Below are 139,968 nucleotides of genomic sequence, written 5' to 3'. Positions count from 1 at the left end.
TTAAGCAAACCTCAGTACAAAAAACAACTTGTACCATACAGGGTGTGAGATGGATGCAGGGTACAAAGTGGAAAACAACTTGTATTTTCCAGCGGTCACCCTCGCCCAAATCAGCTTGTTAAAACCAGCCCGATCTGTTGATAATAAGCAATCGTGTTACAGAATTCATTCAAATGCAAATTAGAGAGATTTCTTTCAGAAAATATTATTTGGGATATAAGTATATAAGTCATTTGAGACCTGGCATATAGTAAGTGTAATAAGGCTTGGAAGAACCAGGCAACTTTGGATAAATAATCTTTGCATTTGATATAGCGCTTTTCACATTTTCTAGACATCTCAAAGCGCTTCACAGAATGCACTGTGAAGTGAATTGACCATATATGTGTGGGCAAAACGTGGCAGCCAATGATGCACAGCAGCGCCCCACAAACAGTTGTGGCACTAAGATTTCCCAAAGCTCTCCACTCTGTTGTAGACTAATCCATATAGAATTAATTGCTATCAACATCTCCATTATTGTAGCAAGCGATTACCAAAAAGTGGTATTTAAAGAACTTTTATGGCCCATATTGGTTTATTCCTACACCCGGTGGACTCTTAACCTACAAAACTATTGGAGTGAATAACATGTCTTTATGTGGACCTCAGAGAAACACTCTTTATTGTACCAGACTGACATTTCCACTTCCCATGCCAACTATGCTTGAGGCCTTGCACAGTAAAACTACCAATTTAGTATTAATTCCCTGCTCTTCTCAAAACTAGTGCAGTGGGATTTTTTAAAAAATCCTCCTGAGTACCTCCAACGGTGTGAATGTCCCTCAACTCTGCACTTGACTCAAAAAATAATCTGTCAAGCAAAGCATAGTGTTGAGCGAGGACCAGGGGAGTCAAATCAATTGAACAAGAATTTTCAAATTCTATCTTTGGGATTTTAAACGGTTCTAATGATCTGGACTGTTCCATATCTGGCAGTGTTCGTGTATAATTCATGCTGAGAGTCAGATTTCATTTTGGCCATTAAATCTTCTCTGGGCATTATTACTGCTGTAGTAATTTTGGTTTGGCGCTGTGGTAATATGTATTAAGATTTTCTACACCATAGAAAATCGTCGATTAAACCTACAATTGATGGCCTAGCAAACCAAACTGAGCGCCGTAACAGTTTTGATCATATTGTGAGCAGTAAACAAGGCTTCTACTGTATTAAGAGTCACTTTATCTTGGCTTTAATGCCTCCTCACTGTAACAACAATGCTTGGATATGCAATATAATCTCCCGCTGCAAATAACAGAATGCTTTAATGCTGATTATGTTGCTATCAAAGAGGGTTGGAGGATTTGTCAGCAGAGGCTGACAATGAGTAAAGCACCTTCTATGATATAATTAAGGGCTCTATAGCAATTATATAAATAGAAGTGCAAGTCTATCCAACCAAATTAAATATGGAATGAAATTAGAAAAAGCTAGAAATGATAATAATAATCCTTCCATTTCATATAGCGCCTTATCACATCTTCGAGATGTCCCAAAACGCTTCACAGAATATACTGTAAAGTGAATTGACTGTATATTTTGTGGCCGAAACCCACAGCAATTTGACCACATCCCTAAAAGAAAGGCAGGTTATGTTTGACAAGTGCTCGAGTTCCACAGAAATGTATGACACAGCAAGAGGCCACCTGTCCCATTTTGTTCGTGGTGTTTACTTCTTCCTTTCCAAGAAGCCATCAGTCTTAATCCCAATTCCCTATTCTTTCCCCTTTCCAATTCTTTTTTTAAAATGCTCTAACAGCTGCCCCTTGGCAGGTCGTTCCATACACTGACAGCCACTTGGGACAAGATGTTCTGCCAAGCTTCGTTCTCTCCTTTTGCACCCCTCTTGCCCCCCAGATTTGGGGTTTTGTGATGTTGCTTGAGTATCCAATCCTGTGAAAAACCCCAAATATTCACAAAGATCACATATTGGAGGGGCACGACATTACTAGGGTTGTGAAAATGTAATATTTCCTACATCCAAGAACGGCAGATGAATCGAAATATACAAGAGGAGGTAGATTTGTATTTATTTTGCAGCGGTGTCCGAGGAAATGATGGCGGGCAAGGGAAGGGAGATTAAAGTCCAGATCAGCCATGAATTTATACAATGGTCTATTCCTATTCCTATGTTTTCATGCTGAATGATAACAACAACTTGCATTTATATACCGCCCCCTCATACAGGGTAGTGTCTCAGACCCCTTGTCAGTAAACCCAAAGTCAAGGCAACAAACAGGAGCGAAGTGAACAAGGCGTATCATAATAATAATAATAATAATAATCCTTGCATTTGAAATAGCGCTTTTCACGTCGGGAGGACGTCCCAAAGCGCTTCACAGAATATACTGTAAAGTGAATTGACTGTATATTTGTGGGCGAACGCGGCAGCCAATTGCGCACAGCAATGTCCCACAAACAGTCGCGGATTGAAAATGACCAATTTATTATTGTTTTTGGTTTTGGAGGATTATTATTAGGCTCTGTGTGGAGTAAGGAAACTTGCCCAAGGTTTCACCCTCTGCCTGGAATTGAACTCAGGTCTCTCACTTGCAAAGCGAGTGCTCTAACCATGGAGTGAGACCTCAGTAATCCGCAGAAAGTTTGCTTCGGTAACTCGAAGGAACACAGTTTGTGATTATTAATATCCTGTTCATTGGAACGGGAGAAGCTGTCTGCATTCTCAATTTATATTCCTGGAGCTCGACTGAAATCTGAACTCAGTTGATTTAAGTGAGCGTACCTACCTGGTTCGCTTGCAATAGGATACATTACCGTAAGACATTAAACGCTGTTTGCAACTGAGCCCTTGGGCTGTGCATTTGATTTGCAGCTGTTGAGATCACTCCCGGAGAAACGAGAAAGTCTATGGAACGGTAAATGCGTTCAGATGTTTTCCCTCGTTTAAAGTTTCGTTTAACATTATTTCTGATGCAGTAGCGTTTTAATAATAACAATAATAATAATAATCGTGCTCGCTTTTGATATAGTGCCTTACATTTGTATAGCGCCTTTCATGTCCTCCCGATGCGATTTGTTATTGCTTCATGTCGGAAAGATGTCTCAAAGCGCTTCGCAGAATTTACTGTAAAGTGCAGTGACTGTGCTTTGTAGGCGAATGCTTTGCATCTTGTTGCGTTAACATTTATGGAAAGCTGCTTTCAGCTTGTGCCATTTCTGTGTAATGAAAAGAATTCATCACCGTCTCAGTTTGCCCTGAGCCAATGCTTTTTCAGTTCATTCTATGGCTGTTCAAATCGTTTCGTTGGCTGAATGGCAAAGTAAGAACATTTTATTTTGGACAATTAATGATGAAACTCGTTCTTGGTTATCTAGGACGAGCAATTTTCATTAAACATTTGTGTGACTTGTTTACATGCAGTTGCTAGGCCTTTGAAGGCCCATATGTATGATTATAAACTGCACGCACAAAATGTGCTTCTGAGAGGTGAAGCAGATTTGATATCTTATCTGAAATTCCCCGCTGAACATTAAAGCTCAGCGGATAGCCGCAGATGTTCATGAAATAATTATGACTTTGTAGACATATGAGGGGGGAAAAGAAACACAGCAGGAACCGATTGATTCAACCGTCACTTGCTTTTTTAAAAAAAAAAGTATTGTAATATCTAAGTTATTGACTTTTCATGATTTTCTCAGGATTATTTGAAACATTAACCACCTAAAAATGAAAGGAATTTAAATGTTCGCTAGTTAACGTCCAATAACTCATGTCTGTAACATTTAAGAAAAGTTGCTGCCCTCAACAAACAAGCAAACAATGTGACATTTATCTATAAGAGAATATTTTGTAATATAACTGTATACTCGATGCTGCTTAACAGAAAAGCACTCTGGAAATCAGTGTGAGATATAGTGCTGTTGTGTGAGTCCGAATGATATAAAGAGATAAAACCAGAGTTATTTTCAGAGGAATGAGAAATAACTGAGAGGAATGGGCTTCCATTACTCTGGTTTGTGTGTTGGGATTTTTACAGATCCAATTGGAGGGTCATTTAACATTTTTAAAGGTGCCTTGAGAAGAACTTCCCTTGTAAGAAAAGCTTAATATGTTTCCTTGAATTATGACCATTTATATTTCACTGATATAAACCTCGTACAACTGTGTTGGACCGGCTTGTGCACTCTATCTACTGACTGTGATGTGTGAATGGCTATAGGAGGAGAGAAGGTTTTTATCTGACCAAATAAGTATTTTTCCTACATCATCCCACATCTTCTATTTCTCTCCTGGTTTATTCAGCAACAAGCAATGTTCTGCTGGCCCATTTTAGCACCGGTTTTGGAGAGAGGAGGGATGTGATAAATAATGACAATAATCCTTGCAATTGATAAAACCCCTTATCACATCTTCGAGACAGTTCAAAATGCTTCACAGAATATACTGTAGTGACCAATTTATTATTTTTTTAAGTAATTATTGCCCCGGAAAAGCGATCCTCCAATCGACTAACAACCGGGTTCCTACTTACTGCAAGGTAACAGAGGTGTGTGGAGTGAGGAAACTTGCCCAGTGTTTTGCTCTGCAGGGAATCTAACCCAGGTCTCTCGCTTGCGAGGCAAGTGCTCTAGCCACTGAGCTACAGGACTCCGATGATCTTTATCCAGAATCCATTCTGAACAGCTTTCATCAGAGCAGGGAGGAGACACATAACTGGGATTGACCGCAGAAAGGTTACCACAAGAGACTGTTTGACTGATAGCCTGGAGGGAAGAGAACCATAAGTGGATCACAAAGAAGATGAACTGATCTCATTGTGAGACATTTGAGTGAAGAAGGAAAATAGCGGTGGATTTTACCCATGAAGCAGTCAACATCTTAGAGAGAGAATAATTTATCAGCCTTTATTATGCCACCGCTATATCAAACGCCAATCGCATTGACAGGTGTTTGGATGTAGTTTCGGATTGCATTAAGCAGAACTAAAACCAGTTCAGTTCTATTTACACAGGAACATCTCCAGTCACACCGAAATAATTGCGAGTGCCACAGAAATGGTCACAAAAGTCTGAGATCCTTAATCCAGGTACCTGCCTCTCACAGGGGAATTGGGTTTAGAATTCAGAGTACAGAACACTTATTCATATGGGTTTATTTCTCATCAAATCAAGATTCAGCCAGGGCTGGCAAAATGAATTCAGCTCTATTCTGAATCAGATATCAGTACACCAGCATTATAGCTTTTAACTTGGGTCGTCTTCAATCTTACGATCGTATCCAGTAATGTTGACAGACCGTATAGGTCCACAGTTTTAATTATAACTAATTATATGGTAGAGAAACAGGATGGACCTTGGGAGATTCGACGAGTCTCTTTTCCATTTTTCTACCAAATTGGAGTACGTTTGTAGTCTCGACTCAATTCTTAGTCGATTTTATTCTACCACATAAATCTCCTGTAATTTTGATCTAATTGATGCATCTTTAATTTCGCTTTCACGTACAAGATAGTATGCGGGATATGCAAAGTGGAGCAATTTTGAGTGTCAAAGGCTCCTCTTCCTTCGCTTCAACAAAGCAAATGCACACAGAAACAAAAAATTCTTAAAATCAGTCTTATTATTAGTCCCTGTTATTGGAATCCTGTAGCTCAGTGGTTAGAGCACTCACCTTACAAGCGAGAGACCTGTGTTCAATTCCAGGCCGGGCGAAACCTTACTCCACACGCCTAATAATCCTCCAAAAAACAAAACAATAATAAATTGGTCATTTTCAATCCACGACTGTTTGTGGGACACTGACTGCTGTGCTCAATTGGCTGCCGCTTTTCACCCACAAATATCCGGTCAATTCACTTTACATTATATTATATATACTGTGAAGCGCTTTGAGACGTCTAGAAGACATGAAAAGCACCATATCAAATGCAAGGATTATTATTAACAACAATAATAGTCTTTGCATTTGGTACAGTTCCTTTTCACGTTGTCGACACATCTCAAAGCATTTCACAGGAATTTATTCTGAAATATAGTGACTGTGCATTTGTAGTCTTATTTTAGATTCTGGCAACTTTTTTTGAGAAATGTGAAAACCAGACTTGATTTAAGAATATTCCACCATTCTGCCTTATTTAAAATTGTACGTCAAAATTGCCTTACGTGATAAGATTAGGCGGAATTTGCAATTGTGTGGTTTTAATTTGAACAGGAGCAAAGGAAATAAAGGAAGTCTATATGTGTTAACTCATCTTATGAAGAGTGACCTTTAGATAGAAGATAGACCAAAAAATGGGAAAGTGAGGGAAGGTCAGAACTCTGTTATTTGGATGGAGGTGGAGGCCATAAGTACCAAAGTAGCTCAGCACACTAGATGAACAGGTTATTTATTATAATAATAATAATATTTTTCCGTAGGATGTTTTTAGACTCGTGGTATGGAAATATAATTGTCATCACGAACGGATCAGGATCTTTACGATCCGGACAAGACAGTTTCCCTTTTCCGGTTCCTCTATTGAGTAGGTTAGCGTGAATGACGCAGGAAATCAGATTGCAGCTTTTCTGCTACAGTATGTACATTAATGATGTTCAGTTGATGTAACTAACAGCGCATGTGGCTCTTATAGCTGTTGATTAATTCACGGAGCACCAGACATCACGAGACAAGGTGGGATTTATCCTTCTAAAAGTATATCTCAAACCTGAACTGCATTCTTGCTTTAGCTTCTGTTAATTTTGTGCCAAATGGTACTGAGTTACTTACTGGTGGGTCAAACTCATCTCACGTTAGATCCTCAAAACCAATAGAGTGGGTTGCAATGCCCAGTCCGGTTTTGCTTGCATTAAAAATTGAAATCTGATCTTTTGCTGTTTGCTGTTATCATTGTGAAGGTTTGAATAGCAGGTGGCAAGGCCGATACTGAGAGTCTCAATGCTCCATTCAATTGGTGTGTGATGTTGTTCTCACTGAGAGAGAATTTGTATGCAGTCATTGAAAGAGCGCTGGGGGATAGATAACACTGCTGCTTCATAATAATACTGCTATATATATACATATCTATCAATACAGAATTATGGTCCTTATTACTTATTTCTGCATGAAATATCTGCTTTGTACTCCGAAATTTAAAAACAGCAATTGTTGTAGATTTATACTGAGTCTTTCACACAGTCCTTTATTATCTGGTTTCCTGAGTACCGTAAACTCCTCATAACTCGTCATTCCTAGGGAAAAGAGCTCAGTGACGAGTTCTCCGGAATGGCGAGTTAGACATATTTATAAATCTATAAATAAGTGTGTCCGAGATATTGACAGCATGATGTCTTAAGTGGTAGTGACAAGTTAAGCCAGGGTGGCGTAGTCAGAAGTTTACTATATATTTCATGTAAAGCAATACGGATGACCTTTGGGGCTGGCAAGTCAGTGGAATATTCATTAAATTAATAGAAATCAACAACACAAATATTTGGAGAATACATTGATATTCCTAATTGTTAACACAAAGAGGAACAAGTTATACACTTGAAAATGACTCATCGTGAACTTTTATCTCATGGTTTTAGTCACTGACCCAGTACAGTCTGTTCTTTTCTGTTGGACCTCAGATCATGTGTTATTCAGCTCTGGTTCCCCTATCTTAGCAATTAAATCTGCAGAAAGGCGCTTCCTAAAATATTAAGACAAGTCTGAAATTCACAACCATTCCCTATTTTCATGTAATAGCAACGACACATGGATAGTTATTAACAAAGCAATGATCAGTTTATTAATAGTACAGACAGTGTGTGACCGTTCGCTGAGGTTGAGGCGTGGATGAAAATAGAAGGTATCAAAACTTAGCTAACCAAATGATCTGGGTGTCAGGGCTTAGAATATACCCCCATGATATCCCCTTAGATCCACTTGGACTTTGTGTCTTTGCTGCTCTAAGGACAGACATACAATGCAGGCTGCTCCCACATCTCCATAAATGACCTCGAAACTATCTGCAAGAACTATCCGCATGAGGCACCACTCAATCAAACTCCACCCCTCCCGCCTGCACGCGAGAGAGGTGCGCATCTGCAAGCTCAACATCCACGTCTCAAATCAGGAACTGAATGGAATTGGAATCAGAGCTACATCCATCTTGGTTGCAAGTTGAGTGATGGATGTAAGAGGGATTGTGTCGACTCCATCTTTGGATTTCCTTTGCTGGTTTTCTTTTTATTGATCAACTGGGAAATTAAAAAACGTGCCTGTACAGAAACACTCCACCACTAATGCAGCACATTGTTAGTAAGGATGCCATCCCAGTGACCCACCGCATTAATGCTGAAAGCTAAAAGATTCATTCCCACTCATGTCTGCATTATACAATGTTTTGTGCATTGGAGGTCAACACACTGATTATGGTGCTTACTTCCTGATACAGTATTACATTATTATATTATGCAGATTAAAAAAATGAAAATTAATAACTGCATCAGGTTACCAGGAGGCAAGGGCGCTGACGCATTTAAAAACACAGTTTGATGCTGCGATGGGAGGACAGTACAGACGGTATTCTGGAAGGATGAGATCAGATGGGCTGAAGGGCTTTCTTCAACTGATATGATCTTGTGATGTCAAGTACAAAACAATGTGCAAAGCGTTTGTCCCCAAGAAAGCCTGAGATCATTTTTAAATTAAAAAAATTATCTTTATAGACAGTATTAAGATAAAGAAGGTCGTTCTCGAAACTGCCCTTTTCTTTAAGTGAACATCCTTCAGAATTGGCTTGCCCGTCATCTTATACATTGCAAGTGTTACAACACTAGGATGTTTGCAAGTTGCAACTTGTTTTGTGTTTGAGGCAATTCAACGTGTAACCGTGCAGGGAACTGAAAATAATAAGATGTTTTATTCAAAGCAGAGGATTCCGAAAGCATGTGTGGCAGGGCTGAAAGTGGAGCAGCTTTTAGTAATATTGCTTTTCCTGGAAAAATCTAGCCAGCTGATTACCCGAAACTTACATGGTAAACAACGTTGATTTGGGCCCAGCTTTAACCGGCGCCAAATGTAGGAAACACTTATTATATTAAGAGTAATCCTTGGTTTTGATAGCGCGCTTTATCACACATAGAGACGTATCAACGCACTTCACAGGATATAAGGTAAAGTGGAATGACTGTGTATTTTGTGGGTGAACCGCGGCAGCTATTTTCGTCCAGCAATGTCCCACAAACAGTCATGGAGAGCGTGACTAATTTTATTTTGGGGATTGTTGGCCAGGACATTGGTAGAGAGAAACTCCCTTCTCTTTTCGAATAGTGCCACGGGATCTTTAACGTCCAGCTGAACAGCAGATGGGACCTCGGTTTAATGTCTCATCTGAAGGACGGCACCTCCGACATCGCAACTCACCCCTCGCACTGCTTTGGAGTGTCAGCTTAGACTATGTGATTCCAAGTTCCAATATGAGGCTTTAATCCACAACCTTCTGACTCAGAGTTGAGAGTGCTACCACTAAGCCAGGCTGACACATTTATTGCTGTTATCCTAGGGACTGTTTTGGATCCATTCTAAACATATATATCTGAACACGGTTAAAAATAACTACGCGTCCAAGTCAAAAATTGGAACTCTGTAATGCAATACTTCCTGGTCCTATAATTGACTTATAGAGTCATCAACCTATAATGTCTTCACCTGTTGCCTTAGCTAGAAGCATTTTTCATCAGCATCTCATACAACACTAGCAAGATCCTTCTGAGACATTTGTGTGAGAGGCGAAAGAACCATATCTTGTCTATTTATCCTCATGGTTTATCCATATAACTGAGGATCAGTTTCATCGTTACGCCCACAAAACATACCGTCAATTCACTTTACAGTATATTCTGTGAAACTCTTTGAGACGTCTCAAAGAAGTGATAAGGCACTAAATTAATTGCAATGATTAATTATTATTATTGTTTATCTCTGAACTGTCTCTAAGGTCTGGGCAAACTCCCTTAAGTCAAATCATTGCAGCACTGCAAACAAATATACCATTTGCAAAAGACATTTGTACTGTGAATGATTGTTTACCCATTAGGAGGCAACGGCTTTCGTACTTACAATCTGATTAGGGAACCATTGTCTGCCTCCAGGAAGTTTGCTTCATTAGCTGTAGGCTACCAGTTCGCAACAGTCAAGAGCTTCGCAAAGGACACTACCCCATTGTGCTCATAGTGCTCCTGGTGTTTCAGACAAGATTAAAAAAAACTTTAATGAGTTATATGAAACTGACACAAAGATGAGTTCTTTGTTATATCTGAAGCTTCACGTGCAATGTGCGTGCGATCATCCTTCAGTCCATCAAACTTCCATAGACGCACAAAATCTGATCTGTTGTGGACTCCACTCCACCCACCCTGGAAAAGTATTGGTTGAGATGTTTCTTGATATCAAAAGTTAGCCAAGCAAATCCTCCAGAATTTACATACATCTCCACCACATCTTTACTCTTCTTTTTCTCCACAAACAATATCCTCTCCCCCCGCCCCCCACCCCAACCCCCAGCTAACACAATCATTGTCTTATGTAGCACGGTATTTGTACCTATCCCAATGTCTTCCAATACGGTTCTTTAGCAGCTTAGTTTTCGAAGGAGTTGATTGAATCAAACTGGTTTTGTTTGATATTTGCTTTACAAATTGTAAAAATATCCCTAGAATAGTTAAGTGCGAATGCAGGTCAATTGACCAGAATCCAATTTGGTCCAGGATTTAGATCAAAGCCTCTCTAGTAGGCTCAGACTAGTTCAGAGTCCTAACAGTCTGGAATGCTAAATGTTTTAAGCAGATACCAGATTTTGGAAAAATATCATGCAAATCTTGACATCTGTTTTACACATAACTCGGAGAACAATGTTCTGAGAACTGGGATATGCCTTTGCTGTAAATTTAAATGTACTTGGAGAACTATTGTTGATGTTGTCATCTCCACTGGTGCTTTGTGTCATCCGTAAACAGGAATGTCTGATTGTTCTTTTGAAATAGACTTCCTGCATTATTCATTGTTAAATATGTATTAATTGCCTTTTTTTTCTCCGTGCAACAAACAGCTGTTTGATTTGTGTCTGCTGTCTAATTATAGCCCTGGATGATGGAACATATGAACATCTTACAAATCTGTGCATTGCTCTTTATGCTGCAGCTCACCTTGAAGGAGACAATTTGGGGTTCTTTTTAAAGCCATTAGCCAATGTTAGAGTGACCTCTGGTCCTAGTAAACATGTTGAAACCATTCACTGTGTGAGCTTAAACACTTCACGCAGTCTCTATCTTTTCAACTCATTCCTTGCTGTTTTAACGCTGGGCCTAAACTTGTGCCCAAAGTTGATTTTAAACAATAGCAGTTTGATTCTATCAACTCCTTCAGAAACGTATCTCTTTTGCCCCATGTAAGTTGGTGGATTCCCAATGGGTTCTTAAGAGTTCCCTATCTCTCCCTCTACACTAGCAGAGTATGTTATGGGGAAACGACAGTGTAGAGGTGTGAAATACCCTCCCACTCAACAAGCTTGAGTGGCCTTGGAGGACATGTACTGCGAAGGCTACCAATTAATATATTTATACAAATTGATAACCCAAATTACTTTTCATCCTGGAGATTCCAATGAGGAGAATGAGTCTGACATGCTGATTGATATCCATAACAGCTTAACAAAAAAACTGGTCCCGTAAACATTAATGTGTGGGGAGAAATTCTACCTGGGTCAAGATTTATTCTATTTATGGAGCATTTCAGAATCCAGAATTTGGTAAATTCTGAAATGCAACCCTAATTTTGAAGCCGATTTTCTGTAAATTCCTTTTAAGGTCTACAGGAAACCGACTTATACTGTCAAATATTGGACACTCTAAAATGCCACATAAACAGAGTAAATGTAGAATTTCTCCCCAGTCGTTTCAGATTTATTACACGGCATAAATATTTGTTGCACCCAGTAAAAAATGTTAAAGCATTCAAATTGTTACTTGAAAAATATAGTCCATTTGTAGAATCTCGAGCTGTAATACATTTAAGAGTATTGAAAATACTGCAATGGTGACTTGATGTAACATATTTGGGTTTCTGTTATGTGCTGCACACAGCAAAAATTTGGGAGTACCACAAATAATTGCAATGAAGTGTGTATGAAACGCCCCAGAAATATGAAAAATTGCTGACGGCAACGGTGCTGCCTCCAAAGTAGTAGTAAATCAAGGATTAATTTTCCTAATGCATCAGATAAATACAATTTTACAAGCAATGTTCAAAGTTCGTCAGAAGACAGGAGGTACGATTTATCTCTCAGCAGGGCTGTTGTTCAGAAGGCTCCAGGTAACCAAGGCAACAGCTGGATTTATGCAAGGATTCATTATATATGTCAACATGTCATTTCCCATCTGGTCAACTTGTTCTAAAAATATACTTGCATGTTGTGAGTTTCAGAGTGCATCTCTGGTCATTGCCACTTAAAGGGACTCTCCCAGACACTAGTGCAGAGGAGAGCAATAAGGTTAATTACTAGTGTGAGAGGGATAAACTATAAAAGCTAGAGCGCTTATAGTGAGAAGGATAAAGTATAAAAGCTAGAGCTGTTCAACTTGAAATGAAACATCTCAGAAGGTGTTTTATAAAGGAACATTCAAGCAGATTTTCAGATACCCCAAGGCAAGAGGACTACAGGTTCGGGGATGCAAGAGTTTCTGTACGCAGAGGCGTAATTTAACAACTGTAACGGATTCTGCTTGGCACCGGTCAGAGATACTGGGACTCATTTCAGAAATAGCTCAATGCTGAATACAGAGGACTGTAGGGGCATATTCTCTTGAAGATAATAATAATAATCCTTGTATTTGATAAAGCGCCTTATCACCTTCTAGACCTCTCAAAGTGCTTCAGTCACTCTAAAGTGAATTGACTGTATATTTTGTGGGCGAAACGAGATCAAATAAAACAAAGGATCTTCTTCATCTGAACCTCTTGTGTGATTCATTAGCTTTGCTGAGAACTTACTGCAATGCCAATCCACCAAGGTCACTTTCTAACCAAGAAACCTAGATGCAGGAGCAAACTCTGTGAAACACAGAAATGTTCACAGAAATTGTCAGCACAGAAGAGGCTGAGAAGTAGAACTTGGTTCATTATATCTGTGCCATATGGTATAGGACACAGCAAAGTTTGCAAAGAATAGGAGAGCGGCCAATATAAATTAAGTACCAGTCAGGTTGATGAGGGCAGGCTTCAAGCTAATGGTATTGTCTTCATATTTACTAGTAGACATCATTACATGATTACCAATTATTCCTGGCAGCACGTCCCAGCATTTTGATTAAAACTATATTTGGTATGCGAGACTGGAATAATTATGTTATAGAGCTAGATGGAAACTGTGTCAGCTGTTACTCTGTTAAGTATTATGTTAAATGAACAGTTAGTTACCTGATCGGGATGCCAATTAACTGCCTGTACTGAAGCAGGGAGCCTACATAGGGAATGCCTAATGGTTTTACATTTCCAGTAATGGAGTAAAATAAAACGAGATCTTGTTCCCTTATTTCAAAAGGATTAGAGCCCGTGGAGCTTGGTGTAAACTTTCCTGAACAGATGCACTCCCATGAAATGGTAACAGAACTCTTAAAGGGAAATATGATTGTGTTTAAAAAGGCTTTGATGTTTTCTTGCTGAACGATTGGCACATAAAAGCTTGGTCATTCCCAGTGCACGCTGGTAATATAGACATCAATTGCATCCAAAGTGCATTAGCACAAGTTTTCTCACTGTCTTCAAACTCGCTGAAACTCACTAGTCAAAAGGACGTGAATTTCAGCTGTGAATGGGATTTGAACTCGAGGTGCAGTTTAGAATCCAGCACTCTTAGCACATAGGTAAGCCAAATAAGGATTGTTTATATCAATTTCTGATTATTCATATCAATCAAAACATTTCCTTCCTTCGCAGTAAGCTTTCCCAGGACCTTATCTTTTGCCTCTTTTGTTCCATGGAGAATGCACATTGTAAAAGTAAAATTGGCTTCAGCCACGTTCAGATAGGAATTTCGAATCTGAAAGTGTATCTTCACTGCATGTTAGCAGATGACTTAGCTTGTGACCTTGAATGTGCAGGAATGGTATGGTGTTGATTTATTACTTAAATATAACCCTTGTCTAAAATTAGCATTGTGTGTGCTGAAAGCAAGAGTGTTCCATAGTTTTCTTGGGCAGACTCAGGCTGTCTGTCTCCGTCGGTGATATCAGCAGACAGCAGACCAAAGACTGTTGCCCGCTGACATTACACAGCACTGTCAAACACCAAAGGAAGTTCAGAGACCGCATTGTGTGCGCAAAAGACATTTACTGTCACCCAAAGGTAGGGGGTAAAGATAGTGGTTATAATATTCAGGAAAATCATATTCTCCAAGTCATGAAATGATTTTAATTTTGTCTTCGAGACATCTCAAAGTGCTTTACAATATATATTGAAAAGTGAATTGACTGCATATTTTGTGGGCAAAATACAATTGGAAGAGACAATTTGACCAAGCAATCCACTTTTTTGCTCAGTACCGCTCAGTACCCTTCTCTATCCAACAGCAACATGTTCTTACATAGTGCCTATGAATGTCTGGAAGCAGAATGAATGTCTGGAAGCGCTTAACAATAATAATTGAACGTTCAGCCATTCCCTCATTCATTACATTATAGATGAGGCAACATTCCAGTGGCTCACTATATTATGTGGCAGATCATTTCAGTTTATTATTTATTTGACAAGGAACATCTTTGCTGGCTTTCCTGACCATAGGCATCACTTGGATATCAGAACCGGCACCTCCAATGTCTCATCCTTCTGTCTTTTATAATGGAAGAACAATTTCTGCTCTACGTCCATCGTTAATTCAACAGTAATCCCACTCGTGCGTAGATTGTTTTCCATAAATGTTGAACCACTCTGGCATTTGCAAAAATATCAGACCATCTGACAGACATTACATAGATTTTTTCTGGTTAAATAACTTGTCCCCATTTTGTGGACTATCTCGTACATCAAATGACTGACACAAAATCAAAAGACAGTCCTTATTCACTGTGTATTCACCGGGTCCTTTAAGTAAGTGACGTACTTGCAACCTTTGTACGGTCAGCGCTGAACAAAGACTGAATGTGATTTCAAAAGGCGTTTCAACGCTCATCTACAATTTTAATCAGTCTTGAGCTCCTCTATCTTTTAATGGTACAAATGAGAGATGCCATAATGATGATCAGAAATGAATAAGAAAATTGGAACACTGAAATAGCATTCCCAAGTAGGTCATTGTAGCGGCGGAGGAGGCGTATTCGTTTATGGTAGAGAAAGTAGTCAGCAATCAAATACTAATTAAGAAATTACATTATACTAGTGTTCACACATTTGCCCCAGATGAAATGCACCTGACAATACTAACAAAAGTGTGATGAAGTAAAACGTTGCTCAGTTCACAGGACGCAGGGCTGATACCAAACAATGAAATAAAGCTTGTGAAAATCTATCATTGTGAAAGGTCAGTAAGATTATCCTGATACGGTGCTAACCTTTTCAAAGATTGGATTTGCACCAGCTTTTTGTAAAGTCCTACGATATCACCCCTGGATCCAGTGACAAGTATAGGCTTTTCAGGTGAAGATCTAGAGCAGGAAAATGCGCAAGTCAATTATAAAGAAAGCAATTCATCAAAGCATCTGGCGTGTAGTGACAAAGTACAGGTATTTAAGCAACCAGGGTTATGAAAGGCACTTGTTCAAAACAAATTCATGAGACTTTGAGGTTGTAACAGAAAAGAGAGATGAATGTAAAATGGTAGATAGATGTTTTGATATTAAAAGAACAAAAAATAAATCATGGAAACTTCAGAGAGAGAGAGAGAGAGAGAGGAAATGCTGCACTGTGTTATGTGCCAAATATTAGCTCCCCACTGGAGCTATCTATTCTAATAACATTTCTTTCCTCTTCACAAAAGCTTTTATCTAATTTCTTCTTGTGACTAATTCCCTTTAAGATAATCTAACTGACAACAAGGCTTCAATAGCCAATTGTGAAAATGTGTTCTACATGTTACTAACCCTTTGTGTGTAAAACAAACACTTCTAATAGCACTCTTTGGATTAAAATTGATACCTGGGTTGAGATTTATTCCCATTTCTTAACATTTCGGTGTGCAGTATTTGGAAACTTGTTGATCTTGGTATAATTTTGAAAGCGATTTATTCAGCAATTATAACAAAAAACTGGCTGTCAATTAAGGCTGTATTTAAGAATCTGCCAAATTTCTGGAAGGTTACATGTAGGAATGCTACATAAATACAGTAAATCTAAACTCCGATGAAATTTCTACCCCATTGATGCCTCCAGTAAAAAGTGTTCAGTTTATGCCTCTTGTTGCCCATTTACGAACCAGTGAAAATAACCTGCGTCATTTCCAAAGCAACCTGCTGTTTGTGCCTGCGAGCTTCATTTCTGCAGATCCAATCGTTCTTGATGCCACAGTGGAAAACCGATAGCAAGACAGTAAATTTGACCACTGAATTGCCTCATTCCTTAAATGTGTGTCATCCAAAGCACAACATGAATGCATCCTTTCCGCAACGTAAGCAAAAAAGAGTTAGGACACTTTTGAGGCTGTAACAGAATAGGAGAATGAGAGGAAAGTGGCAGATAGATATTTTGCTATTAAAAGAACAAAAATAAATCCTGGAAACTTCAGTACAGAGACGGACGAAGAAAATGGTACATGTATATCATAATGTAAGCAAAAACAAAAATACAGTCGATCCAGTTTACAATGTATCCTGTGAAGCGCTTTGAGATGTCTAGACAACCTGATACAGCGCTGTATCCAATACATGGATTATTATTGTTAATAATAATAAAATAGGTTCCTTTGTGCTGTTCTACCGCGACCAATTCTGTAAGGTATCCCATAGCAACAAGAATAACCATAGCCCAATAAACTAAAGACAAAAGATAATCAATAATGTATGACACCAATAGCAACATTTTTTGTTGGGAGAAAGTGGAATATTTTAAGTAACTTCGCCTGTTAGGGAACATGAACAATTGGCAAATTATATTTCTGTGGCCTGTGGCTATCCTCTCGGCATCAGATTTTAGTGATCCTTGCTGGCGCTGCGTGCGGTAACATGGAAAAGTGTTAAACGGTTTATGCTTTACACTGGCTTGATGAGAATCGAAATTTGCAACTCAAGTGTTTCAAAAAGATTGGTTTGTCCAAGGGGATTGTTACCCGCCACCGCTGCTGTGCATTTCTTCGGTCTTTAGAACTGATACGAAACGAATGCGCGTACAATCGGTAATCTGCGTTACATTTCATTTTTGTTTAATAACGTACAAACCATTAAATAATGTGATTAGATCTCGTCTCCATGTAAAAAGAAATGACAGGACGGGATTGGTATCATTAGCATTTCTGTTTATGATGTTCCCATTAAATGCAAAGTTAAACTATAGCTGCAAATCCTTGGCTCTTGCTGGCTTTCTGCAAGTCTCATTTCACAGGCTGCTGTGGATGTTTTAAGCCTTAGGGATGAGCTACTCAACTTATGTCGTTATACTAATTGGAAAATGTGGTCAAAGAAAGGAATATGATGCTAAACCCACTGAATATTAACCCATCTGCCTACATTATCAGTGTGTTAACAGATGGCAACGGGGATACAATGAAAGACAGATAAAATACACCATCAAACTAAGTAGGGACATCAAATTTGACAATATTGGATAAAATGTAACTCACACGGTATGAAACTTGACTTGAAACTTGCAGTGTTTTGTGAATATTGTTCACATGCTACTATAATGTTGCAGAACTCTTCCTTTTTTATCATTTTGGTTCAGCTCCAATTCGATTTTTGATTTATTTGTGATATCTGATTCCATTTCACAGAGGCGGTCAGCTTCGTAGCAAGTAATAACAAACCCTAATAATAATAACAGTGAATTAGCAGCTGTAATGGAGGAATTGTTTCTATCCAAATGCTAATATTATTACAGAGCAAGAATTTCCAAGCTTTGGATTAAATTTTATCGCCAGTTGTATAATATTTGCATGTCTATATGCCTGCACCTCTGAGTCTATGGCTAAGTATCTCTATGTCTGTCTATGTACATCTCTATCTTTCTATGATGGAATATGGGATTACAGAGGAAAGATGTGACAATTTGGAGGTGTTGGTCAGCCGGGTGTCTGACAGATGCGGAAACCCATCACCATGCTTAAGAGTATCCAAACCAAGCTGAGGTTTCCATGCATCCCACCTACGCAGTGTTACAAGACATTTAGACAATCTTATCAATATGTTTCACTGCCTAACAATACATTAAACCATGACATGATGTTTTATAAAAAATTCCAGACTTTTTGTGATAAATATTAGCAAATGTCTGGGCAGTAAGCATTCACGGGAGGGATTGCCTTTGTTGCTTTTTTCACCTTTTGCTAGGGATGCTGAGAAATGTGTCACAACATAGTGAACTTGCTGCTTAACATGTGCAATTACACCCATTTTGAAAATGTGGCAAGTGCGTAAAAAAAAGCAGCTTTGGAGAATAGTGCAGCGACTTCAGTCGACTCCCACATCCTTTTTTCTGACTTAAGCCAATGCATATGTAGCAGTTACAATTGATCAGAAAATTTAATGTTGCAGATAGCAGATAAACTAAATCTGTCACGTTACAGCTAAGTTGTCATCGAGAGAGTTTCATCCAAGCAGAGTCTCTGGGTGAGCAGTCTTTGTGTTGAATTGAAATCTCATTTTGAATAAATTACAGTAAATCTATCCCTCCAGTTGACTGTGGTCTGAGATAGTTTACTGCATTGTTAAATGCATAAACCAGAGTCCCAGTTAAGTGTTCCAATGATTTCCCAACAAAGGCAATTGTAGGTCTCAGCTTCTTTCTTATGACTAATGCAGTGAGCTTGAGCCAACGGTTTTCCGGGGGGGGGGGTGGGCGGGGATCTGTAGGAAAATTGAATGGAAATATTTTCCCTCTTTTCCTCCCAGCCCATTCTCGCATCCCATTCTAGAATCACAAAAGAGCATTGGCATAGATCTGAGAGCAGGTAACGTCATTGTCCTCTTTGCTGGAAATATTGCATCACCCACACCGACCTAAAGAATGAAAACATTATTGAAAAAGCCTTCAAATATTCCACAGATTAACTCACTGCTACTAACATTTTGTTTGCAGCTAACTTAATCTCTTAAAGTGACGCTCTCGGAATACTGTCACAAGCTTGATTATCAATTATCATTTGCCTCATAGTGCACTCCTGATTTCAATCACGCCACTGTGGTCGGTTGGCATGCAGATGTCAGGCACTTCCCTGTAAGCAGAGGGAAAAGAAAGTTAATGAACCAGCAATTCTATATAAATATTTTTACAGCTAATAGTCAACCCCCAACTTATTAACGCACACTCCAATTTGGAGGTTATCCAACCTTGTTTGCATTTTATTGAGCTTAGACCTCAGTAGGAGCTCGGTGCTATGAGAAAGCTCTTTGGGTTTATTAAATTAGCAGCTTTACTCATGTGGAGTACAGAGGGTCTGTTACATTATTCAGGATTAGAGTCAAGTATCCTCACTGACAGCTGAAGTTTGCAGATTTGAAAACAAATGTACCGATGGATTTCAAACTAAGTTGGCATTGAAGGGTAAAAATAGTTTTATGAACATTTATGATGTGTTTTATTTCCTTTCTGACCCAATATGTAGAAACATTTGTTTCTAAATAAATCTAGAATTATTTAGAAATCTTGGCACGGTAGGCACGAGAAACTTTGTAGTTAACTCCTATTTTTTCTTGCAAGCCAGAAAACTTCTGAAGGAAACGAATCAGCTGCATTAGCATGAATGAATTCACAAGAACTGTACATTTTCAGCAAGGTTGAAAACATTTCAATCTATAGCACCATCATCGATCATTCCATTTCTAAAAGTGTTAAAAGAATTGTTGTATTATCCGCTCTAGTATCCTTTTATGTCTATTAAGGTAGGCTATAAAGATGATTTTTGAGTAGTTTTATCATTCTAATATAGCAAGATCACAAGCGGGGTTTGGATGAAGAAGTCCCGTCAGGCCATTTGATCTCATTCTTCCAGAATACCACCCTACCATCTTCCCATCACAGCATCAAATTGTTAATTAAAAACAAGTCCAGCATCCTGGCCTCAACCACCCTTCCTGGTAACCTAAAAATCGTTAATTACCCTCCTGATGTCCATCCTCAAATTACCTTTCCATACAGTCTGTCAAAAGTATATCCAGTGGAATGACATAGATGGAAGAATATACAGTAGATTAGCGGCCTCAGGGTTAATGCGCAAAGCTTGAATATTTTTTGTTTAAACAATGAGTGTGGATGAGATTGTCTGGCGGTATTTACTTTGCCTGACATTGCAAGGGATTGGCAGTATGTAATTAGTGACTGTGTGTTTACTGATTTTAATGAAGTGCCATCATTTTGGTAGGTTCTGTAACTCCTTCAAGCAGCTCTCCCTGATGAGGTAGTTTTTGTTTGGAAAATATTCAAAAGAAATATGCGGAAGTAGACAGAAAGCTGATTTAGTTGTGAGTTTGCAACAGGTACTGATAGTAAGACTCTCTCTCTATATCTTTAAACGAGGTGACTCCCCAGAAGGCATTGTAATTTGAAAAGAACATTGTTTAACCCATTCAAAATTATAGTTCCTTAAATGGTCCCAAAAGATGCACTGAGCAAAATCTTCCCCTTTCCCTATTATAACAATAGGAAAGAAGAGGAAAATTGGTGATGGGTTGGATAGCGCCTTATCACGTCTTCGAGACATCTCAAAACACTTCACAGAATACACTGTAAAGTGTAGTGACTGTGTATTTTGTGGGTGAATACAGGTGAAATGTTTTATTTTCTCGTTAAGTTTGTTTTCAACATTTAAGTTAGTGGCTCAGGGTTAGTATTAGAGCGAACAGAGAATATATGTTACTATTGCTGTATTTGTGATGGTTTTTGCTGCCACTTTGTGTGAGCTGAAAATGTACAGAACCAATTGACCAACTGAGGCAGGAATTTCAGTGGACCTGCCAAGATTAATGATGACACTTTAGTAAACAATATCTGAGCAGCAATATCTTGAGGGTTTAATGGAGTATAGTTTCCACAGCCCATTCCATCTCATTTCATAATGTTGCTTGCCGCAAGAGAACTTCCTGTACAACACGTCTAGTTACAATTGTACCGAAAGACATATTCCACTCTGTGTTTTGATGTGGACTCATTCATTCGATTACCTCCAATGGATTTTGCTCCATGTTTTTCAATAGATGAAGTGAGCTGGGAAAAAATGAGCAAACATTTTTAGGGTGTGTGTGGGCTGGGATAACATTGCTGAGAAAGCTAGAGTAATAAATATCACAGTCGTATACACACATTCATAACATCGAGGCTCGACTATGCAAACTCCTTGCTTGTCAGCCTCCCTAACTCAACCCTCCACAGGCTGCAGATCATCCAGAACTCTGCAGCCCGTGTCCTCCCCCACACCAGGCTCCGTGACCCTATCATGACCATCCTCGCCCGACTCCACTGGCTCCCCATCACTCAGAGAATATAGTTCAAGACCCTGGTCCTTACCTTCAAAGCCCTCCATGGCCTTGCTCCCCCCTACCTCTGTGACCTCCTAACCCCCTTCCATCCTGACCGCTTCCTCTGCTCAGGGGGCTCCGGCCTGCTTCACGCTCTCCACCTCGCCCGCCCCACCATTGGTGGGCAGGTCTTCTGCCATACTGCCCCGACCCGCTGGAACTCCATCCCATAGTCCCTCCGCCTCGTCCCCTCCCTTGCCCCCATCTCAAGACTCTCCTCATCAACCATGCTTTCGATCACCCTGCTCCCACCCTGACTTTGACCCCCTCCCCAATACCAACCCCCAGCTCGGGGCTGAAGCACTGACTGTCCAGCGCTTTGGGACGTCCTCCCGAAGTGAAAGGCACTATACAAATGTAATTTTGTTGCTGTTGTCGTATGTCTACTTAAATCAGTTTTACAGTGCAATTCAACACAAGGGTGTATACACGTATTTTTCTTTCTAATATTTAGAATTATTAAGTTTTTCTCATGAATTAAGCTTCATTGACATCCCTTATACACCAGCATGATTTACCTATATATTTTATACTGTATCAAAAATGGACTGTGTCCATTTCAGGCCCTCTTTGTGGGCAAATGGTTAAATTTGAAAGGTCTGACACAGTCATTTTTATGAGGACAAGCAATGAGTGGTCATTGTAGGGGGTCTCTTTGTTAATGACTGGTGCACCTTCTGTCAATTCTTTTGACAGATTACTTTGGGCAACGTGACAAGTCTGCAAAATCACCGTGTCTGCTGGTTGCCTCACAGGTAGAGCTTTCGAGAGGCAGCTGTGCTCTGCAGCCTGAGTTGTAAATAACATGGCTATTTTAGACTTGAGTTAACAGTAGATAAATACGTTACCATCAAGAGACTCTCAGCAATAAATCTTTGTTCAGTTTTTGTATATGGCCAGACAACCCTCGCCTTGACAATCAGTATGTGAGTTGACGTTTTTGATGAAAAGAAAACATTTTTCATCCTGATCTACTTTGTATTTGTTTGTTTAATAAAGAGCTGTTCTCATTTTTGTTAAGAAAAAAGCAGTAACAGCATGTCCACTTCCTAAAATTGACTGATTGTATCCTCTTGAGGTAACAAGTCATTTTAGTTTTTTCTACAAATTTTGTTACCCCCGAAACCTGAAATTCCACTTAGTCTTAGACCACTTTGTTTCAAGTTTCAAGATTGCACAGAATTGTCGAAAATTCTTCAAATCAGTCTTAATTTGGAAGATGGTTTCTGCAGTGCTTAAAATCAACTAACATCCAAATTAAAGCCAATTTTATGAAGTTTCCACGATTCTTGGCCATTTTCTACAGTTCTTGGTCTGGTCATTCAGAAGTGGTGTGTAAAAGACTTGATCTCAATATATGTTGCAATGAAAGGTAAACATTTGTGTACTTTCAGATTACGGACATCTAATATTTCACAAGACCACAGAAGAGATCCGAATGAAGAAGGCCCTTCGGCACATTTGATCTCATCCCATCAGTGACCTGGCCACCCTTCCTGGTAACCTGTTCCAGCTGCTAATTATCTCCTATACAGCAAAACGGTTCCTGACATCTGTACTAAACTTGCCTTTCACAGCTCTGAACCTGTGCCTACTTTGTTTTTCTGTCTTGGTGAATCTGAATCTATCGTTCAAACTGTACATTTTCTAATCGTCAAACAACTTATGTAACTCTATACGTTGCCCAGTTAGATGTTCTTCTTTAGCTGAAGATTCTGAGTTTACCTATTTGTTTCCCCTAGTGCTTTTAATATTGTGTATCAACTTCATTAGTCTCCTTGGCACTCCATCTGGGGTTTGGATGCAAGTTCTAGAACTGCACACAGTGTTGGGTGAATATGGAATGTGCAACTGCAATGTGAATATGATGGGATTTGTTGAGTTAAAGGCCTAAATTGTTAAAAATGCCAAAAATGCATTTTACTAAGGAAGATTGACTACTATACAGGGGAATGTTCATTTAATTCCTCCAATGAAATCTACAGAACGTTAATAAAATATTAAGCCAGCCCTTGGTATGATTAATAGGAAAGGAAAAACAATGTTTATTACCCCCAGTCCTCCCCTCCACCACGCATGGGACTATCTGCTTCTGGAAGAGATCAAATAGCCTAATGGCCTTTTTCATCAAAACCTATTTTTTTTTAAAATGTAAAGTTACCTTGGGATATATGTCTAGAATGAATGTAGCAGTCAGACCAGATTCCTGCGCTGTATGTAGTACATACTTACTTTGCTTTGTTTTATGCTCTAAGGCCACAGTACTGCAATGACTGAGGTGGAACCTGTATTAGACTTTGCAACTTCGGGGAGGACAGGCCGAAGAAATGCTTTGCCCGACATCCTGGGCTCACCTGCCGGTGTCAGCCCATCAGAGCTTCCCATGAAACTGGCAGAACTGTCTATAAATGCAGGTAGTGCTCTCCTCTCTGTGTTAAGAGAGGAGTCGATACAGTTATAGATATGTCTTCGATTGCGTGTAGTTCAATTTGTCTCTTAGGTAAATAAAGTTTGCACTGTTGCAGCAATTATTTCTAAGCAAAATGTAACAAACAAGTCCTGCCAATGAACCAGGCCAGCTGGTCCACATTCAGTATTCCTGTGTGGACTTTAACATTTCTTTATAAGATGGAAGGTTTCGTTTAGTGCTATGTTTTAATTTTCTTTACTGTTTTTATTTTGGGTGAAGAAGGAGCAGAAGGAGCCCAGACGCCAACAACAGACGTTCCAGCTGAACCAACAGAGAGCGCCGAATTGAAAGATGGATCATAACAATATGTCCAGAATGGACCTTTATATTAGAGACTATAATCTGTCAATAAAGCTTTAACTCATGTGACCTAAAAATCACCAGGATATTTTGGCGCTTAGAGGCAAGTTCATCTCTGAACTCAGTGGGTCAAAAGGGAAGGCACAGAGAAATGTACAGGATTCAACAAAAAAAAACTAAATCAAAAAGATGGCTGGGAAAGGAAGCTTGGAAGATGCTCAGACTGGGAAGTGGAAGAAGAAATTAATCTTAAAGCCTGCAATTTAATAAAGTGACACACTGATGGCACAAGTGAATGATGGCACCGTATTTTCAAGATTAATTGCCAGATATCAGTTATTGACCGTTCTGGCAGACGTTTTTCTTTTCCAAAGCAAACCTTTTGTAGTCTTGTCAGATTAGCAACAATTGTACATGATGATGCAAGAATTATGTATGTGTAACAACACCTTTTTTTAAGAAAAGTATTGAATTGCTAAATTGGCATTGAAGGCAATATCTGACTTGGTGCGAGATTGTAATTTTATCGTTAAAAATGATGACGGGGTCTAAATTCCTGCAATTCCTAATGAGAATTGTTAATAACAACCAAAACTACAGAATCCTCCCGGTAGCCAGAAGTATAGCAATACAATCCGCAGGAACTCTACTCTGGAAGTTGATCCCATTGGGATTCCCAAGGATCAATGTGATGTACTTCCGGTAACCACAAGGAGTTGCTATTTGTGACTTTTAGATCATTTTTTATTACTCCTGTTAGGAATAGCTACAACTTGAACCCCAATCATTTTATTGCTTCATATTTTGGTTAATTTCAAACATGTGAATGGGCCGAATGACCCGTTTCCGTGCTGTCAGTGCTCTATGTAATATCCCATCAAAAGAACTATTCAGCAAATTCTGTGTTTTTTAAAAAAATCTATTTAAGTAGCATAGTCCAAATGCTGTACAGTTTGTACAGCCTCAGTTGATCCACTGCCTATCAAGTTAAGACACCACCAAACTTAATCAATAGTAGAAGATAACTTTCAAACTGTCAACAGGATGTATTCAAGGAAGTGTACAATGTTAATTTATTATGACTACATTTTTGAAAAGGTCTCTGCCTTAATGTTTATACCTTAAGGTATAAAGTTTGAAACTCCTTTTATATTTGAGAAACTGTTTTCCCACAAGGAATCATGCTGTTTACACTGCTGAGATTGGAAGAAACTTCGCTCCCAGAGCAATGCGGTGTTAATCGGGGTTTATATTGCCCGCTCCAAATTGCTTCCAAACAGGTTGGTTTAAAGAAAAAGCTTGAAACGTGAATGCAGGAGAGACTCCAATAAGATTTGAACCTACCACATTGATACTGCACAGTGTAAATCACTCCTGAAACCACCTCTTCCATAAGGTCAGCAGAACTGATTCAATGTGATTTAGTGCTGCCTCTCTTATATTGCACATCTTTGGATGTCAAACATGCTGTATAAACACAGCATTAACTTCCATACTAAAGTATTTTTGAAAAGGTCTCTGAAAGTATGAATAAAGTACTAAACTTCCATTCTAAAGTACGTACTGGTTAAAAGATAACAATTCACACACATATACACTTTGTAGGCCATAGTACTATATATCCTTGTGTCAACTCAAGTTTATTATAAACCAGGTAAGTTAGGTAACTATCATTGCAGAGGAGGTGTTTCAGATCTATGCTGCGCTAGTGATGGCGAAGTTTCTATAATTCGTCTCACATCTCAGAGGGGTATAGATCATGATTATATTGTGTGCTTCCTGAAGAAATTCCATAAGCTTACATATTACAAAATATGTGCAGCTATTATCTTGTAAGAGTGAATGAATGTGTCTTGTGTGTGTGTGTATGTATGTATGCTTGTGGGTACTAAAATTGTCAGGCAATACACTGTAGATGTAATATACTTGGAGTGTGTGACACTGTGCCAAAGGGACATTCATGAGTTAAAAAAGCAGAAGCGGAAAGTTAATTTAATGAAAGTTTACTTTTAATATATGTTAATGTCAACTCACCTTTCTCCCCACAGCAGCAGGATTAGTGCTGACAGAATCTCTACAGCAGACTTTGCTTGCGTTAGCATAGTTTTTTCATATAAACCTCCTTGCCATCCTTGTGCTAATTGAGAGAACCTTTGGATAATCTGAAAATAAACAGAGAAAAAAAGACTAACAATTCCAAAATAATAAATTATAACATGGCTACAGTGACTTTCTGCTATGGATTTATTAATCAGAAAAATAACTGAAGGTAGCAATAATTAAAATTGATTCAATTGATTAATAATCCTGGAGTGAAGACCCCACTCNAAAAAATTTCTCCAAAACAAGCAAAGACAAATAAGCAGAAATTTTGAGTCAGGAGATAATTCACTTGCCTTTTTCTAAATGTGGTGACAATTTATTATCATTATTAACAACACATAAATCTGATGTTGGACCTCATCACATCGTCAAAATGTCTCAAAAGAGCTTCACAGGATTTATTGTAAGGTGTCGTGACTGTGTATTTGTAGGCAAATTTAAATAATGGTCACAGATCTGCCAAAAAGAGCGACAGCATTCCGAACACACACACAAATAGGACTCATTATTAATGCGGCGATGGTTTAATAAGTATATCGTTCCAGCTCTATTGCTGGGGGAGGAAAACATTCCCAAACAGAAAAAGGATGTGATACGGGAAAGGCTGAATTGGTCTGAGGGTCATCTTCTGAGTGCTCTTGCTGACATTGGTGAGGACCGTGTCGTAGGCTGCAAACTTGCCTCTTAACTGCTTCGGCTGCAATTAGTATCCCGGTTTTAGAAACTGAAGTGAACCGGGCGCAAAATAGAGGAAATTCAGCTCTCGAACAGTCAGACGTTGCCTTTTAACATTATAACCCGTAAGAACACGTTTGTTAAGAGACCTGTCTGAATGTGCTTCTGAATTAGTCATCTTCATGTACTGTGGTTCTGTAAAAGCTATGCTGTATTTTGTACGGTAGACAGTGACCTCATCTGGTGAAGTCACGATTGTCTGATATTCTTATCAATTTACAGTGCTCATACGTAATGAACACAATACAGTATTTTAATACTCATAGCAACAATCAGTATAGTCACTTAATTTGTAATGAAAAAAGTTATTATTGTATTTTAATTTTCATTTCGTATTTAATTTCCATTTGTACAAAAATTGAAACAAAATGTGAACGGCTCTGTGACTTTCTATAGTGTAGTTCCGGGCAATTATTGCCTTCATTTTATAATTAGAAGCCAACCTTTTACCAGAAGAAAAAGCAATAAAATTGTGTGTTAAATGTCGCCTGACTAGTGGATGGAGGGAGAATTTCCCAACCCCATTCAGTTGTTACTGGGGATGAACTGTTCCAATATCTTGTGCTCAGCTAACTATTAAATAAAAAGTAATTCCAGTTACAATTTTTTTTACATTGTATTTTTTTTGGTAACAGCTGTTCTGAGCTACCAAAATGTTTGTTTTTATGACAGAAATAGATGCAATCACAAATATGTTTTTGTGGCATAAGCAGCCAATAGGTTATGGTCAACACATGACAGAAACAGAACGCAGATAGTCTTGAGTGTTTGCAGAGAATTTGTCTCAACCTTAAATAAACAAACTATATACAGTATTGATCAATTTGGTCTTACTTAAGCTGGGAAGAGTATCTATGACTGTGCAAATTGTACAAAGTTTATTAGAGGGAGCACGCTTGATGAGTTGAATGGCTTTTTCTCCTTTCTAACTCAGGCATATACAATTAAACATAGTAAATGCTGCAAATCAACAGGAAAACGTTCAGGATCTAGAAGACAGTGAAACATTATTTCTGATGTGACCCATCATCCGACTTTGGGTTTATTTCAGATTTGCAGCATTCGCAACATTTTTTATCTGAATAGCCTTTGCTAAAATATCCTTCCACTAAATAATTAACAAGACTGATATGAAACTAGATTCAAATGTTCATGCGATTTTCATTGCATAGTCTCCAATCTCATCCAGTGTTAAAACTATGTTTTGTGAATGAAGACAGTAGTTTAAAAACATGATGTAAATAATTTGTGATACAAAACATGATCTGATTGAGTTTTACTGCATTGCAAATAATAAACTGGGCTCATTTATGCTAGAAATATCTTGAGATTACAGGGCACAAACCCTAGAATTAAACATCTGATTAATCACTTCAATTATCTCAATAAAATGTTGTAGCAATAAGGCCATAGTAAATAAGTAAATGAGTCTAGTAATTTACATATAAAATAACAATATGCACATTACTATGAAAGATTAAGAAATAGACAACAATGTTTCTATATATCCTACAGTTATATCAGTAATCTGTCTTTTTTAAAAGTGTAGAACGGGGTTTTAAAGAGCTCATCATATGGATTGTTTGGGAAAATATTCAACACTAAATAACTTTCAACCAAATTAATCATCTTCATATAGAATACTATTCAAAAACTATTTTCTAACTTTTAAAAACAAACAGCCTACTTAGCAAGAAAGATCAACAGATGTGTAGTGTAAATAAACAACAACAAAATGACATTTATAGAATGCCTTTCACGTCGCGAGGACGTCCCAAAGCGCTGTACAGTCAGATGTCGGGGCCCGAGTACGGGGGAGGGGGTGGTGTAGGGGTGAGGGAAGGCAGAGAGGTGGGAGGGAGACCAAAGGCACGGTCGAAGAGAAGGGTCTTGAGACCAGTCTTGAAGGATGCGAGGGAGGAAGCGAGGCCAAGGGACCGTGGGATGGAGTTCCAGAGTGTGGGGGCAGAGTGGCTGAAAGCTCGGACACCGATGGTAGTTCGGGTTGGGCAGGAGACATGGAGCAGGGCAGAGCCTGACGAACGGAGGGAGAGGGCAGGGTGGTATGGAGTTAGCAGGTCAGAGAGGTAGGAGGGGGCGAGGCCATGGATGTGGACGAGGATCTTAAACTCGATCCTCTGGGGGATGGGGAGCCAGTGGAGTCGGGCGAGGGTGGGAGTGATGGGGTCACGGAGTCTGGTGCGTGAGAGTACACGAGCTGCAGAGTTTTGGATGATCTGCAACGTGTGAAGGGAAGAGTTGGGAAGGCCGATGAGGAGGGAGTCCCCGTAATCGAGCCTTGAGGTGACAAATGCGTGGGTCAGGGCTTCGGCAGCCTGAGGGGTGAGGCAGTGGCGGAGTCTGGCAATGTTGCAGAGGTGGAAGTAGGCAGTGCGCAGATGTGGGGAAGAAAGGACAGTTCAGGGTCAAACAAGACACCCAGGTTCCTGACTGGCTTAGTGAGGTTGAGTGTGCAGCCGTGGAGGCTGATGCTGCCAGTGCCTAAAGTGCGGAGGCGCTGGCGCGAGCCAATCAGAAGGGCCTCGGTCTTGCGGACGTTGAGTTGGAGAAAGTTGGCACTCATCCAGGACTTGATGTCGGACAGGCAGTCGGTCAGGACCTCAGTAGTCCTGGAGTTCAGGGTGGAGGCAGAGAGGGAGAGTTGGGTGTCATCTGCATACATATGGAAATTTACCCCATGTCTGAGCATGTAGAGGGTGAAGAGGAAGGGACCGAGGACAGAGCCCTGAGGAACACCGCACGAGACAGTGCGGGGGCTGGAGGAGAAACCGTTTGCTAAGACGAAGTGGAGGCGGTGTGAAAGGTAGGACCTGAACCAGTCAAGGACAGAACCTTGGAGGTTGAGGTGGGAGGAGAGGCGGTGGAGGAGGATTGAGTGGTCCACGGTGTCAAAGGCAGCGGAGAGGACGAGGAGGCAGAGGGAATCCCTGGTCACACATGGTTAGGACGTTGCTTGTGACCTTGACCAGAGCAGTTTAGGTGGGGTTCATGGAGGGAGTGAGAGGAGAGGAAGGAGCGAAGCTGGGAGGCAACAGCTCTCTCAAAGACCTTGGATAGGAAAGGGAGATTTGAGATGGACCGGTAGCGAGATAGCTGCGATGGGAAGGTTTTTTTCAAGGTGGGGGTGATAGTGGCTGTTTTGAGGAGGGAAGGAACAGTGCCAGATGACAGGGAGAGGTTAATGATGTCGGCGAGTAGTAGGTTAGGGTTAAGGTTAATAAAATAAAATACACAAAGGGAATTGAAGAAAACATCAATAAGCTCAGATCTGTAAATATCTGGCATATTTGTGAGCAAGAACTACCACAAATTTAAATCATTATTGTGTCTACCCAACAAAAAGATTAGAATGAGATCTATCCACTGTCTACAAACAACTATAACGGCTTTCAATCGGCCTTCAACAAATATTTATTACTGGAGAGAGTACCAAGTGGGTACTCGTTGATAAGAAAATTCGAATCATTAACTTGAAAACTGCTATTTCATTTTTTTTCTGGTAATGATTACCTAAGTACAGCGTTATTATTTATCCTCCTGAATCCACATATTTCTCGGTTTATTTTAGACTGACACAGTACGATCAAAATTTTTCAAATTTGCTTAACCAGACTCATCTGTGTCCACCGTCGTGTTCTTTTTCTCCGTGTACTTTTAATAGCAGAACTGATGCTGATCTGTGAGCCATATTTATGTTGAAATCCTCAGACATGATGTCACTAAACATGAGTTAAAAACGCAGCTGAGGTTTTAGAAGGTGAAACACGCAACTTGCTGATCACTGCGCTATTTCTAAGCTTTTGTTCTGACAATTATAGTAATGATATTTATTTCCTGGTTCAATGTTAGATGCCGCGGCCTGTACAGCATTAACTGATTCAGACCACACAGTTCTGTGCGGAACAATTTTCTTGTGAAGTTAATATAAGCTTCAAATTACGTTTGTGAAAATTACAATTAAATTATACCAAAAAAATTCCAATGGAAATATACACATTCATGAATACAGTCCACAAGTAATCATATATTTGATTAAATGACTTGCAATTAATTGAAGTTCGCTGATATAGTCATAGTCATTTGAATCTCTTATAATAAATTAAGCAGTAAATCTCAATTCTAACAGGAAGGAAAAAAATCAAACAATTAACTTACGCTATAATTAAATAAGATAAAATTCTCATTTTCCTAATTGTGCTGCATGTCTTTAATTTTGAAACCATAAGGAGACTCACAAATCAATAAGAAATGAGTGCCTTCAGTAATAAAGTACCTTATCTATGTCGACATTAGATGCTCGAGTCTTTCACACTTGTTAAAAAAAACTTTAATTCCTAGTCTGTGGAGTTCCTTTGTGGAGTCCTGTAGCTCAGTGTTAGAGCACTCGCTTTACAAGTGAGAGACCTGAGTTCAATCCCAGGCAGAGGGCGAAACCTTGGGCAAGTTTCCTTACTCCACACAGAGCCTAATAATAATCCCTCCAAAACCAAAACAATAATAAATTGGCCATTTTCAATCTACGACTGTTTGTGGGACATTGCTGTGTGCAATTGGCTGCCGCGTTCGCCCACAAATATACAGTCAACTCACTTTACAGTGTGTTCTGTGAAGCGCTTTGGGACGTCCTCCCGACGTGAAAAGCGCTATATCAAATGCAAGGATTATTATTATTATTATTATTATTATTATTATTATTATTAGTCTGGCTCCTATTCCAGTTCCTCTACCCAGTTTCATTAGATTACATTTTCGAGATGACTCCTTCATTAAACTTTCTACCGGATGTAATAATTCCTCTTAACTTTTTTTTCTTTTCAACTGCCTCCTGCAATAATTTTAATTGGGAGGGGGGGGTGAGGATGGGATGGGATGGGGGGGGTCAGGGCTGGGGGTGGAGAGGATGGGGGAGGGGGGGTGAGGATGGGAGGGGGGGTCAGGGCTGGGGTGTGGGTCAGGGCTGGGGGTAGGGGGGGGTCAGGGCTGGGGGTAGGGGGGGTCAGGGCTGGGGGTGGAGAGGATGGGGAGGGGGGGGTCAGGGCTGGGAGTGGGGGGGGGCAGGGCTGGGGGTCAGGGGTGGGGGGGGCAGGGCTGGGGGTCAGGGGTGGGGGTTTCAGGGCTGGGGTGGGGGGGGGTCAGGGGTGGAGGGGGTGGGGGGGGTCAGGGCTGGGGGTGGGGGGGGTCAGGGCTGGGGGTGGGGGGGTCAGGGCTGGGGGTGGGGGGGGGTCAGAGCTGGGGGTGGGGGGGGGGGTCAGCGGTGGGGGGGGTGTCAGGGCTGGGGGTGGGGGGGGGTCAGGGCTGGGGGTGGGGGGGGGTCAGGGCTGGGGGTGGGGGGGGGGTCAGGGCTGGTGGTGGGGGGGGTCAGGGCTGGGGGTGGGGGGGGGTCAGGGCTGGGGGTCAGGGTGGGGGGGGTCAGGGCTGGGGGTGGGGGGGGTCAGGGCTGGGGGTCAGGGGTGGGGGGTCAGGGCGGTCACGTGGTGGGGCGCTATGGTGGAGGTGTTGGAGGGCACGTGGCGGATGATAGAAAGCACGAACTTCGACGCCTACATGAGAGCACTGGGTAAGCGGTCAGTCAGCCCCGGGGGGGGGGGGGGAGAGGGGGTAAAAACAGCGGAGGGAAGGAGGTTCACCTCAGGGCGGCCTCATCCTCATCGTGCGGCCACTTGCGCCCATATGGGGGTGTGGAGTGGAGTGGTGTTCCGGGGCCTCGGTGTCGGGGTCGGGGTTGGGGGAGAGGAGGAGGTGGTGGTGACTGCGGGGGGTTAAAGGACAGCGGCCCTGTCCACCTCCGTCGTCGTCGACGCCTCCCCCCCCCCTCCCCCCACCAACAACCCCCCCCCACCACTAACAACCCCCCCCCACCACCAACAACCCCCCCACCACCAACACCAACAACCCCCCCACCACCAACAACCCCCCCATCACCGACCTACCCCCAAAACCCCCTCCCCTTTTCTCCCCCACCCCAACTCCAATCCCCACCACCAACAAGCCCCCTCCCTTTCCCCACCGACCTACGCCCCCAACAACACCCCCCACCACCCCACCTTGTCCCCCACAAACTCAGCCCCCCCTTCTCCCGCCCCCCCCCCCAACCACGAACAACACCAAGCCCTCTCCTTGCCCCCCCCCCCCCACCCGCACCCCCCACCCCACCACCATCCACCAAATATTTTGATTTACCATGAGCATCGATGCGGTATTACTGTGCCCGAGGGTGAGGAGCAATAAAAGGGAGTGTGACCGCTATATTCGGGAGTAGTTTTTATGGCTATTGTTTGCTTATTTCTGGTCTTTGCCTTGAGGAGTGAACTTTAAAACCCGACAGGTGGGCAACGTCTCCAGACCCACTACCGTCATCAAAGTGGACGCGAATCTGATCACTCTGAAAACCATGTCCACCTTCAAAAGCACCGAGATCAACTTCCAGTTGGACCGAGAGTTCAACGAGATCACGGCGGATGGTAGAGATGTCAAAGTACGGGTGGCATTCTGGCGTTTGTCGTTCTCTCTCTCTCTCTCTCTCCAATATATCCTTCCTTATAGATCTCCAGGTCTATCAGGTATTTGAAAGATAATTTTCATTCATCCAAATCAACCGCTCCGCAAACACGGATGCGTTTTACGTTAGAACTACCAGACACTGAGGTAAGAGGAACGCAACAAACAGAAAGGTTTTTGAGGTCGCAGTTGAGAATTGTGAACTCAAAGAACTTAAGAGGTTAAATAGAGCGTAACCGGACAGACTCAGTTCACGCAAAATCCGTGCAATTTTGAACTCTTATCTTTAACCTCACCTTTAAACTATTGACCCATTTTTATAATTGCCCGAAAGTAATTGGCAGCTGTTGTTGTTCTAGTCACTTGTGACGTGGTCGAATGGAAAATTAATTCACATTCAAAAGTGGAATGGAAGACAGACAACCCTTCTTCGAGAAATCAAAGATAGCTATATGATATTGGTATGTTGAAGTACCAAATGAATGCATTGCATTTCCAGTTACTATGTTAAACATTAGCTGTTTTTACTTTCAATTAAAATAAATTATTTGTAGAGTATATTCTAATATACATGTCTAACTTTAGAACTGCTTGATGGTAAATCTGTTCCTTTACAACAACAAAATTACATTTGTGTAGCACCCTAGGATTATATTATTACGTTAAGGATTAAAATGATCTGGAATTCTAAATCTACAATTATAACAAAATGTACCTTCTATTTACTTTTTGAACTGGTCTTTGTTTTTATTTTAGACTCTTACATTGGATGATGTGGTTTGCACTCGTAAATATGAGAAGGCATAGTCTCTTGTTAAGTATCTTCAGATTCCATAGTCCTTTACTGCATTTAGGCCATATGTTATGGGCTCTGGCACTATCAACTGGTAGCAGCATTGTTCTGGTTAACTTGCAGCAAACTACAGTACTGTTTAAATGTAATTCCTTCGATAAACGTGAAAAACTATTTGCAAATAAAATTATATATTGTTTTAAAAAAATTATGCTTTTTTTGAAGATCAAATTGAAGCTGTGAGTTGAATTCCTTTTAATTATCCAGCGATCATTTTTTTCTGTTTATCAAGTACTTTTCATTGGCAAACTCGTAAAAAGATAACTTTTGTCAGATATTTACCTAAAATTTCAATGTTTCCTCAGTGAAACACTTTTATGGATGTTTTCAGACTTTAAGAAGTCCTATAACTTTATAACAAAATCTAAACACATTGCTCCCTTATTATATTATTAATTTCAGTTCATTTAATTAAGAGGACCTAAAGCATGAATATTGATTCAAGTAGTAAAGTGTCATTGAAGTATTTGCAAACATCTGTTTTCTCTGAGCAATTCTTTTGTTAAAGTCCATGTTTCTTCACATTTCGATGGTGTAAAAGCCTCTAATCCAAATCGAGTTTTAAATTCTTTAAATAATTTCTTGATAACATTGTGGAATTTAAAATAGCAGCCACTACACTGCTTTGGACTGAATATACAAAACAGTCTATTCAGGACTGAGAAATTAACTATTGGTAGTCCCCAGGCATCATGAGATAGTTAAGTTTTTATTTTCGAAAAACATGAATGCAAAATCGGAACACTACAGCTAAATAATAGTGCTTCAACTTTAATCCAGCACATGGGCAGCAACAAGCATACAAATAATTCTGAGAACAGCACATTCAAATTTTTCAATGTCAAGAAATATTTTGTAATGACAAATCGTGACGACACCAAACGTGATTTAAGACCTGACAACTTAAATAAAATTAATCTTATACATTTCTGGATAAAATTGTCATTTATCTCCCTTTCTAGATTCCTTATGCTTATGTTTTTTCTGCTTTTTCTTTTTCTGCATCTTATCCGAATGCTTGCGTTTCTTGTTTTTTGAACGGTTCTGCTCACGGTCTGAGTCTGACGTCTTAGAAGAATCAGATTCTGAGGATGATCTCTTTTCTTTACTCTTCCTTTTCTTTTTTTCTTTTTCCTGTAACAAGTTAGATGTTTGTGCATGTCAGGAGTCTAATTTGGGAAAATATCTGACTTTCCAAGATAGTCGGGGATAGCAAACACAAACTGTTATTACTTCTTTTTGTATTTCAACTTCACCATCCTCTTGTCATAAGATAATGTGGCTTTTACTTTTTTGTAGGTTCATCATGAATAGCTGTTTCAGCAGTCATTGTAAAATATTTCCTAAAGGCACCAGTGCCACTCTGGTACCTCACTCAAGGGGCTGTACATGTGAAAGTGTTATTAAGTGTTAACAGAATTGCATAAGATATCATAGCGCAGTCCGCTCATTTCCTCACTCAACATGTACATACCTCCCAGTAGATGCCTCTTAAATATGAGAGGTCACCACCTTAGCACAGGACAGATAAAAACAACAACTTTTATCCATAATTAGTGGAACTTTTCCGTGTGGTACAATTACTAGTAATATATTAAAGGTTTCAATAACTGTTGATAGCAGTTTTAGATTGAACTTCAGTTAATAAGATCACATTGAAACATTTTCACCTTCAACTTTGCAAATAATTTCTTTAAAAGGAAACAGTTGAAAAGCATAATTGATTTTTTTTATGGTTGGGGTTCTGTTACTACCTTCTTTTTTTTCTTTGGTGGCTGAAGATCAGACTGGGTGGATGGGCCAGCCGGTTCCACTTCTTCTTCTGGCACGAGGCTGTATTTAGTGCCTCCTGGCTGTGAGAAGCAATCTTTTGCAAAATGTCCTGGAAGAGGAAGGGGGTGGGGGGGGAAACATTAGCACTCAGTGTTCGCATACCTTCCTGTGGGTGCCTCTCAGAGAACACACTGAATTTCTAAACAAAATGTTGTGTGCAGCAAATAATTGTGTGAATGCATTGTACCATAAGATTAGATTATGAGCATCATATGACTTAACATTTTAAACAAGTAGATCTCATCTCACCAAAACCATGTGCAACAAATTGGACTTGGAAAGAGCCTAGTCTTGTCAATCGCCAAATTAAACCATATGATCATAATTAGGTTTTCTCATTGAAAACCTCATCACTAGCACAGATCTCTATCACTATCTCACTGCTGAATTCGGTCAGACAACAGAGCTTCCAATGAGTCCTATTGAAACAGGCCATCTTTCAAACAAGGTACAGAATAATTTAATGAATTGCTTTGAAAACTTAAAATACTGCACAGGTGTAATATTCTCAAATTCAGTTACTTGTGCTACTTTATACTTGTGGGACCAATGCTCTCTGAAGATTTTCTTTATTACCATCCATACTATTTTTCGAATGAATTCAAAACCAATAAAATCAAGTGAGCTAATTTGTAGCAAGTACCTTTACACCCACATTTTTTGCAGAATGTATTTAGCACAGCTTCAAGTGTTATCCTCTGGCTTGTGTAGTCTTTGAATTTGCGTTTCCTTCTCTCTTCCTGGCTGCAAAGGTAAAATAATAATTGTCAAAATCATCGCAATCTAAACCACACCACCAACATCACTCAAATTCTATGTGTTGCACACAAGAACTTATTCCAATCCATACAGAACTCAAATAAAATACACTGCTCAATTCTGCCAGTGCAGAGTTGGCAGATGTCATTTTTACATCAGAGGAAATCTATAATGGAAACATTTTTAAAAAATGCTCATAAAAAGGCCAGTGGGCAAATGTTTAAAGGCCTAAGTCATCATAAACAAGTGATGTATCAAAAAGAGCCACTGTTTGTGTAGCTTTCTGCACGAAGATTTGCTCAATTCATCTTCCACTTGCACCAGGTGCAGATCACTTAATAATATATGAATTCTACAATATAGAATAGGAAATTATAAAGCAATTCATAAAGCAATTTTGAAACTTATGTGGAAAATTTAGCATCACATTATGTGTAATGCTGAATGTTTTCAAAATAAACACTTTGCATTTCATGAAGAAACAGATCAAGCAAACCACATACTCAAGAGACACATTATTGGGATCGAGGTCCTTCCCAGTTCCCTGATTGACAATCTTCATTGAAAGTGAAAGCTTGACTTTGCCATCCTTAATCTTAAAGAAAAACATTTTAGTTTAACCACAGTAATACACAGAAAGATGTGTTATTATTTTAATAGCTATACATATGCAAACATGGTGCACTATCAGAAGCTAAAGGGAATCTTGAAATCACAAGTAGGTTTACCTCTTTTCCAATTAATTTGACCCACACTCTCTCTCCAACATCAACTATTTCTGATGGATTATCCACCCGACTTGCTGACATTTGCGACTTGTGAACAAGACCTGTCAAATAAGCACAATCAATTAATTGATCAATCTTAATACATAAAAGCAAATACTAGATTATGTGATAGCTCAAGAGGATTCAGCCAGTAAGTAGCTGAGAGGTGGTAATTGCAAAAATTCCTTTACGGCCTGACTGAGAAATCTCCCTCTGCTTAGATTGTTGGTTATTTTTATTTAGAAAAAAGCAAAATCGAAGACTTAGTTTATTGGACTCTACATTCCTGAATCAAAAATCTCAGAAAGCTATACAACCATTTTTATACCTCCTGATAACTCTAAAAAAAACATGGGCAGCAAATATTGACAAACTTCATATACAGATCTAAAACAGTAAGAAACATAACAAAAAAGCTAAAATAGTAAGAATCAAAAAGACCATATCCTTCATAATTGGACACAAGAACCATGTTAGTGAAACAAGTCTTGCACCCCACAATACTGGTAGACATGAGCAAACTAATATAATGAGTATAGAACTAAATGAATATAGAAAGATACCTTGCTGCCTGCAACCAGGAATTTTAATAAATGCTCCATATTCTTTCACTGATGCAACCTGTAAAAATAACTTCAAAATTGATCAAACTTTCACAAGCAACTTAAAATTTTGATCCAACATTTAAATGGTGGAGAATATACCTCGCCTTCGAAGATTTCAAAGATTTCTGGCAACTCCTCCATCTTTAAGGAACCTGCTCAAAGGAAAGAAGGCACTTGTAGAATCCTTCACGTTGAGTTCATGTTCCGAGTGTCTTCATATTTCGTCAGAAATGCATCTTATAAAACAAAACACAAATACAATATCAAATATCTAGTGTCCCTTACATACATGCAATAATTCATGTAATACATGAGGAAAGAGTAGAATAGAGAGGTAGGTGGAGGCTAGGGAGGGGAATTGGGATGGTGGAAGCTCATGTAAACATTGGCACAGACCAGCTGAGCAAATGGCTTGTACCAGTGCTGTAGATTCTATGTAATCCCAAATCAAAATTGCCACACTGTACTCACTGTGTGGCTATATTTCTCTCAAATTCACTCAGGTTTTCCGGATCGTACGAGAAATACGCCTGGAGAGGCTCAGCATATTCGCTGACTTTTGAATCAAATACCGAATGTGACTTTTTCTCGTAATTTTCCTTTTCCTGCATTTCGCCCACAAAAACACGTTGTGGGCACTGCACTTTCCGGTGCATCCCGTGAAGTGCTTTGGGGGCGTCCTCCCGACTTGAAAGGAACTGAGCCAAATTTAAGGATCGTTTTCGATGCCCGACTCAAGTTTTTCTTTTAAGTTGACAAAAGACTTCGCGACGCAAAAGGCCGTCGCTTCGGTCAGGCCTAAGCTGTGCAGTTCTTTGCAAGAAGTGGCTTCGACAATCGACACGATAAGTCAGTTTGGAGCCACAGGAATTTACTCAAGTCTCAGTCCGTCTTAGGACCTTCCTTTTGACCGCACCTTCGGCCATCCAACCCCCCCCACTCCTCCATTGGTGACCACCTCTCCCGAATCCAACCCCCAGCAAACCCAGCCCTTCGGAACATCCTCGGGACGCGAAAGGAGTTACAGAAATGCCATTGGTTATCGTGGTAGAAATGTATTAGCAACAACAACGACGACGAGATTGCATTTATAGAGCGCCTTTCACGTCGGGAAGACGAAAGAGGTCACTCAGCCCTCCTCATGTTTGCGTTGGCGCTTTTAAACAGCAACAACAACCCCAACAGCAAATTGCATTTGTGTAACGCCTTTCACGTCGAGAGGACATGGCGAAGGAGACGGCGGTGGGTGGGGGGATAAAGCCACACGAGCCCAACTAATTGGTAAATAAAATTCACTCCAAACTCCGGGTAACGACAGGCACCGAACCTTGCGGCCGACGCCATTTTGAATCCTCCTCTCCCGCCCTGAGCCGAGCGAACCAATCACGCGGAGCCTTACTGAGCGCCGGGGTGCAGCCTAGCGTGCTGGCGGCCTGGTGGCGGACAGCGGCCAATCGCGGCCGGGGAAGCGGTTGGCCCCGCCCCCTGATCTGCCGTGACGGAAGGGCCCGTCGGCCAATGAGAAGCGAGGATGTTGAAGAGTGGGGGGGAGTAGGGGGGACGAGTCAAGTTGGGTTGGCCGACGGCGAGCGACCGGGCGGCTGTTTGTTGGGAGTGTCGTTGACGTCGTCGTCGTCGGTGGTGAAGAAGAAGAAGAAGAACGAGGGCAACATTTTTTTTGTGTGTGTGTCTTGGAAGCGAAAGAGGGACCGCGGTTAAATACGTGAGCGCGAGGCCATTCCACTCCGGGCGGCCAAGATGATCGACCAGAAGCGGAAAGCCCAGGAGCTGGTGCTGGTGGCGGCCAAGCGGCCCAGGAGCGAGCTGGTGGCCATGGCTCAGGGCAACCAACAGGCCCTGCTCCAGGCGGCGGTGAGCCTTGTGCTGACACGAGAGAGAGAGGGAGAGAGAGAGAGGGGGGGAGGGTGTGTGGAGGATATTAGGGGGGGGGGTTTCTCGCAAGATTTAGGGGGGAGCGATTCCACTTGATTTAAAAGGAGAAGTTGCACCTGAGTCTGTCATCATCATAATAATAATGATCCTCGCATTTGATATAGCGCTTTTCACGTCGGGAGGACGTCCCAAAGCGCTTCACAGAACACACTGTAAAGTGAATTGACTGTGTATTTGTGGGCGAACGCGGCGGCCAATGGCGCACAGCAATATCCCACAAACAGTCGTAGATTGAAAATGACCAATTTATTAATTGTTTTGGGTTTTTTGGAGGGACTATTATTAGGCTCTGTGTGGAGTAAGGAAACTTGCCCAAGGTTTCGCCCTCTGCCTGGAATTGAACTCAGGTCTCTCGCTTGCAAAGCGAGTGCTCTAACCACTGAGCTACAGGACTCCACATCATCATAATCCGTTGCCCACAAAATACACAGTCACTCCACTTTGCAGCATACTCTGTGAAGCGCATTCAGACGTCTCGAAAACGGGATGAGGCGCTGTACCAAATGCAAGGATTATCACTGTTATCGTACATCAACATCGCACAGCGCCTTATCGATGCGTTGAGATGTCTCGAAGCACTCACTTGGCAGAATATGCCATAAAGTGGATTGACCGCGTATCTGAGGGGAGAAATTCCGCCGAGATCTAGGTTTAGGGGAGGAAATTCTGCCCAGTCTAGATTTATTAATTGTAATGCTCACCGTATGAAGTACAGACTCTAAAACCGCTTCAATGACGACATTTAACAGCGCCTCAATGACAACATTTTACACAACACCTTCCATGTCAAGAGGACATCTCAAAGTGATTCACACAACTGACTGGGAACTGAACTGTACGGCTTTGGGTTTTGAAAGCGTGTCTCACCTGAACAGATGTCTTTCCAAAAATATCTTGTACAGGGAAGCGCATCCTTTCTCAATATAAAAAAAACCGATTGATGCTGAAGAAAGCACTAAAAAAAAGTTTTTAAAATAGTAGAAACGGATGACTTTCTGCCGCTTCAAGAAAACGTTTGAAAAAATTAGAATTTTGAATGTTTTTAAAACCAAATTAAGTTCCCATGGTGTGGGGAGAGGGGGCCGTAGTATCAAAAAGGAATCAATAATTGAAATAGAGAGGTTATTTACTTCCTTTTGTGATGATCTTAGCCAACTTTTATTTGTGTACATCCTTTTTGTTTGTCATTTTAGGGTCCTTCCAGGTCGTCGAGTCTTCAAGCTCCTATAATGCTTCTCACAGGTCACGAAGGAGAGGTTTACTGCTGTAAATTCCACCCAAATGGATCAACGCTCGCATCAGCAGGATTTGACCGACTCATATGTAAGTGAGGAAACTTACATGACTTTTGTTGAATTTTTATCATGCAAAGTACAGGCTAGAGGTATTAAAAACTAAACTGGTTGGTGTTACTGTTTTAGATAGAGGTGGTCAAGCAACAAAGAAGGTGCAGTAGTGACAAGCATTTTCATAAATGAATTTCTGAGACACTTTGTGATAAAATCCAGCTGAAAGCATTACTGTTTATGCTTTTAAAATATTATGATAGTTGTTGCAATTTTGTTTACTTCCTATCTGGTTCTCCCCACCAACCCCCATAAAAAAATATTGACTATTATTCACTGATGTAACCAGTGTTATACACTTGTACTTGTACCTCTTTCTTTGCAGTGTTATGGAATGTGTATGGAGAATGTGACAATTTTGCAACATTGAAGGGGCACAGTGGAGCAGTCATGGAATTACATTATAACACAGATGGCAGGTACTGTAACATACACACTCTTGTGTCTCTTAATCATCCTATAGTAATAGGATGTACATATGGTGATAGTATTAGTAATGGCTGCAGACGTCTATGTATATGTTTTCTAAATACTGTCAGTTTGCTTCAATGGGATCGTAGTTGTGTGTATGTGGGGGTGGGGGTAGAAGTAGAAAGACACATAAGTATTGCTATGATTTGAGTGGTGATAATCTTGATTAATTGCTGAGCAATCTGAAAAACCAAAGTGTGGGGATTTTATTGAAATAATTTTAAATGGGAAGAAAAATGAACACATAATTTGGGCTCTTACTGCTAGATTTTATTTTTTATACATTGACTTTGATACTGTGTGTTAAAATTCTGTCCTTGTCTTAATATTTGCTTGTCCTCTGCAGCATGCTATTTTCAGCATCAACAGATAAAACGGTAGCAGTGTGGGACAGTGAAACGGGTGAAAGAATCAAAAGATTGAAGGGTCACACATCTTTTGTGAACTCATGTTACCCAGCCAGACGGGGGCCACAGTTAGTCTGTACAGGAAGCGATGATGGAACAGTAAAAGTGAGTGTGTTAATATAGAAGCAAAATGTACATTTTAAAAAAAGTTAATTCACATTTTTTAAAGGAAAATATAGATCTGTTTCTGCAGAGTACAACGTACCAGAAATAGTTAATATTCAAATGACATCATTTAATATTTCTAGCTATGGGACGTCAGGAAGAAGGCTTCAATTCACACATTTCAAAACACCTATCAAGTATTGGCGGCAACATTTAATGACACAAGTGATCAGATTATCTCTGGTGGTATCGATAATGACATTAAGGTAAGCATCTGTCTTAAACAAATGGCATTTTGGTTATAGTCTCCAGTCTTAAGTTATGATCTTGTGTTTAGTATCTTTTGGGGCTTGTACTCCGATGTGGGTAAATGTGAGTTAGCTGCAGAATTCAGTTTGCATTTCTTATTTCAATGTCCACTACGTTTCTTTAAGGTGTGGGACCTACGACAGAACAAGTTAATCTATACAATGCGTGGACACACAGATTCTGTCACAGGCTTGTCTCTAAGTGGAGATGGCTCCTACCTTCTCTCAAATTCAATGGATAATACAGGTAACAAAATAACATGGTTCATTTTTGTTGGGGAAGGGTTGGTTAATTCTGCACTATATAAGACTGAATGCATTAAATATATCAGATCAGTTAACATATCAATACATGTTGCTTTAGAGGACAGGGAAAAAGTGTTGTTCTAATTAGACACTTTCTGGCAAATAAATGTCAGGGATACATCCCGATAAGTGAATTTGTATTATAATGAAACATGTCTTCTAAGGTGATGTATTATACAGATCAAAAGTTTTCTGATTGCTGAAGTTTTTTTTGTTTGATTCTAGTGCGAGTCTGGGATGTACGGCCATTCGCTCCTAAGGAGAGATGTGTGAAAATATTCCAGGGAAATGTGCATAACTTTGAAAAGGTGAGTTGAAATAAAACTGTGTTACAAATTGTGGAACAACAACTTGCACTTGTGTAGTGCACTATTGTCTCGGAGAATCCAAATGAAAGCACTTATTGATCCTTTAAAGACTGAGGTGGTGTTTCCTTAATAACGGTCCAGAATTTGGGCAGTTGGGGTGATTTCGCTTGGTGTGGGAGACGTCATTGGTTATTGCAGTAGGACCTGTTCTGAGATTAGAGTTGGGCATAATGATCTATTTCTCCAGCTATGAGCGTGTTCTCTTTCCTATCCCTTCACCACCCTACCACCTTATATTAAGGCCAAAATACATCCCTCAAAAAACAGTATAAAATTGTTTTTACAATGTTTGATATTTCCCCTTTTTTGTAGAATCTCTTGAGGTGTTCATGGTCAGCTGATGGAAGCAAAATAGCAGCAGGATCTGCAGACCGGTAAATATTGCTTCATAAGCCTTTCTGAGGAAATGAATGCATTTATCTTTTACTTATTTGTGATGTACACAATTGGCTGCTGCGTTTTGCCCACAAAATACACAGACAATTCACTCTACGGTATATTCTGTGAAGCGCTTTGAAACGTCTGGAAGCCTTGATAAGGTGCAATATCAAATGCAAGGATTATTATGTGAACTTGCGACAATACATGACTTAACTACTTTAGTTCAATTCCTGCCAGACCAGTTAATGAGACTTAAAATCTCAGTAGTTTTGCATTCATTCTACCCTTCTGAATCAGTTCAAATTATAGAAAATTGATTTAGTGCCTGCACCATGAAAAAAATCAATCAGCTGGTGTGTTTTCCTTCCAATATTGTCATGGTAGAATTTATTTAATTTGTTTTGTCTTTAATACTCATTTCATTCAACCTTTTAATGTCCCTTTAGGCAAGTAAAATGGTGTGGGTTGTTATTTTATTAGTGGAGTAGCTTGATAGCTGAATGGCAATGTCTTAAACTTGTGAGATGTAGTTGCATGATTTCCAGAAACACAGATAGTAAAGACTGAATCTAAAACTGAACATGAAAAAGATTCTGCAAAAATGTAAAAGTGTCGAATGAAATAAAAGACAATGTGAAAGCTGAAGCAATGGGTGGAGGATTTGGAAATTTAATTATTAACAATGCTTCAGTGAGGAAATATCCTTTTAAATGAAAGTAGCATAAATGATTGCCAGTAATCTTTCTGAAGGCCATGCTATACCAGTTTCTGCCTGTCTTTTTTTCCTCCAAAAAAAAATCATTCTTGATGTTTCAAACAAAGGGTTTACTGCAACATGTGCTTTATAAATAGTTCAGATGGATACTGGGCAAAATTTTACATTAATAAATAATCATCCTTGTAAAGGATGGTTTTAAAAATAAACTGACAACATTTCTGATGGCTTCTAAAGAGATGTATGATGCTTGGAAAAAGAAAATAGGAGCTCTTCAATGTACTGGTAAAAAGAGATGCATTATTTCTTACAGATTTGTTTATGTCTGGGACACAACGTCACGAAGAATCTTGTATAAACTGCCAGGCCATGCTGGCTCTGTAAATGAAGTGGCATTTCATCCTGAAGAACCAGTCAGTAAGTATCTGCTGCAGCCAGTATATATATATTTGGTTTTATATCTTAAATACAAGTTGCTTCAACATAAGTAACACCATTGTACACTTCTCTGCAGTAAGATTCTAACTCGCATTCAGTTTTATGAAGGTATAGTTATACGTTGGATCTTACAAAATATTAATATGCTGAGTCATTTGAACAGTTGCCATATCACAAATTTGCCAAAATCCATTAAAACTGCTGCTAATTAATATATGTAATAGATAGAATAAAATATAATTTAATTAAGGAAAATACTAAAGTTTTTTTTCCTGTATTCCAGTTCTTTCAGCATCCAGTGACAAAAGACTTTACATTGGAGAGATACAATAAAGAGGAACAGCTTGAGAAAAGGACTCGGTTTTATTTCAACTGGTAGATACCCAAAAATGACTGTTTGGAGAAAAGTACTCAAAATTACAAACTTGAAACTTCTGCCAACAGGTCCAACTGTGTCCCCTCTTGGCTATACATTTTCTATTTTTATTATTTGATAAACTAAGCAGAGCGTCAATGACAGCGGGAAGCTTTGATTGCAAATGCCAGTGCTCTGTGTGTGGATAATCTGTGTACATGTTAAATACATGGTCTGTATTCTGTTTATCACAGCTGTTTTTATATTGATGGGAAATAAAGACAATTTTCCTTACAATTGTCATTGGAATGGATTGAGGGATGGCTTATGAACTTGGCTTCTGATAATCTTCGTGTTTTTCTGTTGTTCCTGTAATTTAGTTTTATAGTTTAGGTATTTCTAAAGAGCTGTGGTATTGATAGATGACTGAGTCTCTCAGAGCCATATTTCAGTTCTTAGCACCTAAAGCTGTAACTTAGCACCAGCCTCCGAAAGCCAACACCACTGCATCATGTGCAACATTTCCCACTTCCCACATTATTTCTCCTTCGTGTTCAATCGCCCATTTTGTACTGTGTTACACGAATAAGTACCTGTGCGTTTGCACAAACTTATTTCACATAAACCAGCAGAGAAAAGGCCTCTTTGGATTCAAATGCAGGTTCTAACAGTAAAGGCAACATTTAAAATGTGCTGTCTTTTCACCATCCACCAGAGAATGTGCACCAAACATTTTATCTTTGGAATCGTAAAGATCTTAATTACAAGGGCACCCAACACATTTCTTAATTTGTGTGCTGCGTGGCAATTAATTGAAGATAAAATATAAGCCTATATAAATATTCCCATTTCTGATCTACGCTTTATGAAAATTATTTTTCCTGGTTATGCTCCTGATAAAATCGAAAAAAAAAAAATGTTTGCCAACTGCTTGATATGACATTCAGTCATTAAAACTATGTTAATGTATTTTTGTGCATTTGTTTGCTTACTACACAAATGTACAAATATATGCCCAACATGTTCGTGTCCATGAATCGAATCTGCCTTGATAACTTGTGTGGTCATACTCAAGCACTGGAGTAAAATATTTGCGACTTATGCACTCGTGTGCACATCTGAGCATTTGATTACTCTCTTGAGTCCAGTTTGTCAATAATCTACATTAAAAGAAACCATTCTGAGAGTGCATCATGTTAGTGTTTTATTGCTTTTTTTTTAAAAGGTGTAAAGCTATGGGAACGTTGCCAATAATATACGGATTAATAAAAGAACTGTAGCTCCCAGGAGGGTAAAGAGTGCAAGTGCTATGCAGCTAACCAAGCCTACGGTCACTAACAGTTCTTCCATGTCTGTATCTTTGCGGAGGTACTGTTGTTTGCATTGTATACACTTGCAGCTGACGATTAATACGGAGATAACGAGCGTTACGTGAACTACAAGCACTATAACGATATCGCGCTCTATATGGTGCGGTGTTTCTGGAGAAGCAACTTGAGTGACTGGTATTAATTCAAACTGCTGAGGAATTTTCTGGCTATCTGTAAAACAGAAAAAGGGGCAACTAAAAAAAAATTATCCTTTATGGTCGAAACCAGATGATCGTACAGTGATGAACCAGTTTATAAAATGCTGTAAATGTTACAATATGAATTTTTAAAAGGAACATCGTTTGCATTTACTGTGATGTTTTAGAATAGTGATCGCCTAACTTCAATATTGGGATATTTTTTATTTAAACCCCCACTCTCTCTGCCTAAAGGTGCATGTGAAGCAAAATGGTACATTTCTGTTCAGTGCAAGGCAATTCTCACACACAAATGACCTCACTCAATACCCTGCCCCCAACCCCCCCCACCCCACCATTCGAACTCCATCCCACAGTCCCTTCGCCTCATCTGTTGTCTCTTTCAGTTACAAGACCTTCCTCTTTGACCACGCTTTTGGTCAACCTCCCTGCCTTCCACCCCTTCTTATTTCAACCCCCTGCTCGGTCCATGGCTCCAGCGTCTTGGGACATCCAATGTGAAAGGCAAATGTAATTTGTTCTGATTCACCATTCACCATCAGGGCTACAAAACGTACTTCGTCTTTGCACCCTCCTCCTGCTGTGCCCAATACTAGTAGCTGTGAGGACAGATAATGTATGTCATTAGGGACTCTGCGGAATTTTGCAAAATTACCTTTCTCCGCTGCTGTAATGGATTCGTATTTTTGAGAAAGATTTTCAAATTTCTCCGCAATGATTAGACGCTCCATCTATAATGGAAGGGTTATATTTAAAGTGAGTCACTGCTTTCGAGATGTGAGGTTAGTCAGTGTACCTCAAACATTAACCGTGGGAGAACTGCAGACGTATGATGCTCACAAAATATACATTCAATTATTCACTTTACAGTTTATAACCTGTGAAGGACTTTAGATGTCTCGAAGACATGATAAGGCGGTATATCAAATTTAAGGATTATTATTATACCATTCGCCATCAGGACTATGAAACCTACTTCATCTTTGCACCCTCATCCTGCTGTGCCCAATACTAGTAGCTGTGAGGACAGATTGCGTGTCATTACGGACTGTACAGACTTTTGTAGAATTACTTTGTTGCTGTAATGGATTTTTGAGAAAGATTTTCAAATTGTTATGCCAGGTGGGGTATTGCTGATGTATAAGCAATTGGTACTATTCAATTCATGGAACACATTGCTGGCGGTGGTTTTAAAGCTCTACTTCAATCTCGGGATGCTTCTTGCATTTGATTTCAGAAGCAAACATCTGAAATTACATCTTCTATGAACTGGGTATCAGGGTTATGGAGTCCATCGCATAATACCTTTGCCCACTGAGCACTTTGCTGTTGCTGTGCAAAGCTTTGAATTACAGCTTCCAGTGTTTCAGACTGTTAATGAGCTGTTTTATTTATAAATAAACGTGAAACACTCACAAGTTCTCCGTTCTCCACAGTTTCCATTTCGACTAATTCTTCCTCCACTTGGCATTTTGACACCTCTTTCGGCAACTCGTCAGCTTCTGCGATCTGGCACAGATTACGTAGAAATTATATAAGGGGAAGAGATGAGGGAGAAAGCGAGACAGAGAGAAAAAAATCATTCGATAAGAGCTATATAGAAACGGGATGAAATCGTGTCATGAGTTTTGTGTCCTAGAATTCTCTACTCTTTGAGTTGTTCTCAGAGGTGGGTTGTCAGGAAGCAGAGAAGAGAGGCCCAAGTGCATCTCTACAAGAGGATGGAAGAATCAGAAAAAGAAACAGACCATTTCACTTAAATGAAAACCTTCTACTTTCTCAATATATAACGTGACTGCCTGGCACACACTTGTTCATTTGGCTTTTCTCTGGAGGGTGTACAGCAGGTGTTCTGAGTAAACTTTGAGAGCAGGCACTCTTGCTTTGCGGAAATATAATAGTTCTGTGCCTGACACATTTTCATCCAGAATATATTTTAGATTTATATTCTCTGTAGACTTATCCACAGATATCTAAATATCTGGCAATACAAAACACTGAAAGGTTACCCAAAGCGATTCTACCACAAAGCAATTCTGGATCCAAGAGACACTAAACATTTATAGTCAGCGACAGCCCTTCGCACAACATACTCAGGTTGTCCAGAAATTCTCATCTTTTATAACACAGCATATGCACACCTCCTTTTCACTTGCTTAAAATATCTTACAGCTCTACTGGAACCGCAAAGTGATTTAAGTTTCCCTCCCCAAAATATCGGGACTCTCCTTTATATCAGAAATACTCACCGGCTCTTGAAAGTCATCTTTGCAAATGGGTTGCCCTGGGACAAGTGCGAGAGGAAGTTCTGGAAAGTTTTCCATTGTCAACTCATCATGTAATACAAAATAAAGTTTGAAAACAGAAATGGAGAATCTCAGTGCACAGAAGGAAACAGATTGAAATTCTGTCATAATTTGGTACACATTGCTGAGTGAATGGCAGCAGGCTACAAGTCTATCCTATCACCCCTGGGACCTTTGGGATCTGGGTTAAATTGTGGTCAATACAAAAAAATACAATACAAAATTACAATTGCATAGCGCCTTTCATGTTGGGAGGACGTCCCAAGGTCCTGGTCTGTCTCTGACTGATAGGATATAAATTTCCTGTCCGGTGGCTGCAGTGGTCCTAAGTGAAATTAGTTTGAATAGATCCAATCTCATTTCTGATAGGCTTGGGGCCACAGCACAAAATGTGCTCTAATTTGGCGCACCGGCACCCAAATTGGCGTTCTTGTTAAAAAAAATGCTATCAGAATGCTGGTGTCAAAAATGGAAATCACATACTGGTGTAATTTGGAAGATCCCGAGTTTGTTGGGTGAGACACCCTTTACTCCAGTTAATATTTTATACGATAAACCTCGCAATAAGTCCTATCAGTTGGGACCATACATTTAATCTGATTGATGCAAAGTATATGAAATTTGCATAAATTACAGGAAATTCAAAGGGACTTGGGAAGATGTATGATTTAGGTGATTATACGATGTGTACAGAACAGATTTCAGTGTATTTTACTGTATAATATACAATTTTACTGTTAAGATGTGTTAATTTTTACTTTTACAGTTTTGTAAAGGTTTTCGCTGGTAGCTATCTCAGGGAAGAGATGCCACTCGTACGTACATCATTGCTTTTACTGTCTTCTGCCTGGATTGATTCCTTTGGGACGAATGGATCAGCCTCTGGTTGCTCAGTGGTCAAATAATGTTCTGGTTTCTCTTGTGGATCAGTTGACAAACAAAATGGAACATCATTCTTCAAACGGTGTGCTGGATGCCTTGGCCAATCATCCCATCTAATACATCCTGTTTTATTTGGAAGAATAGTCTCTGAGACATTAGCCTCTGTGAGATCTTCCTCTGGGAGATCTTGTTGTGGGAGATCAACACCTTTGAGATCCACACCTGGAAGATCAACACCTGGGCGATCAACATCTGGGAGATCAACATCTGGGAGATCACCACCTGGGAGATCAACATCTGGGAGATCAACATCTGGGAGATCAACACTTGGGAGATCAACATCTGGGAGATCAACATCTGGGAGATCAATATCTGGGAGATCAACACCTGGGAGTTCAACATCTGGGGGATCAGCCTTTGAGAGATCAGCCTTTGAGAGATCAGCCTGTGAAGAATCAGCTGTCAAAAGATATCCTGAATGCTTTGGAGGATCAGCCTCTGTAACAAGCCATATGTTTTCGTTGAGCTCAGTCTTTGGAAGATGGGCCTGGAAACGTTTTTTTAACTTTTGCCAAGGTTCAGCTGTCGGTGGATATCTTAGTAGTTTCTTTACAGGGTGAGTGGCGAGAAGATGTCCTGGACTGATATTCACTGTTGATTTCTCTTGCGACACCTAGGGATATGATCAGTTGGAAACAAAATAATATAGCTGCCATAGAGGATCAATCGGCATTGTCCCTTTCCTCAGGTTTCGCAATTTATGCAAAAAAAAACAGACGGCTCTGAACTTTAGCGGACAATTTAATGCAATCTCGCTCATGTTCTATTGTTACATCACTTGGGTCAGTCGTTCAGTTCTTCCAACAATGGGTCACCTGCTCTGATTGTTTAATTGGTCATTTATTGGTTAACTTGCTCTGAGGACCCGCGAGTCGTCAAACTAATGAAAGATCTAAATCATCGTGTTGCTGCAAGAGATTTATTGCATGCCTGAAGCCAGTCGCAGGAGGAAATTCCTTCACAGGAGAAATTTTCTAGGTCTCTTTCATCCGCTGTGCACGTGATGAAAAACGACCAGATAAAGCTGCTGCGAGTGAATGGAATTGCTTCACATTATTAATAAGAATATTTGATGGAGCACCATCTCATGTCATCGAAAACATCTCACAGCCTCACATACAGTGTGCATTTGTGGGTCAACACTTGTAGTAGCAACGATGAGGCTAACACTTCATTAGAAAGGAGATAGCATTATAAGAATAAGAATAATCTTTGCATTTGCTAGAGCGCCTTAACACTTCGTTGAGCCATCTCAAGCCGCTTCACAGAATATATTGTAAAATGGATTAATTGACTACGTATTTTGTGGGCAAGATGCGACAGCCAATTTTTGCACAAGAGGAGTGGATTGAGTGACCACATTTTTTTTTACACATACCCATCATCATCAATATATTTTAAGTACTCGTTCTGAGGCGAAGCAATCAAAGCCACACCAGGGATTCGACAATGAGAACTAAATCAAAGCACATTACAAACTGATGGATTTAAGCGGCTTTTTTTTGCGTGTTTCTACTCAGAAATCTCAGTCTCCGAACTTACTTCAAGCGGAAATGCAGACTCAGAGCTGGTGGTCAGCAGGTCACCAAGCGGATATTGGTTCTTGGGATCAACATCACCTGGAGGCTGCCTTGGATACTCATAGACAGGTGGCTCCTCAATGCTTGACCCATAGAGTGACTCCTTCAAACACTGGGGGAATAAAGTCTCAGGTGGCCCATCAGAAAATAAATTATGATACAGGACATTCAGAGAAAAAGTTGCAGTGACGATAAAGATAATGCCACACCAGAAAGACATTGGTTGGATGGATGATCTGCACCACTTTGGTGATGATGGACTACATTGTATTACATCCCCATCCCCTGGTCTCTCCCCTTGTCTGAGCTATTCAAGTCGTTTCCAGGACGAGACATTGAGGAACGTCACAAAGCTCTGATTCTCGAGTCCACACAGAGAGAGAGAGAGAGAGAGAGACCTTTGGCACAAAACCACAAGAGAAACATCATCTTTCCACAGACAACAGCCTTTTGGAATCAAAAACCTGCCACTTCTCTTTTTTTTTAACAATAAAGACACTTCCCCAAGTATTTCGATTTGAATGAAGCATTTGTTCTTTTCTTCTTCTTTTTTTTTAATTTAAAAAAAAATAATTCTTCTTCTTTTGAACGTCATTTTAAAACGATTTTTAAAATTTTTTTTTAAAAAAATGATCATTTTAAAATGACTTAAGCCTAATAACATTTTTTTTAATAAAAAAAAAACGACCTAGAAATTTTGAGGGAGCAATGAATCTATTTGCTATTTCGCAAAGTCTGGTCTGTCGTTAATAGATTGGTGATTTTTGATAAACTCAGTTGACAAAAGTTAATGAAGTATCTGACTTGAAAGTTGCCCAATTCTTGAGATCCAGTGAAAAAACATTTAAAACGATGAATAAGACACATTCCACCCCGAAAAAGGCTAAAAAAAAATTGCAAGGGGCAAACAACAATATACAAGTTATAATTATTCAAGGCTTATACAGTGATATAACAGTCAATGCAACCTTCTGCATCTTATAATATGATAATGATGAAGAGATTTATTAGTTCAGTTGGAAGATGGGGAGGAAAGGATTTGGAAGCAGCACTCGAAAGGGTTTCTGTTCCCAAGGAATCTTAGCTGAACTGTCCTTGCAATTGCATTTCATAAGAGTTAATTAAATTGGGCATTTCCAGCATTATTTTGCTTTTTCAAGTCGAATTCCAGCTGACCACTAGAGGTCGCCAGTCACCGCTCTACACACTGTCTTAATAATAATAATAATCCTTGCATTATTATTATTATTATTAAGACATTATTATTATTAACTCCTCAAAGTGTGAACAAGCGCTTAGCCAGACATATACTATATATAATATACACACACACGCACACACACAGCAAAATAATTAGCGCTGATTGGAAAAAAAATTGAACCGTTTCCGTCCAATTTGTCTAATTGAGTTAAACAATACGCTAAGCCGCGTTGCTCGAAGAACACCCGAAGATGCGGTGAGACGCTGTATCAAATGCGAGGAATATTTTTATTATTAACTTGTTAGTCCACTCGCTTCCCAAGCGAGAGGACCCGGGTTTGATTCCTAGGTGGGGCGAAACCCTCGGCAAGTTTCCTTACTCCACGTGCAGTAAGCAGGAGCCCGGTTGTTAGTCGATTAGCGGATTCTGACGGTAATAATCCTTCACCCCCCCCAAAATAATTTGATCACTCATTCCGGTTTATGGGACACAGCTGAGGGCAATTAGCTGCTGAGTTTCGCTCACAAAACACACACTTTACAATATATTCTGTGAAGCACTTTTAGACGTCTCAATGACATGTAAGGTATTATATCGAATGCGAGGATTATAATTATTATAATAACGTAATTTAATTTATTGTTCTGGGAATGAGAAGCAAAATATGGAAACAAAAGGTGGGGAGAGAGAGAAATAGAGGAGGGGCAGATCAACAATGAATAGAAATACACTGCACTTCCAAGTTATATAAAAGATAGAAACAAAAAGAAATGCGTGGGGGTGGGGTGAGGGGCGGGTGGAATGGGTAAAGCAATGGATCCGATTGTTTAAAGAGTGATTTGAGGGAGAAAACATTGATTGTGGAACTCGAGTAAAAAGTAATCGCAATAATAATAATCCTCGCATTCGATACAACGCCTTATCACGTCGTCGAGACGCCTCAAAGCGCTTCACGGGATATACTGTATTTTGCGGGCAGAACGCGCTGATGTAGAATAGCAATGAATAACTTTATTTTAAATATAAAAACGATTCCTTTTATACGTGTGTGTGTGGGTGGGGGGGGGGTAAGTGGTTGGGTGAAAGCATTTATATGAAATCAAGTGCTATCTGTGTGGCTGCTTAGTTAAAGTCTCCAACATAAGTGGTCGTTGGATAAGACAGCTGGTGATCACAGGGGTTGTCAATCAATCAGACAAATCACAGCTTCTTCTCTGAATTAAATAATTCCCCATCTCTTTTATTACCACCACCACACCCAGTGACTGTGTGAAAAGGGGTTTGATCAGGGCAGTACATTGTGAAACCTTTCCCCCACCCCTCTCTCCATCTCCCCCCCCCCACCACCACCACCCCCTCTCACCATCTCCCCAGTCAATGAGTTTCCCCCAACGTTGTGCACTGAAATTGGACAGATTCATTAGTCCTGAGCTGAGAGAGAGAGAGAGAGAGAAAGAAAGAGAGTAGCAGTGAGATGGATAGCAGCATCTAAAGGCGTGGCAAGCCTCTCTCAATGCCTTTTGCTCTCTGTCTCTCTCTCTCTCTCTCTGTCTGTCTGTCTCTTGCAAAGTGGACTATGAGAAAGCAATGAAGAGTGAGGTTGCAGGGGAAAGGAGAGAGCTTTAAAGGAAAAGGGAAGAGGTGGGTGAGTGGGAGAAGAGGGGCTGAGTGAGTGAGTGAGGCTGATTTTTTTTTAATATATATACCCAGCCTGGTCACTGAGGACAGCAGGACCATGCTAACCCAAGGCTGGAGCTTTGGACGTGAATAACTGTTGTGTGTTTTTTTTTTGCAAAAATATTCCCATTTGTTTGGGTTGATATCAATTTGCAGCCCATCCACCACCTCCCCACTGAAACTGACCAGAGTCTGGGACGATGGGTAGATGCAATGGTCGATGTAGTCTGATTGCACTCTGCTGTCTGCAGTTGGTAAGTCCAAGGTTTTTTTTTCTTAATTTGAAGCATTCACATTTGGAGTGTATGTGTGTTATGTGTTATGTGTGTGTGAGTGTGTGTGTGTGTCTGTCTGTCTTTGCTGGAAACAAAATGACATGGATTTTGTATGTGAATTGATCAAAACACAAGGATGAATCCCTTTATTTAGTTTCAAGGTGGGTGCTAATTATATGGACCACCAGCTCATGTTTTTTTCAATCATTATTTATTATTATCATCATCATCATCATCAATAACAAAATGTTTATTATTATTGTCTGATTTTTTTTTCCCTCTCCATCTCAGTCTATTTTCCCCTCTCAAAGAATCTGGATTTTTTTTGTATTGCAATTCCCCCCCCCCCCCACCTCTCTCCCCTCCCTCCTTATATTGTCATTCTATTCCAATCTTTCCCCAATTGCTACTGTACTTTTAATGTCATTGCACTCTTAGTGCAGTTTGTCAGGGGTCAAAACTGATGTGTCAGACTTGGTCATTTGTGCTGACTAGTTGTGCAACCTCGTTAAGAATTGGTTAAGTGGCTTTTTTGGCACTTTGTGTGTGAAATGTCTGGGATCCTTACTATAACTTGTTCGCTTTTTGAACACGTACAAGGATTATATTTTATATATGGCAGAAGTCAGGCTATCCCAACACTAAGTGTGATCTGGGCTGTACACTTGAGTTTTCCTATTAAAACTATAACCAGCGAACAAGAGACGAATGGTGTTATTTCAATCCGGCAATGATGTTTTATTTCAAGCCATTGGGCATTGTATGTTTCCGAACTGACATGATGGGTAGAATAGATCTCAGGATTCTGTGTAGAGTATTTGCATAAAGGTGTGTATCTCTGGAATGATACTGGTTGTATCTTTTGATAGTGGCTCTCATATGTCACCCAGTGGGTAAATATTTTATTATTAAAAGGAAGAAAACAGTCTTTCGTTTACATGTGTATGTTTACACTCTTACCAACTGTTACTTACAATGTGTTAGCCAGTGTATTCCACCTTAGCAGGCTCCTGGGGACAAAAGGGTTAACGCAGTCTAATGGCAATAGACAGTCATTGTCTTGGCTTAATGTCCGAGATGTACTCCAGTCGCTTAATGGGGCGAAAGCTCTTTCAGTACAAATTAGACAGAGCCTTTCGCGTCAGGACGACGTCTCAAAGCTCTTCAGAATGTTGGCCGGGCACACGAACAAAAGAAGGAGGTGGAGGGAAAGATGACCCAAAAATGCGCTCAAAGAGGTAGGTCTTGACACTCTCGTCTAAGCAGGCTATATTTGAGCAAGTACTGTTCAAGCTTCAAGAGTCAACGTACAATAAATATAGGTTGGCTGTTTGGGAGAAAACTTTTATTGACTGAAAGACTACAAACTGGATCTCGTGATGATATTTTTACATCTTTTAAAAATAGACAGGAACTGTGTTTTGTTGCTGTTCAAGCATTCCGAGTCGCTGCCCTGCGTGAAGGGCGCTATATCAAAAGCAAATTGTTGTTGTTGTTGCTGTTGTTGCTCATGCTCGAAAGGAGTAAAAAAAACACACCCATTTGAAACTGATCTTGCGTTGGATTCACACACAGCGTGTTTGGAAATGTACTGGTGAAAATTAACGTGAGCTTGTCAGAAGACATTAGAGTCTTTCTTCTCTTCTCTCCCCCCCCCCACCCGTGACCTTCTTCAAGCTGAGTGTTACAGGTCAGTTGATAAATATCAAGAAAATGGAGGTTTGTGGTTGCCTTGATTGACCCTTGAGCCCTCCAAAGTTAATCACTCGGCTTCGGAGCACTTAACTCAGCATCTCGCATTGTAGGGTCAAGGCGGAAGGTGGGGGAGAAAAGTGCAGAGCCATGTATAGACTATAGCAATGTGGGTTAGGGTAGGTCAGTGCTGCCGACTGAATGAGTTGACATCGGCTATAAGGCTGTGCCAATTTGCCGGCTAATTTGGTACGGATCAAAAAGTGCTAATGTTGTCTTTTCTGGGTACCACTAGTCCAACTCGTCATATCCATGGACATCACTTTGGACCTCACCCACGTGGTTTACGCTTAACTAGTTACAAATTACTAATAATAAACCTTGCATTTGATATCGCGTCTTGTCACGTTGTCAAGACGTTCTCCTGTACGGGCAGACGGGACCTTGGTTTAGCGTCTCATCCAATGGACTTCGAAATCCAAAATCCTCAATCGCATGTAAAATCAGGCCATGGCCTCTTCCGAAACCCTTATCGTCATGCTGCTAAGTAATAATTATTAACATTTATTATTCATTAATAAAATTGATAATCCTTGCATTTGATATAACGGCTTTCCCATCGGTGGGACATCTCAAAGCGCTTCCCAGGGTTAACTGTAAAGCGCAGTGACTGTGTATTTTGCAGTCAACACATCTTTGCGAACAGCAGTGCCACCCAAACAGCTATGAAAGCGAGTGACCAATTATTATTATGTGGGGGGGATTGTTGGCCAGGACAAACTCCGTTCACTTTCTGAGTACAATGGCTGTAGGTCCATGTTTAGTACAGTTTGAATGTCTCTTTTAGGTGCACGTTTTAATTATTTTTTTAATGATCTAAAATTAGATTGAAAGACCACATTAGATGATCCTTTAACTAATCCCTTGTAGGAGGCACCTTACTGATTTGCATGTTAAGCACACACTTGTAAATTGATAATTATTATGAGCAGAAGAAACACATGGACATTAAGCAACCCAGACACCAGGAAACGTGGACTAGTGATTACATTTCAATTAACTGGTCTTTTTTTTGGGTGGTGGTGGTGGTGGGTTCAGCCACATGGTTCAATTAAATACAGCTAATAATTCATAACAATAATTGATAAATGGTTATATTTGCATTTGACAGCATTTTTTGTATTGGGGGGACATGTCAAGGCATTTTACAGGATTTTTCTTACCGTAAAGTGTAGTGACTGCGTATTCTGTTGTCGAATGTTCTTTGCAGTGCACTCCTCTTAATTTAATTTTCTGAATGTTTATACAGCATGCTCAATCTAGCAATGTATTAATAAGCGTATCTTCTAACATTAGGTCATGTAATGTCAATGAGGATTTCTGGGATGTTTTTCTGGGGGTGGGTGGGGGAGAGGTAAGTAGTACTATGTCCCAATTTGATCATCTCAGTAGTTCCAATGATTACAGTGTCCTCATTGTGTAGTTAGACATAATTCTGTTATTCCTTCGCGGGTGACATTTCAAATTACTATAATGTTCATTTGCATTTCCTGCATTAAAGTCTTTTTAAAAGCACACCAGATAATTTTTTTTCAATGAAATTGGCAGTTTTGCTAACTTTTTTTCACAAAAGAGCTCTCCTTCACTCAGTTGTCCAAGCATTGTTGTCTGCCGTGTACATTTCACGGTAAACTTACCCAGAAAGACCCAACTCCGTCTCTACCAGCTCTTTGTGTGTGATCTGTGAGACCACTTTTCCTCTGCACGCTTGACAATGTTGGCTGTGTTTGTGAGGTGGTCTTTCTGGTTGTATAATCAAAACAAATTCCATATCTGAAACCGATATAGTAATAATTCATTCTGATGTCTGGCTTTCCCATTAAACTGACATAATGATATTGATTGTTCTACATGAGAACATTTCTTATTTTCCTCAGTGGATAGAGCGGTGAAGAAATAAATAGCAGGAGGATTTTCTTATCTATTGCAAAGAATATATATTTTTTTAAACCACTGAGCACAGTATGGTTAATGCTAATCACAAATTGTTTCAAGCCACAACCCCAGGCTGTGATGGGGTCAAAAGCGGTTTTAGATTTTACATGGATTTCCATTCTAATTCTTGGTTTGAGATGTCTCAAAGACGTGATAAGGATTATTATTTTTATTATTATAATTCTTGGTCACTCTTAACGCATAAGGCAATATTTCTGTTCATTCCACCCTGTTTCACTCGGACCAAAACTTTTCATTCTGACCAACGTGTGCCAATCTTTTCTCTTTGTTCGAGCTTTTGGGTTCAATCTATTGACCTACTTCATATTAAAAAAAAGGAAGAAAAAAAAACTGACATTCATTATTTATGACCGAATAATAAAGTTCTGATTTTTTTTCTCTCCCCCTTCTGGCTGCTTCATTTCACCCACAAAATACACAATCACTGCACTTTGCAGTATATCCTGTGAAGCATTTTGGAACATCTCAACAACGTGATAAGGTGTTAGATCAAATTCAATATTTAATCAAACAGTTGATGGGTTGAAATCCCAAAAGCAAGACAACAGACTTCCGAGTCAGGGTCTCTAGCTGTGTAAGGCCAGTATTGTATCTGAACTGTTTCCACATCATCAACTATTTCAATCTATTAAAAGGGCAGAGTGGGAGGCTAACCAGTCCCCTTGTCCCTGCTTGTGATTAAAACTGTCATCGATAAATAGGGCCAAGAGACCAGAGATGTCTGAGGCTTTTCAGATGTCTCTTAAATGTGATATTAGCCTGGTCCCTGTGGATTTCCATACGGCAGCGTTTCAAATGCTGTAGTCTCTGGGACAACAACAACAAGGCTGTTTTGAAGTTAATGTCTTTGTCTGTTTCATGTTTACTGCTGATCTTGTCATATGTGGAGTCCTGTAATCTCACAAGTTAGAGGACCTGGGTTTGATACCCAGGCAGGGCGAAACATTGGGCAAGTTTCCTTATTCCGCCTGCCTCTGATTATCTAGCAGCAAGTAGGAACCTGGTTGTTAGTCGATTGGAGGATCGCTTTTCCGGGGGTAATAATCCCTTCAAAAAATAAAACTGAATGATTTTGTGACACAATTCACAACTGTTTGTGGGACGCTGCTGTGTGCAATTGGCTGCCTCATTTCGCCTACAAAATACAGTCAATCCACTTTACAATATATTCTGTGAAGCTCTTTGAGACATCTTAATGACACAATAAGGCGCTATATCAAATGTAAGGATTATTATTAACTACCACATTGCTCACATTGTCGAAGTTTCTGGAGAGACAAATGCATTCGGTAGACTGACGGATGCTATGTCTCCTCTCTTTTCTTGCCTCTGATCAATGAAGATCTCTGCCAAAAAATAACAGGAAGAGAAACCAGCCAAAACTCTCGTGCCTTGAGCAAGATTGATTCAGTTTCATTGAGTCTTAATTTTCACTCTTTTTTTTAAAACAAAACTCATAAATTCCAGATCCTTTTTATTTCGTATGAAATTGCCTTCCATCGCCTGGTTGGAAATGATGATGCAGTGTTTGGGTGGGGGGGGAGGGGGTGGTTGTTAGCTTTTATTAGGGGTTTAAGACCAATTATATTATGAAATGCATCACTATTCGAGTGTTTGATACAACTGTCTTCCAAGAGCGATCGCCACTCTTTAGCATTAAAGCTGATGTGAATCATGTTTAATCCTGATGGATTCTTTTATTTGAAACAAAAAATTGCTTTTGTAAAAATGTATTCATTATATAATGCCCAGAAGCAAAACTTTTATTTTAAACCATGGAGAGTGCCTTCACATATCTACAGCTGAGTTAAGGTATGAGTGTCGGAAACTGGAGGGCGAGGAGCAAAATTGAGCCAAACCCTTGGAGCTACGTCTAAAACAAAAACTTGGGTGGTTGGTCAGTCAGTGGTGGCTTGAAGGTCCCCTTGCCGTTAATGCAAAGTACTAACGCCACAGTATAATTGATCAGATTTGCAGCGCACACAATTGGAAATACAAGTGAGCTGATACGTTTTTCCAGTCGATCAGCCTTTATCTTAAGGCAACTAACTGGGTTTCGAGAAGGCACATGTAATTTCCGTATCTTTCACACGGTTTCTGCAGAGAATTCACTAATGAAGAGGTAATATGGTGTTGGTGGTGTGGGGGGGAATGCAATTCCCTTCAGTAGGAGATGGCTTTTGTCTGATTTATTAGGAATTGCGGAATAAGATTGGTGATGCATGATTCAGAACACCCTCCTGATGACACCTTTTGCCTTGCGTTCAAATAAAAATTATGCTTTTAAATATTTTATTAGCCCACTTCTATGGAACAGTACTGTGCATCCAGTCTAAGGCAGGAAAATGCTGGGAGTATATTAGTTTGATGTCTACGTATGCTAAATTGGATGTGACTGTTTGCTTTTTTTTTGGAAAGACTGTAAAAAACTGTCGCAAGCAGAAACTCATCACGATGCTGAAAGTTATCCAAACCAGACTGAGACTTCCGACTAAACTAGATTTTTCCATGTGTCTGGATAGAGTGTGTGCTCTCTCTCTCTCCCTCCCCCTCCCCAGCCAAGGCTTGGAACCCAGCATGTGTGCTGGGGGTAACTGCTGGAGTTTAACCAGCTAAAACCAGCTAAAATAGTTTGCCGTTGAAAGCACTGCGTGGCAAGTTTCATGCTGCGTATCCAGCAAAGACTTCCTCCCTATTAATTTGCAGGGTTAACAGGAGCTGAGTGGAAAGAACCTTTTTAAAATCCAACAGTGCTGGCAACTGCTTTCAGACTTTGGTTATCGTCGGCTTAATCAAATTGAACTGGTATTTTAGAATGAGGGTATTGTGTGTTCAAAGATTTTCCATAGACCATATTATGGTTGGAACCTAATATAGGCACGAACCTCTACGTCTTTGTATGTGTAATGTCAGTCATTTCTCTAAGCAACCTGACGGGGTTAGCAGCTATACAATGTCAGGCATCACGCGTCCAAAATTATAGACTGTGGCTGTTGGAATTTATTATTCATTCTGTCCAGCTTCAAACTACTGCCTGCGAAACTAGGACAAGAGAAATTACCTTCTAATCGCATTCAAATATGCTTTGAATATGTGGAGCAAAAGGAAACAACGGTGGTCTAGGTTTGGGCATTACTGGCCAATTTGTGGATCATTTTACATTTACACTTACTACGGAGGTGAATCTCATACGCAGGAGATTCCAGAGACAGTGCCTTTTGTTATTGGGGAGGAAGGAAATCTGTACATCAGTTTCGTTCCAATGGATCATCTTGTTTAATTGTCCCATATTCTAATGAGTGTTTGGCAAAAGCTGAAGTATTTCTTTTCAACACTCCATTACTCATTCCAGCCCATTGCCCTTCGTGCTCAATATACATCTCAAAATGGGGTTCTAACCTCAGCTCCATTTAGTCTAGGCTAATCCCCGGTTTCCAATCCCAAATGATGCCTTGACTGATAATAATTGGTGACTGCTTTGTGTTGTGCTGTCCTCTGCGCAACGGCTAAAGCAATCGGTTCCCCATTCTATTGCTGCATGCTTTGATTGCATTGGGTTTTCCTATTCCCCACACTCTCATTTGCAGCCACCGAATGGTTGAATGTTGAATTCAATCCGTTTTCGCACTGTTTTGTTTGTCGCACCCCAGGAACTGTTCTACTTTGTGACTCCCAAATAGCTATTGTTGATGTGATCCATTATATTCTTCTGCTGGTATCCAAACTTGCATCCCAAGGGGCTCGAGTGGATAATATTTTAATAGCCCACACAATCTGCTTCTTGCAGTGAGGAGCCAAGTTGCCTTGAAGGAATCGTTTTGCTTCTGTGGCCCTTATGTCTTGCAGGTTTGTGGAGTCATCTTGTGCTATGGCATGAGATGATAATCATGTCATTTTAAAGCAATCCTTAGAGGAATGTCTGAATCTTAAGGCTTCTTTGCTTCTGAGGTTTGCGGGTCTGGCGTTGGAATGTTGGCACAGCAAAACCAAACCAGTTCAACACACTGTCACCTTGTATTAGCGCTGTGGAAATTACGCTGGTGTATAGTCAGGTGGATAAATAATTTGGGAGCACGCCATTGATTTAGTGGAGCTAAGAGAGCGAGGATATTACACTGCGCAACCGTGTTTTGGGTTCTGTTCTGTTAGTTTTATGGATTGGACCTGAATTAGATTTGTCTGTTAACAAGCTTAAGGCTGGGGGGGAAAGGGGATGAAATGCGCTCAGATGTGACTTTAAATATTTGTCTTGCTCAAATTTATTTATGAGCCGTGTATTTATTTTTCGGCTATTCGGCATGTTGGGAGTTTCTCCCTGTGTCCTGGCCAGCGATCCTCCAAGTCAAATCGGGCATTCATTTCAGGGCTGCTTGTGGGATATTGCCGTGCGCAGTTGGGCTGGGGATATGGAGAAGACCTCAGTTTAATGTCTCGTCCACAGGACAGCACCTCTGATAAGGCAGCGCTCACCCAGCAATGCAGTCTGTGAGTCCTAGACTATGTGAGTTGAAGTCCTGAGGTGAGGCTTGAACTAACAATCTTCTGACTTGTATGATAATAACAATCCTTGTATTTGACACAGCACCTTATCATGTCATGGAGGCATCTCAAAGCGCTTCACAGGCTATATTGTAAAGTGGTTTGCCTACGTATTTTGTGGGTGAAACGTGGCAGCCGGTTTGCGCCACAAACGACAATGAGTGAGTGACCAATTTAGTTTGGGGATTTTTGGCCACTAGGACACTAGGAGAGAGAAACTCCCTTCTCTTTTTGAATCCTGCCATGGGATCATTAACGTCCACCTGAACAGGCAGATGAGACCTCAATTTAACATCTTATCTGAAGCACAGCACCTTCGACAATGTAAACCCCCTCCCCCAGCACTGCATTGGAGTGTCAGCTTATACCTATGTAATTCCAAGTCCTAATGTGGGGCTTGAAGCCACAACCTTCTGACTCGGAAGCAAGAGCGCTACCGCTGAGCCGGGCTGACGCATGTCCTAATCTCGTGGGGGAAGAGAGAGGGGGCAAAATATTTACCAGCAGGTTGTAACCTCAGCACGTTTCTGAGATTGGGATGTTTCCCCACCCGAGTATCTGCTTGGGTAGGAATAGCATTATAAAGTCGTTGCTGGTTACCCTTATTGAAGCACCTTCTCGGCTACAAAACCATCGCCTAGAAACGGCCAACAAATCATTTGCAAAGCCATTAATTATTCCAGCGAGAGGCATATTTGTAAGTGTGCTTGTGCTACAAGGTTGTCTCGATTCTGCTATGACAAGTGAATTTATTCTCCAATTTGATGCCAATTTTTTTTCACCCCCATGTCTGGTCAGAAGACTGCAGCTCCAGGCTGTAGCGCTTGATGATGATAAGGTTGAGTTGTTTGGTTTTGGACGAGCTGTTCTTCTTCAAAAAGAAAACTAGAAGCTCTGCTGGCTGAACCAAGCATATTGTCTGGAGATTTTGCGGCTGTTCATTCTCGGCTAATGCGCCGGCAGTTCAAAAATTCTACACAATTAGCTGAAGATTTTGTTCTCATTAAGGGGGTGTGTGGGTGGGTGTGTTTGTGCTTGTGTGTGTGTGTAAATATATCTCAAGAACACTGTTTTGTTTCCTGAAGTGCTCCGACTATCAAGGTCAGTGTTTCCGGTGACTAATCAGTGACAAATGAGGAATGGCTCTCGATATTTTGGCTTTTGGAGGCTTCTCAGTGCTGACTTTTAAGGTCGGCTGCTTCTGCGCTTCCTTTTGAATTGTTCTGCGCTCTTAGCAATCCAAAAACACACAAGGGTATATTTCATTCCTTTTTCTAGGCTCCTTCCTGGTGGATTACACTCCATTCAGATAACTAACACTTTTGACCAGTTACATGCTGTGTAAATTGGCACAGGTGAGCAGCTCAGTTCGTATATTCCAGGTGTTTGCGTATTTCCGGTGCTTGTCTGTTCGTCTGTCTGTAGAAGGCTGTTGGAAGTGAGCTTTGAGACGCTACCCCACAGGAAAGGCACTAGATAAATGCAAGTTGTGGTCGTTGTTGAATCAGTACAACATCTCAAATCACGAGGATACCCAGCCTCTCAGTTCTGCTCCTAAATAATGTGTACTTTACTTGGGAACACTTGACACTGATCTTTGATAAATTCAGACATATCTACAGGCACCTTGCTCTTGACCCCATTTCCAAACAGTCTGCATTGCTATTCCTATGACCAATTTTACACTGCCAGCGTCCATGTGCTAAGGCTCCAACTGTTTCTCCCATAATTGGCATCTTCTATTCACTGTTTGGAATGGAAACCGCCATTTATCTTCAACCTCCAATCCCCAAAAGCTTCTTAATCTGCACGGACGCGGAAGATAAGATGCATTTATTCTTGACACATTCCGAAATAAATGAGCTTGGGAGCTGTTGATGCGTGGGAGGTTTGACATTTCGCTTGATACTGCAGGTTGGCTCTTTTATACTCCAAAAGTCTCCCAAAATTATTTGTGAACCAGTTAACTGTAAAATAGACCAGTCTTGGCTGCAAATGCCTAGCGCTGTGTTTGTGCTGTTCTTTCTCAATTGCGAGATCCTCCTACCACTTACAAACATTGACTTTGGCTCCGTTTCTTGAGTAATGTCCCAGCCGGGTTCCAGACTCATTGCAGAGTTCAAGCGTGTCATTTGTGCGGATGAAGAAGGCCCTTCGGTCCATCCAATGTCATCTCTCCACCCTAACACCCACCCTACCGTTCCTGTCCCCCTTCACAGCATCAAGCTGCTTTTTAAATGTGCCCTGGCCTCAACCACCCTTCCTGACACCCTGTTACAGTAGTTGATTAGCCTCCGAGTAAAGGNAAAAATCCTGATGTCTGGCCTGAAATTGCCCTTTACAATTCTAAACCCGGTCCTCTAGTTCTACTGTCCTGTGGTATCCTAAAGTATTGGTCTGGGTTTACTTCTTCCAATCCCTTAAAATTGAGGGTAAAACGGGCTTCTTAGGTGTGAACTGAGCAGGAATTCCTATCTTGCGGAATGCACGGCCCCAGAAAGCTGGAGATGAGAAGAGTTGGGGGTTTTACAAAAGGGATGGATAGAGATTTGTGGACTAAAAGTATTGAGATTGACGGTGGGGTGGGGGGTTGGGGGCGGTTGTAACACAAAACATTTGGTGACTGAGTTTCATGTGGCTCAGATTGGTAAACGGTATTTACACAAACCATCCTTTCGAAATTAAACGGCCAAATCATCGGACTGTTTGATTAAGGCGTAAAAAAGATCCATTTCCCTTCCTGCTCTGCCACGAGCGGTTGGTTTTCTGCTGCTTCTGCTTATTTCTACCCAAAAAAACACCCCTCACGTCCCAAGCCGTGTGATGCAACGTGAAATATAATGGGGAGGTGTGATTAGGCGTAAATCAATGGAAGCTTGTGCTTGATTAATCAATAAAATGGATTCTGTAGACTGCGCTTTTCAAATCTCCAGTAAAACCTTACAGTAAAATTGCCAGGTTCTGATTACTTGCAAATTAAACACCTTGCTGGTGTCATTTTTTTTTTTCCCCTTTGTTTTGAGAAAAAATATAATGGGGCTCCCAACAGAGCCGCAGATCAATTAATTATCCCTTTTCCGCTGTTAGACACAGCAGATGAATTAGCAGTCAAGTGATCTTGAGGTCAACTTGCGATGCATTAAGTAAATATTAACCATTTGAAAATGCCTCGTGCTGTTGTAGCGGAGATCTGATGAGATCTCACGACTTTAAAGCAAAAAAAAAAAGCACTATCTTAACTGGGATATGAACTCACAACGCAATGTAATAAATGGAAGAGAGTGTATTTTTAAAATGAGTTGATCTTAAGGAGAACTGCTTTTGAGTACCAAAGGGCAGCCTGCTTTATAGAGCGGTGTGTTTCAAGAACTCTGGGATGGTACCCTGTGTGAGGGACGTTATATAAATCCACGTTGTGGTGGTTGTTTTAAATTAGACCCCACAAAAAATGGTTGCTGTTCCTGCTTCCGGGTCACCAGGACATTTGCCAGCCAGTCAGTCGGGCTCTGCCAATCTAAGATGGCGATTTACTGGGGAGAGAGGTAGATTTTGAGGGCCCTTCTGGCAAGAGACAAGTGCCAACATTATTTCTAACGTTGCAAAAAGCAACCTTGGAACTACAAAGCTACAGCGTGATACGTGCTCTCTGTACCCTGTTAATTGCATTGTAGTCTCGTTACCTCTCTATACCCAGCAACAGCTTGGCAGCAAGTCTGCCATGGACTGGCTGATCAGCTTAAATTTGTGTAGACGATCATCTGGTCAAATTGCGGTGGTGGGTGGGGGGGAATATCAGATTGTCCTTTGAAAACTAAAGTGGGTTTGGTGGGGGCTTCTTTTTACTAGGTTCAGCTGTTTTGGTAGGTGCAAATGTTCTGTACGGTAATGCGAGTGCATTATTATACTGTAGGCAAAGCCCCAAAATACAGTACGGTTTCTATTTTACGCAGCGACTTTCACATCGGGAGGATATCTCGAAGGGCTTGGCGCTGCCTGCTGAGCACCCGAGCTTGGGGGAACGGAGGGTGGGGAAGGGAAAGATGATCAAATGCCGTGTCAAAGGGATGAGTCGTCTACCCCTCGTGAAGGGCACTATATGAATGCTTCTTGTGGTTGGGACAAATGCCACCCAGGCACTGTTAATCCCTGCCAGGCTGGTGCTTAATTGAGGTCAGTGTGGATGGTCTACCTGCATGGAAATTCTACCTGTACCGGGTTCTGTGCAGAATGTGGCCCATTCATCTCTCACCACAAGATTTCACAAGATCCCTCTCTTCATTGCAATTCCCTTCGCCCTCCTGAACCGTCTTCTGTGCTAAGTCCCCCCACCTCAGCCTTAGGAGGCTTAGCTTTTTATATAAGAAGCTTTATATTAAATATTTAAAAAAAAAAGTATTTGGATTAGAATCCAAAATGAACTAAGCCCCACTTTCACTAGTTGTTTGAAGTCTTCTTAATCACAAAAGCTTGCGATGTCTATTCAATTTGAAAAGCCCAGGAAGCTGGAATACGGGATGCAAACAATTTCATCACTGGTGGAAAATTTTATTTTATTTTTTGTTTTTTCAGTCTGGTTTCTAGTCCTGATCTCGCTCCTTGCCTGTGTTGTATCTGAAAGGGCATTGAGCCATGATCTGACTGCAGTGGGTTCTGTGGAGTCCTGTAGCTCAGTGGTTAGAGCACTCGCTTTGCAAGTGAGAGACCTGAGTTCAATTCCAGGCAGAGGGCGAAACCTTGGGCAAGTTTCCTTACTCCACACAGAGCCTAATAATAATCCTCCAAAACCAAAGACAATAATAAATTGGTCATTTTCAATCTACGACTGTTTGTGGGACATTGCTGTGCGCAATTGGCTGCCGCGTTCGCCCACAAATATACAGTCAATTCACTTTACAGTGTGTTCTGTGAAGCGCTTTGGGACGTCCTCCTGACGTGAAAAGCGCTATACCAAATGCAAGGATTATTATTATCAATGTCTAGGCTCAGCATAATCAGTGCTATGTGAGTCAGCTTTATATCCTTTTCCCTTCACGTCCTAGCGCCTCCCAATCTTTCTGATCTCCTCCGACCATGTTCTTCTGCTCTTTTTCCCCTACCCCCACCTTGAGCTTGGTCCAGGAATCGAACCTAGGTCTCTCGCTTGCGAGGCGAATGCTCTAACCACTGAGCTACAGGACTCCACAATGGATGGAAATATTGAATCTTTGCATCCCTGGTCTGAATGGGAAAACTTTCTTTTTCCTCCAACCTTTCCTCCGCAGGTTCAATTTGTTCCCTGCCCAGCCTCGGCCACATTTTCATGCTCGCTCCTCTGACATGTTTTTTAAAAAAAATATATTGTTAATATATTATTATCCATAGAACTCCTCTGTCAGAGTTTGGCTCACCCTTCGTAGAGTGTTTGGTCCAGAAAAGCAAAGCTCTCCTGATGTAGAATCGTCCTTGCATTTGATATAGCATCTTATCATGTCATCCAAACACCTCAAAGCACTTCATAGAGATTTATTGCACTGTGCAGCCACTATGTATTTTGTCGGTGATCAAACTACCTTGACTGAGTTTTTTTTTTTAACCTTTGCAACAACCGACACTGGGACATTTTTTTAAAATATATATATATATATATATATGTTGAAAGCTCTCATGAATTTTGTGCCTTTATCTGCCAGTATCTCCTCATTAAATCTTTATCCACTGATCTTACCAGGACCATAGCTGCAACGATGGATCAAACTGTCACCGGTGGGTGGAATAGTCCCTTTTGGCCTCAAGGCGCAACTTCAGTTGTTGAAGCATTTCTTTTTATGGATCAGCATGTGACCTTGGTGCCTCACCATCAAGATCAGTGTCTGGAAGAACGTTCAATTTCCTACCCACGGGAATCTGCAAACGGGCTTTTGGGAGGAATGTGGCTGACAACTATAATGAGACTCGCACACAGAGATACTTGTAACAAAACTTGCTTTTAGTGTGTCGTCTTAGCAAAAGATCGTTGTTGGCCACTATATTTCCAAGTCAATGGGTTTGGCGGTTCTCCTAGTACCTGAGCTCAGCATCCACACACTCCGCACACTGAGCAAAAATTGTCTCTTTTGGGGTCAGCTGAGTGTCTGACACATTAGGAAACCCATCACCGTACTTAACAGTATCCAAACCAGACTGAGAGTTCCCTGTGTGCTGCCTACACATGGAAATTCCCGTATTTGGAATGGAATGCCCTCTCTCTCTCTCTCTCCCTCCCTCCCTGGAGGGACACGCCCTGCTTACTTAATTCCGGAGTTTGGCGAGAGGACCACAGAGTGTGCGTTGTGGAGGGCGGGGGGATTATTGCTGGAGATTAACCAGCGGTACCCTAATAGCACCTGAACTCACCGGTGCTCAGCACGTGCATTCTGAGCAAGAACTCACTTTTGTTGGGTGAAATCTGAAGAGCTGCCCATCTCTTCCAGGATACACCGTCTTGTTTGCAAATACAAAGCAGCAGCCTGACCCCCTCTCTTCTCCCCCCACCCCTCTCCACAACCCCCACCACAGTGGGTGTTTTGTCAACTGAGCCAAGCGAAAGAGAGTGTTTGGTTGTGCGGTAAAAGCTCTCCCCACCCCCCCCCCCCACACCCCCACCACCACCCCGCCATTGCTAGACTGTAGACACTATAAGCCAAATGTACTTCAAGATGTAAAATATTGATCTGAGTGCTGCTGATGAGTGGGTTGGTATACAGTACAATGTTCTGTGACTAAGTGAGTAAGAGCCTGAGAGGAAACACAGCCCATAGATGGTTTTACTATAGGTTGACAAGCCTCGCTGGGATTTCTGCCTGTGACTGCTCCTTTGGAATGGTTGGAGCTTAAGATTTATAGCAGCTGAAGCTCAGTTTCTGGGTCAGTGGGTTTGTGGTGTGAAATGTAGGTGAAGGGTTAGAGACAGTAGCTTTCAGGGCACATAGGTTTGAGAATCTACTTTGTTGAAGATAAACAAGTGCTGAACCGGCAATATTCTCTTTTTCTTTTTAAATCCCATCTTTAAAATAGAACTTTTGTGATGCAATATAACACTCGCAATTTGTGACTTTTTTTTAATGCTGCAATTTCCAGCACAGCATTGCATTCTATTCCCTGATTTCTGCTAAAGTTTTCTTTGTTTTAAACCCATTTATTATTTTCCACGAGCATGTGCAAGTTATATTTTAATGAACGTTTTTTTTTTACGTTGAAAGAATTGAAATTCAAACCAGCCAACAAATCTTTCTATCTCTTCTCTCCCCCCACAATAATAATAATACTCCTTTTGATATAGCGCCTTATCACATTGAATTGTCTCAAAGCACATCACAGGATATATTGTAAAGTGGTTTGGCTGTAACAATGCCTTTGTGACACTCGTCTTAATCACCGTCACCAATCCTTCGTACAGTCAGACTCTTCCATTTTATCTCACTCGTCCCAGTTGGCCACAATTTTCAACTGCAATTTTAATCCACTGACTATTTGCACCAGACCTCGCTAATTTAAAATGATGGTTACTGTCCTTTTAATGTGCGGAGAACAACATTTCAAAATGTAACGTGTGTGTGTGTCTCAATAGAAGAAAACTAGCCCCGATTCCCATTAATTTCAAGTAGTTTGTAAATCCGGAGCTACTGTTTGTCTCACAGGCACTTGCTGTTTCCCAGTGCTCTGGCCTTGCCAACGCTGTGTCCTGGTGCGAGCGCTATCCTTGAAAAAGGGTCAAGTTTAGGTTTGAGCATTAACATGCAGCATTCGCTTCATTTGAAATGAACCGTTGCAGATTGGATTTAAACAGAGAGCTTTGGTCTTCTTGTAGGCACTCTGCGATGTAAGCAGTCTATTGGTTCAGCAGAGATCTCCTTTTATACTCGCTCGCATTCAATAGAATTCCTGTGGAGAGGCTGTAATCTCAATTGATTGACAGGCTGAGGTGTTGATCGGTGTCCTGTTTAATGAGTTATCTTTGCCAAAGGGTGTTTCATTTCCAATTCTTGTTCACAGACTCGCTGATGATCGGCTCACTGTCTCAGCTTCCCTTTGTAGTTCTCCTGGCACCAAAAATGTTTCAGCAGGTTCTGAGACATAATCTAGTACCTTGTCTGTTTTCAACGCTCAGTCCGTGGAGTTATAGCAATATAATTCGGAGGCAAATTGAAGTAGTCAAGCGTTAGTAAGAGCCTGTCTCCAACAGAACTTTTATGTAGAAAATTAAATTAAATTTTTTTTATTAAATGTGTAACTGGGTCAATACAATACAAACTTCATTTGTATAGCGCTGTTCACGTCGGGAGGACGTCTCAAAGTGCTGGATCTAGGCATAGGATCTAGAAATGGCAACGGAATATTTATTTTTTTTGATCGTAAATTAACCTGTTTGCTTTGTTGTAATTGCAAATCTGCTCGGAATCAATCTTGATGACGGGTTCCTAGCTGTTTGCAGGATTGCTTTTGCAAGCAAATTGGCTGCCATGTTCGTCTGCAAAACACACAGTCGCTACACTTTGCAGAAAATCCTATGAAGCATTTTGCAGCGTCCACTTGACTTGAAAGGTGCTATATTAAATGCAAGGATGATTATTATTATTATTATTATTACCATTTTTATCTGGAGACCTGATCCCAAAGATTGTAACTGGCTCGGTTAAGGTCGAGGGGTTAAGCCCCACAGAGGGATCTGGATAATCCTGGCTGACATTCGGTGGTTGAGGAACTGCATTGTCTGAAGCCCGTCTTTAGGATGAGACATTATTTGAAAACAGTCAGGTGTTTTTCCCGGCATCCTAGCTGACATTTCCCACAGATTTTTTTAAAAAAAATAGTCATTAATTTCCTGGCTGTTTGCTGGACGTTGCTTTGCACAAATTGGCTGCTGCACTCGCCCGCAAAATAACACGTCTGCTGCACAGCACTTGACGACAAACTCTGAAGCATTTTGACACGCTGGTTGAATGAAATTCAAGGATTGTTGAGACCTGCAGCGCCCCGATCGTTTCTCGAGTTGGAGATGAGCTGTGAACAATGAGCTCAGTAATCCCTGACAGTCTCTCGCAGTAACCGGGAGCAATTTTCAAAAACAATTTGCAGAGGTCTTTAGTGAGGCCGTGTTTCAAGACGTCGTGCAAGGCGCTAAACAAATATAAATTGTGACTTGATCATTCCTTCGAAGGGATATTGATCCGGTTTGTGTTCAAGGGAATCTTTCTGGGTTTAGATTATCGGGGAAATTTTCGCTAATATAATGTTGATTTTTTAAAAAAAAATTAGGAGAGAAGCGTGACCAAGGGAGAACATGGCATTGGATAACGATGATTAGTAGTGAGGAGCTGAAGGATTGCCTTGAGGTGAAAAGTGTGTAATTTAGTCTGTCGGACACAAGGAAATTAGGATTATAGATGGGTTGGATCACATCTCTCTGTCAGGCACGAGCCTGACAACCTTTGGATTCGCATTCTCAGCCTGTCAATCAGTGCACATGCCCATCAGCCTTTTTATATCTGCTTTTTATTTGCCTTCAGAGTGGGAACGTTTGAAAAATCAATACGATTCCAATAGGCTGCGAGCTTTTTGATGCGCTAATAAAGTCTCGGTCTGCTTTAATAACGGTAATGTGGAAATGTCATTTGAGTCTAATGTAGGAAGCTCGAAGGGCCTTTTTATATGAACTGTAATGACTTCTGCTCACCTTGTGGTTTCGTTTCCGCACCAGCTCCAATTTGTAATTTGGGTTCCAAAGGGATGGACAACCTTTTTCTGTGCCTGTTACTGGTTTGTAGGCATCCGTTACTGTTGAAAGTCCCTGTTGAGCTGTGTATTGTGTAGAATAAAGGAAACTCACTAATAGGATCCGTCAACAAGCACAACAGGTCGAGCGATTCAGAACCAGGCTGGAGAGCCTCCTTCATCCAAACATCCTATGGTCAATTCTGGCTGAGTGACATACAATCATAGAAAGAGGCCATTCACTCCATTGTTTCAGGGGGATAGAGGAAGGCAGGGGCAATAGAGGAAAGGTGTTGCAGAGATTCGGGGTCTTTCACGTCGGAAGGGCATTTCAAAGCTCTTCTTAGGCTTTCCTGTAAAGTGTAGTGGTGGCCCTTTTGTAGGCAAACCCTATAGTCAATTTGTGCACAGCATTGTCCATTCATGGCAAGCAGGCATGTGAGTGAGCGATCAATTTTTATCTGCGGGGGCAGATTGTTGGGCAGGACACCTGTGGGATGTTTAACGTCCACCTGAACAAGAAGAAAAAAAGTCTCCGCCAAGGACAGCATCTCCGCCAAGGCACCGCTCCCCCAGATCAGCTTTGCTTCGTAGCACGAGACTTGAGGTTTCTCACCCATGGCCCTGAGGGAGATTCTGAATCACACTCTGTCTCGCTGCGGTAACTTTCCAGCTCTGCGTTTGGAAGATCAGTGCAGTCCAGATTTGTAAACCAAGGCATGTACGCGAAACATTAACCTTAAGTTGACTAGAACTTTTATCAAACCGGGCAGCGCATTATAAAATAGTCAGGGAGACAAAGCAATTTGAAAATACAATTTAATGTATTCCCAGTTGGGGGTTGGGAGCAAATAAAGTGCTTTTCGCCAAAAAATACACAGTCAATCCACTTTACCGCATATTCTGTGATGTGTTTTGAGACATCTCAACCATGTGATAAGGCGCTATATCAAATGCAAGTACAGTATCGTTTGATATTTATTGAGGGAAACCCAGTTAACACTTTTTAGGGTATTCATTATACAGCCCCACCTAACTCAGCCCCTGTCCCCCTTACTCCCGGCTTCTCTGTGAAGTGACATGACCAGTTTTATCGTGGTGGGGGGGAGGGGGCTGGTTGTTGGCCAGGACACTGGGAGAGAAAAACTCTGTTCTCTTTTCGAATAATGCCATTAAAGGAGAGAGTAATAGCCTGACATTCTACAATCCTTCCTAACCTCTAACCTCCGTGACTAATGCGGTGACAAAGGAAATGTAATATTGAGTGGGTCTGGACTTCTCCTTGTCTCTTATTGTCTTTGTTATCCTGGAATGTCTGCGGAGCTCTTAGTATTCCAATCGTGGCATGAGATATAGACATGTTCAGCCCTGAGCAGCTCAGACAGATCAGGGGTTGAAGGGCAACCTGGGCTTCTCCTCATTATTGTTGTGCAGCTCGGAGTCTGAGGATAAATTGACTGACTATTTGCAGATGCAGCGAGATCCATCTCCTTGCCCATCACTCAGGTCAACTTTTCATTTTCTTCTAATTGCATTCTCTGTCTGTGTGTCTGTCTGTGTGTGTGTGTGTGTGTGTGTGTTTCTTCTTTTCTCGTCTCCTTTTTCTCCCCATCTCCCCCCCCCACTCTCTGAACCTATGGTATTGAAATGTCTACTCCCATCACCCCCCCACCCCCACTCTAAACTCAAGATGTTGGTGCATGGTAAGCAAACTAGATGCGGTGGGAACAGTCTCTTGCCTGTATGTATGTGTGTGAGTCGGGTGGGGGGGGGAGGTCTTTTTAACAAAAATCCTTTTTCTGCTTTTTGTTCAACAAAGGGTTTAAAGGAATCTTGTAGCGTAGAGTTGGGGGATGGGGGTGGGGGAGAAGAAATACGTGCACTGGGCTGTACCAGCTCCATCCTTCACAATATCTGAGGTTAATAGCATCCGAAGAATGCCGACTGGGTTACTGACACATTTGATGAATCGTAACTCTTCAGGAGACTAGGATTTCCCAGGCAGCAGCTGACGGATATAGAGTAGTCTTTCTTTTCCAGAGAGAGAGAGAGAGAGAAAGAGAGAGAGAGAGATTGGCCTCACGTTTTTGCACTGTTCGCTTGCAATCCTGGTGGCTGCCGAGCAGAAGAGAGATGACTGCAAACCCAATTTGAAATCTCCTGCTTAACAGAGGCAGCATGAAAAACGATCGCAAGTGCGCAGGCCACGGAAACTAATTGCTGTCTTTCGTCCTCTCCTTTCCCATCATATTGCAGTTACAATGATGTATCCTCCTCCCTTTCGCACCCATAATAATCACGTTCAGCTCCCCTGTGACCCCAAACTTTTCATTGATGCACTGAAAACCCGACCACTACTCGTCTGCTTATCTGCAAGGTTTTTGTCTTTGAAGACAAAAGGTGCTTTTGCGGACTGCCTTGTTCGTACAGCCAGATCCGCTGATGCACCTGGGTATCTATCTTGGGGGGGACTTTTTGAAATAAAAAATTATTACCTCTGGAAAGTGATCGACCAAATCGACTTAACAACCGGCTGCCTTACTACTTACTGCTAGGTAAACCGAGGCCGAAGGGTTTCGCCTCGCCTGGGAATTGAACCCGGGTCCTCTCGCTAGCGAAACGAGTGCTCTAACCACTACGCCACGGTGACTCTTAAATGACTGTGAGCTGATGTGTTACACAGGGGCTTCTCTGGGCGAGACGAGGGAAGGCCGCACGGTCCAGCCAGTCTCGCTGAGTGCTGAGGATGGAGTCTTGGTCTCTGTTCCTTAATGAGATGAGCTCTTGATGATTTTTGCAGTGCATTCAGATGGCATTTAAAACAAAGGACAGCCTCTCTCTGTGTGCAAGGCTTTGATCTGTCGGGTACCAGGGAAGCTGCTCAGTCCAGATGGAAATGCAACCCACAGGAGGTTCAGGGTCATCTGAGACTGGCAGCTTCTCATTTAATAATAATAATAATAATCCCTGTGCTTGATCTAGCGCCTTATCAGGTTGTTGAGACATCTCAAGCGCTTCACAGTATATATTGTGAAGCGACTGAGTATTTTGTGGGCGAAAAGTGGCAGTCAATTATGCACAGCGGTGTCCCACAGACAGACATCTGCCAGACAGACTAACAGATGGATTCCATTGCAGTGCTGGGGAAAAGCTTTAGAAGGAGTTTTTCTCCTGGTGTTCCTGGCTAATAATCCCCTGAGCTAAAATCAGCCATTCACTTCATGACTGTTTGTGGGGCGTTACTGTGCGCAGATTCGCTGTCGTGTTTGTCTATGCAGTACACAGCCACTGCGCTTTACAGTAAAATCCTGCGAAGCGCTTTGAGAGATCTTCCCGACATATTGCTTTGCACCGCAGGCTTGAGAAGTGCCGCAAATGTTCACCTTGTTTGTTTTTGATCGCTTTCCCCAGAGTTGCCCTCGCCTTGTAATGCAGATCACAGCCACAATATCAAAGCCCTCAATGAAACCGCTCAATCGAAACCCCTTTTCGAGTTGTGCATTATCTTAATAATTAAGCGTCTCGCCAGATATTCTAGGGGGGATTGAAGCTAGGAATGGTCCAAGGCTCTTTAGCTATTTCCATAGTAACTGAGTGACATCCTACAGCATTGACAGTCAACACAGGCTGTCTATGCATTCTCTCCATCTTCTCTAACCCTTTCCCCTCCCCTGTAAGATCTGTTTTGTTGATTACAGAAATATTTATGCTGCAAATGAAGTTGATGGTGAATAAAACATCAGTCTGTTTATTGGAACAGGACCTGCCGCAAGCACTAATGAGATGGTGTGTCTCGGATTCGGAGCAGATTTTCGAGTTAATCTGAAGAAATGGATTAGATGGCAGACATCCTGTTGCAGACTTTTGTATATTAACTCTTCAAAAGCCTTTGATATCGTTCGATCCATTATTTTGTGTGTGCGCGCGTGCATTCGGCTGAATAAATTGGCACCCATGCTTGGAGAACGGAAATGGTGAAAAAAATGATGGGGCTTTGTAGAGAGGTTCCTTTCATCGTAATTATGGAGATAACCACTTGAACTCTTAATAATATAATTATTATAATAATAACTATGGATAAATAATTCATTATTGAAAAATACTTTTGATCCAGTGCCTATATAACATGAAAGTGCTTTCCGGTAATTACTGTTAACAGTAGTGTTTCTATTTGTATGTGAACATAGCAGCTAATTTGGATATTATGAGGTGATATATAATTCAATAATCCTTGCATTTGAGATAGTGTCTTCTCACATTGTTGAGATGTCTCAAAGTGCTTCACAAAATATAGTGTAACGTGTAGTGATTGTATTTTGTGGGTGACACGTGGCAGCCAATTGCACACACAGCAGTGTCCCACCAACAGTTGTGGATCGAGTGACCAAACTACTTAAAAATACAGCTCTGTCCTCTCCGCTGTCAGAGCTGTGCTTTTCTGGTATACCTTTACCAGTCATGACCATGTGTTTCACACGTCGACAGAATCAATAACTTTGAATCCAGCTTCCAGAGATAAAAAGGACTATCATTGAACTTTCTGTAACAAATAATCGCTCTTCAGAGATTTACTGTGATTAGAATATGTAACACTCCACCACCCACACCTAACATCTCCTCTCTCTCTCTCCTCCTCTCTTTCTGTAATACACAGGTTATTTGATCTTCAACTGGGGAATCCGATCCATGTTCAGTCCAATTTCAATCTATACCTCATTATGTCTATACTTGAGCACAGAGAGAAATTGTGCGTTGTAACAAAGAGAAGTAGGAGTGCGACCATGTCTGTACAGGAGTGAGATCTGCCCTTGTTCTGTACTTCTGAGTACTTGAGAACTGCCTACATCAGGTAGCTCACCCCTTCACTCACTCCTTTCCCATTTAGTGTTGCTCATTCTTCCCATTTCTTGCCGTGTTTAATACTTTGCAGGTCAATTTGGATGAAGCAACACGAACCGGCACCCATTGCGCTTGGATTACACATCCAGGCACGTGTTGTAGCGCCTTACTAACTTGTTGCTGAGGCGCCTCAAAGCGCTTTGCAGGATAACGTAAAGTGGAGTGACTGTGTATTTTGTGAGCGGAGCACGGCAGCTAGTTTGAGCACAGCAATCTCCCACAAACAGCCATGGAGTGAGTGACCAATTGTATGTGAGGGATTGTTGGCCAGGACACCCGGAGAGAGCTACCCCCTTCTCTTTTCGAAAAGTGCCACGGGATCTTTAATGTCCACCCTGGCCGGGGAGATGGGTTCTCGGTTTAACGTCTCATCCGAGGGATGGAAGAAAGTGAATCTAACGCTAGTATAGAGAGTCTCGCTTGGATCCCAGCAACTGAAATACATAATAGGGAGCATTACCATGGTTACCTTTTTAGTGCGGCTGATTATCGAGCGCAAGTTTCTCAGGCTCCGAGCCCTTTCATCTCTGGGATCTGGATTCCAATCCGACACACACCGAGGACCTTTTTGAAGGCTCATTAAGGCCCCATGTCAAATGCTTGGGACAGTCTTGGCTTCCCAGTCACTGCACCGAGCTGCCCACTCGTTCTGATACTAATTGCTTACCCTTACTTAATTCAACACGGCACATGAAAGAATACGATTCCGTTTTTTTTAAAAAAGGGCTGACTTCACCTTAACTTATTATGGTCAAAATCAAAAAGCATTAAAACGCTTTTCCCCCAAATGCAATGGTCTGATTCACTCTGGCTATTAGAATTAAATTGCGTGTGCATTTTCTGGTTGCACAGAGTATTGAGTCATGTGACAAGGAATTAAGCTTTGCGTGTGGGAGGGCGGTGGGGGGGGATGAATTTGAGAATAAAATGTAAATTTCAAAGCTACATGTGGGATTTGTTCCACAGACACACGTGTGTCCCCCAGCCACCCCATCACGCAAACATGTCAGCCAATTTGGGCACAGCAATATTTCACGAAATGCCGGGAAGTGAATGACCGATTTCTTTGAGGGCAGTTGTTGGCCACGACCCGGGGGGGTGGGGATGGAGAGAGAGAGAGAGATTTGGCTGAAAATGGGCAAAAAAAGCACACAAAATCCATTTGCGTTGGCCAATGAAGATAAAGTCCCAGTTCCTTTATTCTGCAGTAGGTTAGTCGTCAGTAGGATGGCATTTCTCCCTTGTGGGGCTGAGAGTTGGACTCACGACACATTGGCCTGGGCACGGAATGGAACTGGGAGGAAATCCCACAGGGGACGTGTAAGAGCTTGGATAAAACATTAAATCAATGAAGGAAAGCCAAAAAAAAGGGCCTTGGTGCTCTGCAACTCAATTGTCGAAGCATTATGCACAATATCCTTTATTGGATTGAGCGGTCGTTATTGCAACTCAACCCTCCATTTCCCCCTCCCTCCCAGTATATTTGCTTGTGGTCAGACGGAGGTTGTTATGCTATCAGTGATGCTTCGCAATTAAAAGCGGTCTAACATCAGCGAAACGTGCAGCCTGTTTATTCTGTAATGTCCTCTCAGGAGCAATTGGGTTTGCGAGAGAACATGAGTGTTTCACTTCAGTTTAGGATAGATGTCCGGTCAATATTTCTGATCGGGAAATTCGGGATTGTGTGGAAACAGGGCATTGATTGAGGAAATGGGTTGTACTGGTTTTCTCGCCCCCACCCCTTTCCTACAGGCCGGTCAACAGCAAAGTTGAGCTTTATTTTAAATGACTCCTGTTCAGGAGTCTGGACTCCTGTTCAGGGAAGCAGCTTGGTTGGTTCTGTGCATCTTTGATACCTCCCAACGCTGTCCTTGCCATTGAAATTAGGGTTTGTGTCCCACGACTGTTTGTGGGACACTGCCGTGCGCAATTGGCTGCCTGTTTCGTCCAAAAAAATACACAATCAATTCACTGAACAATCTATTCTGTGAAGCACTTTGAGACATCTCATCGATGTGAATTGGCACTATATAAGATTTTTTTTGAGGGATTATTATTCTGGGAAAAGGATCCATCCGCAATCGATTATCAACCGGTTTCCTACTTACCGCGAGGTAAACAGGTGTGTGGAGTAAAGAAACTTGCCTAAAGTTTAGTTAAATTACTGCGTTGTAACTCCCCACCCACTGGTTCCCACCGTGTGTTTATTTGCTACGGTCTGCGATGCCTTGAGTGGTGTAACGTTTGCTCTGCTTCTCAAACATTTGGAATAAATGAAGCCGCAGATCCATTGGATTGATTGTGAATCTGATGTGAGCCACATTAGCCCACAAGCCATGGGAGACTGGCGTAATGGGACATTTATTCATTGGCACAGACACTGACCAAGCTTCTTTTTCTCTTCACGCTCTCGTAATTGCTGCCTCTCAATAGGAAATTGCTAATTAAATTCCTTATCGGAGAAAATGAACCAACCTTGCCCCGCGGGCTCCTCTTCCCAGTTGTAAATAGCCGTCAGTTTGACATTTACCAAAAGTCCAATCGATTTACAGAGATGCGTGCCAACAAAATGCAGCCCAGTTCGTTGATCAATCAGATTTTGTTCGGGGCGGAGAAGTGGGGGAGGTCGAGATTGTGGATTTGAACTCTTTCAGCACATCCCACAGTTGGGAATAATAATAATAATCCTTGCATTTGATATCATGCCTTACCACGCTGTTGAGATATCTCCAAGGGCTACACAGAATATACTGCAACCAACAGCAAACCTGATTCTCATTCCCTACAAGTCTTGCCTACAACGCTGGGCTCCGGTCTATTCCACATCTGCCCTGCCCGCCCACCATTGGCGGTTGGCCGATCAGCCTCTCTTCCCCACACTTTGGAACTCCATCTCCAGCTCAGATCCAAATCCCTGACTGTCCAGTGTGTTGGGATGTCCTCACGTTGCTATGCACGTGTCAGGGTTTAACCAAGGTTGGGTATTGAGGAATTAAAGGCTTTCAGAGATGGGAAGGAAATATCCATAATGGAACCAATTCTCAATCCTACCAGGGAACCAGACCCTCTGTATTTTATCTGTTGTAAATCAAGTGACCTTTTCTAATCTCCACACAGTGTTTATGCTCCTCCTTTCTAATGACAGTGAAATTAGTTAGATACCAGATGCTTGGTATCTGAGGATCACATCCCTAATGGGAAAGTGGTGCTCCAAGTTTGCTGTGCCCATACTGTTGCTGATAACTGCTAATTAGCCATTTATAGCAGCGTATGTGAACAGCCAGATGCCTACTAGCTAATTAATTTATTAAGCTTTTGCTACAATGTCATTTTGCGATGATTCTCAATGGTGCTCCCATGCAATTGGTAACTGGCGTGCATGTTAACTCTTCCGTGACAAAATATTGGCATCTTTATTATACAGGACTGTCACTCATGATTTCGGCTGATATCCCTCTTGTATCACCTTCTCCAGAAATCAACATTTTTTTCTCCCCAACCCCCCTCCCCCTCCCACTCCGAGGTCAAGTCCCCTCTCTCAAAGCTGCCGCTTCCTATCCCAACGTTCCCGCCATATCTTCGGGATCCATTGCTCCACACCATTGACCAGCCATCCAAAATAGATTGGGCGTCCAATTGCCAGGGCCAATAGAAGGCCTTTCGAGATGCTTTGGATTTATGATGAATTATCCAGATTCCGCTGGCAACCGGATTGTTCCCGCATCTTACATTCTGGACAGTGATGGATTGTGCCTTTCACAATCCTAATTTCGCTTTAAGCGGAGACATTCCCAGTTGCTGACACTCTGATCACTGGGGTGCACATTGTCTGGCTAGGGTGGGCTGTGGGTGGAGAGGATGCGGAGGAGGAGGCAGATGGATTCGGCTATGGACCCACGTGGTTTGAAAAGGAACATTCGCAGTGTTAGAAATGAGCATGGAAAGTGCAAAAATAATAATTTGGTCACTCAATCCACGACTGTTTGTGGGACACTGCTGTGCGCAATTGGCTGCTGTGTTTCCCCCACCAAATATACAGTCAAGTCACTTTACAGTATATTCTGTGAAGCACTTTGAGACGTCTTAAAGACGTGATAATGTGGAATATCAAATGTAACAATTATTATTATTTATTATTAAGACTGAGAGTCCAAGTCGACCCTGGCTTCACTTGTCACTTATCACTTAATCATCGCTATCAATATCCCGGCCACATTTGTTTATGTATTATGCCTAACTCACTGCTCTTGATAACTCGTCACCGAGCCCCTTTGCCTTTGGAGCAATGAATTATTAAGTGGTTAACCAGATGGCACTTCTCTGGTTCTTTCTAGATTAGTGACACACCAATCAAGACAGTGACATCCATCACTTTAAAACCTTTGCTGGAGATAGATAGATCGATAGATAGGAGCACGGAGCTATGATTATCAGCGATCCTTCCCAACCTCGCCATACTTCCCCATGCCAAACTCGTACTCAGTGCACCGTGCGCTCATCCAGAACACACTGGTAAGGCTCTGTACAGACTAAGACTTTGCAACTCTGCATTCAGCTCACGCCTGGACAAAATGGAAATGGTCTGATATGGAAGAATGGGTTTGCCTGACAGTTTCAAATTGATATCAGGCTATAGCGGACTTCCAGCGTCCCAGATGCACGCTCAGAGGATTTTGCACAGGCGGCTAAACAACATCTACAATTCACAAAGATCGCTGCTCGGAAAGTTGGAAGAGAAAGTTCCAGAAAAGAGCGTCGCCATCGCCTTAAACCACGAGCGCTCCTCGAGCTTTTCAATTTAATGTTCCATCACGCCCTAGATTTTCAAGCTTGTAACTGATCCAATGTTCTTTATCCTCCGCTCAAGGCGCTGAGATTTTTATGAACTTTAAAAATGTTGGACTTCGGCTCTGGGCCAGAAGTTCTGACCTTCCTATCGGCGGTTTTGTTCCCCGCTTGCCGTTGAAAGGCCAGTAGCCTGGCATCGGTCCCAAAACCTGACAGCTAGAAACCTTCAGCCAACACTGGGATATTTGTCCCATCTCGAACCAGCTTCCCTTTGTGGCTGCCTCCCTTTAAAGAGTTCCTTGCTGTTGTCAGTCATTTTAATGATTCATGCCAGTTTCTCCAGATCTTGAAGCCCCCGGCACTATTTGTGTTTCATTAAAGAGCGGCAGATTCACAGAGCCACGGTGGCCCTGCACGTGTAATTAAATTGTTTCTGTGACCAGGGCTTTGGCCAAACATCTTATCCTATTTGGGGGGAGGGGAGGGAGGCGCGGGGAGAGAAGAATCAAATCGTAACGTGATTTAGGTTTGACGTTGCTTTCGTTTTAATAAATTAGGGTACAAATTCCGTGTTTATTTGCAGCGATGATCTGTTTGTGTGCACGCTCTTTTAATGTGTCTATCTTCCTCTCGCTTCCCCGCGCACCTCAGGGACCAGACAAATAATACCAGGCTATTTTTTTTTCCTTAATTTGTTGTCAAAACATTTGAGAAGCGCTGCTTCCCCTTTAGCCTAAAGCGTTTTCTTTTTGTCTTAAACTGCATTATAACTGTCTTAAATGCGAAGACAAAATGGTCTCGGAGGCGAAGACTAGGCGGGATTGGATTCTGCAGTAAATTTTTCACGTTCTCAACAAATATTGCTATTGAGAAGGTAAAACTGGCTTCACATTTATGACTTGTGTTTGGGAGGGGAGTTGGTGACAAAGAGCAAAGGTCAGTTTCCCAATGTGGAATAAATGTGTGCTTCTGGTTATCGATCTGTCCTACTGAAACTTTGAGCGTGAGACCTTGAAGGTAGTTGTTTTAGGAACCTGGCTTGGTTTGAAGCCCGTTTTTCTTTTTATTCGACCCCCTTCTTTCAAGCAAGCTAAAAGTCTAATTAATTGATTGAACGTTAAGTTCAACTGAAAATCGAACAAATTGGGAATCTCAAGTTCAATGTGAACGGTTGGTCCAGTGGTCAGGAAAATTGGTCGCCTGAACCCATCCGTCATCTTAACTATGTTGGCGGGTTTTGCAATGACCCCGACTTGCTGTAATGTGTGTTTTTTTTAATATNAAAAAAGGGCCAAACAAAAAGGGGGTCGTTGATACCAAGTCTCCAGCATCTTGTTTATGTTAAGTGATAAATGAGTATGAAGGGATTTAACACCCGCTGCATGGCAATTGTAATAGATGATGGAAAGTCTTGTTCAAGGCTACAGCGCAAGAATTCTAATGATGATGGGTGACTTGAAGTGTTTCCTTTTAGCATCTTCCTGCGTTCCTCTCTCTCCCGTCCTGAACAGAATTGAACCGAACTGCATGGGCAATGGAGCAAACTGAGAGCCCAGCACTAATGTGGAACAACGGTTCCATGACCTAATAATCCTTGAATTTCATGAACCCTCATCACATCGTTGAACAATCCCAAAGCGTACTGTAAAATGATGCAACTGTGTGTGTTCATTTTCAGGGCTAATGCACTTACTATATGTACTATATACATATATCAAATCCAAGGTTTTTTTTTACTCAATGTGAAGCCAAGTTTGCCCACAAAACACCCAGTCACTACACTTTACAGTATATCCTGTGAAGCGCTTTAGGGCGTCCTCCCGACGTGAAAGGCGCTGTATCAAATGTAAGGATTATTAAGTTGCCTTAATGCAAAAAAAAAGAATCATGGCTGAAAAAATGCATGGAAGGATACAAGTGAAGTGTATCCTTTCGATAAATCTCACGCTTTATTTGGATGGTGTCAAGGGTTGGAAGGCCAAATACTCTGGTCAAATGGAAAACATAATTTTCCATGAATGAGCAAAGAAAAACAACCAATGAAGGACAACAAATTATGCTGTTGTGTTGATTGGTATCATTTATGGATCATTTATCTACTTTGTGCAGGATCAGTCTGCTATCTCTTCTGTGGCTAATGTCTTCACACAATGTCATGTAGGCTGGAGTCACGAGATGGACAGCGTTTGAATGATGCGTTCATGAAATTACCTCCCACGGAGGATTTGCTTCTCAAAGGATATGCCCTTGAATTCCTCGTCACCTCCATCTCATTTCTTTCAGCCTTCCCCGTTGCCAGAGCAAGCAATGTCCCATTATAGGAAAATTGGAGCACTAAAACTGAGTTATTGCCTGGTATGACTAATGCATTCTTTACGATTGAGGTCAGAGTGGAGGGTTCATTGATAAAACTGTCATTGAGTATGTAGCACAACATTGCACGTCCGTCATTAGGTCTTAAACTTCAACCTCACAGAAAAGAAACAGCTTGAAATAATTCCGTTTCAAGCCCTTTTGGCTTGAGTGAATAACGATTTTTGTGTTGAAATACAAGCGCACAGGGTGCTGGGAATGTAAGGCCGTTGGAGTTGAGAATTTGACTCAATTTTTGCAGTGACTCAAGCAATGTTGCAAGCCTCCTTTTGGGCTTTGCTTTCCTAAAAGCACAGCCTGAACCTATCTTCACTGTGAACGCAGGATCCCACTATCTTGTGGCTTGCTCCATTGTTCCTGCTTTATGTGATGTAAATGGATGTAATTCACTGGGACTTTGTAAGCGTAGCTAATTCGGAATTTGGCCCAGCCACACAGACTGCAATCGGTTCTTTCCCCACATCCTTTAATTTTATGCATGAATTTGCCCTTGTTAGACTTCTGTTAGACTCCAAAGGAAAGCGATGAGCTTTTAGCAACAATTGCGCACTTGATTTGCCTTTTTTACCCGGGTAAAGAAAATATTATGGGATTGAAGAGCGTCTTGGATGAAGGAAAATGTATTCAGGAACTCTCTGAGTCTCTGCTTTTCTTTTCTCCTCTAAGGGGGGTAAATTCAAAACAAATCTGCAGAAACACTACTTCAGTAAGCGAGTAGTAAATGTATAGAACAAGCTCCCTAGAGACACAGTGGCAGCAGAACGATAGATTTTTGTTTGGAAATAATATCTCAGGATACAGTATATGTGACTGCCAGGAAGGCAAACTGGATAGACCTTGGTCTTCTTTCTTGCAAATTCTTATGTTCTTATATGTTCTCTCTCTCTCTCTCTCTCGCTTGCGCATTCTATCTCTGTGTTTTGGGCAATGATCCAGAACAAGTGCCATAATATTCCCAACACAGCGATCAGAATGAGTGAGTGCTGCGTTTCTGAATCTCAATGAGATTTACACGATTTAACCTCAATCCATCGCAGGCTTTATTATCGCATGTTTCCCGGTGAATTCTGTTTGCAGGCCGTCACGAACAGAATACCATTATTTAGGTGTTTGACTCTCTCACCCATCAGTGTTGCAATTGGAGCATCGGGCTAGACTAAGTGCAAAGTCCCCACGTGGGAACTAGAAACCCACAATCTTCTGACTCTGAGGCGCGAATGCTTCTGACTGAGCCAGGCTGACACTGCAATCAAAGTTGTTTTGCCAAATAGCATTTTAGCAGCCCTCAAATGGATTTCTAATCAGTGTCCTTCTTCTGCGTTGTATTGTCACCAGTTCCACAGCGTCTCTTGGTCCAATGTTGGCTCCAGATTTCCTCCTCTTCACATTTGACTCGTTAGAAGGAGCTTCAAGTGTCTCTGGGTTTCTTACCTCCAAGGTTTGCCCATAAGAAAAGTGATCGCGTGGCCGATTTCTGTACTTGATAAAAAGAAAGCGGCTTCCAAAGTTGAGCCTGACTTTTAAGAACTTTCCGCAACTCCGCACGATCTTAAATCGTAAATCTGAGATTATACAAGTGGTCTTGACTAAGGGTGAGTAACTAATACCCTCTCCGGAATTAGGTAAGGAGTGCGACCCTCCGTTCCCGAAACACGGCAATTTCCTTTCCAAGTGTCGGTCGGAAACTCTCGGTCAGGACTTTGTGAACACCCTGTAGGTTGTTTAACGTAAGGGAGGTTGCGGCTAAATAGCGCAATAACCCATCGTATTGGGAAGTACACGCAAGTGAAAAGGAAACGGGATTTTAAAAAATAATGGTGGGGGTGGTGGGCTGGGGGGGGGGCAAGAGAAATGTCATCCCACAAAGCCTGGTTAGGCTTGACTGATTTTAAGACTTGAATTGGGAATAATAAACGGCCGGGGCTTTGAGCAATGGCTTTAATGTAGCATTCGCCCCGAGGATACGTTTGCAGTCAGCGATTCGAGGAAGTCAGGCGATGGATGTAATGAATGATAGTGGGGCTGCTTTAGCTTTCAGCGAATTCTGTTGTCTGCTGTTTCTTTCGCACGTTGGGTCCATCAAAGTGAAATGAAATATCGGACGGGTTTTTCGTTTCCCCCTCCGTTCGTACCCATTTTATCGACACTGAATTTCTAAGGGATGGCGTGGATAGGTTGGGGGCTAAACTCTTTTTTTCCCTTAATCACTCATCCTCTTCTTCCCCCCCCCCCCCCCCCCCAGCGCCCACCACCGACCCTTCCCCCTCCCAATCCTCGGTTCACAAGAGCAACCCACTCTCACCCTGCGAGTCTATTTTCTCCTCAAATTCACAGTCGCTTGGGATTGCATTTTCTTAAATTCAGTCTTGAGTTGGAAGCCAGTTTACAGCAATCTTATATTTTACAACAAAAGTTTTTCAGTTGAATATTGGAGCCTGGGTTGCCTTGGAATTGGTGAACACTATAATAGGGTAATATTCTGATCCCAAGTGACTAAATTAGCTCCCATCTGACTCTGTGTGTGTGTCTCTCTTGTGTGAGTCTCTCTGTATGTGTGTCTCTCTCTCTTTCTGTGTTAGTGCGTGTGAGTCTCGCTCACTCCATCTCTCTCTCTGTTTATGTGTGTGTTTCTTTCTGTGTGTGAGTGTGTCTCTCTCTTCCTGCACGCGTGCGTGTGTGTCTTTCTGTCCATGTGCGAGTCTCTCTTGTCTCTTTCCGTCTCTCTTTCTCTCTATGTGCATTTGAGTCTTTCTCTGCTTATTACCTACCTTAAATCTTTGCAGTTTGCACTTGCATGTGTGATATTCCCAGGCCACCGAAGGTAATAGCAGAAGTGATTTTACAGAGAATGAAGGACACCCAGGCATGATGACACAATGAATATAGGATCCTGCGAGAGAGGAGGCGAGCAATAATGAGAGCCCAGGAGTGATTGGAATCTAATTCCAGAGCCTGGATGAATTCACATAACCGTGACAGTGCGCCAAGCCTCGAACAGGTTTACACACGAAAATGAAAGCCTGTCTCGGAACAATAATGACTGAGGAGAGACCGGCTTAATTGTTCCCTAGCCAGTCGTTAATTCTGGCAAACGATGCTTTAATTTTGCGGGATCAGCGCTATAAATTGGGATTACTGTAAACTACGCGTTCAAACCGGTAATTGACTCTAATTTGTCAAGATTTAAGATCCCGGGGAATTCAGATCGTTTCGTTCCCGGCGAAACATGCAACTTAATGATTTGCTTCCACTGCAATATTGTTTGTCGGTAAATTTGTTGAGCCTCGAACTGTTATTAACCTGCCGGTCCCTGAAATGTCCTCAGTGTCAGATCATTTGATCATTGCTCTATTCTGACTGAATTTAACTCATTTAATGCAACAGGTGATGATGCTTCGCGACTTGCTTTGGGACAGTTTGATTGCTTAACCACTGTAAGACACTAATGCACTAATAGACTATGACTAGTTTGTGATGGTGTGTGGTTGGGGGTGGGGGGGGTCTTGGCACGTGTTGATTGCTAGCCATCTTTTCATGATGTGTTTTAAAATAGGTGTGTGTGTGGGGGGGTGGGGGAGGGAATAGAAACTTAGACCTCACGGTCTAGACTGACAATCAAAATGGTGAGTGCTCAGGGGGAGGGGAGTTACGCTGTAATATTTGGAGGTGCGGTCCATTGGATGAGATGTTATACCGGATAACTGTAAAGTGTTGTGTCTGTGTATTTTGTAGGCGAACGAGGCAGCCGATTTGCACACAGTAACGTCCTGCAAACATGTTGGCTGGAGAATTATTATTTATCGGGTTTGTAAAGAAAAGATCTCTGTGTGGTAGTGACAAGTGTGTGTGTGTGTGTGAGAGAGAGAGAAAGAAAGAGATCTCAGTACAACTTGTTATTGTTGGCTGATGGGAATCTGAAGCTGGGAGTGTGCACTGGTCAGCACCAGAGAAGAAACATCACCATTCACCTCCCGAGTTTGCCTATTAGAGAAACAAATCACGTAGCGGCAGACTAACAGCAAGACGGTGACATCTTGAACTCAGCTTCCATTTGGGTTTCACAGAGCTGTTTATATTGTATGAGCAAACGGGCGGGCAGTGGAATATGTGCACAGCAGGTCAATGGAGCGTTTGATTTAAATATATCTTGTCAATCAACCCGCGCTGTCTGTCACGTTATCCACGTGTTTATTAAAAAAAAACTTCATTTGTTTTTCTACTTAACTACCAATGTTTTGTATCTGACCTTGACTTTTATCTCTTTACAGAGAGGCTGCGCTTTATTTCCATCGGTGCATGAATTGAATCGTACTGAAAGTGTCTATGCCCCACATTGACCCTAAAGGAAGCTTTGGCAGTTCTGCATCGCTAAGCCTAATGTGAGGCTATTTATCAAAGGCTTTGGGTGTAGCTGTGGCTATTGCTTCCCAAACTGGGACGCTGCTGATTAGAATCTTTAAACGCTGAGGTGTTTAAGAGTGTGATGGATGTGTACACGTGGAGAGAAGGGAGGGTTTGCAGGCAGGGATAATCCAGCTAAGGTGGTGAGATGTGATTAGAATGACTATAATGTGACGGGGTCGGGCTCAATGGGCAGAATGGCCTCATCCGTGATGAAGTGAAAATGTGCCCTTACAAATAGAGGGTGTTGCATAGGTTACATTGTGTGTCGTTTGCTGCTCATCTGCCCGACAGGCAATGTATCAAATGCAAGGATTCTCATTATTATTATAATAAAGTGATGTACGGAATAGAAGGATTGTTAATAATAATGTTGATATTGATCAGTCATTAATTATTGTTGCAGATGCACTGTTAATTGATGGTTATTAATGATGAGGCTCAAGCCCTGGGAGCTTTGATCTCGGAGCCAACGCTGTGAGACCTAAAACTGAGGCATTAAAACAAAAAAAGCTTGACTGATGAGACATTAAAGTAACACCAGATGGAAGCCAAGTGCCACCGTATAACCCTGGTCTGGAACCTCACGGTCAAAACTGGACCACAAATAAAAACCCGGTTACAGTTTACATTAGAATATACAGCACAGAAACAGGCCATTCGGCCCAACTGGTCTGTGTCGGTGTTTATGCTCCACATGAGCCTCCTCCTGCCCTTCCTCAACTAAGCCTTCAAGCATAACCTTCTATTCCTTTCTCCCCCATGTGCCTGTCTTGCTTCACCTTAAATACATCTATGCTATTTACCTCAACAACTCCTTCTGGTAGAATGTTCCACATTCCCATTACTCTCTGTGTGCAGAATTTTTTTTTAACTTCCCTATTTGATCTATTGGTGACTATTTTATATTGATGGCCCCTGGTTTTGGTCTCCCCCACAAGTGGAAACATCTTCCCTATGTCGACCCGCTCAAAACCTTTCATTATTTTAAAGACCTCTATCAGGTCACCCCTTACCTTCCTCCTTTCAAGAGAAAAGAATCCAAGCATGTTCAGCCTTTCCTGATAGGTATGACCTCTCAGTTCTGGGATCAGACTTGTTTCAAACTGGACTCATCTGCAAATCTGTTCAATAACATGAACGGGATCACTGTTTGGACAGGTTAGCTATGTCTGCCTCGGAATTGCACTGGCAGCTCAAGCCCTCCGAAACACTACCCGCGTGAAGAGCGCTGTATAGATTCAACTTGTTGTTGCCAGATACGAGGAGCGTGTTGAATCCCCGGCTAAGAACAACGATGACAACTTGCATTTGCATTGCGCCCTCGCATAGGATAGGTGCTCGGGAGTGCTGAGCAACACTGAACTGATTTTGGGGTGGGGGGCGTTGGTGGAGGAGTGGGTGTTGGGCGCTGGGTCAGAATGCAAAGTGCCCACTCCTGACCTGAGAACATTAGATAAACTACTTCATAAGCTCCAAAGTGTTCCTGGCCGTGAATTTCTTTCCCGGGTTGTTAAACCTAAACCTAACAGTGAATCCCGTGACGTGCTTCAAGATGTCCTCCTGACGTGAATGGTGCTGGATCAAATGGAAAGATCATTATTTTTCTCCCACGCCCCCCCACACCCCCCCTTCCCTCCCAATCCAATAGCGATGGGAATTCAAGGAAGTCTAATTATCCCAAGCACGGCTAGCCAGCATGGTTAATTAAGCCTACACCAAAAAAATCATCATAAATATTGTGAGCATGGCTACCCATTCCCCTACCCTTTCTCCCCCCACCCCCCCCCCCGCCTTCACTTCTTCCCCCTCCCCATTGCCCCCTCTCTCCCCACCACTCCCCTCCCCAAGCGATAACTTCAAGAACCTTCAGACTTGCTTTAATCAGAGTTAATTATTTATTCTGGGGACTTGTTAAGTTGCACACATTCTCTGATGTTTGCGGCTGCAAGTCTGCCAACATCAAAGACTGTTTTGGTTTGCCATCGTTCCTTTTGATCAGGTGATTTGGGATTTTTTCCCCAGCTCTGATACACGAGCTGATCAAAGGAATTTTCCTTTTCAAACGGTCGGTACAACTCTCATTGTCCCCTGAGATCCGTTCTCGTCACTTGCTTCATTTTCTTGATTTTTGTTCTTCCCCTCTCAAATTTGTTTGCTGATTATTATTTTTTTTCCTCCCGGACCCCCAAAAAAAAACTTCTTTCAAATCTCAACGTAGGTCATCAAAAAGCTGCGGTATGTAACTCTTTAATGTGTGTGTTTCTATCATGTTCATTAAGAGATGGTTGGTAGTCTTGGGAGTTGCAAAGTAGTTAAACTCTACTTTTTTATTTGCCGTGGATCCTGGCTCCATTCCAACCCAGAAAGATTGGCTGCGGCGATTATTTTTTTCTTCGTTTCAAAAGGATAAAAGGGGTTACTCTCTCTCTCTCTGTCGTGCTGAAATCGATGTGTAATGCTGTGCTGAATGAAGTGATGAGGAACATTTTGATGCATTTAATAACAATATAACCAGGATCCTTCCTTTAGATACAGTTTGGTTTTTTGGTCACTCAATCCACGACTGCTTGTGGAACGCCGCTGTGCGCGTTTCGTTCACAAAATATACAGTCCACTCACTTTACAGTATATCCTGTGAAGCGCTTTAAGACGTGATAAAGCGCTCTAAAGCGAGGGTTATTATTAGTTGTATTATTACAGCGCCTTTCACCCAGTTAGACCACCCTGGTCTAGCCGCGGGTCTTATTCATTGTGAGGCCTTTAAAAATTTGTAAAATCAGACTCAACTCTGAAGCCTCTAGTTCTTAAAAGGTAAGCACGTTCAGAACGAAAACTGCGGCTTAAGACGCGGGTGGAATTTCTCCACAGCAGCCCCAAATTCTTAATTATTAAGCTCTTTCTTCTTAGCTCAGTCGTTTTATATAAATATTGAATTTATATAGCGGTCCTTCGCATGGGACAGACTCTCGCTTAACGGTGACGGAGCCTGACGCCGAGCCGTAGGAAGCAATCTCGGGGATGGAAAGATTGCGTTAATTTGATGTACGTCATTGTCAAAAAGGAAAATGAGCAGTAACATCAGGAAGATAAAATAGAAAACAGATTTGCAAAGATAACAAGGCACCTGGTTTACTGGTAAGAGATGATTTGTAGCTGCATTCCAGCGGGTTTATTCTGATAATAGCTTTCTTGGCTGGGATGTGAGCTAATACTGTAATATCGAATTGAGCACATTAACCTCAGCTTATTGATTTAACCATTTTAATAAATAGCCAGACAAGTGCTCGGTACTTGGACGCAAAGGCAGGTTGTTGTAACCGTGTGGTAGGATTGAAGTAATGTGGAGTTTTAACAGTGTAGTAGACAGCCGTGCAGCACAAACCCAGCTGGTGCATCCAATGCAGTATTGAGGTCAAAAGCCCTAAAGATACATTTCCCCAAGGCATTTAATGCTCATAAAGGTGCCTCTGTGGGCAAGATCCACTAAGCAGCTACGGAGAGAAAATTGCTGTAATATGAATCCCACTCGTGAGATTACAGATGGAAAGGTCAATCCTTCAGGCCTTTTTATTGCAGCCTTATTCCACCCAACTCGCTCAGCCAGTGAAAAAGGAAGCCATATGTTTAAAGGTTGCATTTGATCCCCAAGTCTTGTCTCCTCCACACCCCCCACCCCCGTCTCCAGAACTGGCGAGCTCCAGCTGGCATTAGCTCTCCTGTGGTTAAAGAGAGGTTAATCCTCCCTATCCTATCTCTCCACCTCGCTCCCTCCTCCTTCGCCATCTTCAGGACGCGCCAGAAGACCTTCCTCTTCAACTTGTGTCTACGGTCATCTCCCCCTGGCTTGGTATTCATGCTCCGCCACTGTCCAGCGCTCTGGGAAGCTACCCTGTGCGAGGGGGCGCTATATAAATACAAATTTTTGTTGTTAACAGTAAAGGCAAGGCTTCTGATTGCTGTCATGGTGGGGAGTAAGCATTAATATGGAGTCTTGTAGCGTATTTGTTGGAGCATTCGTCTTGCAAGCGAGAGGACCCGGGTTTCATTCCCAGGCAGTGGGAAACCTTAGACAAGTTTCCTTACTCCACACGTCTCTGTTTACCTAGCAGTAAGTAGGAACCCTGTTGTTAGTTGATTGGAGGCTCGCTTTCCAGGGTTGATAATACCTCCAGAAAAAAAAATCCACGACTGTTTGTGGGGACGCTGCTGTGCGCATTTGGCTGCCGCGTCTCGCCCACAATACACACAGTCAATTCGCTTTACGGTGTACTCTGTGAAGGGCTTTGAGACGTCTCAACGAGGCGCTGGATCAAATGCGAGGATTATTGTTGTTGTTACTACAACTGGGGGAGTGGTTGGTGAACCACTGTGCAGGGGAACTTTATGGCAAAGCTGCAAAGTGCTTTGTTGCGTGTGAGAAAAGCAACGCATTGTACAGGAGGAAAGCCTGTCTTTGCCGGGAGAGAAACTCCATTTGAGAAAAACAACTCCTACGTACGCTTGAGGTTCTGCGGAGCCCCACTGTGCTAACCAGCGAGGTTGTAGCAACTGAACAATGAAAGGCACAGAGGGGGCCTCTGTAGCATTGCTGTTCATTATCCAGGAAAGCACTTTGTAAGATTTCACAAAGCCCTGCTCTGTGCACGGAATTGTGACAGTGCGCCTTTCCACAACGTTTGCGAATGATTCAAAGACCGATTATAGGTCCTGACATTCACGCAAACGGGCAGGCGGGGTCCAAAGCTTGGCTCCTTCTGAATTGCCTTCACTTGTAATGGTGAGGATTTCACTGGGTCGTTTGTCAGGATGGATGAAGAGGGGATCAGAGGTAGGGGTGAGAGGGGGCAGGGTGTGGGGGGGGGGGGTGAGGGAGGGTAAGAGGCAGTAGACAGTGGGTGGTGGGGGAGGTGGGGTGTTAAGTGCCCCCATCCCTGACGTCACTCAATAACGATGCAAGTGTCACATACTGCCTTTTCTAGCCTGCGGGTATAAATGCGAGTTAGTGGTGGATCCCACATACACTGTATGGGATAATACTCCCCATTCAGTGATATATGATGATATAGTCACTGGACACAGTATGGGTGAGGTACATTAGTGGGAAATTCCCCGATGTTTTACACGCGTGTCATTTGATTTTAACATGTTTCCACTGGGCACATAACGAGACACTTGCAAGGAATAACCCTCTCAGTGCCCATAATAACCCGTTTAGTTCTCCAAGGAGTGGTGTGGGGGAGTAATTTAACACCGATGTAATGTCGTTTCTTGTGAGTACGAGCCACAATTACACACACACACACCCACACACACAAATCACTTATGTGACCGAGAACATTAAAAAAAAAGAAATGTTCTCAGGGTAACCAAGCCATTGGCAGGTGAAGGAAAAGTGATTTCAATCCCCCCGTGAAAGCAAGCTGGTTATTTAATCGGAGACAAGTCTGTTCTTCAGCCGTCACTGAGCAGTCCGCTCATGTAATAAACACCCTCGTTCAAGGCGCTTGGCAAGGCTGAGCAGTTTGCTGCTCGCACAGCGAACGAATGATAATGGAGAGGAGGTCCATCTATCATCGTTTCGTTTTGTGTTGGATAAGACAAAAGCCTCGTCGCGACTGTCGTTCCGCCGAGGAACCGATAACACCCACCCATATTGGACCCTGGAGCAGAATATCGCAGGCGTCTGATTTAGTTTATATATTGTGGCTGAAATTCTCCACGTTTGCCTCGAGCCCAATAAAGACCGGGAAGTTGGGGGTGGGGGTGGTTGGCGCGCGGGGGGGGTGAGGGGGAGGTTGGCATTTCTTACTTCTTACTTTGTTAAAGTTTTGTTTCATCAGCAAATGAGAAACAAAAGAGCTTCAGAAGAATAATGAACGTGCAGCAAGGAGTTACACAACTGTAACATGGCTTATACTAATTTTAAGTTTGATGCATGTGTTATCAAACCAGGAGGATGTTTCACAACGCTTCACAGGATCTGACTGTAAAATGTAGTGAGCTTTTGTTCCTCCTCTTGGCTTTCCTTCCAAATTCAGGCATCTGCTTCAGGATAGTATTGGAGGATATCACGATAGGTAAAGGTGAACCAAATAATGACAACGTGCCTTTATGTAGCTCCCTTCACCCAGGCTAGCGTCTCAGAGCCTTTAACAGTGGCCGAGCCTGACACCGAACCGGTGGGAGAGGGGAGGTGACCGAAGGCAGGGTCGAAGAGGAAGGCCTTGGGCTGTGATCTGAAAATGGGGAAGGAAATTCTTAACGTTGCATCAATCGTACCAGGAGCCATTCGTAGCCTCGTTTATTGGGTGCAGATTTTTTAAACCCTGGCCTGCTATTGGGCTGAAAGTGGGAATATGAGCAAACCACATATTATGCTGTCTCTTTCTCTCATTCTTTCTCTCTCTTTCACACACTCTCGACGGATCTGGGTGGTTGTGGGGACGTAGTTACTGCAAATGAGGCCCTGCACATTTGGTGCTTCACGGTTGGTGACCTGTTACAATGAGTGACATTGACCTGTGCAACTAATGAGTTGCTCAGCCCAGTTAATTCAGAAGCGAATCTTCCAGCAGCTATAGAAAACGCCCCGTCTGACTAATCCAAATACTCGCACATCTCACCCCCAAAGATTTCCTTTCACTTCCTCCCGCGTTCGGTTCATTTCAGGTTGGAGAAGGGAATTGGATACTGCATTTATTTTTCTTCGGTCAATTAATTCTTCCCTTGTCAGTACAAACGAGGAATTGGAAAGTGGACGGTTTGTGTCCTGAACTTTACTGTGTGAGTGCGTCTCTCTTTCTCCCCACCCTCTCTTCCCGTGTTATAAAACCAGAATCAATGCTGGCAACAAATAACCGTGTTAATTATAACGCAGTTTGTCAGCCAATTTTGCAATTTTGGGGGGAGTACGGCTTACACATCCATCTATTGCTGACAACACGCCACAATTTATGCCACAGCTGTAGAAATTTGACATTCACTCCATAGATATGAACATTTGGGTCCCTGTTATTTCTTAAAAGCAACTTCAAGATTTCTATCAATCCATTAACCATATGCCCTCTTCCCCACCCCCCACCCCCGTGCCGCACCACCCCCCCCGTGCCGCACCACCCCCCCACACGCACACACACACACACACTTAACAAGCTGTTTCGTATTGAATTTGCTGGATAAAACGGCTGATGCACAGGGACTGCATGACAAATGGGGGATTCAAGGCGAACATTAATTCACACAAACAGATTTCTGGGCCCACTCGGCTCCAGTGGTGAAGCGAACTGCGATTAAGTTAAAGCTTTTGTTCAGTAGTCTGTCCCTCGTCCCCTGCGTTCCACCATCTGTGGCCATGCCTTCAGCCGCTACACCCCAAAACTCTGGAACTCTCTCCCATTATCCCTCTGCCTTGCCCCCTCACTCCCCACCTTCAAATCCCGCCTAAAGACCTTCCTTTTTGATCGTCCTTACCTCCCCCCCTCCCTCTCCCCTGGCTCAGTGTCAGACTCCGTCACTGTTAAGCACTCTGGGACTCTACCCAGAGTGAAGGGCGCTGTACAACTGCAAGTTGTTGTTGTAGTTGAACGGTGGCATTGTATAAGGTCCCATCTTCCCGTGAACACTAACAATCCCGTGACCCTATCGGAAAAGAGAAGGCAGTTTCTCCTGCTATCCTGGCTGACAATCCAACTGATAAAGTTAGTCATTTGCTTCACGGCTGTTATGGCGATCTTGCTGAGTGCAAAATGGCTTCAGCGCTCACCTACGAAAAGGCAGTGTCATTGCGAAGTATTTTGGGATGTTTCCAAATGATGAGATGCTATAAAAATGCTCTTTCATTCCGTAACCTTTGGCTATCCATTATTCTGCTTTCACAAGACTGAAGAAAGCTCGGGGAGAGAAAATTTCGCTAAGAATCTTCAATTGGAAACGTCTAAAAGATAATAACAGCTCCTGCATTTGATATAGCGTCTTAATGCACTGAAATGCCTCAAAGCGACTCACAGTTAAGTGTGAGAAGAAAAATAGAAGTCTCTGGTCAGGCAGCATCTATGGAGAAAGGAAAGTGAGTCAACGTTTCGGGTCCACGACCCTTCGTCAGGACACGGTTAAGTGTATTTGCAGGTGAATTTTCACACAGCAGTGCCCCCCAAACAGTCGAGGTAAACAACCAACTTAACTGGGATTGTCAGCAAGGACAAAACTCCTTCTCGTTAGCAGTAGTGGGACGAGTTCTTTGACATCCAGACGAATGGGTGGACGTTCAGGTTTCCATCTCATCTGAAGGAAAGGCATCTCCAAAAAGGCACCAATGGGTGTGATTATGGGCAGCAATGGGTGATATACATGTGGGATTGACAATGTACCCAATAACAGTTCTGCAGGTAACCAAGAATAAGTTGGTACAATTCAGAAGCAGGGATCATTATTCCCTTGTGAGCCAACTCCCAGAATCTTCCTATTTTGCCTGACGATTCTTGTACAGGATTGAGTTCAAAGATCGAAAGCTATAAGGTTGCTTATTCATACGATGCCCGTGAGCAGGAAGCATATTACATCAGCAGTTTCCTGCCAAGACCAGTGTCAGGCTGGTGGTGGTGATACTAATTAGCACAACTTAATTAAACAGCACAAATTAGTTCAGCTGGGACATTAGCTGCCCTGTAAATCTTTCTCTTTGTAGGTTGAACTCCACTCGGTTTGCAGCACTCTCGCCTCGGATTCAGAAGGTTGTGAACGCGAGTTTCCCCCCCCCACCCCACCCACCCCCACCATGTCACGGACTTTGAGTCTAGGCTGGTGCTCCATTGTAATCCCAGAAGGTGCCGAGACATTCAACTGAGCTCCTGTCTGTGTCTGTTCAGGTGAACGTTAAAGATCCTGTGGCACGTTTCGAATAGAGAAGAGAGTTTCTCCCAATGTCCTGGTCAACAATCCCCCCCCACCAGATAAAATTAACCATTCACGCCATGGCTGTTTGTGGGACGTGGCTGTGAGCAAATCAGCTGCTGCGTTCACCGACAAATATGTAGTCCCTACAGTTGCCCTCGAGACGTGAAAGGTGCATTATCAAATACAAGGATTATTATTATTTAGCTTTTGGGTGGGTGGGTGGGTGGGTGGGTGGAATTCACAGCAGGTTGAGGCTGTGTGTTAACCGGTGTTAGGAATAGACTTGAACAGCCAAATGGCACTTTCCTAAGTCAGGGTTTTGTGTTGTTAAACAATGACATTTACAGTGGAAATAATATGTGGAATGCAGCCTTTGTGAGGATGCTGAGGGGTGAACGAGACACAAGTGGGCTGGTTTAGTCAGTCACAGGGGCTCAGTTTGCTGTGAGCTCTTACTTGCTGGTATTTACCCAGTGACCGACAGCGCTGGTGAAATCCAGCTGGCACTCGGGCATACTGTTCTTGATGTATTACATCTCAGTAACATCAATGCATAAGCTTAAAGAGATTAAAACAGAAAATCAATTCCGATCTACTCCATCAGCTTTCCACTGCAAGACTATAATTGCCAATAATTTAATGTTGTCCGAATTCCCTTGAATATTTTAACCGCACTTATATTGACTCACACATGGCCACAAGTTGAAACAAAACCCTACACTCACCCTTGACCCTTTTTGAGGATTGATTCCAATCATCTTTCAACAGAACATCCCAAGCGGTAACCAAATCGCCGTATAATAATGATGCTTGCATTTGATGTGGTGGTTTATCATGTCGGAACATCTCCATTTACTGTAAAATGTAGTGACTGTGTATTTGTAGGAAAACACAGCAGCCAACACAGTGATGTCCCACAAGCAGCCATGACGATTTTTATGGGGAGGAATGTCGATCAGGGCACTGGGTGAAACTTCCTTCTCCCTTCGAATCGCGTCGCTGTGGGATCTTGATATCCACCAGAACTTTGGTTTAACATCTCATCCGAGGGACAATGCAGAGCTCGAGAGTGAGCTCGAATTCCTGACTGCTTGAACCCGCAACCTTTGGTGTCAGGACAGAGAGTGCTACAGACTGAGCATTTACTGCAAAAACGCCTCCACTGCATCCTTAATGATAATAATAATGCTTGCTTTTGATATAGCGTCTTATCACGCCTTCGAGACGTCTCAAAGCGCTTCACAGAATACACCATAAAGTGAATTGACTTAATGTTTTGTGGGCGGAACGCGGCAGCCAATAGCGCACAGCCAGCGCTCCACAAATAGTCGTGGATCAAGCCACCAAATTATTATTATTTTTTTTGAGGGATTATTAATTGCCGTGAACTTTTTATCATCAGTGGTTTTCGGACCTCGGCGATGCTGTGTGAAAGGAAGGATCCACCAGCATGATCAGTCAGTCGTCAAGAGCTCTGAGGCTATATTGCTCTCTGATCTCATACAATTTTCTCCTTCTCACCTGTACCTGTGACTCATGCTGACACACACGCTCTCCAAGTGTTCAGAGGTCTCTGACACATCATCCCAGAGCCCCTTCTCCCCTCGTCAGCCAGCTCTCCTGTGGAGCATAAATCCGTCAACCCAGTCTGTCCTCGCTTGCTATTCCCACGTGTGCCTTTATACCTTCCTTGCATGCCAGAAGGTGGCAGGTTCTGTTCCCAGTCTATCCGGAACATTGGTGACAACCTGGCTCAGTTGGCATCCACTGTCGCCTCTGAGTCAGAAGGTCTTAGGTTCAAGCTCCACGTCGGGACTTTGAGCTCAATACATTACTGGGGAACGCTACATTGTTGGAAGTGGCATCTTTGGATGATATTAAACCGAGCTCCCATTCCGTGCCATGTTCTGGTTGACGTTAAAGATCCCTGGTTACAGAAAGAAGTAGTAGTTTGCTCCACGTCAGGACCCAATGATTTATTTTGTCTTTTCTAAACGCCAGGTCAATAAATGACGAGCAAGAGCTTTTCCCGCCCCCCTCCCTCTAATATCTCTCTTCCCCGCCTTTGTGTCTCGGGAGAATTTCCTATGGAAAATCCATCCTGGTAAGATGCAAAGGGGGCTTCCCCGTGGACAGAAGACATGTGGGCAGAGAAATGGAATTGTTCAATGGAGGGAAAATAGCTCATCAGAGTATTATTATTAAATCTGAAACTCTGTGGATCTCTTCCCTGCAACATTGAATAATTAACAAATTAGCCCTCCAAGGCGATGAAACTGACAGGGTTTAAGACCTGCAAAACAAATTACAGTCTCTGTGTGCAATCTGCTCCCAGTGAGTTATTAATGCATTTCGGGGGAAAGTGTTGTAGGTTATTAGACATGTAAATTTATTCGCATTTAAGGGCGGGGAAAATAATGTTCTCTCGCAATGTGATGAACATCATAGATTCCAGACCCAGTCTTATCACAAAAGAGGGTTAGCTTCATGTCCCAAATATCCGCATGAGTAAACTGCTTCCTGTCTACTTTGAAGCAAGGGGCAACATGTTTTTTATTCTGATAAATCTATCGGGAGTGAATGTTTGCCGCTGGATGGAGATTTAAGAGAAATCAGGAGCTTGCGTTTTCACACCACCTTTTTTTTGAATCGCGTCTGTCTCTTTGCAGTAATTGCTACGCTATTATTGTTTTTGATGACAAATTACAGCGCTGATGTGGGACTTGAACCCACAGCCCCCTCCCTGACCCAGAGGATAGAATGTCCAACAATTTCTTGGTTTATAAGATGAAGGCGTAGAATCATAGAAACGTACAGCACAGAAGGAGCCCATTCAGCCCACCGTGCCTGTGCCCGCTTTGAAAGGACTATCCAATTCGTCCCACTCCCCCGCTCTTTCGCCATATATCCAATCCCTTTATGAAAGTTATTATCGAATCTACTTTCAAACTCCTTTCAGGCAGTGCGTTCCAGATTTTATTTCAGATTGACATGACTTCCCGCAATTTGCAGCCTTTTACAAACCGAGTCGAGGGCCGCTGTTTCTGTTGACCCAATCTTCTCTGCTGGTCTTTTCAGTCATTGTCCCTCTTACCCAGAGTGCGATGTTTGTCGAATGTAAACCATTTGATTGCCAATGCCCTGCCCTGGACAATACTTTTTCCTTTCTCTTTTGGGAGGGGTGGAACATGAGGATTTGTGTTGCGTTGTTTTAATGTGCGTGGCAGACAGTTTGTCTGGTGTAACACATCAGTTCCTAGCACAAATTGGCCCAATCGATCCTTAAACAAAATAGTGATCAGTTTCCCGCTCCTGATAATGACCGCACTTAATTCCTGAACTAGAATTGTGACGATGCACATATAATAGGTTGAGGTTAGCAGCACCAAAAAGATCTTGAATTCCAACCAACAACAACAATTTGCATTTATACAGTGCCCTTCACGGGGGGTAATGTCCAGGAGCGCTTAACAGTGGCGGAGTCTGACCCCAAACCAGGGGGAGAGGGAATGGGGAGGTGGCCATGAGCACGAATCAAGAAGGAAGGTCTTTAGGTGGGATTTAAAACTGGGGAGGGGGCATGGTGGAGGGATCGGGGGAGAGAGTTCCAGAGTTTGGGCCGTAGTGGCTGAAGGCACGGCCACCGATGGTGGAGCAGAGTCGACGAGGAAGGTGGAAAGAGGTAATAGAATAAGGCTCACAGCTCCAGACTGAGCTTTGCCGGTGATCAAAGTCAGTCAGCTGAGGCTAACGCCAAGTGGGAATCAGGACTAATTGGTGCTTAATTTGCCAATTAAACTCTGAGTACACAATCGAGCGACGACAGAGGAGTGGAAACGTCACACCTTGGAGAGTGCTGTTGGGCTTTGGGTTGATGTGCATTGCGCAGAGAGGGTTTTGCTTTGGCTCTAAGCCATGTGCACCATCAGGGAGCATCTAATGTTCGTTTCTGAGCACAAAATGCATAACCAACACTCAACGCCTGGTACTGTTACCTTTGACGCACATATGAACGTACATGATTTATCATTGCACCTGTCATGAGATGTTACCCGGTAACCAACACCTTCTGCCTTTCAATTGCATTGAATGACTGACTGACTGTTGAACAGCGGCAGCCTTGGGTTTAGCTCAGGCAACTCCTTGAGGATCTTACTTAGGTCTTTCTCTCTTCGTCATTTCGAGGGATGCCTGCAGGACTGAAATGTTAATTAATGGAGCCCAATCATACTGAGGATATTGGCCATTCCACAACCACCTGCAAAAAACTAAAAAATCAAAGTGTAGAAATGAGCAGAAAAAGGAATTCTTTCACAGGTGGTGAGAAACGAGGATAAGTTTCTCTTATTCTCTATTCTCTTCTCTATTCACTCACTTCCCTCTGCATTTCCCAATAACTTTGCTCTCATCTGAAGGACGGCATATGGATTGACTGTAATTTGTGGGCAAAGTCAAATTATTGTTAAAAACAATTGTAGACTTGTTAGCTTTGATGTCGATGGTTGATGTTGGTGGTGGGGGGGGAGATTTTTAAAATCATTCATATAGGAGGAAATTCCAAAGTATCTAGGTTAAGGTGAAGATGCTAAATCGAAGCCAATGTGACACCATGAAAGGCAGGTTATAGCCAACACAATCATTGGATATCTTTGGGTGGGGGAAGCGGCTGAGTAAACAGACACGGTTAATGCATTTCTTGGCTTGCAAGGAAGTATGTGATGAGTTATTTCACGGGCGCAAAGGAGCTGAAATGTACTTTTTTTGTGATATCAGCAGCGTGGATAACGGATACACAAATTATAGGAAAGGTGTGGCACTTACCATTCATAGTGGCTCTAGTTCAGCGGTCCTGACTGACTGATTGCTCACCTCAGTGATGATTTGGTTGAGTGAAGGATTGGTCTCGTGAGACCTTCTCAACTGACGGAGTTTTAGAAAAAGCCTTCCTGTACTTTTTCAGATCAAAGATGGACAGCGCTTGATAGCAATGGTGGGCACAACCTAGCAACTGAACAAGTGAAGGCATCTGACTAGTAAGACTACATGTTGGCATACTTTGCCCACTTTCTGACTGTTTTGTACCTGTGCTGGCATTTTGACACGGGTTAAAGACAGTCAGAAAGAGGCTGAGACTCATTATTTTGAGGTTAGGGTTAGGGGAACTCGATTTGCTTTTGTTGGCAGAAACAATACTGATATTTTAGAAATTCACGCTGTCACTTCACAGGTAATTAAGCAGGAAACCTTTCTTCAAAACAGGAACAAGCAAAGTAGCGCTCAGTTTATTAACTGTTTGCAATATTGTTCCCATTGAAAAAAAAACAATACTTTAATTACTCTAAATGGAAAACAAGAATTGCAATATAAATATCCCTGGCAACTTTACTGCAACTGATGTTTACATATTTTTGATCTTGATATAATCTATGGATACAGAAAAGGATTTTTGTGAAGCTTTTTTTGTGCCATTAATTATTAATATTGCAAAGTTAAAATAGGGAGGGAAAAGGTGGGGATTTATTTTTGAAGACGTTAACACAGACAATGCAACAATGGAATCGCAGTCAATTAAAGTCTCACTGTTTGCTCAAAGAATTAGAGATAAGAGCAGCGTGGAGGAAGATAATTAGACAGTAATGAAGCAGAAAGTGTGCATTACTCCGCACGGATCTTGACTTGGGCACAATTAGTGAAGAAACTGCCATCCTTTTACCCTTGTGTTAGCAACTAGTTCAAGTTGCTAACTTGACTGAGTTAAGTGGAGCTGCATCAAGCAAGAAACTGCAGCAAAGCCAGATCAGCTCCAGTATTGAGCCTTGTATTGCCTTCAGTGCTCTTCTTTCGATCCTCGCATTGATGGAACAAGAAAGTCTCTCTTGATTTTCTTTCATTGAAAGCATTAGGAAACTGTCCTAGAAGAGGGAGCAAGACTGATCTTGTGAGTATACCCACACATACACGCAGACACACACACACTCCACAATAGTCTTTGGGGACAATGCCTTTGCCAGTATTTCACCTTCTCTACTTTGGACTTGGCAAAGGTTGGTCACACGAGTGGTAAAGATGCTAATGGATGTGCTCTGCACCAAGTATCTCTCAGGGACTGGCCTCAAAGACACAGATTCTATGATACTGTAACACACTAAAGGGGGATGGAAGCACCACATTGTAGATAAAGATCTACCAGCAGAGAAATGGACATTCGGCCCATCATGTCCCACCACAGCTGCCTGTCTTTCCAAGATCCTCTTGATTTATTAATGCAACTTTCTAGCTGTTTCCCCCTAAAATATATTTTTTAACGGTTCAGGCACTTATCCAGTTCCCTTCGCTGAGCCCTGGGACGTCTTTCCAGCATGAAGACCATTATACAAGTGTAATTTGTTGTAGTTGTTGAGCCAAAGGGCCTTTTTCATCCAAACTAATCTTGGGAACCCCTCTGACTAGGTATTTTTCCCTGCGGAGTGGAGTGAGGAATGGACCCCTGGTTTACACAGTCCTTTTTGGTCCATCGGTTGGTGACTTGAAGGAGGACACGGGGAATCCAATGCCGTTAAAGCACAAGTCCAGATCGTATTTTGAATCAATCTCCCCACAAGCAAACTTGCACGAGGAGCAATCGTTGTTTTTTAAATAGAAGCAAGTTTTCAGAAATGACACAGAAGTCAAAATATTGTTTCGGCATAAGAGCATAAGAATTCCTGGACGATAGAAGATCAAAGTCCATCCAGTTCACCTTCCAGCATCCTGGCAATCAGTCGCAAGCAATTATCATGTCCCAAACTTTATACTGTATCCCAAGATATTAATTCCTAAAATAAATCTATCTAATTTGCTTTTGCTGTCTCTTTTGTTTGATTTTTTTCTAAATTATTACTAAACTCTCAATCTAATTCTTGGGCTCTTTCGCCGATAAATTTGGTTATCTTTAGACCCATCAAGTCAATTTATCTGATGGGCCACAGAGTAGCTGACAATTATGTGGCTGACTAGTCACTCCTGATGTAAACAAGCCCCAGTCTGCTGTTGGTATTTGAGCAATTAAGGGGCGAATTGGGCGAATTGGAAGCTGATTTTGTTTTTGTTAATAATAAATTGGAGTTGTTACGATGAAATGAATTCAGCATAAATTTTTGATGAAATATCGCCATTGGCAAGTTAACACACGTAAGCGCACGGGATGAGCAAAATTGTGAGGCGGGGAGGAGAAAGAGGGAACGGAGGTTACTGGAATAATACTGAAGGAAGAGAAGTTTGGATTTGAGGCTCTCTCGTCATGACGAGACTTTCAGTGGTGGTGTGTGTTGCTCCCTGGCAGTTAACCTCTGACTCATCCGCTCCAATCATGTCAACAGTCTGTTCCATGTAACTCCATAAGCTGGTGGCATGAGGTTGCCTCTTTTGCTACCGTTTCTTTGTGCTGATGTGGCTGGTTTTACCCTTATTACTATCCCAAGGTAATTTGTAATCTCGCCGTGCCCCCCCCCCCCTCCGTGTCCTGGTTCAGCCAACCCAGCATGATGGCTCTAGGCTGTTCAGTGCTTGGGTTATTGCTGAGTGAGAGAGTGCTGGGACACACAGGTCCCTTAAGGAGATCTCCTACAGATGATTCCAGACCCCAACAATCAGAGACTGGGACGGTTGATGGCTGTGACACCTCTCTGCCTTGGCGAGATGGTAATGGTTTTGCTGTTGGAATTCCGAGAATTTCGGGCACTCTATAGTCTAATTTTAATAACTGCAATCTCAACGGGCACTTAACCTCTGAGTCTCTTGGAAGACTAAAGCGATTGTAAATAGCAAAAGAATCCAGTGTCAAATTTGTAACTGGGGTTCATTACACCAGTGTAAATTAGTTCGTTAGCATTGGGTTATTCTGTCCAGCCAGCGGATTTACAAGTGGAGTTAGCACTCAAACACTGGAGATTTAACCTCAACAAACAACCGTGTTGATGTACATTCAGGACAGAGAACCCCGGAGTATATCATGGAGGTCGATAAAATAGTAACCTTTTAATACGCAGCAGGAGCTGAAGTCTCCTTGGCTGATCAATACAGGATTGTTTTCATTGGCAACGAACATTAATATAACAGGAAATTCAGGAGACATTAATATCGTGGGTTTCCTTTGGGCATAGCAACTTGGTGGAGCAAAGCTGAGTATTTTTTCAATGAGAAGAGCCTCGGAATAGTGACTCCGAATCTGGAATGCCTAAATCTATCTTTCAGTGCCTCCAGTCAATCATTCAGACTTGAATCTGGATGCCAACAAGTCCAATTTATTGACAGTGACGTTAATGGTGTCTCCAATGGAAAAGCGAGAAAATGGTTATGTTGCAATGATAAATGGAGGATGTAACTTTGTAGAATCAAAGCAATTACAATCCTGAAGGAGGCCATTCAGCCCGTTGAGACTGCCCCTGATCTCATTCAAATTGTTCATTCAATGCTCCATCCTTTCCTCACACCCCTTCAAACGTCTATCATTCATATACTGGTCTACTTCCCTCTTGGAACCCATAATGGACTGCGCGCTACCCCTTTACTCGGCAGGGCTTCTCGCATCCCATCAACTCCCTGGGTGAAAAACATTCTCCTAAACTCTCCTTTCGCTTTTCTTGTGACTGTCTTAAACCCGTCTCCTCTAGTCACTCTCTCCTAGCAATGGAAATAGTTTCAGACTAAACTTGTTTCCGCTCAGAATCTCGCAGAAAAACGGATATGAAATTAAAACCGCATTTAGGAATTGTCCAAATCCTGGTCACTCTAAAGTGCTACATAAATAGAATCAGTCTCGGCCCAGACAGAATTTCTCCCCAAAATAGATTATCCCAAAGGGTACTTTGGTGCACAAGCTCTCAATTAGAATTGTAAGTGTTTTTATCGTTGCCTTTAGTGTCCAATAATATTTTATTAAAGAGGCAGCATCTTATATACCTCCTGAAAATCGCAGTTCATAGCAGGATCTACATTAACATCATCCATCAATTTTGTTACATCCCAAGGAATTGTCATAAATTTGCCAGGCATCATCTGCTATCCATCCACCTTGGAATCATTGCCTTTACTGTTTTTAAATGGGCCCTCAATGCTCCTTTTCCAAGACTCCCTGATGTTAATCTGACATCTGTAGCGCGGGAAGCAGACTAATAATTCCCAGGATTGCGGTCCTAACTTTTATTTAATTGAAACAGTAGCTGTTTCTCAATCTGCCGCTGTTGCTTGTATTTAATGAACCGTGAAAAGACTCTGCCCACAGATCCCAAGCTTCCAGCCTGAATTCCTTGTTGTCTTTGTACATTCATGGATTTTATTATTAATAATTAATAACTCTCACCAACTTAGATCATCCAGTATGAAAGCCCATACAGGTGTGTGGATTAGCCCGCTTGCTTTTGCCATACCCACATTCATAAATTAAATGACAATAATCCTCGCATTTCACATACTGCCTTATCACATGGAAATGTCTCAAGTGCTTCAGAGGGTCCTGTAAAGTGTAGTGACTGCGTATTTGTGGGTAATGCATAATGAAGAGCCGTGAAACAAATTACCAGATTTATCGGGTGTGTGGGTGGGGGCGGGGGTTGGGATTGTCGCCAGAACATCAGTATTTTGAATACTCAGCTCAGAGCCCTGCTGTCGTGTATTAACTAAACGTCTGCCTATTTCACTTGTGGTCAATAAATTGGTTGTTCTTTCAACTCACCAGTTTATAGAGGATTCAGCATTGATCAGTGCAAGGAATAAGTCTGTCAATGAGGCAGCGATTCTGTGTATTGACATGAGAAACCTCAATGGGTTCTCCGCTCGCTGCATCATCTCAGAGCGCACAGAACCTGGGTAAGAGGCTATTCTGCACTTTGTCCTTTGCCCACTACAGGCCATTGGAGGCTGCAATGTAAGATAAGTTGTAAGCCTTGGATGAGCTGTTATCACTTGAGTAGAATTTGCTTACGAGATTTGACGAACGAGAGTGGGACAAGGGTTCAAACAAAGCAAGAGCCTGGGATCAAATGGATCCCGTCATTCCTTTGGGAATATCGAGAGACTTCCTCCAGCCGTGAAAGGTGCTACACTGGTCGCAAGGGTTATTCTCACTGTTATTATTTACAGTGAAATGGCCACTCAGATAAAGTTATCAGAATCCCATCGCAATCCGTGTGAACCTTCCCAACACAGAGCCTTATTTACACTTTGGAAAAACAATGCCAACTCTCCGGAGTACAGGCATCAAAAACGGTTACAAATTCGCCTTAAATCTTTTAGATTTAGAGGATGAATAATAAATGACAGGAGCAGTGTTATGCTGGTAATTTTACGACGCTGCACTTTTATTGATTCTAACTGGATTTATTGCAGGAGCGGTTAAGCAGCTGGGCGAGTTAGTTTGCTGCGAAGTAAACAAGGCTTCGAGTGGCTCAATGAGTTGCTTTTAACTAAATGAGGTGTTTCATCATGTTGAATTTCCCAGGGCTCATTATAACACAAAGAGCAGGCTTTCCGATCAGCCCTGCACATCTCCTGCTCTCATAGTTCTGCTCACGCGGTTGGGCTTAAACGTTGAGTCTCCGTAATTAAAGGGAATAAATTCAACTTTATTCAATATTGATATTTCTGCTACAGTTGGGGGTCCCATTCTATCGTGCTTTGGTATTACCGTACATTCAGCTTTTAAATCCTCCACGGTCTTGCCCCCGGTGTACCCCTCAATTCTGCCCACTTCACACCCGACCCATCCCACCATCGGCAGCCATGCTGCCCACTCTCTCTGCCTGAAGTATCTCTGATTTCGCTCGCTCCCTCCCTCCCTCCCTCCCTCCCTCACCTTGTTCAAGATCCATCTCAAGACCTACCTCTTCGACGGCGCTTTCAGTTAACTCTCCGCATTTAGGATCCCACCCTCAGCCAATACTGCTAAGCCCTTTGGGATGTCCTCGTGATGTGAAGGTGTTATATAGACGTAAGTTTGCGTTGTATCGCCATTTATGGCGCGAGCTTCTAGCGGAACAAGCAATAGGGTGTGCCTCCTGATGTCTCGTGTTGTCCCTGCGCAGCATGCAGGCGGTGATGTCAGCTGGATGGAGGATATTTTTATGGGGCCAAACCCCCGCAATAAAAAGCCGACTCTGGTATCGTTTGCTCACTCCCCTCCCCCACCCCGAGCGGTTGGAGCAGTTTGGTGCGAAGCCCAGTGATCCACATGAGGCATTTCAAAGTATTTATTTGTGCAGTTTCGGGATTCTGCTTCTATTAATATAATGATGATTAGGTTGAAGCCACTGAAATGACATTACACCGCTGTGGCCGGGGATTCGCGCAAATCAGTGGAGTGAAAGACTGATCATTAATGAACACTTGAAACCAGCTGCAACCCTTATTTTGGTTGTAATTTCAGCCTTTAATAATACTTCCTTCATCCTGGGCTCCAACCCCAGCCTGGAACACTGGCAGCATTTATCACGACTGTTCGTGGGACACTGCTGTGCGCAATTAGCTTCCACGTTTCGCCCACAGAATACACAGTCGATTCACTTTGTAATATATGCTGTGAAGCGTTTTGAGACGTCACAATGATGCGATAAGGCGCTGTGTCAAATGCAAGGATTGTTATTATTATGGTAGCATTTGCAAGCACATCCAATGGCTTCCTGTGGGCGTACAAAACACATCGTCTCTAGGCTTTACAGTGTATCCTGTGAAGCGCTTGGAGAAGTCGTTAACGTGAAAGGCACAAGGCCAAATGCAAGAATTTTTATTATATTATCCTCCCCCAACATCCCCCTCCCCCAAGCCCCCACTTTGAACCCCCATGTTCAATTAATCTGCCCTGTGTCATCCATGAGAAGCTAATGTTGTTCCTATTTTCTTGCAGGTAGCTGCTTTGGAGAGGCAGATATTTGACTTTCTGGGCTATCAATGGGTCCCTATTTTGGCGAACTTTTTACACATTATGGCAATCATCCTCGGCATCTTTGGCACCGTCCAGTACAGACCCAAGTACTTAATTATGGTAAGTACAATAACTAACCTGTATTCTGTTCTTGGGACTGCGAAGAAAAAAACTTACGGCGTAATTAAGTGGATCGCGACTGATGCAGAAGGTCCCAAGTTTGATTCTCACTTTGTGCCGAGTTAGCTGAGTAGAGTGTGTCCCGTGAAGCGCTTTGAGACGTCCTCCTGACGCGAAAGGTGCTGTGTCATGTGAAAAGATTATTATTATTGTTGTGTTTAGTTACAGTAGATAATTTCGGTTTGAGAATATTTTTGAATTAATTTAATCTTCTTGCCTTTGCCGTCATTAACATTTTTTGCATGAAGATGGGGCTCGGGGATATAATTTGCTCCTTTCAATCAGTGGGGCTGGGGGTGTGTGGGGAGAAATGTCATGACAATCGCTTGTGTTATTAACATTCGGCATTCCTGAAGCTTAATGTCTTGAATATAAACCACGTTGAGGCAATTTTAGATATGAAGGAAATTATATTTTGAGCTCTGACAAAAAAAATACACTCAATCGTATCAAGCCTCAAAAGCAGTAAATTACTTTCAGGCCTTTGACTATTCGGGAATTATGTTCATTATTTGTAGATCTTTCTGCCTCTCTTCAAAGAGTTTACTGTTTGTTCTGAGTCTCGGCTTAAATGGCTGTTTTGTTCTTTTGTTGCCCTTGTGAAATTTTTAGTAATGAAGGGTTTATCTGGGCTGAGGCTCTGACTCATTGCTGGGATGGGGAAGACCACAATGTCGGTGGTACCGTGCTTTGGATGAGGTGTTCCCCGTCTGTGCCTTTTCAGGTGGACGCTAAAGGTCCAGGGGGAGCTATTGGAAAAAAGAAGGGACTTTCTCTCGCCCCGGGGCCCCGTTTTGTCCACGAACCAGGCAATCCGTCCACTTTGCGGTATATCCTGTGAAGTGCTTTGAGACGTCTCGAGACAACGTGATAAGGCGCCAAATGTCAAACGTGTGCATTGTCAAAGATATTGACCTTCAAACGTTCAAACTAAAGTCCCGTCTGTCTGATCAGGTGAACGTTAAACATCTCATGAAAGAGAAGGGAGTCCGGCCCAACGGTTACACTGTCTAGAAGTTATGAAGAGATCCATTTCGATAGCAGATGAGCATCAGCGATCGTGAAAATCGAGACCACTAATCTTCTGTTCCAGCGTGCTTTTTGTCTGTGGAGTGTTTTCCTCTGCTGTCAAATAGAAAGCACTATTGCTTTGCAATTACATTACCGAGGACGTCAGCCAGGTGTCTGACACCAGCAGAAACCAATCGCCATGCTTATGAGTAACTAAACCAGACTGAGAATTCCACTTATGCATGCCACTCACCCGTGGAAATTTCCCCATGTCTGGAAGGCAATGTGCTCTCTCTCTCTCTCTTTCTCTCTTTCTATTGATCTCTCTCTGCACGAACGCACCCTGGCTTACCTATTCCTGGAGAGTATTAGCAGCAGGTTGGCGAGAGACAAGGCTTGGGGGCCTCAGAGCATTGGTTGGTGGTTGAGGGGAGGTGGTGATTGCTGTAGTTGTAACCAACTCAAACTGGATGGTTTGCCACTTGAAAGCACTGTGTGCTTGTCCAGCCAGGACCACTATACCCATTGGGGCTTTGGCTTGCAGGGTTAACAGCAGCTGAGAACCACACTGCAGAATTTAAGGGATGTCTCCTATATTCCAAAGCCTTGTGCAGCTTTTAAACCTCATTACATTAGGAATGGACTTAAAGTAGTCTTGAAATAGCTTAGTCCCGCTCGCACTCCAAGTACAAGAGTCCCTTCAGTCCTCAATAGATGGACACATGGGGCTCCACTTGTCAGTTTTTAGAGAGCGAGTGAGCAAGCAAGGCTGTCTCTATGTCTTTTTCTCTCACTCACTGTCTCACTTTCCCCGTCTCACTTTACCCCTTTCACATTCCCCCATCTCACTCACTGACTCTCACTCTCTTTCTCTCACTGACTTTCTCGCTATCTGTCTTTCTCACTCTCTCTCTATCTTTTTCTCTCTCTGTCTTCCTCCCTCTCTCTGTCTCTCTCTCTCTCTCTTTTCCCTGTAACGTATCACCCAGTCACTTGCAACAAGACTTATTCACCCGCCAATCCTGAGACCAGCTCCACGACAGGCTGAATTACAGCTTTCACCTGGATTTCAATCTCTTCCAAGCTTCCAAGCTCTCCTCGTAAACCACGAAGACAAGTCCAGAGGTTAATTCCAGGGCAGTACTTACCTCCCATCCTGATGCTACCCAATCTAAACCTTAAAAAAAAATCCTTTGTATTCAACAGTGGTATCTCGTAGGTATTTCTGTCAGTTACAGTGACTGTGGATTTATAGTCTGTCTGGTTTGGAGACTCCTGAGCACAGTGACGGGTATCCATTGGGAACGCTTTAAGAAACAACTTGATGGTATCGTGGGAAGACTGTAGAGTGGATGAGGCCAATTTACACTCGTCCTCAAAACACACAGTCACTGCATTTTACAGTCTACATCCTGGGAGGCACTTTGGGATGGCTTCCTGTCGAAAAGGCTCTCTATCAAATGTAGGCTCTGGTGCAAATCCTTGACTGTCCAGTCCCTTTGAACATCATCCCTATGTGAAAGGCGCTATATAAATGCAATATTTTGTTGTTGTAAGGATGATGATCATTATTGTACATCACTGCAATTTCTGAGGTTTTTGCAACGTCTAAAGTGCCGTCTCCCTTTTGTTTTCTCAGTACGCCGGCTGGCTTGTTCTGTGGGTGACGTGGAATGCATTCATCATTTGCTTCTACTTAGAGGTTGGCCAGTTATCACAGGTAATTATCCACCTTACCATCCAAAGACGTAATTCTTCCTGGGCAGTTAATCAAAGCCCCGAAGCTTTAGGTTTCATTTATCATCTCTTTCTTCTTCATTTGTTTGTATGAGAGAGAGAGAGAGAGAGAGACAAAGCGTTACACGGCTCGAAGTTTTAAAACTTTAGATTTTTGGGGTGGGAAAAAAAACTCCGGGTTTTTGCTTAAACAAGATTGAAACTAACGTACGTTTTCAGGGAGGTTGGCTGAAACTGACTAAGTACTATCCATTAGGGCTGACTTCACTTTGCTGAGCACTCAAGAGATTGATAATGATAGTAATAATAATAATAATACTTGCATTTGATATATGCCAAAGATGAGAGGCTATAGTTATTTGCAGAGACATTAAATGTTGGCCTTTGCTACACTGGAGCGCAGCACGTTAAGTGGATGTGACGGAGGTTTTCAAAATTATACATTGGCTCAGTTGCTTGCACGCTCTCCTCTTGGTCAGAGGGTTATGGTTCCAAGCTCCGCATTGGGCTTACGGCTCACAGGCTAACGCTCCAATGCAGTGTTGTGTGAGTACTGCATTGTCCGAGGCACCGGCCTTCAGATGAGACAGAATTCCCTTCTGATCAGTTGGACATTAGATCCCATTCGAAAAGAGAAAAGAGTTTCTCTCTCCCAGCGTCCTGGCCGACAATTCCCCCCCCCCACCCCCTTAAATTTTAAGACCAAATGGTCTCGCAGGCTAAGACTGCGTGGAATTTCAGGCACTCTCCCCATGGACCTATTGGGTGCAGGACAGAGCTGCGACATTCGCTTCACATCACTGCTGCGCGGTCACCTGGCTTCTCTTCAACTCAAACCACCTTTAAGATAAGTGCTCCTTTAAGACGGTTTTCTAGCAAAAACAACACCTGCGAAGTCAGTGCAAGGCAGCGCTGATGGCAGCACAGAGCAGTCAGTTTCCTGGGAAACCTTTGTATACGGCATTCAGTGTGGAACCAGTTTGCAGACACTAAATTCTTCCTTTTAGCGCTGCATCACTTGTGCACGTTTCACCCTCAGAGCTAGAGATGCTCTTTGCTGGAATAAGTCTTTTAATTACAGTGGTTTGGACGGTGGTGGGTGGGGGGGTGGGGGTGGGAGTTATTTCAGGTCTGATTTCTCTCCAGTGTTTGTTTAAAAACCAGCTTGATGCCTTGATGGGTTGGATGGATTCTCTGGGTGTTCTGCAGAGAATGAGATCCAATGGGCTGAAGGGACTTTTTCATCCAGACCCACCTTGTGTTCTACAGCGCGTTCACAAAGTCCTGTTACCCCCATGTTGTATTTTTTCTGCAGTGCACTGACCCAACAGCTGAAACATGTGGAAGAACGATGACAATGGTATTCAGAAGTACCGCATTGTATTCATTACAAATGGTTAACTGTACGGTATTTAGACATTTTCCGTAACACGGGTGGAGTAACGGAAGAGGAAATTACTGGTATCAGACATTATTACACTCTACTCATCTGCAACAGAAAATAAAAATTCATTCTAAGAAAAAAAACACACAGGGGCTTTAAACAGGACTTTGTAAACACCCTGTACTGTAAAGCCTGGGTATAAGCCCCCAAATTCTACCCCATCTCAACACGTCAGACCATTTTGGAATCGCAAAAGACCGACTACCAAATTGACGGCTAAAACGTGAGCCTTACTTTTTTAAGGACCGAGTCAAATGGACAGAGGACTTCTTTTGGAGGAAGAGGGGGAAATGAAAGCAACAAAATTCTGTTCGGCGACCGCTCAACTTGATGATTAACAACAACAATTTCTATTTATACAGCAGCTTTCACGTCGGGACCGTGTCTCAAAAGCATGTAATATATTGGGAGCTGAGGGTGTAGGGGTTGAGGAAGGCTGCCGAAAGCACAGCCGAAGAAAGCGGCCCTTAAAACATGTTTTTAAGTGGTGGTGGGAGAGGGGTAGACGGATGGGTTTAATCGAATTAGGCAGTGCCAATTTCCAGCCTTGACAAGCTGCCAGTGCGAAAACGCTCACAAGCTTAGAAATCGCAGCATTTTATCCGCGACATTGTGCACGTGTTGGCTCAGTTATCTGATCCCTTATGTCATATTGCCGCATTTTTTTTATATATCACTTCCACCAAATGTGTATTTCTCCTTGTTACTCAGGGCTTAGTGCCTGATCTAAATTAGCATTCGCCCTTTAGGTCAGTGCCTGGACAAGTGAGACACATCTGAATGACTGTATTACCTGCCTCAAACCATGATGAATAGACATCAAGGATGGATTTCCCAATAGATTACATCTATGGTTAAATTTGAGCTTCCCTTTACTCTCTCTCATCCAGGAGCTGCGAGGGCTTGTACTCCAAGCTGCCCAGATAGAGAGGCAGAGCTTAATTGGAAAGCTCCAGCCAGCATTGGTTGGTTTAATTAAGTATTATGGGTTCTTACTGTTTGCTTCCTACCTGTCCCAGGCTCCTGAGCATCTCTCTACAACTCTGACTCCAATGGAGTCTTGTAGCTTAGTGGTTAGTGCGCTCGCCTCGCATGCAAGAGGACCCAGGTTCGATTACCGGGCAGGGCAAAACCTTTGGCAAGTCGTCTTACTCCACACGCCTCTTTTATAGGGAAAAGTAAGTAGGAACCCGGTTGTTAGTCGATCGGCGGAGCACTTGCCTGGGGAAAAAAATTGGTCTCTCAATCCACGACTGTTTGTGGGACTCTGTTGTGCGCAATTGGCTTCCAAGTTTCCACCCGTGAGGGATTTTGCAGCAGGCACAAAGCAAATGTTTCAGGAGATCTTCAGTAACCTACCCAATCTTCTGTGCTGTGGATCTATCTCATCGTGGGTCAGAAGGTTGTGGCTTCAAGCCCCATGTTAGGGACTTTGAGCTCACAGTCTAAGCCAATGCTCCGATGCAATACAAGTTACGTTGATGTAGCTAGTGCCTTTCACATCGGGAGTACGTCACAAGTGTTTGACACTGGGCAGCCGAGATGGAGGAGAAGGAGAAGGAGGTGGGGAGGGGAAAGATGACTGAAAACACGGTCAAAAAGGTATGCCTTGATTCAGTGCAGCCCTGGGGGGGAAGGTCATTTGCCTCCATTCTTCAGATAAGACTTGACAACCTCCACAGGAAATGCTGGCAATGCTTTTCTTGTGTCTAGTAATAATAATAATTATTACATTATTATTTATTGGTGAACCCCTGAAATAGACTGAATGCAGAGTTGCCTGGTGAATCCACGCTTAGCCTCAGTGCTGAGCTTAAAAGACGAGATTAAAAACAGAGCGAGAGAGAGAGAGAGATTCTATCCACAGCTGCCTTCCCAAGACATGACCACCTTGAGGGCATGGTATTAATATTTGAAGGGATTTGATTAAAGGACCAGTGTCATTCCTTTGCAGAGGGAACAGAGGTGAATGATTATTATAACCGCTTAGAGAAGCTCTACCCTTTTTCAGACAGCAATGAGGCTGGCTGGCATGGGGTAACCCAATTCCCTCCAAGCCACCCCGGCAATACTCCACTCAAAGCGTTTAAACGATTTGATGTGATGATAATAATCTGAATAATCCTTGCATTTGATATATAGCGCCTCATCGCGTCGGTGAGAGGGCTCGACGTGCTTCACGGAATCTGCTGCAAAGTGAATTGACTGTGTATTTTGTGGGAGAAACGCGAAAGTCGATTGCACACAGCAGCGTCCCACAAGCAATCGTGGATTGAGTGACCGAACAATTTATTTATTTACTGCAAGGATTATTATTATTATTATTATTAATACTTGCCTAAGGTTTCGGCCCTGCCAGGGAATCGAGCCCCGAGTCCTCTCACTTGCGAGGCGAGTGCGCTAACCGCAACGCTACAGGACTCCTACACAGCAATTTGTTTCCGTGCCTTGCAAACCTGTTGTAAGATCTCTGTGTCTTCACCTGAGGCTTCTGAGCGAATGATGCCTCAGCTGGGAGCGAGGTGACCGAACTCTGTGTCTCTGCTTCGCACCCAGGCCGCAGAGATACCAGAATGATACCAGGGCTTAAAGAGTTAATCCTTGCATTTAATAACAACCCTTGCATTTGATATAGCGCTTTTTCACATCTTCTAGACGTCTCAAAGCGGTTCACAGAATATACTGTAAAGTGAATTGACTGTATATTTGTTAAATTATGAAGACAAGTTGCATAAACTTGGCCTTTATTCTCTTGAGCTTAAAAGGTTGAGGGAGTGAACTAATTGAGGCGCTTAAAATGATAAAGGAATTCGATAAAGAGATGCACGATTGACTGGACTTTTGCTGTGTCATTTCCAGCAATTTATACACAATAAAAGCCCCACGTTTTATATCAATCAATACGATCAGTCGATGTAGCGTTGGGAATTACTGGAATGAACATTAGTGACGGACACTAATCCGAAACCAACGTTTCAGATTGAGAATTGTAACAGTTAAGGACTGTGTTGATGCTTTTAGTGAAGGAATAGAAAACTGCCTGGAAACATCAGACCTTATCAGGAGTGGTGATAATTCAGCTTTTATTTGGTCATGAGAATTGCGAACCTCTTCCAAATAGCAACAACTTGTATTTATATAGCGCCTCCCACGCAGGGTAACGTCCCAGAGCACTTGAGCATCCCAATCACTCCTTTGCTTCGTCTCCCAGCTAAAGTAGGGGGTACATTAACTCACACAACCGTTGGGGAGAATTTACAATGAAGGCACAGTGCAGAAACAGTACACTCGGCCCAGCCAGTTCGTGCTGAGCTCGATCCTACACATCCCGGTGCAGTGCTGGGGAAGCCCTTCATTGTCAGAGGTGCCATCATCGTATGGGACTTTTAACCCGAGGTCCAGTCCGCGCCTGAACAGTAAAAATTCCATGGAAGTGAAGGGAGTTTCTCCCGATTGTCGTGGCCAACAATCCTCCAGGTACAGTTGATCGTCTAACTTCCTGGCTGCGTGCGCAAATAGGCTCTTGCGTACAAATCTACAGTCACCACACTTGACCGCAGTTACCTCTGAAGCGCTGGGTGACGTTTCGATGTTATAGGTGCTTACAAAGGCCAGTGTCGGCTCGAGAATGGGGGGGTGGGGGGGGTTGGGGGGGGGGTGAGTGAAGAGAGAGGGAAAGGGAGAAAGGAGGAGAGGAGAACAAAAGAATTGGAACAGCTTGTGTGGCACTTTGTACATCTGTCAGGCGTGTCTTGAGAGCCAGGGGAACACCCTGTTATAGTCGGGGTGTTTTACGCGCCCAGTTTTTCCAGTAATGAGAGGTTCATAAATAATGGATGTTACAGCAGCGGTCACCATGCAAACCGGACTATAATGAGGGGCCCTGATGAAACGGAATTATTCAGTTCTTCAGCTACCGTTTGCCTTCCGCCTGCAGCTCATAAACACTGGGTGCGCATGCTCTGAATTAAAGGACCTCAATTAGCAAGGCTGTTTCCGAGGGAGGGTTTGTGGCTGAACCCCGAAACCTGACCTTCCTCCCTTCTCCCTCTCCCCCTCCCCCTCCCCACAACCCCCACCCGAGGGCAGGATCGTAACTAGGGCCGAATCTGTTTGCTTGGAGTTGCAGGTTCGCGACACCTTGCCGAATTCGGCAGCTCGCTCGGACGTAACAAGTCATCTGGCTTGCCGATTGAGATTAATGACTCAAACAAGCTCCCGTTTTGTTCTTTAAATCCATCAATGTTTACCCCTCACGCAAAAAAAAACATGACCCGGTGCCAAGGCAAGGCTGGGTCCAGCAGTTAAATATTTAGATGGTCAAATACAGCAATCAAAGGCCCATTAATCAGTCGGATGTGGACTTTGCCATAAGCTGATCAGCTCCCACCCCCCACTTCCCTCTCTACTCATGTTGAAATCTCTCTTGTTGCTGTTGCAAGTCACTGGCACACTGAAACACGTGCAGTCAAAGTTGCATCGACTTGCATTTATGCAGTACGCGGATAACTCTACCCCATCTTAACTTGTCATTACACTTGAGTCCTCATTGCTGTCAATATCCCGGCTGCAATTATCTACGTACTTACACGTGCGCCTAACTCGCCACTCGGGGCACCTCGTCGCTGAACCCTTTCCCCTTGCAGTGCCGAGTTATCAAGAATTTACTGTGTACGGTACGTACTGCATATATATTGCATTTGGTCCCTCGACCCACGACTGTTTGCGGGGACGCTGCTGTGCGCAATTGGCTGTCGCGTTTGGCCCATAAAATACACCGTCAATCCACTTCTCAGTGAAGCGCTCTGAGACATCTCGACGACGTGATAAGGCCCTAGATCAAATGCAAGGGTTATTATCAATATTATGACTGCTTTCTGAGTAACTATGTAAATAAATAATTTTCTGCATCAGTAATAATAAACAAGTTTTCGAAGCATTGCGCAAATATAATGTGAAATGAGTGTTTCATGCAGGCAAGGGTGAGGGCAAATCTCAGCAGCGATGCCATATAAAGAGCTGAGCATATATCAGTAGCCAGTTAATGTGAATTTGATGGGTGGTGGTAGGGGGATATAAATATAAGCTCTCCACGTTTCTTTGAAATAACAAAAGCAGGGGTGGTGGAGTGGGGGTGACTCTACTTACCACTGTCCAAATCGCAAGACTCGCTAGTAGCTTTCAAAAGGGAATTGGATAGGCATTTGGAATGGACACATTTGCTGGGCTATGGGGTTATAGTAAGGGAGTGGGACTTGTTGGATAGCTCTTCCAAAGGGCTGGCACAGGCACGATGGGCCGAATGGCCTCCTTCTGTGCTGTAAGATTCCCAAATTCTCTGATTCTATAAGACACGGCTAAATTGTTCAAAGCATGAATGATGGACATGATGTCAGTTCGGAGCAGACAGACACACTGGCAGCAATGGGACAAGGGTGCAAGACTGCAATCGAAAGCGTCTTCAACTCTGCTTGCAAAGAAAATGATCAGCTCCCACTTCCTTTCACCGGCTGCAATTTCAGGCTTCACTGAATGAAGTGACAAGATGTTGTTACTCGGGGATTGTCCAAAGTTGCTGAGAGTACAATTGTGTTGTTTGAGCCAACCTGTGATAATGTGCAGCAGCTGAGATAACTGTTGCCATTATATAACCGCTGCTCTGTTCTGCTGCACGGACAAATGTTCAAGGTCGGGATGTCTTTCATTCGGACCGGTGGAACGCTGCGGATGGGACAATGGGCAGGAAGGCTGTGCTGAGCAGGAAGGCATTCCCGATTCAAGCGCATTTTGAGCAGAGGCTTGGATACCAATTATCTGCCCACAGCCACTAAGCTGGGAAATAGAAAAGGATGCAATAACTTGCAATGGCTAGTGTCTCAGGGCACCGTACAGAGGTGGGGTTGTAGGCCAAGCAAGTGGGTAGACCGTTAGTGTGACCATTGGGACGTCAGCGCCTTGGGACGTCCCTCACGACGCGAAAGGCGCTGCAGAAATGTAAATTGTTGTTGTTGTTGAAGAGGTAGGAGTCAGAGCATTATTCAGAGACAGCTTCCCACCCTTCTCAATCCCACTTAGAATCCACAGATGTGGCTTTGAGGTCAGTCCATCCTCTTTGTGTTGACTTACTTTCAGAGATAGAGAAAATACAGAAACCATCACGATTTGGACACAAACAAGTCAATGACAGTTTCCTCCACAGATCAATTGGGAAGAAGGGAGAGACAGAGAGGGAGAGAAAATGTACCTTCGAGGCATCAGTAAACTCAAAACAGTTTATTCTTGTTTTGTTTCTCCAGCACATTCAGCCTTGGCCCTTCTGGGGATCAAAGCTGAATTTTTCTTTAAAATAAATCTCATCATCAAATGCTCCTGACAGCTCATGGTGATCGAGCCTTTATTATTCAGCGGTGGTTTGATAATAGCAAAGACCTCTCTGAGCCGGCCCTTAGATTTCCAGCGTTGTTACACAATCGGACCTTTTGGTGACAAATCCGTTGTAGACGTTTGCTGAAGTGTGAGGGGTCCCACCACAGTGACCCACTTCTCGTTGAGAACAATGGGAGGCAAATTACTCTTTTAATCACGAACACCACACTGGTAACCCTTCAGTTGATCGAACCAGCTAAAACCACGTAGCTTTATGTGCCCAATCGACTGCCGCCTTTCGCCCACAAATATAAAGTCAATTGACTTTACAGTATGCTCTGCGAAGCGCTTTGAGACGTCTAGAAGACATGAAGGATTCCCTGGCGCAGTGACTGATCTGCTCTCCCAGGTCCTGCCGATGAGCCAGGCTGCCTGTGCCATCACCAGGAATGACCTGGAATACTGCAGACTCAAATGGCTCAAGAACCGGACAACCGAAACCGCCATAGAGGGCTGGCTCGATTCCGACATTCCGTGGCCAAATGTGTCACCTTGGAGCCACTTCAGCTCCAAGGGGATCCCGCTCACTACTGGTTGACCCTTTGGTTGCCAATCAAAGGGTCAACCAGTAGATCAGTAGATTCCCTAAAGCAGTGTCTCTCTCTGTGGCTATTTGTACATTGTGCCTTACTAAGCATGATTCATATGGGGAGCAGTGCAGAAGCACTTGAACTTCACACATTATTGCCCATTCAAAATCCATAACTGGTGTGATTCCCGATGCGGATCTAATTTACACATTTAGTTACAGACTGCAACGTTCATCATAGGTAGTTAAAATGCAAATAAAACTGTCAGCTAAAACTTTAAGCAGCTTTATTCACAATTACGTATTAGTGGCCGGGTGGGTAAGTCACTGGGTTATCTTAAAAGGACAGCACGGTCTCGATCCTCTAACGTACAGTCACTTGATGAACATGCCAAGTCTCTCCAAATGCAAAAGTGTCAAAATTATCTGTGTGATTTTGGAAACAGATTGGAACCACCAGAACAACAACAGCTACTTGCATTTCTCTTCCCTCTCCCTCCATCCCTCGAGCGCCTTATCATGTCGTTGAGGCATCTCAAAACGCTTCACAGGATATACTGTAAGGTGAATTAATTGACTGTGTATTTTGTGGGGGAAACTCAGCAGACAATCTCGTACACAATCTGACACCTGACAATCTCAGTCGTGGATTGAGTGACCAAATTATCATCATTTTTTCTTTTGGGGTCATTATTACCCCCGGAAAGCGATCCGCCATTCGATTAACAACCGGGGTTCCAATTACTGCTCGGTAAACCAAGACATGTCATGTAAGGAAACTTGCCTAAAGTTTACCACCACCCTGGGAATCGAACCCAGGTCCTCTCACTTGCGAGGCGAGTGCTCTAACCACCACCCTATGGGATTCGACTAATGAATTGACTAACGAAAGCAAAGGCCTCATTGTGTTGGTTTTTTTGGCGAGCAAGGATGAGCGCTGACAGTGAAATGGACGTGTTGTATCTTTACACAACCTGAAACTGACAATTTTTTTGCTTCCCAAAGACGGTGATAAATGGCTTTACACAGGCAACTGAACGCAATCCGGATTAGTCTCTAGATGTGTGTTTGTGGGGAGAGAGAGAGGTTGGTTGGGGTTAGTCACTAATCTGTGTAAGATATAAAATCTCAAAGAATAGAGACCGAGAATGAAATATCTTATAAATGCTAATAAACCGTTCTACCCCCCCCACCCCTCACTCGTTCCCCTCCCCCAAATCCCAAGAGGATCTTTGGGCTGACTGAGAGAGATAAGTGATATCAGTGCAAGCAGATCGCTTGCAGAATCCCGCGGCTGGCTTTGAAGAGGTCTTACAGAATAGAAAGAAGAGATTTTGCAATGTAAATATAAGCTTATTAACTCGAAAGCTAAAGTGCGGCTGCTTTCCTTAATCACAACTAACCGGTTTTCCATCCGTGACCCTTCCGACCAATTCCCGAGCTGATGCTGGCTTCTTGTGTCTGTGTCTCAGTCACCACACACACAACACACACACCCCGCCCCCCCACCCCCACCGATTCCTCCCTTCCTCCCCCAGCACGTCCCAATCTATAAGAACGTAAGAATTTACGAGGCAAAAGAAGAAAGTCCAGCCAGTTTGCCTTCCACCGTCCGGGCAGTCACATGAACGAGGATATTAAATATCCCACGGTGCCACTTAAAAAAAAAGGGAATTTCAGCATCTATATTTACGTACTATCGAATCCTAAGTATTTTTTGTGCTCTTAAATCGGAAGACCAGTATCGTAAAATTTACGGCTGTGCAGAATTATTGTCTCGTCCAAAGGAACTGTGGCTCTCGCTGCCTGGGCTTTGTGCTTGAGGGTTGGCTGTTTGGGCGTGATGTTTCAGGCAGGTTACCCACTTCTCTCGGACCCCAAGTCCACAACAACAACAACAACAACTTGCATTTTCACAGCACCCTTCAGGCGGGGGGGGGGGGGGGGCTGGGTGAGGTCTCAGAGCACTCATGCCGGCTGCACATTTCTGGCTGGGCGGTTGGCTTCACAGTGGAAGGGGAGCGTGGGAGAGAACGTGGGAGGCAAATGAAATTATTTGAAATCAAATTGATCTGTTTCAGTGTCAGTGGCTCGCCCAAAACGTTATCAGTTGTGTGCGGGCATGTGTGTCCGTCTCTCTCTTTCTATCCCTCTCCCTCGTCTGCCGTTAATCAGATCTGCCCTTAGCCAAAGTCAGTCCTCTTACACTGCCCCCTCTCCCCCTGTTCTCTCTTGCACCACAGGCTAGTTTCTGGCTCTGAGGTTGTCAGTATTCTTGTCTGCAGCTGCCACCATCCAGACCTCTCCAGCACCACCATCCCCTCCCTTGGTGATCACAAGCATCTGAGCTGTCACAAGCCAGCTTTCCCATCAATTACAAGACTGCCGCAACTGCTTTGTAAGCTGGCGGTTTGATTCTCCCTGATCCAGAGGGCTTTTTTATTTTTTTGCTTTGGAGTGTCAGCCAAAGCCTACGAGTTCCAAGTCCCAACGTGGAGCTCGAACTCACAACCTTGTGACTCGGGGCTAGAGTGTTATCAACTGAGCCAAGCTGACACAAATTGTTCTGCTCTCACATCTTCTGAAGGTCTAGTTTTTAAACGTTGCACTGTTCTAGGGCACCTTTGTAAAGGGAAATGAATTCTCTTTTGTGCTCTTGATTTTTTTCTCTCTCTTTCTCTCTCATCACTGAAATGCAGATAGTTAAAATGAGCCAATTACTGAACGTTCTTTATCTCACTATGCGAGGAAACACTGAGACCATTTGTCATTGCAAGTAGGGAACTGCCAGGAACCGATTTTATACGATGAGTTGCTATTTAGCAAAATTGGCTTCAATTAGTTTCTGCCTGAATTGCAAACTTTATCTAAACTTGGTTGAAGATGAATTAAAGAGGCTTTACATTCCTTGTCAAGAAAAAGGGATAGAATCTCTGAGATGATTGTTTGTTTCCGGTTCCCACCGAACCAGTCGCTGGAAACCGGTGAATTGCAAAGATTCACAAAGAATGTGCAGCGTGGAAACTGGTCCGTGACTGCGTTGCTTGGTTCCTCCCTCCTGAATCGGCTCACGTGCCCGAGCTTGCAACAACAACAACAACAACAACAGTGCCCCTCACACAGGGTAGTGTCCCAAAGCGCTCGAGAGCCAAGGATGACAACAGCATCGATCTCCACAGTTACCTCTACCTGATCCACACCCTGTGAAGGAAGGGAGAGAGAGAGAGACAAACAAAGGAGAGCGAGAGACAAAGAGAGAGAGAGAGAAAGAATAGGGAAAGAAACTGCTTTTCATTTATTTTAGATTTGAGCCTTGTCGGCCAGGACTGCGATCTCAAAGTACCACCATGGGATTTGGACCTGCAATATTGTCTTGTGGATGAGTCGATAAATCAAGGTCCCTTTCTGCCTGTTCAGGTGGATGTGATGTATCCCATGGCAAAATTTCTCTCTCCCCGTGTCTTGGCTAACAATCCCCCGAATATTAAAAAAAATTGGTCACTTGCTCCATGGCTGTTTGTGGGACATTGCTGTACGCAAACTGGCTGCTGAGTTTCACCCACAAAGGATAAAGTCCCTACACTTTACAGTATATCCTGGGAGGCGTTGGAGTCGTCTCGACGACGTGATAAGGTGCTGTATCAAATACAAGGATTATTAATATTATAATGTTAATATTGTCAATATTATTATATATATTAGTATACTATATTGCGATCTCCTTCAGAACTACTTCATATGTGTTTCCTTGTGCAATATTATTATTGCTACTATATCTAGGTAGTAGATGAACGTAAAATGAAATTGAATCATTTGTAGTGACTTATTTAAGTATTATTCTTCTAATAGTTCATTATTTTTTCAATATTTTTTTTTTTTTTTTTTTTTTTTTTTTTTTTTTTTTTTTTTTTTTTTTTTTTATTATTTTATATTACTCTCCTTCAGGGACACTCAGCCCCCAATTCAGCTAGATGTTGCCTCCATGTTGCAGTAGAGCTATTGCTACTCCGAGAGAGGGAGGAGTGATCTAAATGTAGAGAAGTCCAAAGCTTTGGAAATCAATTCTGATGTTTTAATGGTGAGATAAGACCTTTTCTATCGCAGTAAATCAAGCCTACTGACAATTTGCTTTACCAGTTTACAGGACTGTTACATTTTACTGCTCCTGCCACATTATGCTCCTAATATTTTGTTTCGGTCGTGTTCGCCATTTTTTTGGCACTTTCCTGACGCGAATGAAATATATGAAGTGCGGTGTTAAACTTGCTCGATAAGAAGATTTACTGTTTTTTAAAAAAAATAATTGCTTTACTCTCGAGTTCGGTTCCTGTCTCCCCCTGAGTCAAGACTCTGATCATCCCTGAATCTGGACTGACGAACTCTCATCGAATGACCGTGTGAACAAGCTCTACCGATGTGATCTCCTACCTGCTTTGGCCTGCTTCCCTCTTTTAGTACCTGAATTGCTGTTAGTACCTGAGCACCTGCAGCCCCAAATTCCACCTAGCCCTAGCCTGTGAGGCCATTTTGTCTTGAAATTTAAGATCGGGTGGAACGGGCGGAATGTTCTTGTATCAGGAAAGCGTCTTTTTCTGCCGTCCTTAAATTTCGAGGCGAAATGGCTCTCTCTGAGGCTGAGACTAGGTGGAATTTCGGTCTTCGGGGGACCCAGGGTACTCTCGTTTGTGTGTCTCTGTGTGGGTGTTTGTCTGTGTGTGTGTGTCTGTGTGTGTGTGTGTGTGCGCCTGTGTGTGTGTCTGTGTCTCTGTTTTTGTGTGTCCGTGGCTGTCTTGATCCTGTTTGTCTGTGTGTCTGTCCGTCTGTTTGTCTGTTTGTGCCGGGAAGCAATTTACAAAAACAAACCCTGTGTGAAAACGAATGCTCATGAGACTCTCGTTGAGTTTTCGGAGAGAGAGAGAGAGAGACACACAGAGATAGAGTGTGCAGCAGTGCTGAACCGAGCACTATTATACAAGTTGCCCACTAAGCATCTCAGAAAAGCACGCAGAGCTTAGAAATTTACATAACTAATGCTCCTGTGAGTGGAAATCATGAGAACGGGAAAACTTGGAGACACACACAAAAAAAAAGCAGTGAAGATTGTTAATCACACTTTGGTCTCTGTTCAAACACAGCTCTGTTACAGTCGTGTATCGATTCGCTTGTTAATCAGAGGGGAGGTTGGTGATGGCCAGACAAGGGGCAAAGCCTTTCTTGCTAGATTCGCTATTAGCTTGCTACCTGCAAAGTCCATTATCGCAGGAGCCCAGACTCCATTGCAGTCGGATTAAAGAGGCTTTTTTTTTGTGTTGTGTGGGTGATGTTTTGACAGAAGTGGTTTGTGCCTGGCCTGGGTAGATAGGATGACGCCTGGCGTTTCGAAAGGCTTTTTTTTAAAAAAAACAACTTCGACGCTTGGTTTTCATGCGACTTAATAGACTTTCAGAAGCAGTAGAAGATTAGGGCAGGCAAGGCACTAACGTCAGCTAATGCACTTCACTGTGCTGCACTTGAAATAAAGCGATATTCAATCCGACGCACAGTAATTTTCTTTACTTAATGAATGGAACTGAGACTGGGTAGGGCAGGGCACTTAATTACCCAACATGGGTAAAGAAATATTTACTGGAAACCTCCAACAACAAGTCTCGGTCGAGGGCTGGTCAGTTTCAGGGCAGGGCCCAGGAACTACCATTGCAGGGTGATAGAGGCAGAGTCCGTGTGGATTTCAAGTCTATTTGTCCGTGAAAAATAGAGGCTTGAAGGGCAAGCAGATAATAATAATAATATAATAATAATCATGACTTTTGATTATAGGGTAGGTAATTGGAGTTGAGGTACAGACAAGCCATGATCTTATAGAATTGGGAACAAGCTCGAGGGGCTGAATGGCCTACTCCTGTTTCTACAGCGCCTTATCATGTAGTTGAGGCCCGACCAGAGCACTGAGCAACTTGAGTCTGATTCCTGGGGATCTGACCTCAACTCATTTGTTAGCGCAGCCCAGCATCTCGCTTGCCTTGCTCCACTTTTGTCTGCGAATACACAGTCACTACCCTTTGCAGTTCAAATCCTGTGAAGCGCTTTGAGACATGGTAAGCCTCTGTACCAAATGCAAGGATTATTATTATTATTATTAATATTATGGCTGCTGCCTCCTGCTGTTTTGACACAATAAGCAATGAGTCAACCCTAGATAACTAGTTGACTCATCGCTCACTGTCGAGCTTTTTTTCAGTGCCCTCTCTGCTCATCTGTGGAGTCCTGTAGCTCAGTGGTTAGAGCACTCGCTATGCAAGTGAGAGACCTTGGTTCGATTCCCAGTGGGGTGAAACCTTGGGCATGTTTCCTTCCACACGCCTGATAATAATAATAATAATAATAATCCTTGCATTTGATATAGCGCTTTTCACGTCGGGAGGACGTCCCAAAGCGCTTCACAGAATATACTGTAAAGTGAATTGACTGTATATTTGTGGGCGAACGCGGCAGCCAATTGCGCACAGCAATGTCCCACAAACAGTCGTAGATTGAAAATGACCAATTTATTATTGTTTTTGTTTTTTGGAGGGATTATTATTAGGCGTGTGGAGTAAGGAAACTTGCCCAAGGTTTCGCCCTCTGCCTGGAATTGAACTCAGGTCTCTCACTTGCAAAGCGAGTGCTCTAACCACTGAGCTACAGGACTCCACATAATAATATGATATCCACATGATAATAATCCCTCAAGAAAAAATAATAAATTGGTCATTTCATTCCACAACTGTTTGTGGGCCGCTGCGGTGCGCAATTGGCTGCCGCATTTCGCCCACAAATATACAGTCAATTCACTTCACAGCATATTCTGCGAAGCACTTTGAGACATCTAGAAGCCGTGAAAAGCGCTGTGAATGCAAGGATTATTATTATTGTTATCTCTTGATAAGTTCTAAGTCGTCCATGGAGTGCATGTGCCTCCTTTACGTACAAGATGCCTTGCTTCCCTCTGGGAGTCACGAAGCAGCAAACTTCGAACGGCGACATAGGAAGACTTAGAAGTGATTTCTTGTCACCAACACACAGATTAAAGTCTAATCATCCTGTCAGTGGCAAGGCAGGAATTTTTACGGCTCGTCATTCAGCTGCCTGTAACCTCAAAGTGTAAGTCACGTCTTTGGCCGGGAAGACATGAGGGCAGAACGCTGGCGACAGTACAGTGAAGTTTCCCTCAGTCACACCAACGTGTGAAGGTTATCGCCTCCTGGTAACCGCGACCCGTTTAAGAAGCTTCGGAGGTTATTTCCAGTCAGTGACACGACAGCGATTAAAACACGAGCCTCCAGTCTCATCGCTTCCTTGCACTTTGCACTGGATCATTCGTGCAAACGGCAACAAGAGCGACAACTTGGATTTATGAAGCGCCCTTTTGTTTGCTCAGCCGGGTGTTCCTGAGACACGTGGAAACCCACCACCATGCTTTAGAGCATCCAAACCAGACTAAGAGCGGGGCAGGAGGATGGCTGAAGGCACGGTTGACAAGAAAGGTCTTGAAAGGTCTTGAGACAGGACCCAAAGCGTATTTGGAGAAGCATTTGGAGAAGTGAGATCGGCACAAAACTCTCAAGCACCGTTTCATTGATTCTCGCGGGGACCGTTATGCAAACAGTGATCAGAGATTTATCTCCATACAGTTTACAGCAACATGCGGTTATGTGCTTCCTTTATGGCTGTGAACCACAGATTACAGCTGGCTACCACACAGTCTTGAAGAGGAATAGTCAATTGAATGGCTTCTGTTCGTGACAGTTTACTCACTGGGATTGGAATATTTGCCCAGGGAGGAGTTGGAATTGAATAATGTTGATGTTTCTGCCGCAGTAAAGTCTTAACTCAATGCTCGTTTAGTCGTTCTGGGACATCAGAGTGAAGTCTTCTTCGACTGCTTGGAGTTTTGAGCCGATCTCGGGAGAGACGTTTCCAGTTGAGGGTCTGGTAGCTCGGAGGTGTCCAATGCTGCGGTCAAAGAGAGAGGATTTTTAGATGGGTTTCAAGAGCATGGAGGCTCTAATATCTATCTTTTCAAACGTGCCAAAGACTACCTCTCTCTCCCCCCTCCCCCCGCTCGGCATCCAACCCCTCTCTGACCCCTTTGAAGGCCTTTGAGATATTATCATATGCGAAGGACTCTGCATAAATGCATAAATGCATGTTGCTGTTGTTGTTGTTGTTGTTGTTTGTCATTGCTGAAAGCACTTGGAGCCACCTCAGTGCTGACTCACCTTAGATCTCAGTTCACTCGGGATTGAGATGGGTTGGGTTAAGTTGGAGAGTTCCGTGTTTGTTTCTCTTCCACGCTGTAGGAAGGACCAGATGCGTCCGTCAGGATGCTGCGTGACTCGGGTGGGGGGGGGGGGAGAGAAATTGTACGCCTGTTACCCTACGCGAAGGAAGGGGGAGAGGAGAGGGAGACATAGATTTGTTTTGTTCTCTCGAGTCATGGAGGTCACAGGGCTGTGAGGTGCTGTGCAGTTAGAGTAGGTAAGCTGCTACAATTCTGTAGTTTCCAGGATGCTACCCCCCCACCCCACACCCCCCCATAGTTAAGCGCTCCGGGACGCTATCCCGTGTGAATGGCACTGTATAAATGCAAGTTGTTGTTGTTGTATTTCGCACACCCGACAGTCAGCATCTGTTGGTGAGCGAGGGAATGAATCTTGACGGCAGCGTCATTGATTGATGTGCTCTGTGTCTCCCTCTCCTCCCACCTTCCCACCACCCCTACCGCAGGACAGAGACCTTGTCATGACCTTTAACACCTCACTACATCGCTCGTGGTGGATGGAGAACGGGCCGGGATGTGTGGTCACCCCAGTGACTGCTCCAGAGCAGGCTCCAGAGGACCACCATGTTATCACAGTCAGAGGCTGTCTGTTGGACTATCAGTACATCGAAGTCACCAGCAGCTCTTTACAAGTTCTCCTTGCAGTAAGTGATAATTTCAAAATAACAATACCTATTTATTGTTGTGTTTGCTACCGATCCCTTCAAGTCAGGAGGACGTCTCAAAGCGCTTCGCGGGCTTTGCTGTAAAGTGGAGTGACCGTGTACTTTGTAGCCGTAAAAGAAATAACAGGTGTCTTGGTGGGCATCGGTTTTCTCGGAAGGAAAATTGGCTCCAAACCTGCGAATTGGCTGCGATCGTAACACGTTGCGAATGAAATACGACATGAATTCAACGGCTAAGTTCGTAACTCGCGAAATTATTGACGGTCAAGACGAGCTTCCAGTTTAGCCTGTGTCAGCATTATAACGGAGTATATTCTGAATATAACTTGCCGGGTGTGTTAATGATTCTACCGCAGAAGCTGGGTCCCCGAGGCCTTGCTCAAGGTCTCCTTCCTCTTCATGACTCTAATTAAGACGGAATTTTAAACCCTTATGTCCCTACACTCTGGAACTTCATCCCCAAACCACTTCACGTCGCAACCTCTTCCCCAGCCCCCCCTCTCTCTTTCTCTCTCTCTCTCTCTCTCTCTCTCTTTCTCTCTCTCTCTAAACTTCTTTAAAATACCCCACCTTTCCGATCACCTCCGGTCTCCCTCCCAACTTGCTCACTGTCCCAGGCCGTCCACTCAAAACGCTTTGAGACATTCCCGTCCCCTTCACTCCACCATCGGCGGTCGTGCTTTCGGCCATTACGCCTCAACCCTCTGGAAGGCCCTGCCCCAATCCCTCCGCTTCGCTCCTCTTTGCCCATCTTCAGATCCCCCCTGTGGACCTTCCTCTTCGACCGCGTCTACGGTCACCTCCCCCCCTCTCCTCAGCTCGGCGTCGCACTACACCGCTGTTAAGTGCTCATAGACCGTGAAGGACACGTTAGAAATGTAAGTCATTGTTTTCCAACATGTTAGGGAGAATCACAGGCTTTCCTTTTCAACCTTGGTTCCTCCAAAGGCCTTTGTTGTCTGCGATCTCATTGATTCAAGGAGCCACAGAGAATTATTTTGTGTTCTGTTATATTGGCAGAGAGGTGTCTATCCTGGACTGGCAGATAGTATTAAGTGATAGGAAGTTAATTCAGCAAAAAACCTGAATGGCTTTGTGGTGAATCCCTTAATCAAGATGTCCCTTTTGCCTTCAAAGCTTGGTTCATAGACATCAATGTGTCCCTTCCCATTGCTTATCCAATAGTATCAGTCTCTCTTCATTCAAACTGATGTGAAGAATATTGTTTGGCTGGCATTTTACCAATGCAGTGTGCTTTTGACATTTTAAATCATTTTGATAGATTTTTTTTTAGGAAGCCAAATAAATAGATTTGAGATGTTTCGGTGAAAGACTCTAATGATCTGTCTTCCCTCACCGAGCAATATCCCGGTAATCTTCTGATTTAACTTAATGTTGCTGTCATCCCCACTTACACTGTCGGCTGATAAATAGACGTTTCGAAAGTAAGTAGAAATTGGAAAATCAAAAACCGTTTTCTCACCGCATTCCACCTTATTGCCGCTGTGTGCTTCATCTGAATAAAATTGCTTTTCAAACGATGAGCTAACCCAACCTGTGATGGAAAGCGCTCGTCACTTCTCCACTGTCTCTCCCAGGTATCAACGAAAGCCACCAGCCTTTATCTCTGGAGAATAATCTTGTTCTCACCCAGTCCAAATGACTGGAATCCAAATTATGCCTGAATTTAAGACTCTGCTACCAAATTTGTGCCCACGAGTACAGTCAATCCGCTTTACGACATACCCTGTGAAGCAATTTGAGACGTCTCAACCAAGTGATAAGGATTATTACAACTATTACGTTTCTGTGTAATTGTGTGTTTTAAGATAATAACAATTTTGAAGATGGGTCTTGAAGACGGGGAGAGAGGGTGTGAGAGCCGGGGGCTGGAGGGGGGTGGTTTGGGGTTTGCCTGCTGCAAAAGTTTCATTCGGCTTGAGTTTCTCTTCCCATTTTACAAGCTTCTATATTAAGCGCAACCTCATTTTTTTTATTGATTTCTGAATCACCGCTTTTGATCTCAAAGGAGCCATTAGCTCGGATCCCATCCATCTTGCCATCTCGGGTGGACATAAAGGGACCTTTAAACTCGATTTCCCTGATGCCCATCTGCGAAAAGTTGGGAGGGGGCTTTGGTGGGTGAGGGCATGATTTCCACCTGAGGTCAAGATTTAGTCTTTATTTACCTGGTGTTACACAACATGCAAATTGTGAGCCAGTTCTTCACTTCTGCCTCAACTCTACAGCTGTTTTTTTCCATCGATACTTTTAAAAATTAAAACAAAGAACTCAATCAGGACCAGAGAGAGAGAAAAAAACGTAGGAACCTGATTAAAAGGGATGAACTCCATTGATGTTGAGGGTTTGGATGTTTGACTTTGATGTTGGTCATGTCTTAAAGTTTCGATCTGTCGGGAAATTAATCACTATCTCGAACGCGTTCAAACTCTAGATGGGTAAATCTGCCTCTTTCTCTTCCAGCTCCTTGGCTTTATCTACGCGTCTTACGTCAGTAAAGTGTTCATGGAGGAGGAGGACAGCTGTAAGTCCCTCGATGTTCCTTGAGTAATAAGAGTGATCGTTCCCTGTGTTTGACACGGCGTCTTTTGCGACGGAAGGACGCCTCAGAACGTTTGTTAATAAATCTATGGAATAGGCTCCCTGGAGAGACGGTGGAAGCAGAAAATGTCGATTCCTTTCAAATGCAAATTACATTGATTTCATTTAGGAAATAATATTTGGACATACAGCGTATGAATATTTCAGGACATGACCTGTGCATGCGACTGCGACGTGGAAGGCGAACAGGTCTTTCTTCATCCAGCATTTCCTATGTTCCTATGATTTCATTGTAAAGCGAAGTGACTGTGTATTTTATAATAATAATAATAACAATAATACTAATCCTTGCATTTGATATGGGGCTTTTCACGTCTTTGAGACGTCTCAAAGCGCTTCACAGGATATACTGTAAAATGAATTGACTGGATATTTTGTGGGCGAAACGCGGCAGCCAATTTTGTAGGCGACCGAAGGACAGCCAGTTTCCGCACACAGTTTTGAGGCAGAAGTGACAGGATGATACGGGAGGAAGCTTTCTCTGTCTCATCTGACTTGATTGCATCCTGCGATTGGTAGCAGAAGAGGACAGAAGGAGGGAAGGAGGGAGGAGAGAGCTAGGAGGTAAAGTAATGCATTGGAGGAGTATCATCACAGTACATGTCATTTTCTTTCTCATGTGGTTTCAGTTGATTTTATCGGAGGATTTGATTCCTATGGTTACCAGGCTCCTCAGAAGACGTCTCACTTACAATTGCAGCCTCTGTACACGTAAGTTCGGCCCTGTTATTGCGTCAGTCCGTTTATAGTTGGGGAGGGAGTACGGATCCAATAGCTCAGTCGTTGAAACCACTGGCTAGTGCAGAACCCGACCCACACAGCACAGGAAGGTCACAGGTTCAATCCCTGCTCTGCGATGGACCAGTGAATCTAAGACAAGAGCACAGCAAGAGGACACTATCCCAACACCAATCACCTCACGGTACACACAGGAACCCGTTTGGTTCTTTCAGAAGAAAATTAGATCGATTTCTTTTCAATATCTTGGGATTCAGTATCTAGTTTGGGGCAGGACATGTGTAAGTGACTGTCAGGAGGCTGGAAGGCGAACTTGGTCTTCTTCTGTCTAGCAATTCTTATGTTCTTACGAACTCACGTCAGCAGCGCTCATGTTGAAACCAGACATCTCAGATGTAAAGGTCTCATGCTGTCGGTCATCTTCTGCCCTCCAATCCTCCTCATCCCCAGACTCGTACTTTGGGATGTCCACCCATGTGAAAGGCGCTATGTAAATGTAACTTCATATTATATTGTATTACTTTCAAGATTTTAAATGCGATCAAGTAAGAAAATCCAGAAAAATAGCTTCGGATGAACTGAAATGCCAATTTTGTACAAGGCAACATTCCCGTTAACAGCTGTGAAGTCAATGACCCAAGTTTAACTGGGAGGTTGTTGGCCAGGACACCAGGAGAGATAAACTCCCTTCTCTTTTTCCCACGCAGACTGTACGTTATGTGACGTGAGAAGGTCATTTATTCTTTTTCTCTTTGTTTCTCTTTCAGGATTCCATCCAGGAACCCAGGTGGGTAAAAGCAATAATCCTTGTGTTTTGTGTGGCGCCTTATTACATCTCAAAGCACTTCACAGCGGTTTCTATAAAGTCTAGCAACCGTGTAGTTTGCAGGCAAACTCTGCAGCCAATTTGTGCAGAGCAACTGCCCCAGTGTGAAGCATATAAGTAATTATTTACTGCGGAGGGATCATGGGGGGGTGGTGGGGGGGTTGGGGTGCGGGGAATTGTTTGTCATAGGATTCCGCATGTGTCAGACACCCGACATTTGATCATTTTTTGATCATGTGTTTGACCCACACAAAACACAGTGAAATAACCAGCCCACCCTCACAAGCCGCATGTGAGGATTGGGCACTTGAGAGAGAGGGGTCTGCAGGCAGGGAACCGTAACCTACCTGTCAGGAGAGGGGACAGAGAATGCCGAAAACATACCTGCGGAATCACGTTAAGTCACGAGTGGTACCTTGGGTTGCGTGTATAAGCGCGTGTGTATGCGTATTGTGTGAGTGTGGCTTGGGGGAATGCACGTGTGAATGTGTTGGGGTTTGTGTGAGTGTGCACGTGAGTGTGTATGAGTGTGAGTGAGTGTGTGTGAGTGCGTGCGGGAGTGTGAGCGTGTGTGAGTGTGTTTGTGGGAGTGCGTACGTGTGTGTGCGTGTGAGAGTGCGTGCAAGTTGTGTAGCGTTGCTCTCCGCGAGCTCATGTGTTGCTGTGTGTTTCTCTCGCCCACACACATCCCCCCCCACCCACCCCCCCCCCACCCCACCCCAGGTCAGGGTAAACAGGCCACGTCCTGGTCCTAACAAGGCATCGGCGGTGACCGAGCTCCTGGTGAAAGTCTGCACCAACCGTCGGACAAAAGGCATCGCTCAAGGAATTTTTCAGTGGAAAAGAATGTTACAAGACGCACAGAAAGAGGCGGAAACACAGAGAGAGAGAGAGAGAGAGAGAGAGAGAGAAAACGGAGAGAAGGATTGTCAGGAATCGAAAGCCTCGGTTGTTACAGATTATAAATTTCAGACAATTTCATAGAAGCCGAGAAAGAGAAATTTTTTGCTATTTTTTGCGGATTTGACAGGAAAGTACACTGGTGCCCTCTGCTGTTCTATGTTGGTAACCAATGGCTGTGTTCACAAAGCAGTTCCGTTCTCTTGGACCGACCGGGTCGACAGCCCCTTCTCACTTGTCTTTGTAGGTGTTGTTCAGGAAGAGGGTGGGGCGAGGAGGTGGGAGGGTGGGTGAGGGAGGGGTGGTGGGGTGGGGGTGGTGGGGGTGGGGTGGGGGCGCAGTGCAGCTGCTGTCCCTTCAACGCTTGACAGTTCGCGAGGAGGAGAGCGAGGGGTGCGTGTCTTGGAAGGATGACATCAAAGGGGCTGAAGGTCCTTCATTTGAACCTCGCCCTTGCTCTGGTGGGAAGGAAGCTGACGTGACGTTGAAGGGTCAAACGCGGCAACACCGAAATTCTAGCGGTTCGGGGGCAACTGGAGCGTGGCCTTGCTCCCGGCTGGCAACGGGAACCTTACTCCAGCGTTCAAAGCGGGGACGAAAGGCAATCGGCGTCAAGCAGAGCGGAAGACCATAAGAGCTTCGGAGCAATCGATAGATTTTTTTGGTCAGGTCAGGGTATCGAGGGAGACGGGGCTAAGGCGGGTAATTGGAGTTGAGGGACAAATGGGGCCATGACCTAATAGACTGGTGGAACAGGCTCGAAGGGCTGAATGGCCTCCTCCTGTTCCTGTGTTCCTATGTAATGCAAACAACTGGCATTTAAGGAGAGAGAGAGACACACACACATATTTCTCTTGTAAATACTATGATGTGTTGGTTCTGTGGAACGCAAGCTGTATTGTACGTAGAGTATATTTACAGCACAGCTGGACTCCTGTGTTGTAGCAATAGAGGCAGAGTGGACGTTTAGCCCATCAATAATATCCGTTCGATTTACCCCGAAAATGAAACACGTTCCCAAGTACAACCCTAAAAAAGCTTTTTTTTAAAAAAAAAATCACAAAACTCCGCATAAGCGAATATCTTTACACGGCACAATTCCAGCTTGGAACGAAGTGACGGATTTTCTTTCCAACTCGAGCGTAAATATAAAGAAAGGACATTTTTTGGGTGGGTGAGTGACTGTACTTGTAGCACTCCCAGAGGCTGGAGCTATCCTGCGTGAAGGGCGCTCTGTAAATGCAAGTTGTTATTGTTACTCCGTTTTTGGGGCTGTAATATTGTCTGTGGACGATGGATTTTTGATGATCGCTGAGCCTGGCTGAGGTGACGAGGAAAAAGGTTCGCACAATGTTGTAGCCAATAGTGAGCGTACTGAAGAGAACTGTCATCATTCCTTCATCAGAGAGTGTAATCTGTGTGTGCGTGTGTGTCTGTGTGCGTGTGTGTGTGTGTGTCAGTGTGTGTGTGTCTGTGTCTATGTGTGCGTGGAGTTCATTGTGACCTTTCAATGTTTAGATTCCAAGTTTGTGGGCTCGCTCTCCTCCCCTGACCTCTATGCAGGTGACTTCATTGCAAAGAAAATCCGAGCTGAATTCCCAAACCGACTACCCATCCCCTTTTCCTTGAGAAGAGGCATCCAGTTCGTTGGCTCCCACCCCCAAAAATAGCCTTTTGTATTAAAATTCTATTCCTGGGAGCAGAAGTGGAGTAAAGTCAGGATTTTCTTTGTTGCTTTCTCTCTCTTACTTCCCCAACGTAACTGCTCTGAGGTGGAGTTCTCAGAGTGAGAGCTTGTAAGGCCTGAGCTGTTGTCTTTACTTGTCTGCAGGATGTCGTTTTAGTCTCACTTTGTGGTTGTTTATCTACCATTTCCTTTCTGGTAGATCTACCATCTACCATTCCCCCCCCCCCCCCAAGCTTCCCTCCCAAGGCTGTGGCTCCTCCAACACTTGACCTCGGCAGCACAGCGGAGACCAATACAGGAGTATTGCCTGGATTCCTTTAATAACCACCAACTTACACTTTACACAGCGCCTTGCAATGTAGGGTGGACATCTCGAAGGGCGTTGATAACGCATTGAGCAGGAGGGAGAAAGGCCCGATCAAACAGAGCTTTGCAGGCAGTGGGGGTTGGGGTTGGGGGGTTGTGGGGGGTGAGTGTAGAAGGCAAAGGAATTTCGAGAGAGATCCAAAGAGCAGGGACACAGGAGTCAAAGGCTCGGCCACCGATAGTGAGGGGGGTCAGAGGACCCGAGTTAACACTCGTCCAGATGGCTCGCTCGGACCTGTTTTGTGAACGCAGCCATTGGTCCAGAAGCCTTAAACTTTTTAAGAACCTACTGAATGTGTATCACAGCTTTTCTGCCACATGTTTCCTTCGACAGTGTCGCTGTACAAGACGATCACTCTGAATTTTATAAAGCCGGAGGAAAATTAAAAAACACAAAAAAAGGCGACAGCCAATTTTCCCAGTAAACTGTGTGCTGATTTTCAGAGGCTGGTTTCAGTCGGTAACCAATTACTTTCAGGTCTAATAAGCAGCAAGGGATGATGCGTCTGTGTGAATTGCAGTGGCTCTCAAGAAGGCAACGCTGAACAACGGCGTTATTAGAAGGAAAATGCGGGCGCATTGGTTCACAAAGGCCTCCTCCGTGATGTAAGGAACCCACGGAAGTGATTTCCCCACACACAGCAGTGTCCCCCCTCCCATCAGTTGTGGATTGATTGACCACATTTCCTTGGGAGGGGAGGGATTATTGCACCAGGAAAGCAATCCCCCCAATCGACTAGCAAACGGATTCCTGCTTACTACTAGGTAATCAGAGGCGTGTGGATTAAGGAAACTTACCTAAAGTTTCGCGCTGCCGGGAATTGAACCCATGTCCTCTCGCTTGCCCTCACCTCTACACTACAGCATTCCACGGTAGGTTGGGTATTTGTGGAAGGATGAGATTGAACGGTTCATTACCTGAATCTCTGTCTCTCATCACAAACCGTCCAATTTACCCCCTGTTACTTCCCAAGGAATGCAGTGTTTTGTTTTATTGTTTTTTTTCTTATTTTCACCTCTCTCTTACTTGGAAGAACTGAAACGAGGCGCCTGTTAGTGCACGATCTGACGAAAGCCGGGAGGAAAGCGTTCGACAACTCAAACCTGTAAAAAAAAAATCTCCTTTCCAGCAATCGGCAGATCACACGGTGATTAATAACTGTGACAAAACTCTTTAATGGAGAGCTATTCGTGAGAACACTTCGCAAAAAAATTCATAATCTTCAGCCATCTGCCGAGCCAACTGTTAATATCCTGCCCCCGCCACTCTGGGTACTTGTCGTTAAGGAGAGTTAAAAACTTTCTTCGGAAATATAACTCGGCAAATGATGACACACCTTCAAACACCTGCTCGTGAGATGCCACAGCAGGAGAGGAAAGGCAACATCACCATTCACTGTCCTTGGGAAAACCCAAATGTCAGTGTTACGCTCCAGTGACTCGCAAAAGCAACAGCTGCTTGAATATTTAAAGAATGGACAGTCAGAACATCGGCTCTGATTAAATAGCAGGTTTTAATTTAGTCTCTCCGCTCAGTCATCTCTGCCCATCTTTAATCTTGGGCAAAGATTAAAGATCTTTGCCCAAGTCTCTGACTCCACCACACGCCTTATAATAATCCCTCCAAAAAAAACAAAAACAATAATAAATTGGTCATTTTCAATCCACGACTGTTTGTGGGACATTGCTGTGCGCAATTGGCTGCCGCGTTCGCCCACAAATATACAGTCAATTCACTTTACAGTATATTCTGTGAAGCGCTTTGGGACGTCGAGAAGATGTGAAAAGCGCTATATCAAATGCAAGGATTATTATTATTATTATTATCGGCAGTCCAGATAAACCGAAAGGTTATTTTACCCATTGAATCTAATACTCGGTCACTCTCCCACCTGCCCCCACCCTCCCTGCACTTCACCCCCTCCTGATCCCAACCCCAAAAACTCAGGTCTAAATCCTTGAGTGTCCAGCACCTTAAGACGTCGTTCCCACATGTAAGGTGCTTTA

The 139,968-nt window shown here is 42.8% G+C and overlaps 4 protein-coding genes across 5 annotated transcripts; 3 read left to right on the top strand and 1 right to left on the bottom strand.

The window, feature by feature from the left end:
- The first annotated feature begins 32,744 nt into the window (after nt 1–32,744).
- On the top strand, nt 32,745–34,804 carry LOC103179615 (fatty acid-binding protein, heart). 2 transcript variants are annotated; one of them, XM_042338586.1, is made up of 4 exons: nt 32,745–32,862; nt 33,611–33,780; nt 34,163–34,264; nt 34,560–34,804. In XM_042338586.1, exons 1-4 carry the CDS (start codon nt 32,790–32,792, stop codon nt 34,608–34,610), a joined length of 396 nt encoding a protein of 131 aa, XP_042194520.1. In that variant the 5' UTR covers nt 32,745–32,789; the 3' UTR covers nt 34,611–34,804. The 2 variants fall into 2 exon arrangements, with proteins under 2 accessions (XP_042194520.1, XP_042194519.1); XM_042338585.1 differs by having other exon boundaries at nt 33,608–33,780.
- Nucleotides 34,805–35,539: 735 nt separating this feature from the next.
- Nucleotides 35,540–40,026, bottom strand: zcchc17 (zinc finger, CCHC domain containing 17). The gene is made up of 8 exons (XM_007894846.2): nt 39,948–40,026; nt 38,720–38,856; nt 38,579–38,636; nt 37,977–38,077; nt 37,752–37,843; nt 37,133–37,233; nt 36,408–36,538; nt 35,540–35,790 (listed from the first exon to the last, which is right to left on the bottom strand). The coding sequence occupies exons 2-8, from the start codon at nt 38,759–38,761 to the stop codon at nt 35,599–35,601; spliced, it is 717 nt and encodes a 238-aa protein (XP_007893037.2). The 5' UTR covers nt 38,762–38,856; nt 39,948–40,026; the 3' UTR covers nt 35,540–35,598.
- A 141-nt stretch (nt 40,027–40,167) lies between these two features.
- On the top strand, nt 40,168–46,962 carry snrnp40 (small nuclear ribonucleoprotein 40 (U5)). Its single transcript, XM_007894845.2, has 10 exons — nt 40,168–40,492; nt 41,767–41,896; nt 42,245–42,338; nt 42,737–42,902; nt 43,046–43,168; nt 43,337–43,457; nt 43,742–43,824; nt 44,197–44,258; nt 45,294–45,397; nt 45,702–46,962. Exons 1-10 carry the CDS (start codon nt 40,379–40,381, stop codon nt 45,749–45,751), a joined length of 1,047 nt encoding a protein of 348 aa, XP_007893036.1. The 5' UTR covers nt 40,168–40,378; the 3' UTR covers nt 45,752–46,962.
- An 8,029-nt stretch (nt 46,963–54,991) lies between these two features.
- Nucleotides 54,992–136,154, top strand: nkain1 (sodium/potassium transporting ATPase interacting 1). Its single transcript, XM_042338919.1, has 8 exons — nt 54,992–55,261; nt 110,493–110,630; nt 113,341–113,421; nt 130,604–130,801; nt 133,307–133,367; nt 134,074–134,155; nt 134,950–134,969; nt 135,732–136,154. The coding sequence occupies exons 1-8, from the start codon at nt 55,208–55,210 to the stop codon at nt 135,761–135,763; spliced, it is 666 nt and encodes a 221-aa protein (XP_042194853.1). The 5' UTR covers nt 54,992–55,207; the 3' UTR covers nt 135,764–136,154.
- The last annotated feature ends 3,814 nt before the right edge of the window (nt 136,155–139,968 follow it).

Source organism: Callorhinchus milii, unplaced genomic scaffold, assembly GCF_018977255.1.
Source record: "Callorhinchus milii isolate IMCB2004 unplaced genomic scaffold, IMCB_Cmil_1.0 Scaffold10, whole genome shotgun sequence".
Taxonomy (NCBI): domain Eukaryota; kingdom Metazoa; phylum Chordata; class Chondrichthyes; order Chimaeriformes; family Callorhinchidae; genus Callorhinchus; species Callorhinchus milii.
The sequence above is the reverse complement of the archived record's forward strand: the minus strand, read 5'-3'. Positions and strand labels throughout refer to the sequence as shown.

Excerpts from the sequence above, each read along its gene's own strand:
- LOC103179615 (XM_042338585.1), top strand. The coding sequence starts at position 32,790 with ATGGTGGAGGTGTTGGAGGGCACGTGGCGGATGATAGAAAGCACGAAC. Across the intron at positions 32,863-33,607 it reads CGCCTACATGAGAGCACTGG|GAGTGAACTTTAAAACCCGA; the intron begins GTAAGCGGTCAG and ends CTTTGCCTTGAG. Across the intron at positions 33,781-34,162 it reads CGGATGGTAGAGATGTCAAA|TCACTTGTGACGTGGTCGAA; the intron begins GTACGGGTGGCA and ends TTGTTGTTCTAG.
- nkain1 (XM_042338919.1), top strand. The coding sequence starts at position 55,208 with ATGGGTAGATGCAATGGTCGATGTAGTCTGATTGCACTCTGCTGTCTG. Across the intron at positions 130,802-133,306 it reads CTTTACAAGTTCTCCTTGCA|CTCCTTGGCTTTATCTACGC; the intron begins GTAAGTGATAAT and ends TTTCTCTTCCAG. Across the intron at positions 133,368-134,073 it reads CATGGAGGAGGAGGACAGCT|TTGATTTTATCGGAGGATTT; the intron begins GTAAGTCCCTCG and ends ATGTGGTTTCAG.
- zcchc17 (XM_007894846.2), bottom strand. The coding sequence starts at position 38,761 with ATGGAGGAGTTGCCAGAAATCTTTGAAATCTTCGAAGGCGAG. Across the intron at positions 38,637-38,719 it reads TTGAAATCTTCGAAGGCGAG|GTTGCATCAGTGAAAGAATA; the intron begins GTATATTCTCCA and ends TTATTTTTACAG. Across the intron at positions 36,539-37,132 it reads CAAAAAATGTGGGTGTAAAG|GACATTTTGCAAAAGATTGC; the intron begins GTACTTGCTACA and ends TTCCTCTTCCAG.
- snrnp40 (XM_007894845.2), top strand. The coding sequence starts at position 40,379 with ATGATCGACCAGAAGCGGAAAGCCCAGGAGCTGGTGCTGGTGGCGGCC. Across the intron at positions 41,897-42,244 it reads AGGATTTGACCGACTCATAT|TGTTATGGAATGTGTATGGA; the intron begins GTAAGTGAGGAA and ends CTTTCTTTGCAG. Across the intron at positions 44,259-45,293 it reads GCAGCAGGATCTGCAGACCG|ATTTGTTTATGTCTGGGACA; the intron begins GTAAATATTGCT and ends TATTTCTTACAG.